The 144,179-nt window shown below is 44.6% G+C and overlaps 3 protein-coding genes, 1 long non-coding RNA gene, 2 other non-coding genes and 1 pseudogene across 6 annotated transcripts; 4 read left to right on the top strand and 3 right to left on the bottom strand.

Moving 5' to 3' along the window:
* Positions 1–899: 899 nt before the first annotated feature.
* On the top strand, positions 900–12,987 carry LOC135523403 (transmembrane protease serine 9-like). Its single transcript, XM_064950052.1, has 10 exons — positions 900–1,040; positions 7,679–7,699; positions 7,832–7,994; positions 8,113–8,381; positions 8,479–8,624; positions 8,876–9,485; positions 10,484–10,649; positions 10,808–11,064; positions 11,586–11,683; positions 11,930–12,987. Exons 1-10 carry the CDS (start codon positions 983–985, stop codon positions 12,302–12,304), a joined length of 2,163 nt encoding a protein of 720 aa, XP_064806124.1. The 5' UTR covers positions 900–982; the 3' UTR covers positions 12,305–12,987.
* A 2,077-nt stretch (positions 12,988–15,064) lies between these two features.
* LOC135525366 (U5 spliceosomal RNA) lies at positions 15,065–15,180 on the bottom strand. The gene has a single exon (XR_010453137.1). It is a non-coding gene; the product is annotated as a U5 spliceosomal RNA (small nuclear RNA).
* A 7,725-nt stretch (positions 15,181–22,905) lies between these two features.
* LOC135525106 (uncharacterized) lies at positions 22,906–27,435 on the top strand. Its single transcript, XR_010453066.1, has 2 exons — positions 22,906–23,114; positions 25,391–27,435. It is a non-coding gene; the product is annotated as an uncharacterized LOC135525106 (long non-coding RNA).
* Positions 26,583–26,698, bottom strand: LOC135525361 (U5 spliceosomal RNA). The gene has a single exon (XR_010453133.1). It is a non-coding gene; the product is annotated as a U5 spliceosomal RNA (small nuclear RNA).
* Positions 27,436–33,312: 5,877 nt separating the features above from the next.
* LOC135523404 (chromobox protein homolog 2-like) lies at positions 33,313–38,625 on the top strand. Its single transcript, XM_064950053.1, has 5 exons — positions 33,313–33,868; positions 33,954–33,997; positions 34,698–34,763; positions 35,552–35,621; positions 35,830–38,625. The coding sequence occupies exons 1-5, from the start codon at positions 33,803–33,805 to the stop codon at positions 37,486–37,488; spliced, it is 1,905 nt and encodes a 634-aa protein (XP_064806125.1). The 5' UTR covers positions 33,313–33,802; the 3' UTR covers positions 37,489–38,625.
* A 799-nt stretch (positions 38,626–39,424) lies between these two features.
* On the top strand, positions 39,425–116,405 carry LOC135524893 (uncharacterized; annotated as a pseudogene).
* A 1,838-nt stretch (positions 116,406–118,243) lies between these two features.
* LOC135523405 (noggin-3-like) lies at positions 118,244–120,012 on the bottom strand. The gene has a single exon (XM_064950054.1). It carries the CDS (start codon positions 119,412–119,414, stop codon positions 118,743–118,745), a length of 672 nt encoding a protein of 223 aa, XP_064806126.1. The 5' UTR covers positions 119,415–120,012; the 3' UTR covers positions 118,244–118,742.
* Positions 120,013–144,179: the final 24,167 nt, after the last annotated feature.

The following is a 144,179-nucleotide window of genomic DNA, read 5'->3' on the forward strand; positions in this document are numbered from 1 at the left end:
CCGCTCTAGCTCTGTCACCTTCCACAGCAGATGGGATGTCTCATGGTCTGACAACCACCGCTCTAGCTCTGTCACCTTCCACAGCAGATGGGATGTCTCATGGTCTGACAACCACCGCTCTAGCTCTGTCACCTTCCACAGCAGATGGGATGTCTCATGGTCTGACAACCACCGCTCTAGCTCTGTCACCTTCCACAGCAGATGGGATGTCTCATGGTCTGACAACCACCGCTCTAGCTCTGTCACCTTCCACAGCAGATGGGATGTCTCATGGTCTGACAACCACCGCTCTAGCTCTGTCACCTTCCACAGCAGATGAGGAAGTGAGGCATCTGCGGACTGAGACTCATCCAATAAAAAACATCCTGATATGTTTAGTTTAAACCAACAGGTGTTTATTCGATTATCATGGAGTCCCAGACGTCGACTTTAGGGGGTTCTAAGGTAAGGGTTAGGATTAGGGTTTAGTGTAGGTTCTTGTCTTGGGCCACGGTGGTAAAACTTAGTCAGTCCTAGACATGGAAAACTCACAGTAAGTATTTGGTGTGTTGATTTTAGTCTCATGATCATAAACAATTCCAGACACAGGAACTCGTTCTCTCCTTCACAATTTCATGCACCGCTTTGTTGTCGGGCAATGAACGATAGCACTGTTAACATCTACACATAACATTTACAAGATAAAGTTGTAAAATTACAACTAAATTATAGTCGGGTAAAATTACAACTAAATCACATAAGTAAAATTATTCTAACTCTGTAATGGAAACCAAAGAGCTAGGCTTAGGTTACAGCATTAGTTATGCATGCTTAGAAGGAAGTGGACAGGGGGAGGATTTGTTTTAAGGAAAGGTATGTAGAGACATATCACATGTGTATCTAGCAGGTAATGTGGTGTGTGGAAGGGAGGAGCTGAGAAAAGACAACAGAAGAGAGAGATGCTTCGGAAGGAATATTGACTCCAGGGTACCAACAAGAAAGCATGGCCTTCCTCGGAACACTTTGTGTGGTGACCATAATGGTGACATTCCTGTCAAACGGTAAGTAATACAATTCTCAATGTATCTTTCTCCTACAGCGTTCTTCATTTATACTCACCTGGTTTAAAGAAGTTTGCCACTAAGTTTATTTCAACTTGTACATAAAGAAATTTGGACTGAATGAATTAACTGAACTCAAAATCAATTTAAAACTGCAATGTGTAACTTCTTGGGCGACCGGAACAAATTCACATAGAAATCTTAGTTATATATATCTCATTCTCTTTGAAAGTAAGTCTAAGAAGCGTTTTGAGTCTTTTACTTTCGGGTTTATACACCAACATCAAACCGCTGAAAATATTATAGTTTGGGTTATGGAAAAGCTATTCACAGCAGTTTAGATGGTACAATGATTCTCTACACATTGTCTGCTTGTTTTGTCAAATACACTGAAATAAGGTGAACTACAAGAATATTTGCAACCAGGAAATGTTGAAGCGATTTCTGAGAAATGTAAGAGTTACTGGATAGGAAAGTATGTTTGTGGTGTCCTATGTCCTGTATGTAGTTGGTGCTGAGAAAGCATACCTAGCAGAGTCAACTTTCAAGTTCTTCAGGTTAATTAGTGTGCATGCGGACAGGTATGTGTTTTCAAAAGTATTGAGTGAAGCAGAAATACTAATTGATGACATTGAGGAAAGAAGAAAGGTAACGAGTCACACTGATATATTTAGATTCTAGTTTACAGGCCTATGTGTTTTCAAAAGTGTTGAGTAAATTGGAGCCGAGGAGGTCTTAGTCAAGCAATTCAACAGCTAGCTAAGATGTTTGGTGCAGTATTTCTCAAGTGGAAAAATGTGCATGAAAACTAGTCATTTATCATTAAATGACAGCAAACACTTCCCACTGGGCAAAAACTGGTAGAATCAACATTGTTTTCATGTCATTTCAGCTCAAACTGTCAAAGTGATGTTGATCAATGTAAAAAAGTAAGCAACATTAAGGGAATCCAATGACATGGTGACGTTTTTTTTTGATTTCACGTTGTATTCACGTTAGTTGACAATTCAACCAAAGTAAATCCAAACTAGACATTGATCTGACGTCTGTTCCCAGTGGGTTCAGGTTTCCACTCCTACTAGGAGGAGTACGTTTTACCAGTCACCGACAAAAGGGCGTAGACTTCAACTACCGAACTTCGACTTGCCTCAATCATTTTTTTGGTGTGCACGGTCAGCCGAAAAAAGACTGGCAAAGACCAAAACAAAAACGTCATAATATATGCGCAAACTGTTTTGGCTGGGAAGCATACGGTAAGCAAACCTCTATGGGATTGGTCCCCCCACTAGGGAGGGTTGAGCTAACGTGCACTAATGTGATTAGCATGACGTTGTAAGTAACAAGAACATTTCCCTGGACATAGACATATCTGATATTGGAAGAAAACCTACATTCTTGTTAATCTAACTGCACTGTCCAATTTACAGTAGCTACTACAGTGAAAGAATACCATGCTATTGCTTTGAGGAGAGTGCACAGTTATGTACTTGAAAATGTATCATTAAACTAATTAGGCACATTTGGGCAGACTTGATACAACATTTTGAACAGTAATACAATGGTTCATTGGATCAGTCTAAAATGTTGCACATACACTGTTGCCATCTGGTGGCCAAAATCGAAATTGAGCCTAAACTGGAATAATACAATGTGGCCTTTCTCCTGCATTTCAAAGATGTATGTTTTTTACTTTGTATTGTCTTTTACCAGAACTATTGTGTTATATTATCCTAGATTAATTTCACATTTCCACAAACTTCAAACTGTTTCCTTTCAAACGGAATATGCATATCCTTGCTTCAAATCAAAGTTTATTTGTCACGTGTGCCGAATACAACAGGTTGAGTACAACGTGAAATGCATACTGACCAACAGTGTAATTTCTAAGTAAAAAAAATGTTATTTGATAAATGATAGATAAGTAAAGAAATGAATTGACAGTGAAAATAACAGTAGCGAGGCCATATACAGGTGGTACAGCTACAGAGTCAATGTGCGGGGGCACCGGTTAGTCTGGCTAATTGAGGTAATATGTACAGTGCCTTGTGAAAGTATTCGGCCCCCTTGAACTTTGCGACCTTTTGCCACATTTCAGGCTTCAAACATAAAAATATAAAACTGTATTTTTTTGTGAAGAATCAACAAGTGGGACACAATCATGAAGTGGAACGACATCTATTGGATATTTCAAACTTTTTTAACAAATCAAAAACTGAAACATTGGGCGTGCAAAATTATTCAGCCCCCTTAAGTTAATACTTTGTAGTGCCACCTTTTGCTGCGATTACAGCTGTAAGTCGCTTGGGGTATGTCTCTATCAGTTTTGCACATCGAGAGACTGACATTTTTTCCCATTCCTCCTTGCAAAACAGCTCGAGCTCAGTGAGGTTGGATGGAGAGCATTTGTGAACAGCAGTTTTCAGTTCTTTCCACAGATTCTCGATTGGATTCAGGTCTGGACTTTGACTTGGCCATTCTAACACCTGGATATGTTTATTTTTGAACCATTCCATTGTAGATTTTGCTTTATGTTTTGGATCATTGTCTTGTTGGAAGACAAATCTCCGTCCCAGTCTCAGGTCTTTTGCAGACTCCATCAGGTTTTCTTCCAGAATGGTCCTGTATTTGGCTCCATCCATCTTCCCATCAATTTTAACCATCTTCCCTGTCCCTGCTGAAGAAAAGCAGGCCCAAACCATGATGCTGCCACCACCATGTTTGACAGTGGGGATGGTGTGGTCAGGGTGATGAGCTGTGTTGCTTTTATGCCAAACATAACGTTTTGCATTGTTGCCAAAAAGTTCAATTTTGGTTTCATCTGACCAGAGCACCTTCTTCCACATGTTTGGTGTGTCTCCCAGGTGGCTTGTGGCAAACTTTAAACAACACTTTTTATGGATATCTTTAAGAAATGGCTTTCTTCTTGCCACTGTTCCATAAAGGCCAGATTTGTGCAATATACGACTGATTGTTCTCCTATGGACAGAGTCTCCCACCTCAGCTGTAGATCTCTGCAGTTCATCCAGTGTGATCATGGGCCTCTTGGCTGCATCTCTGATCAGTCTTCTCCTTGTATGAGCTGAAAGTTTAGAGGGACGGCCAGGTCTTGGTAGATTTGCAGTGGTCTGATACTCCTCCATTTCAATATTATCGCTTGCACAGTGCTCCTTGGGATGTTTAAAGCTTGGGAAATCTTTTTGTATCCAAATCCGGCTTTAAACTTCTTCACAACAGTATCTCGGACCTGCCTGGTGTGTTCCTTGTTCTTCATGATGCTCTCTGCGCTTTTAACAGACCTCTGAGACTATCACAGTGCAGGTGCATTTATACGGATACTTGATTACACACAGGTGGATTGTATTTATCATCATTAGTCATTTAGGTCAACATTAGATCATTCAGAGATCCTCACTGAACTTCTGGAGAGAGTTTGCTGCACTGAAAGTAAAGGGGCTGAATAATTTTGCACGCCCAATTTTTCAGTTTTTGATTTGTTAAAAAAGTTTGAAATATCCAATAAATGTCGTTCCACTTCATGATTGTGTCCCACTTGTTGTTGATTCTTCATAAAAAAATACAGTTTTATATCTTTATGTTTGAAGCCTGAAATGTGGCAAAAGGTCGCAAAGTTCAAGGGGGCCGAATACTTTCGCAAGGCACTGTATATGTAGGCATAGTTAAAGTGACTATGCGTAGATAATAAACAGAGAGTAGCAGCAGCGTAAAAGAGGGGTTGGCGGGTGGGGCTGGCAGGACACAATGCAAATAGTTTGGGTTACCAATGTGCGGGGGCACCGGTTAGTTAGGCTATGACAGGGATTTTGGCCTTGTCGGGTGTCTGAAGTACATACTGTGTGTCCTAGTTGTTGAAGAAAAAACCCTTGTCTAATCTGAGGTGAGTGATCACTGTCCTGATATCCAGAAGCTCTTAGTCTAATCCGAAGTCAGTGATCACTGTACTGATATCCAGAAGCTCTTTCTCTAATACGAGGTGAGTGATCTCTGTCCTGATATCCAGAAGCTCTTTGTCTAATCCGAGGCGAGTGATCTCTGTCCTGATATCCAGAAGCTCTTTGTCTAATCTGAGGTGAGTGATCTCTGTCCTGATATCCAGAAGCTCTTTGTCTAATCTGAGGTGAGTGATCGCTGTCCTGATATCCAGAAGATCTTTGTCTAATCCGAGGTGAGTGATCGCTGTCCTGATATCCAGAAGCTCTTTGTCTAATCCGAGGTGAGTGATCGCTGTCCTGATATCCAGAAGCTCTTTGTCTAATCTGAGGTGAGTGATCTCTGTCCTGATATCCAGAAGCTCTTTGTCTAATCTGAGGTGAGTGATCGCTGTCCTGATATCCAGAAGCTCTTTGTCTAATCTGAGGTGAGTGATCGCTGTCCTGATATCCAGAAGCTCTTTGTCTAATCCGAGGCGAGTGATCACTGTACTGATATCCAGAAGCTCTTTGTCTAATCCGAGGTGAGTGATCGCTGTCCTGATGTCCAGAAGCTCTTTGTCTAATCCGAGGTGAGTGATCGCTGTCCTGATATCCAGAAGCTCTTTGTCTAATCCGAGGCGAGTGATCGCTGTCCTGACATCCAGAAGCTCTTTGTCTAATCCGAGGCGAGTGATCACTGTCCTGATATCCAGAAGCTCTTTGTCTAATCCGAGGCGAATGATCACTGTCCTGATATCCAGAAGCTCTTTGTCTAATCCGAGGTGAGTGATCGCTGTCCTGATATCCAGAAGCTCTTTGTCTAATCCGAGGCGAATGATCACTGTCCTGATATCCAGAAGCTCTTTGTCTAATCTGAGGCGAGTGATCACTGTCCTGATATCCAGAAGCTCTTTTTTTGCCGTAAGATACTGTGGCAGAAACATTAAGTACAAAATAAATTACATATAACGTGATAGAAAACATATAATAGCACAATTGGTTTGTCGTCCGTAAAATGGCTGCCATTTCTCCCGCCGCCTTCTTCAGGTCCTGAGCGACAGGCAGTTAGATTTGGGTATGTCATTTTAGGCAACAACAAAAAGGGTACAATCCTTAAGAGGTTTAACAATCCGTGTGTTATAACAATTGGTACTTATGCTGATGTCAGTCAGTATGCACACTCTGATCAGTATGGGACAGTATGTTCACTCTGATCAGTATGGGACAGTATGTACACTCTGATCAGTATGGGACAGTATGTACACTCTGATCAGTATGGGACAGTATGTACACTCTGATCAGTATGGGACAGTATGTACACTCTGATCAGTAGGGGACAGTATGTACACTCTGATCAGTATGGGACAGTATGTACACTCTGATCAGTATGGGACAGTATGTACACTCTGATCAGTATGGGACAGTATGTACACTCTGATCAGTATGGGACAGTATGTACACTCTGATCAGTATGAGACAGTATGTACACTCTGATCAGTATGGGACAGTATGTACACTCTGATCAGTAGGGGACAGTATGTACACTCTGATCAGTATGGGACAGTATGTACACTCTGATCAGTATGGGACAGTATGTACACTCTGATCAGTATGGGACAGTATGTACACTCTGATCAGTATGGGACAGTATGTACACTCTGATCAGTCTGGGACAGTATGTACACTCTGATCAGTATGGGACAGTATGTACACTCTGATCAGTATGGGACAGTATGTACACTCTGATCAGTATGGGACAGTATGTTCACTCTGATCAGTATGGGACAGTATGTACACTCTGATCAGTATGGGACAGTATGTACACTCTGATCAGTATGGGACAGTATGTACACTCTGATCAGTATGGGACAGTATGTACACTCTGATCAGTATGGGACAGTATGTACACTCTGATCAGTATGGGACAGTATGTACACTCTGATCAGTATGGGACAGTATGTACACTCTGATCAGTATGGGACAGTATGTACACTCTGATCAGTAGGGGACAGTATGTACACTCTGGTCAGTATGGGACAGTATGTACACTCTGATCAGTATGGGACAGTATGTACACTCTGATCAGTATGGGACAGTATGTACACTCTGATCATTATGGGACAGTATGTACACTCTGATCAGTATGGGACAGTATGTACACTCTGATCAGTATGGGACAGTATGTACACTCTGATCAGTATGGGACAGTATGTACACTCTGATCAGTATGGGACAGTATGTACACTCTGATCAGTATGGGACAGTATGTACACTCTGATCAGTATGGGACAGTATGTACACTCTGATCAGTATGGGACAGTATGTACACTCTGATCAGTATGGGACAGTATGTACACTCTGATCAGTATGGGACAGTATGTACACTCTGATCAGTATGAGACAGTATGTACACTCTTAGAAAACAATTGTTCCAAAAGGGTTCTTTGGCTGTCCCCATGGCAGACACTTTGAAGAACCCTTGTAGGTTCCAGAGAGAACCCTCTTGGGTACCATATAGAACTGTCTGTGGAAAGGGTTCTACCTGGAATCCAAAAGGGTTCTTCAAAGAGTTCTGGCGTGGGGACAGGCTAAGAAATCATTTAAGGTTCTAGATAGAACCAAGTGTCCCCAGTGAAAATGTCAGGGATTGGATACAGAGAGTAAGGGAAGGATTAAATGATTTCCTTTTCTTTCTGTCTTGTATTTCAGGCTCTCATTCACAGCTGAGTGGTAAGTCCTTTTCACCACTTACAGATATTCTCTAAATCTTAAGATTTAAACCTTTTATAATGCACTGTCACACCAATGTGACCTCTTCGACACAAACTTTCCAAATAACCCATCATTCTCTATCGCTGTTAGTGTGCGGAACCCCTCCTCTTAACACAAGGATCGTGGGGGGTCAGGATGCCCCTGCAGGGAGTTGGCCATGGCAGGCCAGTCTTCACAGATCAGGCAGCCATTTTTGTGGGGGATCCCTCATCAACAAAGAGTGGGTGCTGACTGCTGCTCACTGCTTTTCCAGGTGAGGATTTGCAGGATTGTGGGACACATTTAACCCTAACGTCAAACCTAATCGAGACTAAACTGTTCCACTCTTTAAAAAACAATACTGTTACCTTTTTATATATTTATTCTCTCAGTATCAGTACATCAAATTTGTTGGTCTACGTGGGTCGTCTGAGCCAGCAGGGCTCCAACCCCAACGAGGTGACCCAGACAGTCACTAAGATCATCATCCACCCCAACTACACCAGAAGTACCAGTGACAACGACATGTGCCTGCTGAAGCTCTCCTCCGCTGTGACTTTTACAAACTTCATTCGACCAGTCTGCCTAGCTGCACCAGGCAGCTCCTTCCATGCTGGGGCTACTAGCTGGGTCACCGGCTGGGGCAGCAACAGCAGTGGAGGTGAGTGTTGTAGCTTGCTTTAAGTACTGCTGATGATGGATCAGAATTCTGATAGGTATTATGCATGTTGAGGAATACCTGTTTTGTCGCTCCTCAGTGTCCCTGCCCTCACCACAGACCCTACAGGAGGTGGATGTGCCAGTAGTGGGGAACAGGCAGTGTAACTGTAACTATGGAGTTGGTTCCATCACCGACAACATGATCTGTGCTGGTCTATCAGCAGGAGGAAAGGATTCCTGTCAGGTAAAATATCTTGGTTATCTTCTTTGTTTATTACAATGTGTGCTAATGACACATTCGTAATCTGTGTCTGGTTTCTCAGACCCAGATTATACCTAGCCTGGTCCTAAATTGAAAAGCACTTCAAATAGAGATTATCCATTAAAAGTGCTTTTTAGTCCAAAATTTGTTTTTAAATTGGTGACTGAAAAACTGACCCATTATGTTTCAGAAGACAATCTAATCTCAGTGTCTGTAAATCTGTCGATGGATAGGGGGACTCGGGAGGCCCAATGGTGAGCAAACAGGGTATTCGCTGGATCCAGTCTGGGGTTGTGAGTTTCGGCAACGGGTGTGCCCAGGCAAATTTCCCAGGAGTGTACACAAGAGTGTCTCAGTACCAGACCTGGATCAACACGCAGATCACCAGTGACCAGCCAGGATACGTCACCTTCTCCTCCAGTGGCACTGATTCTGATCTCAGTGTCTCCTGTAATGGTCTTCCAGCCCCAGCCACCCCTACGACCACCGCTACCACCACAACTGCCCCTATGACCAACGCTACCACCACAACTGCCCCTACGACCACCGCTACCACCACAACTGCCCCTACGACCACAACTTCAACCAAAACTACCCTTGCAGCCACAGCTGCCCCTACAACCACTACCACCAAAGCTGCCCCTGGGGCCACAACTACAGCCGCAGCTGCCCTTGTGACCAAATCTGCCTCTACGACCACCACAACTGCTCCATCCATTACCAACACAGTTTCCCCTACCACCACAACTATGACCTCAACTGCCCATACGACCACCACTAGCAGCATAACCACAACTACCCCTAAATCCACCACTACAATTGCCCCTAAAACCACTCCTGAACGTAAGTGGATTTACTTCCCACTGTGAAAATTGCTGCCTGCTCCTGGAGCCACACCCATCTGTTACTCCTGTTGTAGCTTTAGCCAACGTATCTGTTACTCCTGTTGTAGCTTTAGCCAACCCATCTGTTACTCCTGTTGTAGCTTTAGCCAAAGTATCTGTTACTCCTGTTGTAGCTTTAGCCAACGTATCTGTTACTCCTGTTGTAGCTTTAGCCAACGTATCTGTTACACCTGTTGTAGCTTTAGCCAACGTATCTGTTACTCCTGCTGTAGCTTTAGCCAAACCATCTGTTACTCCTGTTGTAGCTTTAGCCAAAGTATCTGTTACTCCTGTTGTAGCTTTAGCCAAAGTATCTGTTACTCCTGTTGTAGCTTTAGCCAACGTATCTGTTACACCTGTTGTAGCTTTAGCCAACCCATCTGTTACTCCTGTTGTAGCTTTAGCCAACCCATCTGTTACTCCTGTTGTAGCTTTAGCCAACGTATCTGTTACTCCTGTTGTAGCTTTAGCCAACCCATCTGTTACTCCTGTTGTAGCTTTAGCCAACGTATCTGTTACTCCTGTTGTAGCTTTAGCCAACCCATCTGTTACTCCTGTTGTAGCTTTAGCCAAAGTATCTGTTACTCCTGTTGTAGCTTTAGCCAACGTATCTGTTACTCCTGTTGTAGCTTTAGCCAACGTATCTGTTACACCTGTTGTAGCTTTAGCCAACGTATCTGTTACTCCTGTTGTAGCTTTAGCCAACGTATCTGTTACTCCTGTTGTAGCTTTAGCCAACGTATCTGTTACTCCTGTTGTAGCTTTAGCCAACGTATCTGTTACTCCTTTTGTAGCTTTAGCCAACATATCTGTTACTCCTGTTGTAGCTTTAGCCAACGTATCTGTAAATCTCCATTTGACCACATCCAAACTTTAGTGTTTATCCCTCTCTTTCAATCTACACTCAGCCAAAAGTCATCCCTGACTTCTGTAGTGCTTCTCTCCCTGTTTCTGCAGCCGTGGTGTGCGGCAGTGCCTCTTTGAACTCCCTTACTGGTGGGGGCTTGGCTTCGGGGGGATCCTGGCCCTGGATAGCCAGTCTACAGACAAACGGAAGACACGTCTGCGGGGGAACAATGGTGGCAGAGGACTATGTCATGAGCGATGCTGGGTGCTTCTCCAGGTAACACACTCCACTTGTATGTAAACGGATGAGTTGGTCAGATGCATATGGTCAGATCTCCATCCCTTGGTGCTCAAGTTGAACCAAGGACCTCTTACATAGAAGGTATTTGTAATGCCAAGCTAAAGTTCCCCAACTTCACTATTCCCACGTCCCAGTCAGTCCGACGCCTCTCAGTGGACTGTGATCATGGGTCGTCTGAAGCAGAACGGCTCCAACCCCAACGAGGTAACCCTTAAAGTCATCAACATCACCATGAGCAACTTGACGGCGAACAACGTGGCAATCCTCAGACTGGCCAGCCAACCCACGTTGTCTGGCTACATCCAGCCTATCTGTGTGGACCAGGGAAGCAGCACCTTCAGCATAGGGACTCAGTGCTGGGTGGCTGGCTGGGGCAAGGACCAGGGTGGAGGTGAGTCAGTGTGTAATACTGGAACAGACTAACACTGCCTCCTAAACTAAGCAGGGTTGGTCCTGGTTGGTCCCTGGATGGGAGACCAGATGCTGCTGGAAGTGGTGTTGGAGGGCCAGTAGGAGGCACTCTTTCCTCTGGTCAAAAAACAGAATATCCCAATGCCCCAGGGCAGTGATTGGGGACATTTCCCTGTGTAGAGTGCTGTCTCTTGGATGGGACGTTAAACAAGTGTCCTGACTCTCTATAGTCATTAAAGATCCAATGGCACTTATCGTAAGAGTAGAGGTGTTAACCCTGGTGTCCTGACTAAGTTCCCAATCTGACCATCATGGCCACCTAATCATCCCCAGCTTCCAATTGGCTCATTCATCCCCTCTCCCCTGTAACTATTCCCCAGGGCATTGCTGTAGATGAGAATGTGTTTTCAGTCAACTTACCTGATCAAATAAATGTATTCTTTCTGTTTGGTCAACTTGTGATTTTCTTCCTCTATTTCTCTATTCTATCTCGTTCCTCAGCCGAACAGAACTTGCAGCAGTCCCAGACCTCTGTGGTGGATTGTGAGAGCTCTGGCTCCTCTGACAACATCTGCACTGCTGCCTTGGACCTTCGACAGGTACCGATTGGTCCGACAAACAAAGCAAACGCACAATAATGGGTTTCAAATGTCGACTCAGAAGTGTCAACTGGTGTACAGCAAGGATGGTTGCATTATGTCTGTTTAGTTATTGAGGATAGCTCTACAAATGTTGGGATGTGATCTATTTTACTTTGGCATCTCCGGAATTGGCATCAGCAGATCTGCCTGACATGACAATGCTGACCCCTCCCCCCGTGTGTGTGTTCTTCTCTCTCCCCACAGGGTGAAGGAGGTGGTCCTCTGATGTGTAAGCAGGGTGATGCATGGTACCAAGCTGCTGTGTTAACTGTCGACAGCAGCAACAAGACCAGCTCCAGCAAAACACGATGGAGCCGGAGTCCTCGCTCCTCCAGCATCCAGGTCTTCACCAAAACCGCTCGCTTCCAGAGCTTCCTTCAGACCACTGTGGGCACGTTCCCTTTACCTGTCACAGCCAGAACCCCCGTCAATGACACCAACACTGCCAACGGCACAACTATCAGCGCAACTACCGCTGTCGTTACTCCTGCCAGTGGGGCAACTCTGGCCCACTCATCCCTGGTCCTACTCTTCTTGTCTCTCCTTTCTCTCCTACTGTCTCTCGGTCAAGCCTGGTGACGCTGAGGAGTCACCTTTTTGTAAACCTCTGGCAATAGGGTCTAAATGTGCTCTGTTTGAAGTATGCACCCTTGCACTTAATATATTGCTGTTCTAGAATTTTTTGGTGTTTAATCTTGGTTAACCCAGAACTAAAATCTTGCATAATTTGGTCAGCTGTGTGATTTAGTTCGGGGTCAATGTGTTTCAAATTGAGAGTTTGGGTCTGCGAAGTCTCCACCCTTTGCAAAAGGAAACTCTTAGCCAAAGCCCTGAAATTTAAGCATCGCCTTCGTCCAATCCCGATACGTCCAAATGATCAGTGAGAAAAAGCTAAACATTGTAGCTACTGCTGCTCATTATCCTATGCATCCCATTCCATCTCAACAGACGGTTTGGTTCATGTGCAGGACTTGTCCACAAACAATACCTGGTCTAACGCTGTCAGCAACAGTCTACTAAAAACAGACGGTTTATCTCATCTAATTGTTTATTCATTCTGACTGGATTGAAATATGAAACTGTCATTGTAATCAGTTTGAGCTCACAAGTATTCTCTCTTTGTAGTCTATTATCAAATCTATGCAGGTCGGTATTTCATGTTATGAGACAGATCAGGAAATAATTTATTTAAATGTAATGACTTGATCTACTGTTGCATCTGGAAATTAAAATGATGAATGAATTGTCTGGTTCATTTTTTCTTCTTCCAATAAACAGCAGAATTTATATAGACTAGACACCACACAACGTTTGTGTAAATGTTGTAGTCTGGCCAAAAGATTGTGTAAAATGTGTTTTATATAGTGATTACTATAGGTAATAGATTATATTCAACTTGAAAATGTCATCTTTAATTCCATACTTAGAGTTACATTACAGTATATCCTTTATATAAACAAAAATCCAAAATCATTTTAACAATAGAAGTGAAAAATCTGTCTCGGTAATGTCCTTTATCTGTCTCGGTCATATCCTTTATCTGTCTCGGTCATATCCTTTATCTGTCTCGGTAATGTCCTTTATCTGTCTCGGTCATATCCTTTATCTGTCTCGGTCATATCCTTTATCTGTCTCGGTCATATCCTTTATCTGTCTCGGTAATGTCCTTTGATGAGCTCCATCCTGTGTCGGATCCATGGTCGTCCCAGTCAAAAGAAGACTGTAGGAGCTTACTATGGGACATGTCCACCTCTTCCAACACACACACACACACACACACAAAGAGAAACACACAGGACACACATAAGAAAGACAGACACACATAATATATTATAAAAGCATGCAGGCACACACACACACAAACTTTGACTCACATGTTCAGTGTTGCAGCCTATTGCTTTGATCCTATTGCTCTGAAAGTGATAAACTAAAATAAAAAAAACTATGTACTTCTTTCGATTTGTCGTGGAAATTTCCTCTATTTACCAAATCATGAGAGCAAACCACACACGTCAGAGTTTGTGATAACTAAGTCCATCTTCACAACCCTGTGACTCTCAGATCAATTCAGTGTCTATCAATGAATTCTCTGAGAGTCCCTTAGACATTGCAACTGAGATCCTTTATAGCAAAGACACACATAGTGAGACAGCATAGGCATCATTTATCGTTCAGCTTTGTCTCCTAAACTATGTTCTTTTCTCAAACCCAGAACCATAAACAAATCCTCCATATCAACAGTCTTATATCAAATCCATCCTATCTTGACAAAATCACAGAGACACACTGACTGGCACACAGACATTGTGGAGCCAAGAGATACACGCTTGACCTCTCCGCTCTCTGCGGCCCAAGCAACTTAGTCTTGACATAGAACAGATACTGCAATCCCGCCACAGTATTATACAAAAATAACATTCTGATGAGAAGTCATTTACAAACATATGATGAATATAAAACATCTTTACCTATGTTACCAACTAATTCTGAATATTCCCCAACAGATTTCAAAATGTATAATTATTCTACCGCTATTAGTTAGTATCATCTTCTAATATACAGATGTACGTCCTTTTCTTTCCAATATATTTATCCCTCTCATTGATTATTTAAGCATTAAGGCATGAGAACCTGGGGATTACCGTGTGATAACTCGATTTCGCCTTGGGCCTAAGAGCAGCCTTTAGTCGGGAGTTATCACACATTAATCCCCGGATTTGAGGGAATTATTGCTTTAAAAAGCAGTTGGCAACATACAGTGAGCTCCAACAGTATTGGAACTGTGACAAATATTTAGTTTTGGCTCTGTACTCCAGCACTTTGAATTTTAAATGATGTAAAGTACAGACTGTCAGCTTTAATTTAAGGGTATTTTCAGAGTTTTTTGTACATAGTTTCCCCCACCCATTTTAGGGGCCCAAAAGAATTGGGACAAATTCAGTTGTGTATTAAAGTAGGGAAAAGTTAGATATTTGGTCCCATATTCATGAAAAGCAATGACTACATCAAGCTCGTGACTCAAAAAAATGTTTTGGATGCATTTGCTGTTTGTTTTGGTTGCATCTCCAAATATTTTGTGCCCAATAGAAATTAATGGTAAATAATGTATTGTGTTACAGTAACTGAAAAAGTTTGGGAACCAGTGGCCCCACACCTACCACACATTTTCAAACAAAAATGATTTCACTGCTTTCAACTGAAAGTAACCCTTTTGACTATTTTTCTCCCAACATATAAATACTGGAAATGTCTACATACAGCGTATCCTTAATGGATGGGACACCCGATGTCACGCAAACCTCTAACTTGCCAATATGATTTTTTTATACAAGTGTAGGAAGCCCAGCCGTGAAGCCGGGCATCAAAAAATTAGTTGATACTCACAATGTTCCTCTCCACGGAAATCTTTAGTAAAAGGCGAAAGATTTATGCGATCTGAAGAGAAACCAGAGTGTACTACCGATTGAAAAAAACCATTCCGGCGGAGTTCTCTGCCTTACTCTTCACAGTCGTGGTTAAATTAAAAACAAAGCAAAGCTATATACAGCGGATATATCACACTCATACATTACAGTTCACCACTGCAAATAAATAGTGACGTTTGACAAGTGTCAATACCTTGTACCTTCATGAATTATTCACAGAAACGAAATGCACGCTGGGCATTAGAGAAATCACTTCCTGGTTTGCCCCATTAATTCTTTAAAAGTATTTAATCTGCAACGCCAATGGAATTTCAGCAACTAAGAGTAATGTTGACGTAACAGTTTAGCCACCATCAAAAGCCTACTATCAAAATTGGAAACGATGTTACATTTATTTATATTTGCCGACGGGACTAAATACAAGGCTTCTGCGTGGAGCATGCGCCGTAGAGGACAGCAATTTCTTCACAAACCAGGCGAGAAGCAAGGAGCAGGGGTGGCAAAAATGATATTCAAATCGGCATTTAACTTCACACAATTGTATGTAACCACTGTCTGCAACAATGTATCAACCTAGAAGTCTACAAGTAACTCCATGATGAAAACGTTTTGGTGTAAAATATTCTAGCAACATTTCTTAACATTTGTTTGACTTTTGGATTGCTCTGCTACTGGTGATCAGTGAAGATTTTAGCATGTAAATCTTAGTTGGGCAAAAATAACCCTTTTTTAAATGTATTTTTATAGATACAGAGCCACTACACACCATTTTATTGGGACTATGTGGTCGAAAAAGGGAAAATACAAATCACGAGGAATCCACTTTTATTGACAATATACCGACGCACGGACAGCGCATTGAGCAAACAAAACAACAATCCAATATCAACTGAAATTACTGAACTTTTTGTTGAAAACAAAAATATTTGAATGCGCAGAGACTGTCACTGGCAAACATGGTTACAGACCAAACAACATTATATAGTATCTCCTCCTCGTGGAGAAAAGCACATGATATGATTATAATACACAAAGTAAGCAATATGACAATTGAGATGTACAAACTATGGCACAAGGGAACGATGAGTGGATGAGAGTGAAGCCGTCATTTTGATTAAGACATGAGTTAGTAGTCGATATAACTATTTGTTCAGCACTTTTGAAATGTACAGCGACAGAATTCAGAACATGGGACTGTTTTTACAGTGTTCTCCCTGTTACACCAAGTCAGAAACATAGGATAAATAACGGGGGAATATAAGCAGACAATGAAAGATCTTACAATATTTGTTGATGACATCTCTCTAAAACAGGCAGTAAAAAAGTTCAGCATTTCTCATCTTTATGCAAATCACCACCGGCGAACGCTGTGTGACCAATCACATTGACATATGAACCTCCGCTATCATAGCTGGTTGTATTGACTTCAATACACGGAATGGCATCAATGAAGCCTATGGATTGATTAGAATATAACTTTATTGTTCCAAGGATGCAAGTGGTATATACATGTAGTTATTACCAAGCATGAGATCCCCACATTGTAGCCTGTACATTGAATATATTCACTGATCATGTACTCTTCCTTGGCAAATAAAGGTGCGGTTCAGGTATGAATGTCTGTGAGACATTATTTTTCAGTCATATCCAATACCAGGAGTGTCAAACTCCATTCTTTGAATGATGCCATGACTGCATACATGTATTACAGATATACACTTCAACAGTGTTTACCACTCCTGCTCCTGGGACATCAATGGTTACACATTGTAACTCTGCAGTAGACTAGAAACATGATTTAACTAGTTAAAGGCTGATTTGTAATTCATATATACGGGACCAGCTTTTTTTTAAACAGTACACCACACTTCCTTTGCGTCATTAAATACTCAAAAACAGGTTAATCTCACTTCCTTCATCTGAACTGATCTGAGGACACAGGAGTGTTTGTGTTCCATCAAATGAGAGACTTAATTTCAACCAGTAGAGAATGTGAAAAGTTTTATTGAAAGTTCATTATCCAAGTTTTATGAATACATAATACATGCATTATAAATATTATAATTTTAATATGTATATATACACAAGTTCAATCTGTACTTCAATGCACATCTGGTCTGCATTATAAAAATAGGGAGGAAGAAATATGAGGTGGGGAGAGATGTTTATTTATTTTACCTTTATTTAACTAGGCAAGTCCGTTAAGAACAAATTCTTATTTTCAATAACAGTGGGTTAACTGCCTTGTTCACGGGCAGAACGACAGATTTTTACCTTGTCATCTCAGGGATTCGATCTTGCAATCTTTCAGTCACTGGCCCAACACTAACCACTAGGCTACCTGCCGCCCCTACACTCTAACCACTAGGCGACCTGCCATGAGATAATGTCAAAGACAGAAAGTGAAAGAGGTCAGAACAGAGGAGCAGTGAAGACAGCACATGAATTACAGTGCTACTAAACTTCATATTCTCTCAGGTCATCACAATCTCCTAATCAACCATGGCTCCCCAGTTGGCCCAATGTTTTTTTTTATATATATATTTTTTACATTTTATTTAACTAGGCAAGTCAGTTAAGAACAAATTCTTATTTACAATGACGGCCTAAGAACAGTGGGTTAACTGCCTTGTTCTCAGGGGCAGAACGACGGATGTTTACCTTGTCAGCTCGGGGATCCGATCAAGCAACCTTTCGGTTTTGGCCCAATGCTCAAACTACTAGGCTACCTGCCATCCCGGTTATCTTCGAGCGGGTGAGGTGGCGATGACGGGACTAGGGGTTGGCATCCTCTCTCACATCAAAACATACCTGCAGACGAGAGAGATGGCATGAATAAGCTTTGTGTCTTTAATCCTAAAACAATCATCAGGTGGTGAAATACAAAACTGACCTTGCATCATTAACTCTGGGACTACTATCTGTATTTCAATGTAAAGCATCTCTTTAATAATACTTCCTGTTGACCCAAGTGACCTCTCACCTCTGATCATGCTGTGTCCTCCGTTTCAGGCATAGTAGCGTGATGGGTAACAATGCTTCGTGAGTGACTGTTGTTGATGTATCAACAACAGTCACTCACGAAGCATTGTTACCCATCGCTCCACATCAACAACAGTCACTCACGAAGCATTGTTACCCATCGCTCCACAAAAGCCGCGGCCCTTGGGGGGGGGACCACTACTGCAAGGTCTCAGAGCAAGTGACGTCACCGATTGAAACGCTATTTAGCTAGCTAGCTAAGCTAGCCGTTTCACATCCGTTACACTTGCAAACTGATATGTGACGCTAATTCATGCCAAAATAACATGCAAAACAGGTGGGGCTCTGCCTGAAAGAAAAGCACACAGTGAAACACACTGGATATCACCTTATTAGCTCACTAGCCTAATAGACCTACAGAAAAGTCTCCCCAATTCACCTAAACTAAAAGGCAGGGCCTTGTGATGATGTTCCTGTCTGAACCATTTTCCTCTGTTTCTACCCACAAACAAGTTATTTCCTAGATTCTGTTTAAGATATTTTGTTATAACAAATACCAGAAGCTGGTTACTATTAGGCTATAATTTATTTTAAAATAATTTTGTTGGTTTGGTATTGCCAACCTGCTCCCTACTCTCTCACCACCGCTGGCATGGCACCTAGGTGAACGCACCACTGACGTCACGCTTTTGGGCACAGGGTACGCCACTATCAGAGACTGTGTTAGCACTGTTCGTTAAGAATGTACCTGTTTAAAGGAGTGAGTATTACAAGTTAGGGTAGGTATTTTAAGATGCCCATTTTCCATGTAGTTAGTTGCTAAAGTAACATGTTGTTGGTTATTCACTCCCACCCAAATGTAAGTTTAGCCTATGAAATGTTTACGGCAAAATGTGTATATTCATTGGACAATATAAATTGGGAATTCATCTTACCAGGACAGTGGACGCCACCTTCTTCTTCTGAGTTTAATGGTGGTTGGCATCCATTATGTTGCATTACTGCCCCCGACTACACTATAATATAAATCCCTTTTACTTTGTGATACAAAAATGGGAAAAGGGGGGGGGTATAAATAAATAAATAACCCTACACTCATTAAAAATCCACTACATTGACCCTGTCTGCTCCTGCACCATGCCACCAGCCTTGGAGGACAGGACACCACCCCTCAATACAACCTGTAACTATTCTGAAGTCAAACGTCATATACCCAAATACCTCTCTGCAGCTGCCATCACATCTATTTTCTGTGATTTGCATTCCATCACTGCAGTACAGTTGTTAACCATTGCTATGAACGCTAAGAAGCCAACCTTACTGAAGCATATATCAGTCGCTGGCCTATCCCTCGGTGCTGACACAGATCTACTACCCTTGACAGATCCTCCTCTACGTTCTTCACTGCTTCAGAATACAACACTTTCTGCACAACTCTGACTCTAGTCACCTCAACCTGCCTCTCTTGGACCGGATGCTTCCGATCCCCAGGAAGATTGGTATTTATTATGGATCCTATCATGGAACATATTAATCAAGTGAGACTGTCATTTCTTCAAACAATAGTCTTTATTCAATATCGAATAATTATTGCAATAATGAGTCTCACCACACCCTTGAGTGTTAGTACTCTGCATCCGTATAAAGGTTATGTTACTATATATAGTACTCTGCATCCGTATAAAGGTTATGTTACTATATATAGTACTCTGCATCCGTATAAAGGTTATGTTACTATATATAGTACTCTGCATCCGTATAAAGGTTATGTTACTATATATAGTACTCTGCATCCGTCTAAAGGTTATGTTACTATATATAGTACTCTGCATCCGTATAAAGGTTATGTTACTATATATAGTACTCTGCATCCATATAAAGGTTATGTTACTATATATAGTACTCTGCATCCGTATAAAGGTTATGTTACTATATATAGTACTCTGCATCCGTATAAAGGTTATGTTACTATATATAGTACTCTGCATCCGTATAAAGGTTATGTTACTATATATAGTACTCTGCATCCGTATAAAGGTTATGTTACTATATATAGTACTCTGCATCCGTATAAAGGTTATGTTACTATATATAGTACTCTGCATCCGTATAAAGGTTATGTTACTATATATAGTACTCTGCATCCGTATAAAGGTTATGTTACTATATATAGTACTCTGCATCCGTATAAAGGTTATGTTACTATATATAGTACTCTGCATCCGTATAAAGGTTATGTTACTATATATAGTACTCTGCATCCGTATAAAGGTTATGTTACTATATATAGCTGACACTAAAAATACTTAGTCATGATTGGTTCCACCTACCCCACGCAGATTGGGGCATCATAAACCACTCTGGGTTCATCCGGTCGTTTTCTGCACAGGGTTTTGTTGTCTTAACCTCACCCTGGTTCAGTTTCCCAGATGCAAGAACGAGTTAGAGACAATAAGGGATTGTTCTACTCCTAAACTATCCCTAGTAAAACACATTTTTGTCTATGTAATGCAGTGTTTAACTAATTTGTCAGCTCAGGCCATCTGCAGTGACCATATGACCAGATGGGCTGCAGGGGAATACTGTAGAGTGGAGGCCATAAAACACAAATACTAGTAGGTCAGAAATTACTTACAATTAGTTCAATATGAATTGGTAGCCAGTAATATCAAATAAATACGTATTTTTCCCCCTCACAATCCCCAGGCAGTTAAACAATGGGCATCCCTATAGTTGACACACACAACGTTTCCAATTTGTAAGTCGCTCTGGATAAGAGCGTCTGCTAAATGACTTAAATGTAAATGTTGTTATCCACTGAAACTACACAATTCTCTATCCCATGCCCTCCTACACATTCCCCACATTTTGGAATCTCCCTCCAACAAACTGCTGCGACGTGACCATAAACGTTGCAGCTGAAACAGAACAGTGGATTCCACACAAAGGTTCTAACAGGATAACTGATATCCTAACATGACTTTGTCAGGTAGAGACTGACTCAAAAGGACAGTGACTCCTCTGCTAAACCACGCTCACCACCGGGTCTGCGTCGCACCAAACAGCGGGCATCACAGACACCAGGAATCTTTAACCTCAGTAACTCCACCTCCACACTTAACGCGACCCCAGAAAGGGCGTCACATTCTCGCCGAGCCCTGTTCAAGTAGCCTAAAGGCGTCCCATGTGCATACTGTGTGTTATGATGACATTCTGTGACGTTGTTTTTCTTTTCGTTTTGCACTTTGGTAAGAGTTTTTTGGTTGTTGGGGCACACACACATTTTTTTCTTGAGACAAGCCGAAATCGGTAGCCAAAGAGTACACTCATTCATCGGTGATTGGTCAACAGAAGGGATTCTTCAGTAAAGTCTTTGTTGTCAATCAATGAGAGAACTAATTTAGAGGCACATTTTCCATTTATAAATACTGCACCAAATATCTGAGTTAGATGTAAAATTGCTCTACTAAAATCTCACGTGCAAAAAAAACATCAAAATCAACGAAAGATTTGAGTTATCTTTGATTAATTCGGACTGTTTTGAGGGTGTATACTGTCTACGGCGTCTCAAAAGGGACATACAAGCAAATGTCGTTTAAGGGAGTATGCGAGCACACTTGTCTGTTTCTCCTAGCGGACTTCGGCTGCCGCTTGTACTGTAGTCTCTTCTCAGTGAGCCGCGCCTCAGAGACCACACTAGCCCTCGATCATAACTCTCAGTTCCATTACATTATACATGGGAGTAAATGGAAGGCGTCTTCTGTACCGGGGAGTTTTGTTAAGAGCCCCGATGCTCAGTCTGAACATTAACATGCATCGCTTGCCGTGCGGTTTCAGAAGCATAAGGACTTCATCTTTCAATATAAGTGAGAAATAATTTTCAGAAAACAAAAGGTTCAATTAATACACACAATTGATAGGGTTTATGGTTCACACATGGGCATATTTCCATGTTACAGCGCTTGTTTACAGAAGACAGATGGAAGACAGTTAATTATCACAGCTAGTCCACTCCATCTGCGTCTCTGAACACGTTTGTGTAAATGACTAAACAGGAGGACCACAAATATGTTGTTACTGAACAATACTGTCGGCTGCAACTGTGTTAAAACAGTGTGTACAGTAAGTGTTTATTCTGCATTTGTGACATATTTTAATATGATGAAAGTAGAGGGATTTATGTTCTACAACCATACTGCAATTGAGAATCGATTCACGTTTGTATTGAGTATTTGGCTGTTGTCTCTTTAAACAGAGCATGTACAGTCCTTGGACTATAGGAGTAAGGTTTAGGTTCCTTTAGTTAATTATTGGGCTAAGACCACACGTCTTCTCAATCGATGCATCCTTACTACTCTATATTAACTGTAATGTATAAAACAATGGCAACGATGAACTAAATACACCAAAATGAACAGCATTTCCAGGAGTTGTACACAGATGTTCGGGGTGGTGGAATCTATTGATCAAACTAAGTTAAGCAAGGTCTTCAAGGTAGGCTATCCATATCACCTTTACCTTAATGGCCAATGGAGTCCACAACGGGTCCTAATTGGTTGTTCTCCAGTTTAGAGTCCACTGATGTTCCTCTTGAATACCAATAGCCAACGAGCATCCCCCCCCCACCCTTATTTGATTGGCAAAATGTCCAGCAGACAATGACTGCGTTTCAAACACACAAAAGACCCCCCCCCCCCTCCACTTCCCCTCTCCTTATGCCCTTGGGGGAGTCCCCGCTGCTGAAGACACCTTCCTCCACTTACCCTCGTCTTATACCCTTTTGTGAATCCCGCTGCCATCTTTGTCGTTGGTCCAAATGATTAGCTATGCAAGGGAAGTTGGCAACTTAAGCATCTCAGTCCTCATTTTTTGTTTATGTTCACTTCGGGACCTGAAACGCCCCATAATTCAATTTGCGATGATTGTACATCCGAGGAAAAAAAGTCAGCCAAAACTTAAAACGGAGAAGTCAACATATGAGTGTAAGTAAAAACGAATGTAAATAGGTTAGAAATTGTGCTACTAATGCACATGACAGCTCAAACACGTATCATAAAAGTAATGATGTTTTTGTTTGGTAAAATTTTGGAAACATTAACTTGTGTACATAACTTTCCCTGACATCACACTTACGGTTGCAAAGGGTCAGAAACATTCTGGTACATTTCCGTAATTTTTCCATGGGAAGTTAAGCTGTGGAATTTGGGGAATTTTGCTTAAATTCCGCTAAAAATATTTTTTTGTGGGATACACATAAGGCAATTCTAGGTCTTGTGGCATATTTTGGTTAAACTATCCACAAGTCAATGGAATTGCAGCCCTCTGCAAGTACAGTGCATTCTTCCATCACATGTACAGCTGATTCTGAAGATCTTGTACACTAATGAGATGCTATTGAGCACTACTACACTGTCTGAGCCAAGGACTACATTCTTTCTGGTAAATTTAGATTACAATACTGGGTGGGGTGAATATATTTTATATGACATACATGATTTTTTGTTACCTAGTAAATAGTAGCCTACAGCAAAGTGTGTTTAAATAATTTCGAACTTGTTAACAATTTCTGCTAGTTAGTTTTTGCTACCATGTGGGTTTTAGCTTGCTTGAGCCTGCTAACTGAGGAGTGTTAATTCACCTGTTTCCATACATGTTTCATTTTAAAACATGTATATTACAAAGGAGGTGTTTAATCTAATGGCCTGTCTATTTATCTGTACTTGGAATTGTATGTTTGTTTTTTACTCATTTTTTTCTAATTTTTACAGGAAAATGCCATGGGCACTATCTGATGTGTGGAGACATCTCACTGCAGCTAATGTAGAAGGAAAAGCTGTGTACATTTGCAAATTCTGTGCTAAATCATATGTGAAGTATGCAACAAAGATGCAGAATCATCTGGCCAAGTGCATAAAGTTCCCTCCGCGCTCACAACAAGCAACCTCTGACAAAAGTCCCTCTACATCTATTTGAGGTGAAAATTATGAAGCAGACACCTTATCGACAGCAACAGCTCATGGTCCTCCTGGAATCAGAAGTTTTTTTTGACTCAATGGAGGAACGTAGTCAGAGAAATGCTGATGAATGTCTTGCTCGAGCGGTGTATGCAACTGGTTCACCTCTAATGCTCACAGGCAATCTGTGTTGGAAAATATTTATGAATGTTCTTCGCCCAGCATACACCACTCATACCTGACATGCTTTATCTACTCATTTGCTGGATGCAGAGTTCAAATGAAGGTCAAGAAAATCATAGAGAAAGCAGACTGTATTGCAATCATCTCTGATGGGTGGTTGAATGTTCGTGGGCAAGGAATAATTAACTAAATAATCTCCATCCCTCAACCAGTATTCTACAAGAGCACAGACACAAGGGACAACAGACACACCGGTCTCTACATTGCAGATGAGCTGAAGGCAGTCATCAATGACCTTGGACCACGGAAGGAATTTGCACTGGTGACAGACAATGCCGTGAACATGAAGGCTGCTTGGTCTAAAGTGGAGGAGTCCTACCCTCACATCACACCCATTGGCTGTGCTGCTCATGCATTGATTCTGCTGCTCAAGGACATCATGGCACTGAAAAAAATGGATACAATCTACAAGAGAGCCAAGGAAATGTGAAATCAAATGCTTCTAACCACAGGAGTCAACCATAGGCCTCATGTCATTAGTGTTGGATTGATTGAATACGCATTTGTGTCTAGCTGTAGGACAGTTGTCTAGTGATATTGGTGTCCTGTAGGACAGAGACTGGGTTTCTGGGGTCTACGACAGCTGACTTTTGAGGGCAAGGTTTTAATCATTAAAGCTGTTATTTTACCTGTGCTTTTATTAATCAGTTCTGTTTTTATTCCCCCTCAAAGGAGTATTTTAGACCTGGAGCGGATGCTTTTTTACTTCCTGTGGGGAGGCAAGTGGGAGAGGCTGAGGAGGGAGGTGGTCAAGAGGCTCAGGTCCAAAGGGGGGGAAAGGCTTGCCTGACCTCTACTTGTTCCTGGGCAGCCGCTACACAGTGTTACCTCTGACTCTTGCCACCTCCCCGGTCAACAACAAGACCCAGGCCCTCGCACGGTTCTGGCTGGGATCTTACCTCAGAACCCTGAGGCTGATCCCAGTCGACCTGCGAGCCCCAGTCTCTTTCCTGCTACCCCCGCCCTACGTCCAGCTCCAGAAGTTTTTAAGACATTTTAAACTGGAAAAAGAAACAGTCACAGTTTTAACTAAACACCGCTCTCTTCTCTCTCTTGTGCAGGATCGGGAACCAGTGTGTCCAGTGCGCGGGCTCACCCTAGGCGAGCCCACAACGGTCTGGCGCAACGTGGCCCATCCTGCTCTCCTGAATCGGCATCGGGACCTGTCCTGGATGGTCGCCCACGAGATCCTCCCGGTCAGGGCCGTTATGCACTCACAGGGCATGGCGAGGACATCCGCGTGCCCCTGACGAGGCTGCGTCCAAGAAGAGTCGGTGAGGCACATGCTCTGGGAGTGCAGAGCTGCCAGGGACCTGTGGAAGGAAGCAGGCCCCCTGATCACCCCGTGTCTGCCAGCAGGGGAGGACCTAACACCTCAGCTCGTGCTGTATGGGGTGGGCCGGAGGCCTATTCCATCGAAGGCCTTCACCAAGTTCTGGCCCTCCCTCACGTGCTTGAAGGAAGCACTGTGGTCCTCACGCAACCTGCTGGTAGGGAAAAGTGTAGAGACCACCCCCCAGGCAGTGGCCATGGTAGCCACGGAAGTCCTGAAGTACAGATACGGCCCAAAAAACTATAGAAGTAGTACTTTAAAGTATTTTTTACTGTAAATGAACGTCATTTAGAGCCGGGGGCATTACAAGTAGGCCGTCAATGTAAGTAAGAATGTGTACTTAACTGACTTGCCTAAACAAATGTTGGCCTTACTAGATAGCCTGCAGGGATGACAATATCTTCCTGGCATGGCGAATGCACCTTAAAGTCTGGGCATAACAGGCCAGCCATGGACCTTCAGCTGCCCTACGGAGGCAATAAATTGCCACCCCTCCTATTTGCCTAAACTAGAATAGTGGTCGGCAATAGGTTACTCAGCTAATAGTCGTCAGAACATAGTAGCAGCCCAGTTCATAGGCCAAAGCTACAAATTAAACACAATGTTTAACACATCTCGTTAGTATACTATATAATCAGTGCAATGTCAATAACCAACACAATTCTAATATTTAAAATGTAAATACACTGATAAAATCAACAATGTCTATTAAATTTTATTTGTTCTTATTTTTCTGCCACTGCCAGTGCCGCACGCAATCATTTTCAAAACACATTGGGCAAAGCAGCCCGTTTTCAACACCAACCAAAACAACTTGACTACTCTATTTTCCTCCCGGTCTAAGAGGGATCCAATAGATTAAGCCACCCAATTCTACACAATTCCTTGCAATATCAATTTGACTTTCAACAAGTGTAGGAAGCCCAGCCGTGAAGCCGGGCATCAAAAAATTAGTTGATACTCATAATGTTCCTCTCCACGGAAATCTTTAGTAAAAGGCGAAAGATTTATGCGATCTGAAGAGAAACCAGAGTGTACTACCGAATGCTGAACACAGTTCACTCCCAGTTCTCGGCCTTACTCTTCACATTCATGGTTAAATGAAAAACAAACCACACCTAAAATCTCCGATACAACACAAACACATAGTCCAGTCCACCGATGGAGAGAAATAAATAAGTTTTGTAATGCTTTGTAATTTCATTCAGTCTTTACACAAACGAAATGCACGCTGGGTATTATATAAATCACTTCCTGTTTGACCCATTCATTCGTAAACATTACTTCTTCTGCAACGACAGTGTAATTTCAGAAACTAAGAAGAGCAATGTTGGCGTAACACTTTAGCCAGCGCCAAAAGTTTACTATCAAAAATTGGAAACGATGTTCAATTTGTAATATTTGCAGAAGGGACTAACTACGACAACGCTTCTACATGGAGCAAGCGCATGCGCCGTTGAGACCCGGAAGAAACTTCACTAGGCAGTGGTGAGAAGCAGGGACGAGGGGCGGCAAAAGAATTATATTCATATCGGCAACATTTAATTGCTGGGTTTAAAACAATTACATGTAACCACTATCTGCAACAATGTATCAACTTTGAAATCTGAACGTAATAGTTTTGCAACATGTATTATGGTACTTGGGGTTAACTAGTCCCCCCTAAGAACAATGTCTAATTGGTGACACGAAAAAAGTAAAGTTAGGAAAGAAAATTGCTTTGTGAATGATGGTCATACTTAGACGAATAAACTATCAAGGGAAATAAATGGCTACAGTTCACACCTTTTTTTTTTTTGATGAAATGTTTTATTAGAAATGGGACTTTTTTTCTTTGTTGTTAATTTGCCTTACAATATGTACAATTGCAAATATTATTTGAATAATCCAAGTTTTGAAATCCCAGCAGTCTTTAAAATGACATTCAGGAGAAAAATGTTTTCAATAGTTGTTTTTTGTATTAAGTAAAACAAGTATTTATTGGAACATAATATTGGATTAGAATATAACATGTAATGACAATAACTTAACTAATAAAATCAGTGTAACATTGATGTGGAAACGTTTATGCTCTGCTATTGCACAATTCTAATTTGTTCATAGGTCACAAATTAAGTTGTCCCCAGTCAAATTGGAGCACAACTCATGAGCCCACCTCCTGCACTGCTCACACCTAATCCAGTCCCCACCTGGGACTGAAAACAGCTCCTTACAGAAAATGCACTCTGCATCCCATTCTTTTGTGGCTGCTTGTGTTGCAACAACCTTCTTTTGTGGCTGCTTGTGTTGCAACAACCTTCTTTGACAACAACCTTCTTCCAACACTTTTGATAAACTGGGCAAAATAGAAACAGGCCTATAACAGTTAGGATCAAGCTTGATCTCCCCCTTTAAATAAAGGATGAATCATGGCTGCATTTCAAGCAATAGGAACCTCCCCAGAAAGGAGAGACATGTTAAAAGAGTTGGAGATAGGTTTGGCGATGATAGGGGCCGTAACCTTAAAGAAGAAAGGGTTTAAACCATCTGACCCAGATGTTTTTTAGAGGGAGGTCAAGTTTAAGGAGCTCCTTTAGCACCTCGGACTCAGTGACTGTCAACAGGGAGAAACTTTGTCGCGGGGCAGTGGAAAAAGAGGGAGAAGCATCGGGGATATTCGCATTAGAAGGGGTGGGAGACGAGGAAATGTTGGACGGGCAGGAAGGCATGGCTGAGTCAAATAGGACTTCTGACTTAATGAAGTGGCGATTAAAGAGCTCAGCCATGTGCTCCTTGTCAGTAACAACCACATCATCAACATTAAGGGACTTGGGCAGCTGTGAGGAGGAGGGTTTATTCTCCAGGTATATAAGCGGTTTCCAGAACTTTCTTTGACCCACAGAGAGATAACTGCTCCTTATTAAAGTGACTAACTTTGGCCTTGCCTCTCGCCAAATGGAATTCTTGAGGTGAAGTAACTCTACAAGATCACGGTCGAACCAGGGCCTGAACCTGTTTTTAAATCTCATTATGGGGCGTGTTTGTTAACAATACCACTGAAAATATCAAAAAAGAAGGTCCAAGCGTCTTCGACAGAGGGGATGAAGCTGATTCTATACCATTTTACAGAGGCCAGATCATGAAGGAAGGCTTGCTCATTAAAGTTTTTTAGCAAGCATCTATGACAAATCAGGACATGTCGTTTCACTGAGCAGCCATTACGAACACAGGCTGTAAAACAGTGATCACTAAGGTCACTACAGAAAACACCAGATTGATACCTATCAGGATTATTTGTGAAGATAACGTCGAGGAGAGTAGCCTTTTCTGGGTGTTTGGAATCATACATTGTGGGATTGGTAATAATCTGAGAAGTCCTATTGCTTTAAGGTGGTTTAAGCATGTCCCAATTTAGGTCACCAAGCAGGACAAATTCAGACTTAGTGTAAGGGGCCAGGAGAGAGCTTAGGGCAGGTAGGGTACAGGCCGGTGCTGATGGAGGACGATAGCACCCAGAAACAGTCAACAAAGAGCTATTTTAAAGTGTAATGTATAAAACCAGCAAATCTAATCTTTGTGGGACAGACTTGGTGGAGACAACCGAGCACTGAAGGTGATCCCTGGTAAAGATTGCCACTCCCCCACCTTTGGAGGATCTGTATTGCTGAAAAAGGTTATAACCAGAAAGGTTAACATCAGTATTCAAAACACTCTTCCTTAACCACGTCTCAGTAATGACAAACACATCTGGATTGGAGCTGTGAAGCCACACTTTCAATTGATCCATTTTAGGTAATAAGCTTCTAGTGTTAACGTGCCGAAAATACAGGCTTTTACGAGAGCAGAAATCAGTGAAGCAGATATCAGAGCACAAGTCAGAATTGGGGCTAGCAACAGTAGATGGGCCAGGGTGTACATGCACATACATCCAGATATCATCAGCAGGTATACAATCAAGGCACGGCAGAGGACAGGGAGAGCTCATAGGACAGGGAGAGCTGTGCAGTGTTGATTTATGACATCTGAATGTGCATCAGATGGCAACAAGATCATATCATACAGCAATTTCATCAGGTAACATGAATACAAAGCCGACGAGATGTGGTTAGAATAGGATGGGAGGCCAAAAGTCTGTGTAACCAGCAGAGAGTCAGAGTCCCGAGTGTGGGTACAAACCGTCTGTCCCACGGTTGGGTAAAGAAAGTTTGTAGTCAACAAAGTATGCAGGAGTCATGAGGCCAAATAGCAAAATAGCAAAATGCAGATTTACTACTAGTGCGGTTGCTCGCTTGCTAATTTAGCATAAATTGTCTAAATGACCAGTAGAAACACATTCATAACCATAAAGGGGTAACTAGCCCCCTATCTACATTTTTGTCTCTAAATGAGTGGATTGTTTATCTGGAGAAGAAAATAAAACCGAATATAACTCAAATGGAAAGTATATTTATATTTTAAAATCTGAAGATCAAACTTCATTGGAATATATCTACATTTTCAAAAGATTTGATCAACCTACCACAACATTGTTTTGTTGTAATATCTCAAAAAGATGTGATGACACAGAGGAAATGTTTTCTTGAGCAAGAGCAGTGGCAGCCAGAGAGCAGTGGCAGCCCAAGAGCAGTGGCAGCCCAAGAGCAGTGGCAGCCCAAGAGCAGTGGCAGCCAGAGAGCAGTGGCAGCCAGAGAGCAGTGGCAGCCCAAGAGCAGTGGCAGCTAGAGAGCAGTGGCAGCCAGAGAGCAGTGGCAGCCAGAGAGCAGTGGCAGCCCAAGAGCAGTGGCAGCCAGAGAGCAGTGGCAGCCAGAGAGCAGTGGCAGCCAGAGAGCAGTGGCAGCCCAAGAGCAGTGGCAGCTAGAGAGCAGTGACAGCCAGAGAGCAGTGGCAGCCAGAGAGCAGTGGCAGCCCAAGAGCAGTGGCAGCCAGGGAAAGTGTTGGTAGAATAATTGTGACATCTTGTGGTCTTAATGTAAATTAAAGGTGTTGGGGCAGTTACCTCCTAGTACCCTAAACATTGTTTGACTTGATTGATCTGGATTGATCTACTACAGGTGATATAGTCTATCGCCCTGAAGAAAAAAAACACACAGCAAAGCATTGGATATCGTGCCCTAATCAGCGCACTAGCCTAATAGTCCTACAGAAAAGTAATTCCAATTCACATAAACAATTCAGACTACTCCCTGGCTCCTGAGGCCCCCTTCCCCAGAGCCCTGGAAGAGTGCTTCTACACCTAGTGTTGGGCACTCAAGAACTGCCATTTTTCGGGTCAGTGTCATTGCCACTGTTTCGGAGCTAAGAGACAACGAAAAAGGGGTTCTCAGCTAGACAGCGTACCTTCAGGTCAATAATATCGGCACATCTTCTATTGCAGTATTACAACAACCATCTGTCTCAGAGCAGATAGTACTGATTGCTCTGCCCCAGGCTCCATGACTGAGCGTGTTTGTCTGGCTGGGAACAGTGCTGGGAGGAACCTCTGAATACCGTGTCCATGAGGGTCATTGCCTGTGGTGTGCGCTTCCCGGATGGTATTATGGATGCATATCCTGCTAACCTGCACACTACTGGCAGCTCGCCCTCCCGCCTTCTCTGCTCCTGCTAACCTGCACACTACTGGCAGCTCGCCCTCCCGCCCTCTCTGCTCCTGCTAACCTGCACACTACTGGCAGCTCGCCCTCCCGCCTTCTCTGCTCCTGCTAACCTGCACACTACTGGCAGCTCGCCCTCCCGCCTTCTCTGCTCCTGCTAACCTGCACACTACTGGCAGCTCGCCCTCCCGCCTTCTCTGCTCCTGCTAACCTGCACACTACTGGCAGCTCGCCCTCCCGCCTTCTCTGCTCCTGCTAACCTGCACACCACTGGCAGCTCGCCCTCCCGCCTTCTCTGCTCCTGCTAACCTGCACACTACTGGCAGCTCGCCCTCCCGCCTTCTCTGCTCCTGCTAACCTGCACACTACTGGCAGCTCGCCCTCCCGCCTTCTCTGCTCCTGCTAACCTGCACACTACTGGCAGCTCGCCCTCCCGCCTTCTCTGCTCCTGCTAACCTGCACACTACTGGCAGCTCGCCCTCCCGCCTTCTCTGCTCCTGCTAACCTGCACACTACTGGCAGCTCGCCCTCCCGCCTTCTCTGCTCCTGCTAACCTGCACACTACTGGCAGCTCGCCCTCCCGCCTTCTCTGCTCCTGCTAACCTGCACACTACTGGCAGCTCGCCCTCCCGCCTTCTCTGCTCCTGCTAACCTGCACACTACTGGCAGCTCGCCCTCCCGCCTTCTCTGCTCCTGCTAACCTGCACACCACTGGCAGCTCGCCCTCCCGCCTTCTCTGCTCCTGCTAACCTGCACACCACTGGCAGCTCGCCCTCCCGCCTTCTCTGCTCCTGCTAACCTGCACACTACTGGCAGCTCGCCCTCCCGCCTTCTCTGCTCCTGCTAACCTGCACACCACTGGCAGCTCGCCCTCCCGCCTTCTCTGCTCCTGCTAACCTGCACACTACTGGCAGCTCGCCCTCCCGCCCTCTCTGCTCCTGCTAACCTGCACACTACTGGCAGCTCGCCCTCCCGCCTTCTCTGCTCCTGCTAACCTGCACACTACTGGCAGCTCGCCCTCCCGCCTTCTCTGCTCCTGCTAACCTGCACACTACTGGCAGCTCGCCCTCCCGCCTTCTCTGCTCCTGCTAACCTGCACACTACTGGCAGCTCGCCCTCCCGCCTTCTCTGCTCCTGCTAACCTGCACACTACTGGCAGCTCGCCCTCCCGCCTTCTCTGCTCCTGCTAACCTGCACACTACTGGCAGCTCGCCCTCCCGCCTTCTCTGCTCCTGCTAACCTGCACACTACTGGCAGCTCGCCCTCCCGCCTTCTCTGCTCCTGCTAACCTGCACACTACTGGCAGCTCGCCCTCCCGCCTTCTCTGCTCCTGCTAACCTGCACACCACTGGCAGCTCGCCCTCCCGCCTTCTCTGCTCCTGCTAACCTGCACACTACTGGCAGCTCGCCCTCCCGCCTTCTCTGCTCCTGCTAACCTGCACACTACTGGCAGCTCGCCCTCCCGCCTTCTCTGCTCCTGCTAACCTGCACACCACTGGCAGCTCGCCCTCCCGCCTTCTCTGCTCCTGCTAACCTGCACACCACTGGCAGCTCGCCCTCCCGCCTTCTCTGCTCCTGCTAACCTGCACACCACTGGCAGCTCGCCCTCCCGCCTTCTCTGCTCCTGCTAACCTGCACACCACTGGCAGCTATATGTTGAGAGGGATGGAAAAGATAAAGAAAGCAAAGGAATACACATTTTACTGCAATGGGTCTATTTGACCTTGTTCACTAGTCTTTCTAGCACTCCCCGCTATTGATGGTCTTTCCACTTAAATCTCTCAGACTTTTCTGTCATTCTTACTCCCCTGTCTGTCCCCACAGGCCTCTGCATGGGATGCGTTGTTGGATGACTCTGTGATGCCCGCCAAGAAACTGCAGGATATCGGCCAACCAGTGACACTGAGGGTGGTGGAGGACCTCTCACATGACTTAAACGGCCTATCGGGACTCACTAGGGAGATACAGGTAGCTTCAGACATCTCTGCGTAGAGCGAATCAGAGAGTACTGGCAAGTGACCAAAGTTTGAAAGGACCAATCGTGGGGCTGGCCCATCAAATGGAGGGGCTGAAGAGATGCCTATAACAGCCAGGGGGAAAAAAACGAGTTTTATTGAGAAAAACCTTTACTTACTATGACTGAGTTAACATATGTGGTTGTCTTACCCAGCTACCTGAATCAACTAACTGTAAGTCGTTCTAAAATGTACAACTTTGATCACTGTGAAATTCTGACAAGTGTGCTGAAATATTTTATATATTTTATTTATACAAATATCTTGCATGTGAAATGTAATACTCAAGTTTAATGGTCGAATAATAACTTATTGTCAAGTTATAAATGTTGGAAGTATTTGCCTTTTATGGAGCCTAGAAAATATCGGATAATAATTGTAACACTGTAATAACGAGGCTCTTAAAACAAAAAGCTATACAGGCGCTCTAGAATGAAGAAGTGAAAGTCACGTTTCAGATGCACTGGTGCCTGAACTACGGATGCCGCTGGAGGGCAATATTTTCTCCCTGTTCCGCTTTTCCTTTCGTAAAAAAAGGAGAGAGGGGCTGTAGCAATGGAGGGGGTAACTGTAGGGCACGTATTTGACGCCGAATGCATCCTCAACAAACGTCCACGAAAGGTATGAAATAACGAATCTTATCCTAATATGAAAACATGAGACCCTGTTCAATCGTTTAACTCTTTCCCAATCTTCTCCTTTGCAGGGGAAGTTTGAGTATTTGGTGAAGTGGAGAGGGTGGTCGTCCAAGTGAGTAGCTATTTAGCAAGCAGCTGGCTGAGCTAAACAATGACAACAATGTATCCCTTGAGCCCAGGCAACCCAGGATTTATTTCACATCCGTAATATTTACAATCGGAGAATATTCCCGTGTTTTTTGGATAGACTGCATAATGCATGGAAGAAATACGATGGTGTTCGCCGTTTCTGTGTCTTGCTTTATTTTCTTTAGCCCGAGCAGTTTATGTTACGATGCCAAATCGGTATCCAGTAACGTGAGCAGGCATCACCCTACTACGGTAGCGAACTGTAGCAGCGGGAATATGGAACGCCCACTATTTGCATGCAGCCGTGCTTTAGTCGTGCTAGTTTACCAATAATGTTTCCATACAAAACCATCTTTGATGTTGCTGAATGTAAATCTCCGAGCAAACACTCCAGTTTCAGCCATTTAAATATACGCTAGCCCTAAACAATGAATAGCTACTCTCAATATTTGCTATTATTCAGCAAATAGTCTTAATATTTTATTTAGACACAACGTGAATTATGTTTTGTTTTTGTTTTTTAAATATGATGCGACTATGTCTGACATTGTATCTGAAAAAGGCGATTTAAACTAGATCCACCTGAACAGAGAATTCATGGTTTGACATTATATGTGCAATGTCACTCTACTGTGCACTAATAAACCGTTCATTTTTTATATAATATCGGGTTTTCTTTACAGACATAACAGTTGGGAGCCGGAAGAGAATATTCTGGACCCCAGATTACTGGCTGCCTTTCACAAGAGGTGTGTTATTAATATCATACTACAGTGGTTCAGTTGTTTGACAAGAACCCCTTCATATTTAATGTAGCTACATGGTGTATTAGACTTGCCTTGGTCAAATGCATCCTTCCACCAATCCTTGAAGCAATCACTTATATCTGACTTAACCAAATTGGTTAAATTAAACTTTCACTTATCCAGTTATTAAGATCAGTAGTCTCTTCAAGTAAGGAAGGATGTATTTTTAAAGAGGCAGAACATTGTCAGTGACTGTATCTGACTGTGTGTGTGTGTGTGTGTGTGTGTGTGTGTGTGTGTGTGTGTGTGTGTGTGTGTGTGGGTGTGTGTGTGTGTGTGTGTGTGTGTGTGTGTGTGTGTGTGTGTGTGGGGTGTGTGTGTGTGTGTGTGTGGGTGTGTGTGTGTGTGTGTGTGTGTGTGTGTGTGTGTGTGTGTGTGTGTGTGTGTGTGTGTGTGTGTGTGTGTGGGTGTGTGTGTGTGTGTGTGTGTGTGTGTGTGTGTGTGTGTGTGTGTGTGGGTGTGTGTGTGTGTGTGTGTGTGTGTGTGTGTGTGTGTGGGTGTGTGTGTGTGTGTGTGTGTGTGTGTGTGTGTGTGGGTGTGGGTGTGTGTGTGTGTGTGTGTGTGTGTGTGTGTGTGTGTGTGTGTGTGTGTGTGTGTGTGTGTGTGTGTGTGTGTGTGTGTGTGTGGTGTGTGTGTGTGTGGGTGTGTGTGTGTGTGTGTGTGTGTGTGTGTGTGTGTGTGTGTGTGTGTGTGTGTGTGTGTGTGTGTGTGTGTGTGTGTGATTTCTACAGAGCTCAAGAGAGGGAGCTACTCTTCCGTAAGAGAGGGAAGAGGCCAAGGGGACGTCCACGGAAAATTCTGGTAATCATCACACTGTTGCTGCTATTCAAACATATTAGTCACGACTCACTACAACAAATGCAGCAAATTCACTTCCTTTAGTCATGTTAATTATACTTGTAATGTCTTCTCAATGATTGATCCAGTATATTTACAACTGTAGCAGCAATTCATTTCTTTGTTTGAACGATGAATATAAAAAAAACTCTCTCTCTCTCTCCGTCTTTAGGAACCAGAACCAACTGAAACCAAATCCGACCGCTCCTCCTCCTCCTCTTCATCCGGCCTGTCCTCCTCTCCCTCCTCCTCTTCCTCAGAAGAAGAAGAGGAAGACCACAGGAAGAAGGCCAAACCAGGTCCTCGCCTCCGCAACCTCTACCCCGTCCCCCAGAAGAGGCCTCAGATTGTTGTGGCCAAAAATGAACCCGTCCGGAAAAAGCGCGGAAGAAAACCGCTGCTCCCCGAGCTGAGGGCTTTGAGGCAGGCAAAGACCCGGCCGCCCCTTCCGCCCCCTTCTCCTTCTCGTCACCAGCAGGTCCTCAGGCCCCCCCGCGAGCCCTTCAAAGAGGAACCTCGAGGGGGGGTGAAGAAGCCTCTACAGCCAGCCAGTTTCACCTACACTGGCCTGAGCTCCAGCCGGGGCTCCAGAGATGAGGTGGCACACCAGATGGCTGCTGGAGGGGCCTTCTACCAGGCAGGGGCCTCCAAACCGGGGCCGCTGAACTCCATTTGGTCAGGTCGCTCCATGTCGACCAACACCCCCACCCCATCCTCTCCATCCTCCTCTTCCTCTCTCAGCAGACCTCCCCCGCCTTACAGTAAGGGCTGGTCAGATCTGAAGCGCTCCCTCTCTGTCTCCGACGCCGGCAGCAGCAATGGCAGAGCAGAAGGGTTCAAGGTAGCTTCCTCTCTAAAACCAGGGATGTCTACATCCACACTCTGTCTCCACAGCTCCAAGACCTCCAGTGGGTGTGGGGGCTCTTCAACGGCATGTAGCCCAGCTCAGCGCCTCCCAGCTGGGCAGAGGAGGCAGCAGGAGGGCCCAGGAGGTCAGGCAGGGATGGTGGTTCAGCAGCAGGGAGCCAAACCTCCCCCCTTTACCCCTCCCTCGGCCAGAGACCGTATCAGTCAGGCCCTCAGCCTCCGAGCTCTCAACCTGCAGAGTGTCAAAAGAATTGCGCCCAGCAATGGTCTCCAGGGAAACGGGACCTCCAACACCACTGGAGTTGCAGTTTCGAGGTTGAGCCTGAGAAGCAGTGCCAGCCCGGCAGGAAAAAGAGCAGGGGGGAGCATTAAAGAGACACACACCTCATCTGGGCTGAACCAGGGCCTGGTGTCGGGAGGGTTAGGGGGAGGGGCACTGCACTCTGGAAGCGTGCCACCAGCCAGAGTGGAGAGGGGGGAGAGAGGGAAGGACACTGGGGCAGAGACGGAGAGAGAGATGGACAACAAGGGACCAGAGGGTGTAGGGATGGGGAGTGGAAGGGTGGAGAAAGGGGGGAGTGTACAGGCACAGGGAGGCGTGTCCATGGCCCGCAGAGGCAGAGCTAACGGGGGGAGACAGGAGGACAGGAAGTCAGGACAGAGCCTTACCGTTAATGAGCGGAACTCCCGGACCGGTGACAACTCCCGGACCCTTAACGAGCTCAGCACGGGTGACTCAGATGACACGAGCAGCAGCGAATCAGAAGAGTGTGACTCCCCCTATCCCGACAACAACAACAGGGCCCGCCTTGTCTCTATGGAGATGGAAACGGAGACGGACTGGCGGCCGGCGCGCAGCCTTCTAGAGCACGTGTTCGTCACGGATGTCACCGCCAACTTCGTCACGGTAACAGTGAAGGAGTCGCCAACCAGCGTGGGGTTCTTCAACGTCCGCAATCACTAAAGCCTGTCCGTGTATGTACAGGACACCCATAGACACAGGCCATTTCCCCTCCCAATGGTTAAAGGGACATTACACTTTCAAATCAAAGTTTGACAGACATTTTCAGACCTCTAAACTAGTCTAATGTCAAGATAAAACCCACTATAGCTGGATCTACATAAGCTATATTATGTGACGTGGTTTCATTAGAATACTTTAGAGGTCTGAAAACATCTGACATTTTATTTATGAGTGAAATGTGTCTTCAAGGTAAGAATCTGGAGGGAGCTTCAACTCACTAAGCTGATCCTGTATCTGTGCCTAAGGGCAACCTATACCTGGAATAATAAGCTACAACATGACATTAGGCTTGATTCCAAACCTATCCCTGGTCCCTTTAGCCCATTGATTGCCCCTTTGAAGATTCGCAAGGATTGGATCTGAGACATAACAGTCAAGTAGGCTTGGGCCTAGTTCCATTTCTGCCTTCAACCCTTTCGCCTAGGTCCTTCACTTTTCAGCATATTTTTTCTTATACATATCCAGTCTTTTTAGATCTGCGAGGGGGAGTCAAGGGATAGGGGAAAGAGAATGTTTTGGTATTGGACCCTCGTCAATTGAAGACTTTTGTGAAGACATAGCTGTCTGCTATGCCAGCATATCCCATCTTACTTTGTATTCTCTTTGGACCAAAAGAGTCATGAATGTGAATTGTGTATTTTTTTTTTTTATCTGTAAAAAAATTGTATTCTGTCAGTCAGTATTTCTCTTGCACTACAGTATGTTATTGTAATATTTTAAGCCAATTATATTAGACTGAAACATACCTTCTCATCTCAAGCAGGCATGACATTTTGTTTTTTACAGTTATCTTCCAGTGTTATCCCTACCTGCCTACCTGTGGCGAAGAATATTTGAATTGAATACAATCACAGTCATTGATAGTTAGAGCATCATAGGAGGTGGAGAAGTGTTTTAATTTAATTTATATTTGTACATATGTTTCTCTCCTGTTGATATGAATATGTATCTGTAACTCTGGTGCTTATTATAGCTTCACAGCTTCAGAAACTCGTAGCCTGTGTGCCTCCTGCCATTTCTAAGGTATTGAAATAAACCGTGAGTACTCGTAAAAGTGGGTGCTTAACCATACCAAAACGCTCTTGTTGTTGTTGTTGTTATTGTTAAGTTAGTCCATAAAAAATATTTTATAAAACCTGTTTTTACAGCAGCAGTTGTTAGAAAGTGCTTTACAGTCACCCAGCCTAAACCCCAATGAGCAACTTAAGCAGAAGCACAGCGGCTAGGAAAAAAACAAGGAAGAAACCGAGAGAGGAACCAGGCACTGAGAGGTGGCCCACGTTCTGGCTGTGTTTTCGTGATTGGTAGGTGCATCTCTGTGATCTGTACCAAATATGTACTATTATATTGACAAGATATTCAAGTGACCGCTCTAAATGGAAATACATGTATTTTTTTTCTCAAAATGGCCAAAATGCCACGTGTGTCCACTTACATAAGTACATTTGTAACAACCTAACCATTACTAAACTTATAGCAATAGAATAATGTGCAGACTAATTAACACTCATTGACCGCTGATTTTGGTTGGAAAAAAACTCTTTGCCTCTACCTCTTCTTTTTTGACTCCACCAAAAACCCTGAAATTTCCATCCCTAACTATAACGTTTTCCGACAAGATAGAACTGCCAAAAGGGCCGGTGTTGTAATCTAATGCAGAGATAGCCTGCAGAGTTCTGTCTTACTATCCAGGTCTGTACCCAAACAATTCGAGCTTCTACTTTTAAAAATACAACTTTCCAGAAACAAGACTCTCCCTGTTGCCCCTTGAAATAGACCACCCTCTGCCCTCAGCTGTGCCCTGGACACCATATGTGAACTGATTGCCCCCCATCTATCTTCAGAGCTCGTGCTGCTAGGTGACCTAAACTGGGACATGCTTAACACCCCGTCCATCCTACAATCTAAGCTTGATGCCCTCAATCTCTCACAAATTATAATTGAACCCACCCGGTACAACCCCAAATCCATAAACACGGGCACCCTCATAGATAACATCATAACCAACTTGCCCCCCAAATACACCTCTGCTGTTTTCAACCAAGATCTCAGCAATCACTGCCTCACTGCCTACATCTGTAGCGGGTCTGCAATCAAACGACCACCCCTCATCACTATCAAACGGTCCATAAAACACTTCAACGAGCAGGCCTTCCTAATCGACCTGGCCCGGGTCTCCTGGAAGGATATTGACCTCATCCCGCCAGTAGAGGATGCCTGGTCATTCTTTAAAAGTGACTTCCTCACCATCTTAAATAAACATGCCCCTTTGAAAAAAATTTAGAGCCAGGAACAGATATAGCCCTTGGTTCACTCCAGACCTGACTGCCTTTGACCAGCACAAAATATTCTGTGGCATTCTGCATTAGCATTGAATAGCCCCCGTGATATGCAACTTTTCTGGGAAGTCAGGAACAAATATACACAGGCAGTTAGGAAAGCTAAGGCTGGCTTTTTCAAGCAGAAATGTGCATCCTGTAGCACAAACTCAAAAAAGTTTGGGGACACTAAAGTCTATGGAGAATAAGAGCACCTCCCAGCTGCCCACTGCACTGAGAATAGGAAACACTCACCACCAATAAGTGGGAATTTATCGGTGGTGACAGTGTTGAGAATTTGAGAATTTCAATAAGCATTTTATTACGGCTGGCCATGCTTTCCACCTGGCTACCCCTACCCCGGTCAACAGCCCTCCACTCCCCACAGCAACTCACCCAAGCCTCCCTCATTTCCCCTTCACCCAAATCCAGATAGCTGATGTTCTGAAAGATCTGCAAAATCTGGACCCCTACAAATCAGCCGGGCAAGACAATCTGTTCAACCTTCTTTCGTATCTTCTGAGATTCCCAAAGATGGGAAAGCTGCCGCGGTCATCCTCCTCTTCAAAGGGGGAGACACTCTAGACCCAAATTTCTACAGACCTATATCTATCCTACCCTGCCTCTCTAAGGTCTTCGAAAGCTAAGTCAACAAACAGATTACTGTCACGTTCGTAATAATGATGAGACCAAGGCGCAGCATGAGAAGAGTTCCACGTAATTTGAATAAACTGAAACTCACCTAACAAAACAACAACCAACCAACCAACCAACCAACCAAACGAAACGTGAAGCTACAGCTGTGCAAGCTACAGAAGGCAACTATACATAGACAAGATCCCACAACATAAATTAGGAAAATGGCTACCTAAATATGATCCCCAATCAGAGACAACGATAAACAGCTGTCTCTGATTGGGAACCATATCAGGCCAATATAAACATACAAAAACCCTAGACATACAAAAACTAAGTTACCCGCCATAGTCACACCCTGACATAAAGAAAATATATAGAAAAACAGAGATATCTCAGGTCAGGGTGTGACAATTACCGACCACTTCTCCGCTGTGCAATCTGGTTTCAGAGCTGGTCATGGGTGCACCTCAGCCACGCTCAAGGTCCTAAACGATATCATAACCGCCATCGATAAGAGACATTACTGTGCAGCTGTATTCATCGACCTGGCCAAGGCTTTTGACTATGTCAATCACCACATTCTTCTTGGCAGACTCAACAGCCTTGGTTTCTCAAATGATTGCCTCGCCTGGTTCATCAACTACTTCAGGACACTGTGTTAACTAACCTCCAGACGAGCTTCAGTGCCATACAACTCTCCTTCCGTGGCCTCCAACTGCTCTTAAATTTCCAGTTAAAACTAAGAGCATGCCCTTCAACCGATCGCTGCCCGCCCATCAAGCATCACTACTCTGGACGGTTCTGACTTGGAATATGTGGACAACTACAAATACCCTAGGTGTCTGGTTAGACTGTAAACTCTCAATTCAGACTCACATTAAGCATCTCTAATCCAAAATTAAATCTAGAATCGGCTTCCTATTTAGCAACAAAGCATCCTTCACTCATGCAGCTAAACATAGCCTCGTAAAACTGACCATCCTACCCATCCTACCGATCCTCGACTTCGGCGATGTCATCTGTAAAATAGCCTCCAACACTCTACTCAACAAATTGGATGCAGTCTGTCACAGTGCCATCCGTTTTATCACCAAAGCCCCATACACTACCCACCACTGCGACCTCTATGCTCTTGTTGAATGGTCATCGCTTCATACTCATCGCCAAACCCACTGGCTACAGGTTATCTACAAGTCTCTGCTAGGTAAAGCTCCGCCTTATCTCAGCTCACTGGTCACCATAGCAGCACCCACCCGTAGCACGCGCTCTAGCAGGTATATCTAAATGGTCACCCCCAAAGCCAATTCCTCCTTTGGCTGCCTCTTCTTCCAGTTCTCTGCTGCCAATGACTGGAACGAACTGCAAAAATCACTGAAGACTCAGACCTCCCTCACTAGCTTTAAGCACCAGCTGTCCGAGCACTGTACATGGGTCATCTGTAAAAACAGTGCCTTGCGCCCCCCTTGAACTTTGCGACCTTTTGCCACATTTCAGGCTTCAAACATAAAGATATAAAACTGTATTTTTTTGTGAAGAATCAACAACAAGTGGGACACAATCATGAAGTGGAATGACATTTATTGGATATTTCAAACTTTTTTAACAAATCAAAAACTGAAAAATTGGGCGTGCAAAATTATTCAGCCCCTTTACTTTCAGTGCAGCAAACTCTCTCCAGAAGTTCAGTGAGGATCTCTGAATGATCTAATGTTGACCTAAATGACTAATGATGATAAATACAATCCACCTGTGTGTAATCAAGTCTCTGTATAAATGCACCTGCACTGTGATAGTCTCAGAGGTCCGTTAAAAGCGCAAAGAGCATCATGAAGAACAAGTAAAAAGCTTATTCCATGTGTAACGCTGTGTTGTTGTTTGTGTTACACAGCTTTATCTTGGCCAGGTCGCAGTTGAAAATGAGAACTTGTTCTCAACTAGCCAACCTGGTTAAATAAAGATGAAATATAAAATACAATTCTCTGTCTGTACACATCTCCCAAGTAGGTTTTTCCCCAGATGTTTGGAAGCACTGTTAAAAGTTACCAGCAGATGTCACTGTTGCATGGCAATGTCACATATCATACCCAAGCAGTAGACCAGGGGATCCAATTTTGCAAGCATTTTTTTTCACACGACAACATCATGTAATCAACAGCCAATGTTTACTTTTTTTAACTGGGGCTCTGACAGTCTATTACTAATCAGTCTGACAGTATTTTGGACAGTAGTTTAAAGTAACTGTATGGCATCAGGAAGGTATTGGGAAGTTCACGAGATCAGGCAATAATAATATTCTGTGTAGAAAACAATGCCATCATTAATTCAGTAATCCCCCCCCCCCCCCAGTGATTTAGTGCTTAGTCTCGTCCACTCTGTTCTAATGGCTTGTGGACATAGTAGAGGGAAACAGTATGTATGTATGTGTTCCTGAGAGTCTTACATTTCAGTGATGGGGTCATAATATTTTGTAGCTTAAACTATTCAACAGATTCTCAGAACCTGCATCACATTTCCAGTGTGAAAAAGAAAGCTTTGAACAAGTTTGGAATTGCAAGGGGTGTGTATACCTTACCTAGACAAACCAGTATATAAACTAGACAAAAGTATATTACCTATACAACCCAGTATATTAACTAGACACTGTATATTACCTAGACAACACTGTATATTACCTAGACAACACAGTATATTACCTAGGCAACACAGTATATTACCTAGACAACCCAGTATATAAACTAGACAAAAGTATATTACCTATACAACCCAGTATATTAACTAGACACTGTATATTACCTAGACAACACTGTATATTACCTAGACAACCCAGTATATAAACTAGACAAAAGTATATTACCTATACAACCCAGTATATTAACTAGACACAGTATATTACCTAGGCAACACTGTATATTACCTAGACAACCCAGTATATTAACTAGACAACACTGTATATTACCGAAACAACACAGTATATTACCAAGACAACCCAGTATATTACCTAGACAACACTGTATATTACGTAGATAACCCAGTATATTAACTAGACAACCCAGTATATTACCTAGAGAACACTGTATATTACCTAGACAACACTGTATATTACCTAGACAACACTGTATATTACCTAGACAACACAGTATATTACCTAGACAACACAGTATATTAACTAGACAACACTGTATATTACCTAGACAACACAGTATATTACCTAGACAACACAGTATATTACCTAGTCAACAAGGTATATTAACTAGAAAACAAGGTATTTTACCTAGACAACACAGTATATTACCTAGACAACACAGTATATTACCTAGGCAACACAGTATATTACCTAGGCAACAAAGTATATTACCTAGAGAAAACGGTATATTACCAAGACAACCCAGTATATTAACTAGACAACACAGTATATTACCTAGACAACCCAGTATATTAACTAGACAACTCATTATATTACCTAGACAACAAGGTATATTACCTAGACAACCCAGTATATTAACTACACAACAAGGTATATTACCTAGACAACCCAGCATATTAAATAGACAACAAAATATATTACCTAGACAACCCAGTATATTAACTAGACAACAAGGTATATTACCTAGACAACCCAGTATATTAACGAGACAACACGGTATATTCACTAGACAGCAAGGTATATTACTTAGACAACCCAGTATATTAACTAGACAACACAGTATATTACCTAGACAACCCAGTATATTAACTAGACAACAAGGTATATTACCTAGACAACCCAGTATATTAACTAGACAACACTGTATATTCACTAGACAGCAAGGTATATTACTAAGACAACCCAGTATATTAACTAGACAACACTGTATTTTCCCTAGACAACCCAGTATATTAACTAGACAACACTGTATATTACCTAGACAACAAGGTATATTACCTAGACAACCCAGTATATTAACTAGACAACCCAGTATATTAACTATACAACCCAGTATATTAACTAGACAACACTGTATATTACCTAGACAACACTGTATATTACCTAGACAACAAGGTATATTACCTAGACAACCCGGTATATTAACTAGACAACACTGTATATTACCTAGACAACAAGGTATATTACCTAGACAACACTGTATATTACCTAGACAACACTGTATATTACCTAGACAACACAGTATATTACCTAGACAACACAGTATATTAACTAGACAACACTGTATATTACCTAGACAACATTGTATATTACCTAGACAACACAGTATATTACCTAGACAACACAGTATATTAACTAGACAACACTGTATATTACCTAGACAACACAGTATATTACCTAGACAACACAGTATATTACCTAGTCAACAAGGTATATTAACTAGAAAACAAGGTATTTTACCTAGACAACACAGTATATTACCTAGACAACACAGTATATTACCTAGGCAACACAGTATATTACCTAGGCAACAAAGTATATTACCTAGAGAAAACGGTATATTACCAAGACAACCCAGTATATTAACTAGACAACACAGTATATTACCTAGACAACCCAGTATATTAACTAGACAACTCATTATATTACCTAGACAACAAGGTATATTACCTAGACAACCCAGTATATTAACTACACAACAAGGTATATTACCTAGACAACCCAGCATATTAAATAGACAACAAAATATATTACCTAGACAACCCAGTATATTAACTAGACAACAAGGTATATTACCTAGACAACCCAGTATATTAACGAGACAACACGGTATATTCACTAGACAGCAAGGTATATTACTTAGACAACCCAGTATATTAACTAGACAACACAGTATATTACCTAGACAACCCAGTATATTAACTAGACAACAAGGTATATTACCTAGACAACCCAGTATATTAACTAGACAACACTGTATATTCACTAGACAGCAAGGTATATTACTAAGACAACCCAGTATATTAACTAGACAACACTGTATTTTCCCTAGACAACCCAGTATATTAACTAGACAACACTGTATATTACCTAGACAACAAGGTATATTACCTAGACAACCCAGTATATTAACTAGACAACCCAGTATATTAACTATACAACCCAGTATATTAACTAGACAACACTGTATATTACCTAGACAACACTGTATATTACCTAGACAACAAGGTATATTACCTAGACAACCCGGTATATTAACTAGACAACACTGTATATTACCTAGACAACAAGGTATATTACCGAGACAGCCAAGTATATTAACTAGACAACAAGGTGTATAACCTAGACAACCCAGTATATTAACTAGACAACAAGGTATATTACCTAGACAACCCAGTATATTAACGAGACAACACGGTATATTCACTAGACAGCAAGGTATATTACTTAGACAACCCAGTAAATTAACTAGACAACACAGTATATTACCTAGACAACCCAGTATATTAACTAGACAACACAGTATATTACCAAGACAACACAGTATATTACCTAGACAACCCAGTATATTAACTAGACAACACAGTATATTGCCTAGACAACATAGTATATTAACTAGACAACACAGTATATTACCTAGACAACACAGTATATTAACTAGACAACACAGTATATTACCTAGACAACCCAGTATATTAACTACACAACAAGGTATATTACCTAGACAAACCAGCATATTAAATAGACAACAAGGTATATTACCTAGACAACCCAGTATATTAACGATACAACACTGTATATTCACAAGACAGCAAGGTATATTACTTAGACAACCCAGTATATTAACTAGACAACATTGTATATTACCTAGACAACTCAGTATATTAACTAGACAACACTGTATATTACCTAGACAACAAGGTATATTACCTAGACAACCCAGTATATTAACTAGACAACACTGTATATTACCTAGACAACCCAGTATATTACCTAGACAACCCAGTATATTAACTAGACAACCCAGTATATTAACTAGACAACCCAGTATATTAACAAGACAACCCAGTATATTAACTAGACAACACAGTATATTACCTAGACAACACAGTGTATTACCTAGACAACCCAGTATATTAACTAGACAGCACAGTATATTACCTAGACAACCCAGTATATTAATTAGACAACACAGTATATTACCTAGACAACCCAGTATATTAACTAGACAACACAGTATATTACCTAGACAACACAGTATATTACCTAGACAACACAGTATGTTAACTAGACAACACAGTATATTACCTAGACAACACAGTGTATTACCTAGACAACCCAGTATATTAACTAGACAGCACAGTATATTACCTAGACAACCCAGTATATTAATTAGACAACACAGTATATTACCTAGACAACCCAGTATATTAATTAGACAACACAGTATATTACCTAGACAACCCAGTATATTAACTAGACAACACAGTATATTACCTAGACAACACAGTATATTACCTAGACAACACAGTATGTTAACTAGACAACACAGTATATTACCTAAGCAACCCAGTATATTAACTAGACAACACAGTATATTAACTAGACAACACAGTATATTACCTAGACAACCCAGTATATTAACTCGACAACGAGGTATATTACCTAGACAACACAGTATATTACCTAGACAGCCCAGTATATTAACTAGACAACCCAGTATATTACCTGGACAACCCAGTATATTAACTAGACAACCCAGTATATTAACTAGACAGCAAGGTATATTACTTAGACAACCCAGTATATTAACTAGACAACACAGTATATTAACTAGACAACACAGTATATTACCTAGACAACCCAGTATATTAACTAGACAACAAGGTATATTACCTAGACAACCCAGTATATTAACTAGACAACACTGTATATTCACTAGACAGCAAGGTATATTACTTAGACAACCCAGTATATTAACTAGAAAACACAGTATATTACCTAGACAACCCAGTATATTAACTAGACAACACAGTATATTACCTAGACAACCCAGTATATTAAATAGACAACACAGTATATTACCTAGACAACCCAGTATATTAACTAGACAACACAGTATATTACCTAGACAACCCAGTATATTAACTAGACAACACAGTATATTACCTAGACAACCCAGTATATTAACTAGACAACACAGTACATTACCTAGACAACCCAGTATATTAACTAGACAACACAGTATATTACCTAGACAACCCAGTATATCAACTAGACAACACAGTATATTACCTAAACAACCCAGTATATTAACTAGACAACAAGGTATATTACCTAGACAACCCAGTATATTAACTAGACAACACTGTATATTCACTAGACAGCAAGGTATATTACTTAGACAACCCAGTATATTAACTAGAAAACACAGTATATTACCTAGACAACCCAGTATATTAACTAGACAACCCAGTATATTAACTAGACAACACAGGACATTACTGTCACGCCTTGGTCTTAGTATTCTGTGTTTCAGTTTATTAGTTAGTCAGACCAGGGTGTGACATGGGGTTATTATGTATTGTATTTTCGTTTTGGGGTTTGTAGTGTTTGGGATTCTAGTTGATTAGGGGTGTGTGTGGTGTTAATTAGGTTGGCTGCCTGAGGCGGTTCTTAATCAGAGTCAGGTGCTTCTCGTTGTCACTGATTGGGAACCGTATTTAGGTAGCCTGTTTTTCGCTTTGCATTTCGTGGGTGATTGTCCCTGTCTCTGTGTAGTTTGCACCAGTCAGTTGCGGTCACTTTTGGATTTTCGTTTTTTCTTGTATCGGAAGAGAAAAGAACGAGCGCCATTCTCCTTGCGGAGATGGTGCTAAATACATCATCACGGTCGATCCCTGGGATTGGGCTGGCTAACTTGGGCTGGCTAACAGGATTCGTTTTGCTTGGAAGGAAAAGGAGTTGGAGCCGTTAGGACGAGAATCTTTTGGAAGAATTATATTGATGGGGATTCTAAAGCTGACGGTGAAGGACGTGTTTTGTTTCCAAGGCAACTCGTTGGAGGGAGCATACGACGTCGCGCTATATACTGAAGAAAAGCATGATGATATCCTTAGAAGGGCAAGAGCAGTGGGAGGTGAGAGGCCGATGTGCCACTATGAAATATCAAGTCTGGCGAAGAATAACTAGGGTTGTGACTGTTAACATGTACAACCCTTACGTTAAGGATGAAGAGGTGAGGGCTTTTCTGGGGAGATACATGGATAACGTTTCCTCAGCTAGGCACCTCAAAGACTCCCTTGGGTTTTGGAATGGGAGGAGAGGTTTCCAGGCCCTCCTCAGGGAGGACCCAAAGGGACATGGTGGATACCTTCATCCTCCTGCTATGTTCTCCCTTGGGGCTGACAGGGGGACTTTGTTTTATGCACGTCAGCCCCCATTTTGCAGGCGCTGTATGGCCTATGGACACATTTTTGCCTCGTGCAGCATGAGAAAATGCAGATTTTGTGGATCTGAGGATCACGAGGCGAGGGATTGTGACAAGCCTAAGACATGCCATGGGTGTGGCTCGTCAGCACACCTGTGGCGGGAGTGCCCGGCCCGTCAGAGGTCATATGCGTCTGCGGCTGGGGGGGGAGCAGGAGCGGGGGATGGGGGAAGAAGAGGAGGGGAAGGAAACATGCCTCATGATAAGACTACAAGTCCAGAGGGGAAGGCTACAAGGAAGGAAGAGGAGCAAGAAGCGGTGGATGGAAGAGAGAAGGAAACGGAAGGCACGGGAGTAGGAGAACCAGGAAAAGCGGTGGAAGAAGGCAACCGAGTGGAGGAGAATGAGAGAGAAGAAAGTGAGGGAGGAATGTTAGAGAAGAAGACGGTGGAAGAGCAAGTGGACTGGGGGAAAGTGACATGGTGGAAGAGATGAGGGGTATGGTGGAGGAGCTGGCGGGGGAGGGGGTGGTATCTCTCCACTGCCGCCATCACCAAAGAAGAGAATGAAGAGGAGGGTGCGATTGGCCGACAGTGAGGGGGAGGGGATGGCCAAGAGAGTAATGGGGGTGGGAGAAACCTCTGGGTTGCTGCTGGTTTCCCAAGACTCTCAACTTCATTTGGGTGGTGACACACCTAACAAGACTCAGGACTGGGTACAGGAGGAGGTGGGGAGTTTTTTGTTTGGGGACTCAGCCTCCCCAATTTTCTTCCAAACCAGCTGCAACACTGGGGAGGGGGAGGATTGTGGGGGTAGACCCAGGGTGCAGGGCACCCCGAAGCCAAACACTATTCCTGCATCCTGGGATGGTGTGATGGAGGAAGAGGGGGGGATGTCGGGATTACAGATGGTGTTCTCACCGGTAGATATGGAGCAGGGGAGCATCGGGTGAGTCTCCAGTTTTTGTTTTTTTCTGTCTGGGTTTAGTATTTGAGTATATTACATGTTTTATTTTATTTTCTTCATGGAGTCTAATTTTACTTTTGTTAGTTTAAATGTAAGGGGTTTAAGAGATATTGTTAAGAGGAGGGTGGTTTTTAGTTATTTGGAGGGTGTGGGTTTTGATTTTTGTTTTTTACAGGAGGTTCACCTGAGGGATGGAGGGGATGTTAGTAGATTTAAGAGGGAGTGGGACAAGGGAGAGTCGGTTTGGGGTGTAGGGGGGGTGCACTCATCTGGGGTAGGGATTTTGTGTGGGCACAGGGAGGTAAAAGTGGAAGATTCCTTTGTTGTAATGCAGGGGAGAGTTATAGGGGTGGATGTCACGATAAGGCAGTGTAAATTTAGATTAGTGGTGGTGTATGGGCCACAGGGGGTGGCAGACAGGAAGGAGATGGTGGACTGTCTGACGCCCCTGTGTGTTACAAATAGGAAATTAGTGATAGGGGGGGATTTTAATACAGATTTAGGAAGAGGGGGATAACAGTGCAGGCGCCATTGCTAGGCTAATGGCTTGCCATGGTCTGGTGGATGGTGGTATGCACACTACTCCGAAAATTGACGGTCCTACATGGCGTAACTCAAAGGGGGGTTGAGCGGAGGCTCGATTATATTTTTGTACCCAGGTCTTTGAGAAAGTTGTCTGGGCGGCTGTTGCCTGTTTTCTTTTCGGATCACGACGGGGTGCTCCTGCAGGTGGGGTCGTCGGTCTGCCTCTTTGGTAAGGGGTACTGGAAGCTAGATCGGGATGTGCTGGAGGAGCAGGCTTTTGTTGACGGGTTTTATGTTTTCTTTAGGAGGCTTGAGGGTCTCCGGTCCATGTGCGAGGGGGTGTTAGAGTGGTGGGAATTAGTTAAGGTGAGGATTAGGGCTTTTATAATAGGGTATTGCAAGAGGAAAAAAAGGGAGGAGAGGAGGGAGGTGGATCGTATCCAAAGGTTAATTGATCTCGAATACGAGGCAGGCAACCTCGGCGGGTCGTTTGACTGGGAGAGATCCTCAACCCTAAAGGCGCAGCTCAGGGAGTTGCAGGAGCGGAAGGCTCGAGTTTTCCTGGAGCGTGCGCATAGCGGCTTTCTAGAACATAATGAGACTTGTTCTGCTATGTTCTTTAAGTCGGTTAGGGCAAGACAGAGTAGGAAGGTAATGCATGGTGTTAGGGAAGAAAATGGTAGTATAGTTAGAGAACCAGAGGATATGGTCAGGGTGACAACTGATCATTTCCAAGGTTTATTTAAGGAAAGGGAAATAGATGTAGAGCAGGGAAATGTGTTTTCAGAACACTTGTCCAGGCGGTTGCCGGAGGACATTAGAGAAGTGATGGAGGCCCAGATTTCACTAGAAGAGGTTGAGAGCGCTCTTAGGAGGATGGGAAAAGGGAAGGTGCCTGGGATGGATGGGCTGCCGGCTGAGTTTTATCTCAAGTTTTGGGGTATACTTGGACCAGTGGTCCTCGAAGTCTTGAAGGCCATCCTTGAGACGGGGGTCCCGGGGGGATCAATGGCTGTTGGTGTGCTGTCACTTTTATATAAGAAGGGGGAAGTAACTGACCTTGGCAACTGGCGGCCGTTGACCATGCTGTGTGTAGATTACAAGCTACTTGCAAAGGTTTTAGCAGACCGGTTGCGCACAGCCCTTCCCTACGTTGTTCATGAGGATCAGACGTGCGGGGTAGAGGCCCGCTCTATTAGATGGAACCTACAGTTAATCAGGGACTCCATCGCTTGGGTTGAAGATAGAGGACTGCCTTTTATGGTAGCAGCGCTAGATCAGGCGAAAGCCTTCGATCGCGTGAATAGATCCTTTTTATTCAGAGTGTTAGGTCGATTAGGATTTGGGGAGAAGTTTATAGGATGGATTCGTACATTATATGTCGGAGCGGGGTGCTGAGTTAGTGTAAATAGTCACTTGGGTGACGTTTTTGACCTCTCGTCTGGGGTCAGGCAGGGGTGCCCACTCTCGGCTCTCCTCTTCGTTCTGTACATGGAGCCTCTGGGGGCTGCCATTAGGGCAGACACAGGGGTGGAAGGTCTGCTGATCCCTGGAAGTGGTGGACTGCGTGTTAAGATGACGCAGTACGACGACGACACTTCCTTGTTGTTGTGCAAGGACTCGTGCCTGACAAGGTCCCTTGCCATCTTTGGGGATTTCACACGAGCGTCGGGAGCAGTTCTGAACCATGCAAAGTCTTCTGTCAAGTTTTTCGGAAGATGGCGCGGTAGAACGGATGTGCCTGGGGGGTTATCTCTCTGTGAGGGGGCCCTGAGGATTCTCGGGGTCCATTTTGAGACCTCCGGCTCTGCGACGCTAAACTGGAACATGTGTATTGCAGTGGTACAGAGGAAGCTAGCAATGTGGAAAGCTAGGTATTTGTCTTTTATGGGCAAAGTCCTGGTCCTAAAGGTGGATGTGTTGCCGTCGCTTTTGTATTTGGCATACATCTACCAATTGCCGGATTGTCTGAGAAGGCCTCTAGTGAAGCTTGTGTTTCAGTTTATGTGGAGTGGTAGGTATGAGTGGGTCGCCAGGGCACGTATGATCTGTCACCTCGGGGAGGGAGGTAGGGGGGTACCACATTTCCCCCTCAAGCTGGACACAATTTTTGTTTCTTTCTTGTTAACGGAGCTTGCTCAGCCAGTGATACACCCGTCCGGTTACTTCCTGCGGGTGTTTTTCTCGTATCAGGCGAGAAGCATAATGGTGTGGTCTAACACGGGTCCTCGGGCGGAACAGCTGCCGTGGCACTTTGGTCATGCGGCCAAGTGGCTGCGTGCGCACCCTGAGGTTGAAGTTGCCCGAGTAGGTTTAGATCATAGGCACCTGTACGAGGAGGTCAGAAAGGCAGAGAGTCGGGCGCCTGTAGTAGGTATCTCGGAAGCGGTCTGGGAGGGAGTGCAGGTGAGGGGTCTGGACAACAGGCTCAAGGACCTGAATTGGTTGAGCCTTCATAAGTGTTTGCCGGTACGTTCCATCTTGTACCGGTTTAGTTTAGTGCAATCCCCCACCTGTCCAAGATCCTCTTGTGGCAGGGTGGAGACTGTGCGTCATGTCTTTTGGGACTGTGCCTTTGCCGGAGTAGTATGGGCTAGGGCACGGGTGTTGTTAGGTTTGGTAAAGGGGGATTTTGTATTGACGTGGGCCAGGTTAGAGAGGGGTGTAGGGAGAGTGAGAGGGACGGATAGGGACAGGTTTCTGCTCTGGCTTCTCATGAGTCTCTTTAAACGGGGGCTGTGGGAAGCCAGGCAGAACATGGTGAAGACAGGGATAGATTGGGGGGTGGAAGGGATAGTGAGGAGAGTGGAAGGAGATTTGAGGGGGAGGATGAAGAGGGAGGAGAGGAAGTGGGGGCAGCATGCTGCTCGGGAGAGGTGGAAGGGGGGTTTAGGGCTGGGTGTCATTTAGATTTGTAAGAGGATAGATTAGGGACGGGGAGATAGGGAAAGGTATTTTGTAGGGTGACGGGGAGGGAAGATGCTCCCCTGAGGTTTTGTTTGGGGTTTATGTTTAGTTTAATTTAATTAGTTTAATTAAAAAGATATTTTTTTGTGTATGTATGTAAATTATGATTTGTAAAGAATGAATGGTACTGATGATAATAAATTATTTTTATAAAAACCAGTCAGGCTGTATTAGGTTTCGTTCTGTTTGTTGTTTTTTTGTATTTATTTAGTTATTCGTGTTAGTTCGTTCGTTTTGTCTTCATTCAATAAACATGAGTAACTTACACGCTGCATTTCGGTCCGACTCTCCTTCAACAACAAAAGAACGCCGTTACAGAATCACCCACCAAACTCGGACCGAGCAGCGTGTCAACAGGCAGGTACAGCGCAAAGAGGAGCCGCGCAAAGAGGAGCCTCGTTTTAAGGATTTTTGGACATGGGAGGAAATCCTGGACGGAAGAGGACCCTGGGCTAAACCAGAAGAGTGTAGCCGCCCTAAAGGGCAGCAGGCGAAGAGTAAACCGGAGCAGCGTGTTAACAGGCAGCGACAGTTGGAGCAGCAAAGGGAGGAGGAATTATTCAGAGAATGGACATGGGATTTAACGACGTGGGAAGAAATAGATAGGTGGGCGGCCGACCCGGAGAGAGTGCCGGAGCCCGCCTGGGATTCACTGGAGCAGTGCGAAGAGGGCTATCGAAGAATGGAGTTAAAGAGAAAGTCACGGCGGCGCAGAGCGAAAACCGAAAAGCAGCCCCCAAATTTTTTTTGGGGGGGGCTATCAGGGAGTATGGCTGCGTCAGGTAGGAGACCTGCGCAATCTCCCTGTGCATACCGGAGGGCTAGAGAGACCGGACAGGCACCGTGTTATGCAGAGGTGCGCACGGTGTCCCCAGTGCGGGTGCATAGCCCGGTTCGGTATATTTCAGCTCCGCGTATCGGCCGGGCTAGATTGAGCGTCGAGCCAAATGCTATGAAGCCGGCTCTACGCATCCGTTCTCCAGTGCGTCTCCTTGGGCCGGTTTTCATGGCACCAGCCTTGCGCTCTGTTTCTCCGGTTAGCCTACATAGCCCAGTGCGGGCTATTTCTCCTCACAGCACTGGCAGGGCAACCGAGAGTATTCAACCAGTTAAGGTTGGGCAGGCTCGGTGCTCAAGAGCTCCAGTGCGCCTGCACGGTCCGGTCTATATAGAACCACCTCCACACCCCAGCCCTCCAGTAGCAGCTCCCCGCACTAGGCTTCCTGTGCGTGTCCTCGGCCAAATACCACCAGTGACAGCACCACACATCAGGCCTACAGTGCGCCTCGCCTGTTCAGCGCAGCCAGCGCTTTCTCCCTCTCCTGCGCTGTCGGAGTCTCCCGTCTGTTCAGCGGTTCTAGAGCCTTCCTCCTCTACAGCGCTGCCGGAGCCTCCTGTCTGTATACAGCAGCCTGAGCTGCTAGTCTGCATGGAGTTGCCAGTCTGCATGGAGCTGCCAATCTGCAAGAAGCCGCCAGAGCTGTCAATCTGCATGGAGCAGCCTGAGCCGTCAGTCAGCATGAAGCAGCCAGATCTGCCAGTCAGCCAGACTCTTCCAGATCTGTCAGTCAGCCAGACCATTCCAGTCAACCAGACTTCCAGATCTGCCAGTCAACCAGACTCTTCCAGATCTGCTAGTCTGCATGGAGTTGCCAGTCTGCATGGAGCTGCCAATCTGCAGGAAGCCGCCAGAGCTGTCAATCTGCATGGAGCAGCCTGAGCCGTCAGTCAGCATGAAGCAGCCAGATCTGCCAGTCAGCCAGACTCTTCCAGATCTGCCAGTCAGCCAGACCATTCCAGTCAGCCAGACTCTTCCAGATCTGCCAGTCAACCAGACTCTTCCAGATCTGCCAGTCAACCAGACTCTTCCAGATCTGCCAGTCAGCCAGACCATTCCAGTCAGCCAGACTCTTCCAGATCTGCCAGTCGACCAGACTCTTCCAGATCTGCCAGTCAACCAGACTCTTCCAGATCTGCCAGTCAACCAGACTCTTCCAGATCTGCCAGTCGACCAGACTCTTCCAGATCTGCCAGTCAGCCAGACTCTTCCAGATCTGCCAGTCAGCCAGACTCTTCCAGATCTGCCAGTCATCCAGACTCTTCCAGATCTGCCAGTCAACCAGACCCTTCCAGATCTGCCAGTCAGCCAGACTCTTCCAGATCTGCCAGTCATCCAGACTCTTCCAGATCTGCCAGTCATCCAGACTCTTCCAGATCTGCTAGTCAGCCAGGATCCGCCAGTCAGCCAGGATCCGCTAGTCAGCCAGGATCCGCCAGTCAGCCAGGATCCGCCAGTCAGCCAGGATCCGCCAGTCAGCCTGGATCTGCCGGATTCTACTTCCTGGCTGGGCTTTTTCATAGTACTGGGCTTTTTCTCAGTGCTGGGCTGCCTCTCAGTGCTGAGCTGCCCCTCAGTGCTGAGCTGCCTCTCAGTCCTGAGCTGCCCCTCTGTCCCGAGCTGCCCCTCTGTCCCGAGCTGTCCCTCAGTCCCGAGCTGTCCCTCAGTCCCGAGCTGCCTCAGTCCCGAGCTGCCCCTCAGTCACGAGCTGCTCTTCTATTATGTAGGGTTCTGGGTGAGGACTATTCGGCCATGGTCGGCGGTTAGGGTGGATTATCTATTGACGCGAAGGGGAGGAACATTGACATTTTTGAAGTGGGGTCCACGTCCGGAGCCGGAACCGCCACCATGGACAGATGCCCACCCGGACCCTCCCTATGGTTTTGAGGTGCGTTCGGGAGTCCGCACCTTAGGGGGGGGGGTTCTGTCACGCCTTGGTCTTAGTATTGTGTGTTTCAGTTTATTAGTTAGTCAGACCAGGGTGTGACATGGGGTTATTATGTATTGTATTTTCGTTTTGGGGTTTGTAGTGTTTGGGATTCTAGTTGATTAGGGGTTTGTGTGGTGTTAATTAGGTTGGCTGCCTGAGGCGGTTCTCAATCAGAGTCAGGTGCTTCTCGTTGTCGCTGATTGGGAACCGTATTTAGGTAGCCTGTTTTTCGCTTTGCATTTCGTGGGTGATTGTCCCTGTCTCTGTGTAGGTTGCACCAGTCAGGCTGTATTAGGTTTCGTTGTTGTTTTTTTGTATTTATTTAGTTATTCATGTTAGTTAGTTCGTTTTGTCTTCATTCAAAAAACATAAGTAACTTACACGCTGCATTTCGGTCCGACTCTCCTTCAACAACAAAAGAACGCCGTTACAATTACCTAGACAACACAGTATATTACCTAGACAACCCAGTATATTACCTAGACAACCCAGTATATTACCTAGACAACACAGTATATTACCTAGACAACCCAGTATATTAAACTAGACAACCCAGTATATTACCTAGACAACCCAGTATATTAACTAGACAACACAGTATATTACCTAGACAACACAGTATATTAACTAGACAACACAGTATATTAACTAGACAACCCAGTATATTAACTATACAACACAGTATATTACCTAGACAACCCAGTATATTAACTAGACAACACAGTATATTAACTAGACAACCCAGTATATTAACTAGACAACACAGTATATTACCTAGACAACCCAGTATATTAACTAGACAACACAGTATATTACCTACACAACCCAGTATATTACCTACACAACCCAGTATTGTCAGGACCCGGTTTTGAACCTGGGTCTCCGGAGTGAGAAACAGTCACTTAACCAACTGAGCCACGAATAGACAGCAGAACCCAGAAGATGAGGCAGACACAGCAGTACTTAAGACGGTGTATTTAATAAAGAAAAAATCCTAAAATACAAAAATGGCAAATCCAAAAGGTGGTAGGTAAAACACAAAAGAACTCAAAAGAAACTCACCAAAAAACAAAACAAAAAAAAAAACAGAATACCACAAGAACGTCACCCGGAATCGACAAGAGCACACAGAACACTAGGGCAGGGTGCTAACATACAAACACAGAGCACAGAACTGAGGGAAACAAAGGGTTTAAATACAATCAGGGGAAACGAGACACAGGTGCAAACAATAATGGGGATCAAGGGAAAAACACAGGGACAAAAAGCACAATGGGGACATCTACTGACAAAAACCCGGAACAACCCTGGCCAAATCCTGACAGAATCCCCCCCCTAGGAACGGCTCCTGACGTTCCTACCAGCTCTCTCAGGGTGGAGGACCCTGAACTGACGAATGAGGTCAGGGTCCAGGATGTCTTTGGCAGGAACCCAGGAGCGCTCCTCAGGACCGTAGCCTTCCCAGTCCACCAGATACTGCCAGGACCGCTGCACCCGGCGGGAATCCAGTATCCGGTGGACGGTATAAGCCGGCTGGCCTCCAATGACACGAGGCGGAGGGGGAGGTCTGTCTGCCGGGACAAGGGGAGAAAACAACAGGTTTTAACAATGACACATGAAATGTGGGATTAATCTTAAGGGATCTGGGTAAGTGTAGGCGATAAGAAACTGGGTTAACTCTCCTGGCAACCTTGAAGGGACCGATGTATTTTTGGGACAGCTTGCGAGACTCCACCCGTAGAGGTAAGTCTCTTGTGGAAAGCCAGACTCTCTGGCCGGGGCGCAGGGTAGGCCCGGGACGGCGACGTCTGTTGGCTTGTTGTTGATACCTCTGTGAGGAACGCATCAGATTAAGACGGGTCTTCCTCCACATAAGCCGACAGCGTCTGACGAACCTCAAGGCTGAAGGCACTCTGACTTCTGCCTCCTGGTCCGGGAACAATGGAGGAGCATAGCCAAACTGACACTCGTGCGGGGACATACCAGTGGAGGAGGAGCGCAAGGTGTTGTGCGCGTATTCGGCCCAAACAATAAAGGATGACCATGTGGACGGGTTGTCACGAGTCATACATCGGAGGGTGGTTTCCAGCTCTTGATTCATCCTCTCTGTTTGGCCGTTGGACTCCGGATGATACCCTGAAGATAGACTGGCAGAAGCCCCATGAGTTGGCAGAAGGCCTTCCAAAACCTTGAGGCGAACTGGGGACCTCTGTCAGAAACCACATCTTGAGGAATGCCGAAGACTCGGAACACATGATTAATTACCAACTCAGCCGTTTCCTTGGCAGAAGGTAACTTAGTCAGAGGGACGAACCTGGCCGCCTTTGAAAACCTGTCGATTATGACTAGGATAGTAGTATTGCCATGGGATGGAGGAAGTCCAGTAATAAAGTCCAATGAGATATGGGACCAGGGTCTGTGGGGAACAGGTAAAGGATGAAGGAGTCCTTGAGGGCGGAGGTGAGAAGATTTGCCCTGGCAGCACACGGGGCAGGCATTGACGAAAGTGGCAACGTCTTCTCTTATGGTAGGCCACCAGAACTTACGCTGGATGAACTCCAAGGTGCGACCTACGCCCGGATGACAGGTGAGGCGAGAGGAGTGCCCCCACAGAAGGACCTGAGTCCTCACTGCCTTGGGGACAAACAACCGATTGGCAGGGCCTCCTTTAGGGTCCGGTTCGCTAGCTTGAGCACGTCTCACGGTATCCTCAACTTGCCACGAGATCGGAGCCACAATCTTAGCAGCAGGAAGGACAGGCATGTCCGTGTCATCTCGAATGGCAGGAGCGTAGACTCGGGACAGGGCATCCGGTTTGAGATTCTTCGACCCGGGCCGATAGGTGAGGATAAACTGGAATCGATTGAAGAAAAGAGACCATCTAGCTTGTCTAGAGTTCAATCGCTTCGCCTGCTGGATATACTCCAGATTTTTGTGGTCCGTAAGCACTTGAAACGGGTGAGAAGCCCCTCGAGCCAGTGTCTCCATTCCTTCAATGCCATCTTAACCGCTAGGAGTTCACGATCCCCCACATCGTAGTTCCTCTCAGTCGGGGTAAGCCGGTGTGAGAAGAAAGCGCACGGATGAAGCTTCTTGTCTTCACCCCTCTGAGACAGGACAGCTCCAACACCAACCTCTGATGCGTCTACCTCCACCACAAATGGTTCATCCGTAGTCGGTAGTATCAGGATGGGAGCAGAGAGGATGCGCTGCTTGAGTCCTTGGAAGGCCGTCTCAGCTTCTCTTCCCCAAAAAAACCTTGCATTGCCACCTTTGGTTAAAGCTGAGAGAGGAGCTGCCACCAAACTGAAGTTCTTGATGAACTTGCGGTAAAAGTTTGTGAAGCCCAGGAAACGCTGAACATCCTTAACGGATTTGGGGGTGGGCCAATCCGCTACCGCCCCTACCTTCCTAGGGTCCATTTGGATTCGACCGGGTTCCACTACAAATCCCAGGAATTGTACTCGGGATGAATGGAATTCACATTTTTCCGGCTTAACGTACAGATGGCTGTCCAGGAGGCGTTTGAGTACTTGTCTGACATGCTTAGTGTGTTCTTGAAGGGAGCTCGAAAAGATGAGGATGTCATCCAAGTAAACGAACACAAATATGTTAAGCATATCCCTAAGCACATCGTTTATGAGCGCTTGGAACACCGCTGGGGCGTTGGTCAGGCCGAAGGGCATCACCAAGTATTCATAGTGACCAGTAGGCGTGTTGAAAGCGGTCTTCCACTCGTCACCAGGTCTGATCCGCACAAGATGGTATGCGTTCCGCAGGTCAAGCTTAGTGAAAACAACTGCTTCCTGGAGCAGCTCGAAGGCTGTGGCCATAAGGGGTAGCGGGTAACGGTTACGGACGGTTATGTCATTGAGTCCCCGGTAGTCGATGCAAGGACGTAACCCACCATCTTTCTTGGCCACAAAGAAAAACCCTGCTCCCGCCGGGGAGGTTGATGGACGCATGAGGCCTGCTTCCAGAGAGTCCTTGATGTAGGTATCCATAGCAGCTCGTTCGGGTGGAGATAGGGAAAAGATCCGACCCCTGGGGGCAAGTGCCCGGAAACAGGTCGATGGGGCAATCGTAAGATCTATGGGGTGGTAGCATGGTGGCCTTCTGTTTGCTAAACACCAGTTTGAGGTCATGGTAACACTCGGGAACTCGGGTCAGGTCGATGGATTCTAAAGACTCGGGAGTAGAACTCGGGAATTCTGGAAAATACAAGTAGCTTGGCACGTAGGACCCCACTGCTTGATAGTGCCCACAGACCAGTCGATGTGAGGGTTATGGCTGTGAAGCCAGGGGTATCCAAGGACGAGAGGGAACTCGGAACAGGAGATCAAATGAAAGTTCATCAATTCCTGGTGTTGTGAAACTGAAAGTCTCAAGGAGGTAGTGACATGAGTGACAAGTCCAGATCCCAAAGGGCTTCCATCCAATGTAGTAACCCTCATGGGGTCACTTAGAAGTTCAGAGGGAACGCCATTCTCCTTCGCCCAGACACCATCCATGAAGTTACCTGCGGCTCCAGAGTCTACCAAGGCTTGAAGGTGAAGCTTGTGGTTGTCCCAGGAGAGGGTGACTGGAATGAGCAGACGGGAGTTGGACGGATGGGAGGAGGTTTTGTTTCCCGTTACAGTTCCCCCCGGTCTGTACGGGACAGAGCGTTTCCCTGGAGCCCGGGACACGTGGAACGGAAATGGCCCGGTTTGCCGCAATATAGACAGCGTCGCTCCCTCATCCGGCGGTCTCTCTCAGCCTGGGAGATGCGTCCAATCTGCATGGGTTCCGGTGGAGCCAGTGATGATAAAGGTGGGGACTCGGAGCTGGGACTGATAGGAGCTAGAGGTCTACGGTTGAGTTCTCTCTCTCTCAGACGCTGGTCAATGCGTGAGGCCAACTTGATCAGGGACTCGAGATTGTCCGGTGGTTCCCGAGTGGCCAGTTCATCTTGGATAGTGTCGGAAAGGCCTTTCAGAAAGCACACCGTGAGCGCCTCGTTGTTCCAGCCACTCGCTGCTGCCACCGTGCGGAACTGGATGGCATAGTCTGTCACGCTGCGCCAACCTTGATGGAGAGTCAGGAGCTGTTTGGCTGAGTCAGAACCACTGCTTGGGCCTTGAAACACTCGTTTGAATTCCTCAGCAAAGGCAGAGTAGCTGGCACAGCAGGAACTATGGGCATCCCACACAGCAGTAGCCCAGGCCAGGGCTTTTTCCGACAGCAGGGTGATGATATATGCGATCTTAGACCGGTCGGTGGGAAACGACGAGGGTTGCAGCTCAAAGGAGAGAGAACATTGAGTGAGAAACCCTTTACAAGCACTTGGATCACCTGAGAACCGTTGGGGAGGTGGAAGACGAGGTTCAGCCAGGGGGTTAACTGCCATGGGTACGTGAACTTGAGGTACTGGGACGGGAACTGTTGCCGGGGTAAGTCGATCAGATATTTGCTTAATGGAAGTCAGCATCTCCGACAGAAGATGAGAATGTCTAGCCATTAAGGCCTCTTGCTGAACCAGGGCGGCTTCGTGGCGTTGGACAGTCTCCTGGTGGTGGGACAGCGTGGCAAAAAGGTCCTGGGAACTGGCTGCCTCTGGGTTCATTTTTGGCTCTGTGTTTCTGTCAGGACCCGGTTTTGAACCTGGGTCTCCGGAGTGAGAAACAGTCACTTAACCAACTGAGCCACGAATAGACAGCAGAACCCAGAAGATGAGGCAGACACAGCAGTACTTAAGACGGTGTATTTAATAAAGGAAAAAATCCTAAAATACAAAAATGGCAAATCCAAAAGGTGGTAGGTAAAACACAAAAGAACTCAAAAGAAACTCACCAAAAAAAAAAAAAAAAAAAAACAGAATACCACAAGAACGTCACCCGGAATCGACAAGAGCACACAGAACACTAGGGCAGGGTGCTAACATACAAACACAGAGCACAGAACTGAGGGAAACAAAGGGTTTAAATACAATCAGGGGAAACGAGACACATGTGCAAACAATAATGGGGATCAAGGGAAAAACACAGGGACAAAAAGCACAATGGGGACATCTACTGACAAAAACCCGGAACAACCCTGGCCAAATCCTGACAAGTATATTAACTAGACAACACAGTATATTAACTAGACAACCCAGTATATTACCTGGACAACCCAGTATATTAACTAGACAACCCAGTATATTACCTGGACAACCCAGTATATTAACTAGACAACCCAGTATATTAACTAGACAGCAAGGTATATTACTTTGACAACCCAGTATATTAACTAGACAACACAGTATATTACCTAGACAACCCAGTATATTAACTAGACAACAAGGTATATTACCTAGACAACCCAGTATATTAACTAGACAACACTGTATATTCACTAGACAGCAAGGTATATTACTTAGACAACCCAGTATATTAACTAGAAAACACAGTATATTACCTAGACAACCCAGTATATTACCTAGACAACACAGTATATTACCTAGACAACACAGTATATTACCTAGACAACCCAGTATATTAACTAGACAACACAGTATATTACCTAGACAACACAGTAGATTACCTAGACAACCCAGTATATTAACTAGACAACACAGTATATTACCTAGACAACACAGTATATTACCTAGACAACACAGTATATTACCTAGACAACCCAGTATATTAACTAGACAACCCAGTATATTAACTATACAACCCAGTATATTAACTAGACAACACAGTATATTACCTAGACAACACAGTATATTACCTAGACAACCCAGTATATTAACTAGACAACACAGTATATTACCTAGACAACACAGTATATTACCTACACAACCCAGTATATTAACTAGACAACACAGTATATTACCTAGACAACACAGTATATTACCTAGACAACACAGTATATTACCTAGACAACCCAGTATATTAACTAGACAACACAGTATATTACCTAGACAACACAGTATATTACCTACACAACCCAGTATATTAACTAGACAACCCAGTATATTAACTAGACAACACAGTATATTACCTAGACAACCCAGTATATTAACTAGACAACACAGTATATTACCTAGACAACACAGTATATTACCTAGACAACCCAGTATATCAACTAGACAACACAGTATATTACCAAGACAATCCAGTATATTAACTAGACAACAAGGTATATTACCTAGACAACCCAGTATATTATCTAGACAACACTGTATATTACCTAGACAACACAGTAAATAACCTAGACAACCCAGTATATTAACTAGACAGCAAGGTATATTGCTTAGACAACCCAGTATATTAACTAGAAAACAAGGTATTTTACCTAGACAACCCAGTATATTAACTAGACAACACAGTATATTACCTAGACAACACAGTATATTAACTAGACAACACTGTATATTACCTAGACAACACAGTATATAACCTAGACAACCCAGTATATTAACTAGACAACACAGTATATTACCTAGACAACACAATATATTAACTAGACAACACAGTATATTACCTAGACAACACAATATATTACCTAGACAACCCAGTATATTAACTAGACAACACAGTATATTAACTAGACAACCCAGTATATTAACTATACAACACTGTATATTAACTAGACAACACAGTATATTACCTAGACAACACAATATATTACCTAGACAACCCAGTATATTAACTAGACAACACTGTATATCACCTAGACAACCCAGTATATTAACTAGACAGCAAGGTATATTACTTAGACAACCCAGTATATTAACTAGACAACAAGGTTTATTACCTAGACAACCCAGTATATTAACGAGACAACAAGGTATATTACCGAGACAACCCAGTATATTAACTAGACAACAAGGTATATTACCTAGACAACTCAGTATATTAACTAGACAACACTGTATATTAACTAGACAACAAGGTATATTACCTAGACGACCCAGTATATTAACAAGAAAACAAGGTGTATTAACTAGACAACCCAGTATATTAACTAGACAACACTGTATATTACCTAGACAACACAGTATATTAACGAGACAACACTGTATATTACCTAGACAACACAATATATTACCTAGACAACCCAGTATATTAACTAGACAACACAGTATATTAACTAGACAACCCAGTATATTAACTATACAACACTGTATATTAACTAGACAACACAGTATATTAACTAGACAACACTGTATATTACCTAGACATCAAGGTACATAACCTAGACAACCCGGTATATTACCTAGACAACCCAGTATATTAACTAGACAACAAGGTATATTACCTAGACAACCCAGTATATTAACGAGACAACAAGGTATATTACCGAGACAACCCAGTATATTAACTAGACAACAAGGTATATTACCTAGACAACCCAGTATATTAACTAGACAACACTGTATATAAACTAGACAACACTGTATATTACCTAGACAACACAGTATATTAACGAGACAACACTGTATATTACCTAGACAACCCAGTGTATTAACTCGACAACACTGTATATTACCTAGACAACACTGTATATTACCTAGACAACCCTGTATATTACCTAGACAACCCAGTATATTAACTAGACAACACAGTGTATTACCTAGACAACACAGTATATTACCTAGACAACCCAGTATATTAACTAGACAACCCAGTATATTACCTGGACAACCCAGTATATTAACTAGACAACAAGGTATATTACCTAGACAACTCAGTATATTAACTAGACAACACTGTATATTAACTAGACAACAAGGTATATTACCTAGACGACCCAGTATATTAACAAGAAAACAAGGTGTATTAACTAGACAACCCAGTATATTAACTAGACAACACTGTATATTACCTAGACAACACAGTATATTAACGAGACAACACTGTATATTACCTAGACAACACAATATATTACCTAGACAACCCAGTATATTAACTAGACAACACAGTATATTAACTAGACAACCCAGTATATTAACTATACAACACTGTATATTAACTAGACAACACAGTATATTAACTAGACAACACTGTATATTACCTAGACATCAAGGTACATAACCTAGACAACCCGGTATATTACCTAGACAACCCAGTATATTAACTAGACAACACTGTATATTAACTAGACAACACAGTATATTACCTAGACAACCCAGTATATTAACTAGACAACACAGTATATTACCAAGACAACCCAGTGTATTAACTAGACAACACTGTATATTACCTAGACATCAAGGTACATAACCTAGACAACCCGGTATATTACCTAGACAACCCAGTATATTAACTAGACAACAAGGTATATTACCTAGACAACCCAGTATATTAACGAGACAACAAGGTATATTACCGAGACAACCCAGTATATTAACTAGACAACAAGGTATATTACCTAGACAACTCAGTATATTAACTAGACAAAACTGTATATTAACTAGACAACAAGGTATATTACCTAGACGACCCAGTATATTAACAAGAAAACAAGGTGTATTAACTAGACAACCCAGTATATTAACTAGACATCAAGGTACATAACCTAGACAACCCGGTATATTACCTAGACGACCCAGTATATTAACAAGAAAACAAGGTGTATTAACTAGACAACCCAGTATATTACCTAGACAACCCAGTGTATTAACTCGACAACACTGTATATTACCTAGACAACACTGTATATTACCTAGACAACCCTGTATATTACCTAGACAACCCAGTATATTAACTAGACAACACAGTATATTACCTAGACAACACAGTATATTACCTAGACAACCCAGTATATTAACTAGACAACCCAGTATATTACCTGGACAACCCAGTATATTACCTAGACAACCCAGTATATCAACTAGACAACAAGGTATATTACCTAGACAACACAGTATATTATCTAGACAACACTGTATATTACCTAGACAACACAGTAAATAACCTAGACAACCCAGTATATTAACTAGACAGCAAGGTATATTACTTAGACAACCCAGTATATTAACTAGACAGCACAATATATTACCTAGACAACCCAGTATATTAACTAGACAACACAGTATATTACCTAGACAACCCAGTATATTAACTAGACAACACTGTATATTAACTAGACAACACAGTATATTACCTAGACAACACAATATATTACCTAGACAACCCAGTATATTAACTAGACAACACTGTATATCACCTAGACAACCCAGTATATTAACTAGACAACTCAGTATATTAACTAGACAACACTGTATATTAACTAGACAACAAGGTATATTACCTAGACGACCCAGTATATTAACAAGAAAACAAGGTGTATTAACTAGACAACCCAGTATATTAACTAGACAACCCAGTATATTAACTAGACAACACAGTATATTACCAAGACAACCCAGTATATTAACAAGAAAACAAGGTGTATTAACTAGACAACCCAGTATATTAACTAGACAACCCAGTATATTAACTAGACAACACTGTATATTACCTAGACAACACAGTATATTAACTCGACAACACTGTATATTACCTAGACAACACTGTATATTACCTAGACAACCCTGTATATTAACTAGACAACCCAGTATATTAACTAGACAACACAATATATTACCTAGACAACACAATATATTACCCCCCCACCCCCCCACCCCCCCCCCCCCACACACATATGCAATTCACTCACACTTTTTCTCACAAACACATTGCCCTCTCCCACTTACACACACTCTGTTATGGTTTCGAGGAGAGAAATAGTGTGTGTTGATGAGTGTGTGAGTGACAGAAGTTATCATTCCACAAAGCTGCAGATTCCATGATTTATGGTCAGGGCCTGTCCAGCTCTGTGGAATTTACCCAAAATAAGTTTGTGTAAACAGAGTGCGACAGAGAGCCCCTTAGAGCAGACTGGTATGCATAAACAGTTTGAACAGTGTGGGGCAGTGTAACCCTCCCTCCATCGCTCACCTCCCCCTCTCTCCAGTCTACACACACACACACACACACACACACACACACACACACACACACACACACACACACACACACACACACACACACACACACACACACACACACACACACACACACACACACACACACACACACACACACACACACACACACACACACACACACACACACACACTCCTGAGTGTTACCATGCTGCACACACACACACACCTAGACAGACACGGAGACACACACACAGTAATACACTTAGCCAGGCACGCAGAGTCGCAGACACACAGATGTATACAGACAGACATAATACACTGCTGTTAAAAACAGACCTGGTGACATCATAGGCAGACAAATACAGACACAATACATACTGTTTACCCTCACACAATACATACTGTTTACCCTCACACAATACATACTGTTTACCCTCACACAATACATACTGTTTACATTCACACAATACATACTGTTTACATTCACACAATGCATACTGTTTACCCTCACACAATACATACTGTTTACCCTCACACAATACATACTGTTTACATTCACACAATACATACTGTTTACCCTCACACAATACATACTGTTTACCCTCACACAATACATACTGTTTACATTCACACAATACATACTGTTTACATTCACACAATACATACTGTTTACCCTCACACAATACATACTGTTTACACTCACACAATACATACTGTTTACCCTCACACAATACATACTGTTTACCCTCACACAATACATACTGTTTACATTCACACAATACATGCTGTTTACCCTCACACAGTAAATACTGTTTACCCTCACACAGTAAATACTGTTTACCCTCACACAGTAAGTACTGTTTACCCTCACACAGTAAATACTGTTTACCCTCACACAGTAAATACTGTTTACCCTCACACAGTAAATACTGTTTACCCTCACACAGTAAGTACTGTTTACCCTCACACAGTAAGTACTGTTTACCCTCACACAGTAAATACTGTTTACCCTCACACAGTAAATACTGTTTACCCTCACACAGTAAGTACTGTTTACCCTCACACAGTAAATACTGTTTACCCTCACACAGTAAAGGCTGTTTACCCTCACACAGTAAAGGCTGTTTACCCTCACACAGTAAATACTGTTTACCCTCACACAGTAAAGGCTGTTTACCCTCACACAGTAAAGGCTGTTTACCCTCACACAGTAAATACTGTTTACCCTCACACAGTAAATACTGTTTACCCTCACACAGTAAAGGCTGTTTACCCTCACACAGTAAATACTGTTTACCCTCACACAGTAAATACTGTTTACCCTCACACAGTAAATACTGTTTACCCTCACACAGTAAATACTGTTTACCCTCACACAGTAAATACTGTTTACCCTCACACTGTAAATGGTAACGGTAAACCGGAAGGTTGCTAGTTCAAACCCCCCAGCTGACAAGGTACAAATCTGTCGTTCTTCCCCTGAACAGGCAGTTAACCCACTGTTCCCAGGCCGTCATTGAAAATAAGAATTTGTTCTTAACTGACTGGCCTGGTTAAATAAAGGTAAAATAAAAAATAAAAATACTGTTTACCCTCACACAATACATACTGTTTACCCTCACACAATACATACTGTTTACCCTCACACAATACATACTGTTTACATTCACACAATACATACTGTTTACCCTCACACAATACATACTGTTTACCCTCACACAATACATACTGTTTACCCTCACACAATACATACTGTTTAACCTCACACAATACATGCTGTTTACCCTCACACAATACATACTGTTTACATTCACACAATACATAATGTTTACCCTCACACAGTAAATACTGTTTACCCTCACACAGTAAGTACTGTTTACCCTCACACAATACATACTGTTTACCCTCACACAATACGTACTGTTTACCCTCACACAATACATGCTGTTTACCCTCACACAACACATACTGTTTACACTCACACAATACATACTGTTTACCCTCACACAATACATACTGTTTACCCTCACACAATACGTACTGTTTACCCTCACACAATACATACTGTTTACCCTGACACAATACGTACTGTTTACCCTCACACAATACGTACTGTTTACCCTCACACAATACGTACTGTTTACCCTCACACAATACATACTGTTTACCCTCACACAATACATACTGTTTACCCTGACACAATACGTACTGTTTACCCTCACACAATACGTACCGTTTACCCTCACACAATACATACTGTTTACCCTCACACAATACGTACTGTTTACCCTCACACAATACATGCTGTTTACCCTCACACAATACATACTGTTTACCCTCACACAATACATGCTGTTTACCCTCACACAATACGTACTGTTTACCCTCACACAATACATGCTGTTTACCCTCACACAATACATACTGTTTACACTCACACAATACATACTGTTTACCCTCACACAATACATACTGTTTACCCTCACACAATACGTACTGTTTACCCTCACACAATACATACTGTTTACACTCACACAATACATGCTGTTCACCCTCACACAATACGTACTGTTTACCCTCACACAATATGTACTGTTTACCCTCACACAATACGTACTGTTTACCCTCACACAATACGTACTGTGTACTCACACAATACATACTGTATACACACACAAAAAATACTGTATACCTCACACACAGTAATACATTTTGACCCTCACATGTACACACATGTACACACACACACACACACACACTCGCGGTCTCTCTCCTTTCTTCCCTCTCTCGCAGTCTCTCTCTCCTTCCATCTCTTGCGGTCTCTCTCTCTCTCCTTCCTTCCCTCTCTCTCCTTCCCTCTCTCGCGGTCTCTCTCTCCTTCCCTCTCTCCTCGTCCCTCTCTCGCTGTCACTATCTCCTTCCCTCTCTCGTTGTCTCTCCCTCCTTCGCTCTCTCGCGGTCTCTCTCTCCTTCCTACCCTCTCTCGCGGTCTCTCTCTCCTTCACTCTCTCACGGTCTCTATCTCATTCCCTCTCTCGCGGTCTCTCTCTCCTTCCCTCTCTCGCCGTCCCTCTCTCGCTGTCACTATCTTCTTCCCTCTCTCGCGGTCTATCTGTATACCTCTCCTTCCCTCTCTCGCTGTCTCTATCTCCTTCCCTCTCTCGCTGTCTCTATCTCCTTCCCCTTCTCGCGGTCTCTATCTCCTTCCCTTTCTCGCTGTCTCTCTCTCCTTCCCTCTCTCGTGGTCTCTCTCCCCTTCCCTCTCTTGCGGTCTCTCTCTCCTTCCCTCTCTTGAGGTCTCTCTCTCCTTCCCTCTCTTGCGGTCTCTCTCTCCTTCCTTCCCTCTCTCGCGGTCTCTCTCTCCTTCCATCTCTCGCGGTCTCTCTCTCCTTCCTTCCCTCTCTCGCGGTCTCTCTCTCCTTCCCTCTCTCGTGGTCACTTTCTCCTTCCCTCTCTCGCGGTCTCTCTCTCTCTGTCCCTCTCTCGCAGTCTCTATCTCCTTCCCTCTCTCACTGTCTCTCTCTCCTTCCCTCTCTCGCAGTCTCTATCTCCTTCCCACTCTCACGGTCTCTCTCTCCTACCCTCTCTCGCTGTCTATCTCCTTCCCTCTCTCGCGGTCTCTCTCTCCGTCCCTCTCTCGCAGTCTCTATCTCCTTCCCTCTCTCACTGTCTCTATCTCCTTCACTCTCTCGCGGTCTCTCTCTCCTTCCCTCTCTCGTGGTCTCTCTCTCCTTCCCTCTCTTGCGGTCTCTCTCTCCTTCCCTCCCTTGCGGTCTCTCTCTCCTTCCCTCTCTTGCGGTCTCTCTCTCCTTCCTTCCCTCTCTCGCGGTCTCTCTCTCCTTCCCTCTCTCACGGTCTCTCTCTCCTTCCATCTCTCGCGGTCTTTCTCTCCTTCCTTCCCTATCTCTCCTTCCCTCTCTCGCGGTGTCTCTCTCCTTCCCTCTCTCACCTTCCATGTCTCACTGTCACTATCTTGTTCCCTTTCTCGTGGTCTCTTTCTCCTTCCCTCTCTCTGGGTCTCTCTCTCTGTCCCTCTCTCGCAGTCTCCATCTCCTTCCCTCTCTCACTGTCTCTCTCTCCTTCCCTCTCTCGCAGTCTCTATCTCCTTCCCACTCTCACGGTCTCTCTCTACTACCCTCTCTCGCTGTCTATCTCCTTCCCTCTCTCGCGGTCTCTCTCTCCATCCCTCTCTCGCAGTTACTATCTCCTTCCCTCTCTCACTCTCTCTATCTCCTTCCCTTTCTCGCGGTCTCTATCTCCTTCCCTTTCTCGCTGTCTCTCTCTCCTTCCCTCTCTCGTGGTCTCTCTCTCCTTCCCTCTCTTGCGGTCTCTATCTCCTTCCCTCTCTTGCGGTCTCTCTCTCCTTCCTTCCCTCTCTCGCGGTCTCTCTCTCCTTCCATCTCTCGCTGTCTCTCTCTCCTTCCTTCCCTCTCTCTCCTTCCCTCTCTCGCGGTCTCTCTCTCCTTCCCTCTCTCGTGGTCTCTTTCTCCTTCCCTCTCTCGCGGTCTCTCTCTCTGTCCCTCTCTCGCAGTCTCTATCTCCTTCCCTCTCTCACTGTCTCTCTCTCCTTCCCTCTCTCGCAGTCTCTATCTCCTTCCCACTCTCACGGTCTCTCTCTCCTACCCTCTCTCGCTGTCTATCTCCTTCCCTCTCTCGCGGTCTCTATCTCCGTCCCTCTCTCGCAGTCTCTATCTCCTTCCCTCTCTCACGGTCTCTATTTCCTTCACTCTCTCGCTGTCTCTCTCTCCATCCCTCTCTCGTGGTCTCTCTCTCCTTCACTCTCTTGAGGTCTCTCTCTCCTTCCCTCCCTTGCGGTCTCTCTCTCCTTCCCTCTCTTGCGGTCTCTCTCTCCTTCCCTCTCTTGCGGTCTCTCTCTTCTTCCTTCCCTCTATCGCGGTCTCTCTCTCCTTCCATCTCTCGCGGTCTCTCTCTCCTTCCCTCTCTCACCGTCCCTCTCTCGCTGTCACTATCTCCTTCCCTTTCTCGTGGTCTCTCTCCTTCCCTCTCTCGTGGTCTCTCTCTCCTTCCCTCTCTTGCGGTCTCTCTCTCCTTCCCTCCCTTGCGGTCCCTCTCTCCTTCCCTCTCTTGTGGTCTCTCTCTCCTTCCTTCCCTCTCTCGCAGTCTCTCTCTCCTTCCATCTCTCGCATTCTCTCTCTCCTTCCTTCCCTCTCTCTCCTTCCCTCTCTCGCGGTCTCTCTCTCCTTCCCTCTCTCACCGTCCCTCTCTGGCTGTCACTATCTCCTTCCCTTTCTCGTGGTCTCTTTCTCCTTCCCTCTCCCGCGGTCTCTCTCTCTGTCCCTCTCTCGCAGTCTCTATCTCCTTCCCTCTCTCACTGTCTCTCTCTCCTTCCCTCTCTCGCAGTCTCTATCTCCTTCCCACTCTCACAGTCTCTCTCTCCTACCCTCTCTCGCTGTCACTATCTCCTTCACTCTCTCGCAGTCTCTCTCTCCTTCCCTCTCTCGTGGTCTCTCTCTCCTTCCCTCTCTTGCGGTCTCTCTCTCCTTCCCTCTCTCGCGGTCTCTCTCTCCTTCCATCTCTCGCGGTCTCTCTCTCCTTCCTTCCCTCTCTCTCCTTCCCTTTCTCGTGGTCTCTTTCTCCTTCCCTCTCTCGCGGTCTCTCTCTGTCCCTCTCTCGCAATCTCTATCTCCTTCCCTCTCTCACTGTCTCTCTCTCCTTCCCTCTCTCGCAGTCTCTATCTCCTTCCCACTCTCACGGTCTCTCTCTCCTACCCTCTCTCGCGGTCTCTCTCTCCTTCCCTCTCTCGCAGTCTCTATCTCCTTCCCTCTCTCACTGTCTCTATCTCCTTCACTCTCTCGTGGTCTCTCTCTCCTTCCCTCTCTCATGGTCTCTCTCTCTCCTTCCCTCTCTTGCGGTCTCTCTCTCCTTCCCTCCCTTGCGGTCTCTCTCTCCTTCCCTCTCTTGTGGTCTCTCTCTCCTTCCCTCTCTTGCAGTCTCTCTCTCCTTCCTTCCCTCTCTCGCGGTCTCTCTCTCCTTCCATCTCTCGCGGTCTCTCTCTCCTTCCTTCCCTCTCTCTCCTTCCCTCTCTCGCGGTCTCTCTCTCCTTCCCTCTCTCGTGGTCTCTTTCTCCTTCCCTCTCTCGCGGTCTCTCTCTCTCTGTCCCTCTCTCGCAGTCTCTATCTCCTTCCCTCTCTCACTGTCTCTCTCTCCTTCCCTCTCTCGCAGTCTCTATCTCCTTCCCACTCTCACGGTCTCTCTCTCCTACCCTTTCTCGCTGTCTATCTCCTTCCCTCTCTCGCGGTCTCTCTCTCCGTCCCTTTCTCGCAGTCTCTATCTCCTTCCCTCTATCACTATCTCTATCTCCTTCACTCTCTCGCGGTCTCTCTCTCCATCCCTCTCTCATGGTCTCTCTCTCCTTCACTCTCTTGCGGTCTCTCTCTCCTTCCCTCCCTTGCGGTCTCTCTCTCCTTCCCTCTCTTGCGGTCTCTCTCTCCTTCCCTCTCTTGCGGTCTCTCTCTCCTTCCTTCCCTCTCTCGTGGTCTCTCTCTCCTTCCATCTCTCGCGGTCTCTCTCTCCTCCCTTCCCTCTCTCTCCTTCCCTCTCTCGCGGTCTCTCTCTCCTTCCCTCTCTCACCGTCCCTCTCTCGCTGTCACTATCTCCTTCCCTTTCTCGTGGTCTCTCTCTCCTTCCCTCTCTTGTGGTCTCTCTCTCCTTCCCTCTCTTGCATTCTCTCTCCTTCCCTCCCTTGCGGTCCCTCTCTCCTTCCCTCTCTTGTGGTCTCTCTCTCCTTCCTTCCCTCTCTCGCGGTCTCTCTCTCCTTCCATCTCTCGCGGTCTCTCTCTCCTTCCTTCCCTCTCTCTCCTTCCCTCTCTCACTGTCTCTCTCTCCTTCCCTCTCTCGCAGTCTCTATCTCCTTCCCACTCTCACAGTCCCTCTCTCCTACCCTCTCTCGCGGTCTCTCTCTCCGTCCCTCTCTCGCAGTCTCTATCTCCTTCCCTCTCTCACTGTCTCTATCTCCTTCACTCTCTCGCGGTCTCTCTCTCCTTCCCTCTCTCGCTGTCTCTATCTCCTTCACACTCTCGTGGTCTCTCTCTCCTACCCTCTCTCGCTGTCTCTCTCCTTCCCTCTCTCGCAATCTCTATCTCATTCCCTCTCTTGGGTCTCTCTCTCCTTCACCCTCTCTCGCCGTCCCTCTCTCGCTGTCACTATCTCCTTCACTTTACCGTGGTCTCTCTATCCTTCCATCTCTCGCGGTCTCTCTCTCATTCCCTCTCTCGCGGTCTCTCTCTCCTTCCCTCTCTTGCGGTCTCTCTCTCCTTCCCTCTCTCGCTGTCCCTCTCTCCTTACCTCTCTCATGGTCTCTTTCTCCTTCCCTCTCTCGCTGTCTCCCTCTCCTTCCCTCTCTCGCGGTCTCTCTCTCATACCCTCTCTCTCTGTCTCTATCTCCTTCCCTCTCTCGCTGTGTCTATCTCCTTCCCTCTCTCGCGGTCTCTCTCTCCGTCCCTCTCTTGCGGTCTCTCTCTCCTTCCCTCTCTCGCGGTCTCTCTCTCCTTCCCTCTCTCGCGGTCTCTCTCTCCTTCCCTCTCTCGCGGTCTCTCTCTCCTACCCTCTCTCGCTGTCTCTATCTCTGTCCCTCTCTCGCTGTCTCTATCTCTGTCCCTCTCTCGCAGTCTCTATCTCCTTCCCTCTCTCACTGTCTCTATCTCCTTCCCTCTCTCGCTGTCTCTCTCTCCTACCCTCTCTCGCTGTCTCTATCTCTGTCCCTCTCTCGCAGTCTCTATCTCCTTCCCACTCTCACGGTCTCTCTCTCCTACCCTCTCTCGCGGTCTCTCTCTCCTTCCCTCTCTCGCAGTCTCTATCTCCTTCCCTCTCTCACTGTCTCTATCTCCTTCACTCTCTCGTGGTCTCTCTCTCCTTCCCTCTCTCATGGTCTCTCTCTCTCCTTCCCTCTCTTGCGGTCTCTCTCTCCTTCCCTCCCTTGCGGTCTCTCTCTCCTTCCCTCTCTTGTGGTCTCTCTCTCCTTCCCTCTCTTGCAGTCTCTCTCTCCTTCCTTCCCTCTCTCGCGGTCTCTCTCTCCTTCCATCTCTCGTGGTCTCTCTCTCCTTCCTTCCCTCTCTCTCCTTCCCTCTCTCGCGGTCTCTCTCTCCTTCCCTCTCTCGTGGTCTCTTTCTCCTTCCCTCTCTCGCGGTCTCTCTCTCTCTGTCCCTCTCTCGCAGTCTCTATCTCCTTCCCTCTCTCACTGTCTCTCTCTCCTTCCCTCTCTCGCAGTCTCTATCTCCTTCCCACTCTCACGGTCTCTCTCTCCTACCCTTTCTCGTTGTCTATCTCCTTCCCTCTCTCGCGGTCTCTCTCTCCGTCCCTTTCTCGCAGTCTCTATCTCCTTCCCTCTATCACTATCTCTATCTCCTTCACTCTCTCGCGGTCTCTCTCTCCATCCCTCTCTCATGGTCTCTCTCTCCTTCACTCTCTTGCGGTCTCTCTCTCCTTCCCTCCCTTGCGGTCTCTCTCTCCTTCCCTCTCTTGCGGTCTCTCTCTCCTTCCCTCTCTTGCGGTCTCTCTCTCCTTCCTTCCCTCTCTCGTGGTCTCTCTCTCCTTCCATCTCTCGCGGTCTCTCTCTCCTCCCTTCCCTCTCTCTCCTTCCCTCTCTCGCGGTCTCTCTCCTCCTTCCCTCTCTCACCGTCCCTCTCTCGCTGTCACTATCTCCTTCCCTTTCTCGTGGTCTCTCTCTCCTTCCCTCTCTCGTGGTCTCTCTCTCCTTCCCTCTCTTGCATTCTCTCTCCTTCCCTCCCTTGCGGTCCCTCTCTCCTTCCCTCTCTTGTGGTCTCTCTCTCCTTCCTTCCCTCTCTCGCGGTCTCTCTCTCCTTCCATCTCTCGCGGTCTCTCTCTCCTTCCTTCCCTCTCTCTCCTTCCCTCTCTCACTGTCTCTCACTCCGTCCCTCTCTCGCAGTCTCTATCTCCTTCCATCTCTCATTGTCTCTATCTGCTTCCATCTCTCGCGGTCTCTCTCTCCTTCCTTCCCTCTCTCTCCTTCCCTCTCTCGTTGTCTCTCTCTCCTTCCCTCTCTCACCGTCCCTCTCTCGCTGTCACTATCTCCTTCCCTTTCTCGTGGTCTCTTTCTCCTTCCCTCTCTCGCGGTCTCTCTCTCTGTCCCTCTCTCGCAGTCTCTCTCTCCTTCCCTCTCTCACTGTCTATCTCCTTCCCTCTCTCGCAGTCTCTCTCTCCGTCCCTCTCTCGCATTCTCTATCTCCTTCACTCTCTCGTGGTCTCTCTCTCCTACCCTCTCTCGCTGTCTCTCTCTCCTTCCCTCTCTAGCGGTCTCTATCTCATTCCCTCTCTTGGGTCTCTCTCTCCTTCACCCTCTCTCGCCGTCCCTCTCTCGCTGTCAGTATCTCCTTCACTTTCCCCTGGTCTCTCTCTCCTTCCCTCTCTTGCGGTCTCTCTCTCCTTCCCTCTCTCGCTGTCTCTCTCTCCTTCATTCCCTCTCTCGCGGTCTCTCTCTCCTTCCCTCTCTCACCGTCAATCTCATTCCCTCTCTCCCAGTCTGTCTCTTCTTCTCCCTCTCGCCGTCCCTCTCTCGCTGTCACTATCTCCTTCCCACTCTCGCGGTCTCTCTCCCCTTCCCTCCGTCGCTTCTCTCTCTCCTTCCCTCTCTCCCGGTCTCTCTCTCCTTCCCTCTCTCGCGGTCTCTCTCTCCTTCCTTCTCTCTCTCGCAGTCTCTCTCTCCTTCCATCTCTCACGGTCTCTCTCTCCTTCCTTCCCTCTCTCTCCTTCCCTCTCTCGCTGTCACTATCTCCTTCCCTCTCTCGTGGTCTCTCTCTCCTTCCCTCTCTCGTGGTCTCTCTCTCCTTCCCTCTTTCGTGGTCTCTCTCTCCTTCCCTCTCTCGCGGTCTCTCTCTCCTTCCCTCTCTCGTGGTCTCTCTCTCCTTCCCTCTCTCGCGGTCTCTCTCTCCTTCCCTCTCTCGCTGTCACTCTCTACTTCCTTCCCTCTCTCGCGGTCTCTCTCTCCTTCCTTCCCTCTCTCGCTGTCTCTCTCTCGTTCCTTCCCTCTCTCGCAGTCTCTATCTCCTTCACACTCTCGTGGTCTCTCTCTCCTACCCTCTCTCGCTGTCTCTCTCCTTCCCTCTCTCGCAATCTCTATCTCATTCCCTCTCTTGGGTCTCTTTCTCCTTCACCCTCTCTCGCCGTCCCTCTCTCGCTGTCACTATCTCCTTCACTTTACCGTGGTCTCTTTCTCCTTCCCTCTCTCGCGGTCTCTCTCTCTGTCCCTCTCTCGCAGTCTCTCTCTCCTTCCCTCTCTCACTGTCTATCTCCTTCCCTCTCTCGCAGTCTCTCTCTCCGTCCCTCTCTCGCATTCTCTATCTCCTTCACTCTCTCGTGGTCTCTCTCTCCTACCCTCTCTCGCTGTCTCTCTCTCCTTCCCTCTCTAGCGGTCTCTATCTCATTCCCTCTCTTGGGTCTCTCTCTCCTTCACCCTCTCTCGCCGTCCCTCTCTCGCTGTCAGTATCTCCTTCACTTTCCCCTGTCTCTATCTCCTTCCCTCTCTCTCTGTCTCTCTCTCCTTCCCTCTCTTGCGGTCTCTCTCTCCTTCCCTCTCTCGCTGTCTCTCTCTCCTTCAGTCCCTCTCTCGCGGTCTCTCTCTCCTTCCCTCTCTCACCGTCAATCTCATTCCCTCTCTCCCAGTCTGTCTCTTCTTCTCCCTCTCGCCGTCCCTCTCTCGCTGTCACTATCTCCTTCCCACTCTCGCGGTCTCTCTCCCCTTCCCTCCGTCGCTTCTCTCTCTCCTTCCCTCTCTCCCGGTCTCTCTCTCCTTCCCTCTCTCGCGGTCTCTCTCTCCTTCCTTCTCTCTCTCGCAGTCTCTCTCTCCTTCCATCTCTCACGGTCTCTCTCTCCTTCCTTCCCTCTCTCTCCTTCCCTCTCTCGCTGTCACTATCTCCTTCCCTCTCTCGTGGTCTCTCTCTCCTTCCCTCTCTCGTGGTCTCTCTCTCCTTCCCTCTTTCGTGGTCTCTCTCTCCTTCCCTCTCTCGCGGTCTCTCTCTCCTTCCCTCTCTCGTGGTCTCTCTCTCCTTCCCTCTCTCGCGGTCTCTCTCTCCTTCCCTCTCTCGCTGTCACTCTCTACTTCCTTCCCTCTCTCGCGGTCTCTCTCTCCTTCCTTCCCTCTCTCGCTGTCTCTCTCTCGTTCCTTCCCTCTCTCGCAGTCTCTATCTCCTTCACACTCTCGTGGTCTCTCTCTCCTACCCTCTCTCGCTGTCTCTCTCCTTCCCTCTCTCGCAATCTCTATCTCATTCCCTCTCTTGGGTCTCTTTCTCCTTCACCCTCTCTCGCCGTCCCTCTCTCGCTGTCACTATCTCCTTCACTTTACCGTGGTCTCTCTATCCTTCCATCTCTCGCGGTCTCTCTCTCATTCCCTCTCTCGCGGTCTCTCTCTCCTTCCCTCTCTTGCGGTCTCTCTCTCCTTCCCTCTCTCGCTGTCCCTCTCTCCTTACCTCTCTCATGGTCTCTTTCTCCTTCCCTCTCTCGCTGTCTCCCTCTCCTTCCCTCTCTCGCGGTCTCTCTCTCATACCCTCTCTCTCTGTCTCTATCTCCTTCCCTCTCTCGCTGTGTCTATCTCCTTCCCTCTCTCGCGGTCTCTCTCTCCATCCCTCTCTTGCGGTCTCTCTCTCCTTCCCTCTCTCGTGGTCTCTCTCTCCTTCCCTCTCTCGCGGTCTCTCTCTCCTTCCCTCTCTCGCGGTCTCTCTCTCCTTCCCTCTCTCGCGGTCTCTCTCTCCTACCCTCTCTCGCTGTCTCTATCTCTGTCCCTCTCTCGCTGTCTCTATCTCTGTCCCTCTCTCGCAGTCTCTATCTCCTTCCCTCTCTCACTGTCTCTATCTCCTTCCCTCTCTCGCTGTCTCTCTCTCCTGCCCTCTCTCGCTGTCTCTATCTCTGTCCCTCTCTCGCAGTCTCTATCTCCTTCCCTCTCTCGCGGTCTCTCACTCCGTCCCTCTCTCGCAGTCTCTATCTCCTTCCATCTCTCACTGTCTCTATCTCCTTCCATCTCTCGCGGTCTCTCTCTCCTTCCTTCCCTCTCTCTCCTTCCCTCTCTCGTAGTCTCTCTCTCCTTCCCTCTCTCACCGTCCCTCTCTCGCTGTCACTATCTCCTTCCCTTTCTCGTGGTCTCTTTCTCCTTCCCTCTCTCGCGGTCTCTCTCTCTGTCCCTCTCTCGCAGTCTCTCTCTCCTTCCCTCTCTCACTGTCTATCTCCTTCCCTCTCTCGCAGTCTCTCTCTCCGTCCCTCTCTCGCATTCTCTATCTCCTTCACTCTCTCGTGGTCTCTCTCTCCTACCCTCTCTCGCTGTCTCTCTCTCCTTCCCTCTCTAGCGGTCTCTATCTCATTCCCTCTCTTGGGTCTCTCTCTCCTTCACCCTCTCTCGCCGTCCCTCTCTCGCTGTCAGTATCTCCTTCACTTTCCCCTGGTCTCTCTCTCCTTCCCTCTCTTGCGGTCTCTCTCTCCTTCCCTCTCTCGCTGTCTCTCTCTCCTTCATTCCCTCTCTCGCGGTCTCTCTCTCCTTCCCTCTCTCACCGTCAATCTCATTCCCTCTCTCCAAGTCTGTCTCTCCTTCTCCCTCTCACCATCCCTCTCTCGCTGTCACTATCTCCTTCCCACTCTCGCGGTCTCTCTCCCCTTCCCTCCGTCGCTTCTCTCTCTCCTCCCCTCTCTCCCGGTCTCTCTCTCCTTCACTCTCTCGCTGTCTCTCTCTCCTTCCCTCTCTCGCTGTCTCTCTCTCCTTCCCTCCCTCGCTGTCTCTCTCTCCTTCCTTCCCTCTCTCGCGGTCTCGCTCTCCTTCCTTCCCTCTCTCGCGGACTCTCTCTCCTTCCTTCTCTCTCTCGCAGTCTCTCTCTCCTTCCATCTCTCACGGTCTCTCTCTCCTTCCTTCCCTCTCTCTCCTTCCCTCTCTCGCTGTCACTATCTCCTTCCCTCTCTCGTGGTCTCTCTCTCCTTCCCTCTCTCGTGGTCTCTCTCTCCTTCCCTCTTTCGTGGTCTCTCTCTCCTTCCCTCTCTCGCGGTCTCTCTCTCCTTCCCTCTCTCGTGGTCTCTCTCTCCTTCCCTCTCTCGCGGTCTCTCTCTCCTTCCCTCTCTCGCTGTCACTCTCTACTTCCTTCCCTCTCTCGCGGTCTCTCTCTCCTTCCTTCCCTCTCTCGTAGTCTCTCTCTCCTTCCTTCCCTCTCTCGCAGTCTCTCTCTCCTTCTTCCCTCTCTCGCGGTCTCTCTCTTCCTTCCTTCCCTCTCTCGTGGTCTCTCTCTCCTTCCTTCCATCTCTCACGGTCTCTCTCTCCTTCCTTCCCTCTCTCGCAGTCTCTCTCTCATTCCATCTCTCGCGGTCTCTCTCTACTTTCTTCCCTCTCTCGCAGTCTCTATCTCCTTCCCTCTCTCACTGTCTCTATCTCCTTCCCTCTCTCGCGGTCTCTCTCTCCTACCCTCTCTCGCTGTCTCTATCTCTGTCCCTCTCTCGCAGTCTCTATCTCCTTCCCTCTCTCGCGGTCTCTCTCTCCGTCCCTCTCTCGCAGTCTCTATCTCCTTCCATCTCTCACTGTCGCTATCTCCTTCCCTCTCCTTCCCTCTCTCGCGGTCTCTCTCTCCTTCCCTCTCTCGATCTCCTCACAATCTACCTCCCTCTGTCTCTGTATCTCTCTCCCTCTGTTTCTGTCTCTGTATCTCTCTCCCTCTGTTTCTGTCTCTGTATCTCTCCCCATCTGTTTCTGTCTCTGTATCTCTCTCCCTCTGTTTTTTGTATCTCTCTCCATCTGTTTCTGTCTCTGTATCTCTCTCCCCCTGTTTCGGTCTCTGTATCTCTCTCCTTCTGTTTCTCTCTGTATCTCTCTACCTCTGTTTCTGTGTCTCTCTCCCTCTGTTTCTGTATCTCTCTCCCTCTGTTTCTGTCTCTGTATCTCTCTCCTTCTGTTTATATCTGTTTCTCTCTTCCTCTGTTTCTGTCTTGGTATCTCTCCCTCTGTTTCTGTATCTCTCTCCCTCTGTCTCTGTATCGCTCTCCCTCTGTTTCTGTCTCTGTCTCTCTCTCCCTCTGTTTCTGTCTCTGTATCTCTCTCCCTCTGTTTCTGTCTCTGTATCTCTCTCCCTCTGTTTCTGTCTCTGTATCTCTCTCCATCTGTTTCTGTCTCTGTATCTCTCTCCCTCTGTCTCTGTATCTCTCTCCATCTATTTCTGTCTATGTATCTCTCTCCCTCTGTCTCTGTATCTCTCTCCCTTCTGTCTCTGTATCTCTCTACCTCTGATTCTGTCTCTGTATCTCTCTCCGTCTGTTTCTGTCTCTGTATCTCTCTCCCTCTGTTTCTGTCTCTGTATCTCTCTCACTCTGTTTCTGTCTCTGTATCTCTCTCCCTCTGTTTCTGTCTCTGTATCTCTCTCCTCTGTTTCTGTCTCTGTATCTCTCTCCCTCTGTTTCTGTCTCTGTATCTCTCTCCTCTGTTTCTGTCTGTATCTCTCTCCCTCTGTTTCTGTCTCTGTATCTCTCTCCCTCTGTTTCTGTCTCTGTATCTCTCTCCCTCTGTTTCTGTCTCTGTATCTCTCTCCCTCTGTTTCTGTCTCTGTATCTCTCTCCCTCTGTCTCTGTATCTCTCTCCCTCTGTCTATGTATCTCTCTCCCTCTGTTTCTGTCTCTGTATCTCTCTCCCTCTGTTTCTGTCTCTGTATCTCTCTCCTCTGTTTCTGTCTCTGTATCTCTCTCCTCTGTTTCTGTCTCTGTATCTCTCTCCCTCTGTTTCTGTCTCTGTATCTCTCTCCCTCTGTTTCTGTCTCTGTATCTCTCTCCCTCTGTTTCTGTCTCTGTATCTGTCTCCATCTGTTTCTGTCTCTGTATCTCTCTCCCTCTGTTTCTGTCTCTGTATCTCTCTCCCTCTGTTTCTGTCTCTGTATCTCTCTCCCTCTGTCTCTGTTTCCCTCTGTCTCTGTCTCTCTCCCTCTGTTTCTGTCTCTGTATCTCTCTCCCTCTGTTTCTGTCTCTGTATCTCTCTCCTCTGTTTCTGTCTCTGTATCTCTCTCTGTATCTCTCTCCCTCTGTTTCTGTCTCTGTATCTCTCTCCCTCTGTTTCTGTCTCTGTATCTCTCTCCTCTGTTTCTGTCTCTGTATCTCTCTCCCTCTGTTTCTGTCTCTGTATCTCTCTCCATCTGTTTCTGTCTCTGTATCTCTCTCCCTCTGTTTCTGTCTCTGTATCTCTCTCCCTCTGTTTCTGTCTCTGTATCTCTCTCCCTCTGTTTCTGTCTCTGTATCTCTCCCTCTGTTTCTGTTTCTGTCTCTGTATCTCTCTCCCTCTCTGTCTCTGTCTCTCTCTCCTTCTGTCTCTGTATCTCTCTCCCTCTGTTTCTGTCTCTGTATCTCTCTCCCTCTGTTTCTGTCTCTGTATCTCTCTCCCTCTGTTTCTGTCTCTGTATCTCTCTCCCTCTGTTTCTGTCTCTGTATCTGTATCTCTCCTCTGTTTCTGTCTCTGTATCTCTCTCCCTCTGTTTCTGTCTCTGTATCTGTATCTCTCCCTCTGTTTCTGTCTCTGTATCTCTCTCTGTTTCTCCCTCTGTTTCTGTCTCTGTATCTCTCTCCATCTGTTTCTGTCTCTGTATCTCTCTCCCTCTGTTTCTGTCTCTCTTTCTGTCTCTGTATCTCTCTCACTCTGTTTCTGTCTCTGTATCTCTCTCCCTCTGTCTCTGTATCTCTCTCCCTCTGTTTCTGTCTCTGTATCTCTCTCCCTCTGTTTCTGTCTCTGTATCTCTCTGTATCTCTGTTTCTGTCTCTGTATCTCTCTCCCTCTGTTTCTGTTTCTGTCTCTCTCTCCTCTGTTTCTGTCTCTGTATCTCTCTCCCTCTGTTCCTGTCTCTGTATCTCTCTCCCTCTGTATCTGTCTCTGTATCTGTCTCCCTCTGTTTCTGTCTCTGTATCTCTCTCCCTCTGTCTCTGTATCTCTCTCCCTCTGTTTCTGTCTCTGTATCTCTCTCCATCTGTTTCTGTCTCTGTATCTCTCTCCCTCTGTTTCTGTCTCTGTATCTCTCTCCCTCTGTTTCTGTCTCTGTATCTCTCTCTCTGTTTCTGTCTCTGTATCTCCCTCTGCTTCTGTCTCTGTATCTCTCTCCCTCTGTTTCTGTCTCTGTATCTCTCCCCTCTGTTTCTGTCTCTGTATCTCTCTCCCTCTGTTTCTGTCTCTGTATCTCTCTCCCTCTGTTTCTGTCTCTGTATCTCTCTCCATCTGTTTCTGTCTCTGTATCTCTGTTCCCTCTTTCTGTCTCTGTATCTCTCTCCCTCTGTTTCTGTCTCTGTATCTCTCCTCCCTCTGTTTCTGTCTCTGTTATCTGTCTCCATCTGTTTCTGTCTCTGTATCTCTCTCCCTCTGTTTCTGTCTCTGTTTCTGTCTCTGTATCTCTCTCCCTCTGTTTCTGTCTCTGTATCTCTCTCCCTCTGTTTCTGTCTCTTTCCCTCTGTTTCTGTCTCTGTATCTCTCTCCCTCTGTTTCTGTCTCTGTATCTCTCTCCCTCTGTTTCTGTCTCTGTATCTCTCTCCCTCTGTTTCTGTCTCTGTATCTCTCTCCCTCTGTTTCTGTCTCTGTATCTCTCTCCCTCTGTTTCTGTCTCTGTATCTCTCTCCATCTGTTTCTGTCTCTGTATCTCTCTCTCTGTTTCTGTCTCTGTATCTCTCTCCCTCTGTTTCTGTCTCTGTATCTCTCTCCCTCTGTTTCTGTCTCTGTATCTGTCTCCCTCTGTTTCTGTCTCTGTATCTCTCTCCCTCTGTTTCTGTCTCTGTATCTCTCTCCCTCTGTTTCTGTCTCTGTATCTCTCTCCCTCTGTTTCTGTCTCTGTATCTCTCTCCCTCTGTATCTCTCTCCCTCTGTTTCTGTCTCTGTATCTCTCTCCCTCTGTTTCTGTCTCTGTATCTCTCTCCCTCTGTTTCTGTCTCTGTATCTCTCTCCCTCTGTTTCTGTCTCTGTATCTCTTCTGTTTCTGTCTCTGTATCTCTCTCCCTCTGTTTCTGTCTCTGTATCTCTCTCCCTCTGTTTCTGTCTCTGTATCTCTCTCCCTCTGTTTCTGTCTCTGTCTCTTTCCCTCTGTTTCTGTCTCTGTATCTCTCTCCCTCTGTTTCTGTCTCTGTATCTCTCTCCCTCTGTTTCTGTCTCTGTATCTCTCTCCCTCTGTTTCTGTCTCTGTATCTCTCCTTCCTCTGTTTCTGTCTCTGTATCTCTCTCCCTCTCCCTTTGTCTCTGTATCTCTCTCCCTCTGTTTCTGTCTCTGTATCTCTCTCACTCTGTTTCTGTCTCTGTATCTCTCTCCCTCTGTTTCTGTCTCTGTATCTCTCTCCCTCTGTTTCTGTCTCTGTATCTCCTTCCCTCTGTTTCTGTCTCTGTATCTCTCACCCTCTGTTTCTGTCTCTGTATCTCTCTCCCTCTGTTTCTGTCTCTGTATCTCTCCCTCTCTTTCAAAATCTCTCTCCATCTATTTCTGTCTCTGTATCTCTCTCCCTCTGTCTCTGTATCTCTCTCCTCTGTTTCTGTCTCTGTATCTCTCTCCCTCTGTTTCTGTCTCTGTATCTCTCTCCATCTGTTTCTGTCTCTGTATCTCTCTCCCTCTGTTTCTCTCTGTATCTCTCTCCATCTGTTTCTGTCTCTGTATCTCTCTCCCTCTGTTTCTGTCTCTGTATCTCTCTCCCTCTGTTTCTGTCTCTGTCTCTCTCCCTCTGTTTCTGTCTCTGTATCTCTTTGCCTCTGTTTCTGTCTCTGTATCTCCCTCTGTTTCTGTCTCTGTATCTCTCCCTCTGTTTCTGTCTCTGTATCTCTCTCCCTCTGTTTCTGTCTCTGTATCTCTCTCCTCTGTTTCTGTCTCTGTATCTCTCTCCCTCTGTTTCTGTCTCTGTATCTCTCTCCCTCTGTTTCTGTCTCTGTATCTCTCCCTCTGTTTCTGTATCTCTCTCCATCTATTTCTGTCTATGTATCTCTCTCCCTCTGTTTCTGTATCTCTCCCTCTGTTTCTGTCTCTGTATCTCTCTCCTCTGTTTCTGTCTCTGTATCTCTCTCCCTCTGTCTCTGTCTGTTTCTGTATCTCTCTCCCTCTGTTTCTGTCTCTGTATCTCTCTCCATCTGTTTCTGTCTCTGTATCTCTCTCCCTCTGTTTCTGTCTCTGTATCTCTCTCCTCTGTTTCTGTCTCTGTATCTCTCTCCATCTGTTTCTGTCTCTGTATCTCTCTCCCTCTGTCTCTGTCTCTGTATCTCTCTCCTCTGTTTCTGTCTCTGTATCTCTCTCCCTCTGTTTCTGTCTCTGTATCTTTCCCTCTGTTTCTGTCTCTGTATCTCTCTCCTCTGTTTCTGTCTCTGTATCTCTCTCCCTCTGTTTCTGTCTCTGTATCTCTCCCTCTCTTTCTGTATCTCTCTCCATCTATTTCTGTCTATGTATCTCTCTCCCTCTGTTTCTGTCTCTGTATCTCTCTCCATCTGTTTCTGTCTCTGTATCTCTCTCCCTCTGTTTCTGTCTCTGTCTCTTTCCCTCTGTTTCTGTCTCTGTATCTCTCTCCCTCTGTCTCTGTATCTCTCTCCATCTGTTTCTGTCTCTGTATCTCTCTCCCTCTGTTTCTGTCTCTGTATCTCTCTCCCTCTGTTTCTGTCTCTGTATCTCCTTCCCTCTGTTTCTGTCTCTGTATCTCTCTCCCTCTGTTTCTGTCTCTGTATCTCTCTCCCTCTGTTTCTGTCTCTGTATCTCTCTCACTCTGTTTCTGTCTCTGTATTTCTGTCTGTCTCTGTATCTCTCCCTCTGTTTCTGTCTCTCTCCCTCTGTTTCTGTCTCTGTATCTCTCTCCCTCTGTTTCTGTCTCTGTATCTCTCTCCCTCTGTTTCTGTCTCTGTCTCTCCCTCTGTTTCCTCTGTATCTCTCTTCTGTCTCTGTATCTCTCTCCCTCTGTCTCTGTATCTCTCTCCCTCTGTCTCTGTATCTCTCTCCCTCTGTTTCTGTCTCTGTATCTCTCTCCCTCTGTTTCTGTCTCTGTATCTCTCTCCCTCTGTTTCTGTCTCTGTATCTCTCCCTCTGTTTCTGTCTCTGTATCTCTCTCCCTCTGTTTCTGTCTCTGTCTCTTTCCCTCTGTTTCTGTCTCTGTATCTCTCTCCCTCTGTTTCTGTCTCTGTATCTCTCTCCCTCTGTTTCTGTCTCTGTATCTCTCTCCCTCTGTTTCTGTCTCTGTATCTCTCTCCCTCTGTCTCTGTATCTCTCCCTCTGTTTCTGTCTCTGTCTCTCTCTCCCTCTGTTTCTGTCTCTGTATCTCTCTCCCTCTGTTTCTGTCTCTGTATCTCTCTCCCTCTTTTTCTCTCTGTATCTCTCTCCCTCTGTTTCTGTCTCTGTATCTCTCTCCCTCTGTTTCTGTCTCTGTATCTCTCTCCCTCTGTTTCTGTCTCTGTATCTCTCTCCCTCTGTTTCTGTCTCTTTCCCTCTGTTTCTGTCTCTGTATCTCTCTCCCTCTGTCTCTGTATCTCTCTCTCTGTTTCTGTCTCTGTATCTCTCTCCCTCTGTTTCTGTCTCTGTATCTCTCTCCCTCTGTTTCTGTCTCTGTATCTCTCTCCCTCTGTTTCTGTCTCTGTATCTCTCTCCCTCTGTTTCTGTCTCTGTATCTCTCTCCATCTGTTTCTGTCTCTGTATCTCTCTCCTCTGTTTCTGTCTCTGTATCTCTCTCCCTCTGTTTCTGTCTCTGTATCTCTCTCCCTCTGTTTCTGTCTCTGTCTCTTTCCCTCTGTTTCTGTCTCTGTATCTCTCTCCCTCTGTCTCTGTATCTCTCTCCATCTGTTTCTGTCTCTGTATCTCTCTCCCTCTGTTTCTGTCTCTGTATCTCTCTCCCTCTGTTTCTGTCTCTGTATCTCTCTCCTCTGTTTCTGTCTCTGTATCTCTCTCCCTCTCTGTTTCTGTCTCTGTATCTCTCTCCCTCTGTTTCTGTCTCTGTATCTCTCTCCCTCTGTTTCTGTCTCTGTATCTCTCTCCATCTGTTTCTGTCTCTGTATCTCTCTCCCTCTGTTTCTGTCTCTGTATCTCCTTCCCTCTGTTTCTGTCTCTGTATCTCTCTCCCTCTGTTTCTGTCTCTGTATCTCTCTCCCTCTGTTTCTGTCTCTCCCTCTCTTTCTGTATCTCTCTCCATCTGTTTCTGTCTCTGTATCTCTCTCCCTCTGTCTCTGTATCTCTCTCCATCTGTTTCTGTCTCTGTATCTCTCTCCCTCTGTTTCTGTCTCTGTATCTCCTTCCCTCTGTTTCTGTCTCTGTATCTCTCTCCCTCTGTTTCTGTCTCTGTATCTCTCCTCTCCATCTGTTTCTGTCTCTCTCTCTCCATCTGTTTCTGTCTCTGTATCTCTCCCTCTGTTTCTGTCTCTGTTTCTGTCTCTGTCTATCTCTCTCCCATCTGTTTCTGTCTCTGTATCTCTCCCTCCCTCTGTTTCTGTCTCTGTATCTCTCTCCTCTCTCCCTTTCTGTCTCTGTATCTCTCTCCCTGTTTCTGTCTCTGTATCTCTCTCCCTCTCTTTCTGTCTCTGTATATCTCTCCTCTGTTTCTGTCTCTTTCCCTCTGTTTCTGTCTCTGTATCTCTCTCCCTCTGTTTCTGTCTCTGTATCTCTCTCCCTCTGTTTCTGTCTCTGTATCTCTCTCCCTCTGTTTCTGTATCTCTCTCCATCTGTTTCTGTCTCTGTATCTCTCTCCCTCTGTTTCTGTATCTCTCTCCCTCTGTTTCTGTCTCTGTATCTCTCTCCCTCTGTTTCTGTCTCTGTATCTCTCTCCCTCTGTTTCTGTCTCTGTATCTCTCTCCCTCTGTTTCTGTCTCTGTATCTGTTTCTGTCTCTCCCTCTGTTTCTGTCTCTGTATCTCTCCCTCTGTTTCTGTCTCTGTATCTCTCTCCATCTGTTTCTGTCTCTGTATCTCTCTCCCTCTGTTTCTGTCTCTGTATCTCTCCCTCTGTTTCTGTCTCTGTATCTCTCCCTCTGTTTCTGTCTCTGTATCTCTCTCCCTCTGTTTCTGTCTCTGTATCTCTCTCCCTCTGTTTCTGTCTCTCTCCCTCTGTTTCTGTCTCTGTATATCTCCCTCTGTTTCTGTATCTCTCTCCATCTATTTCTGTCTATGTATCTCTCTCCCTCTGTTTCTGTATCTCTCTCCCTCTGTTTCTGTCTCTGTATCTGTCTCCATCTGTTTCTGTCTCTGTCTCTCTCTCCCTCTGTTTCTGTCTACGTATCTCTCTACCTCTGTTTCTGTCTCTGTATCTCTCTCCATTAGTTTCTGTCTCTGCATCTGTCTCCATCTGTTTCTGTCTCTGTATCTCTCTCCATCTGTTTCTGTTTCTGTCTCTGTATCTCTCTCCCTCTGTTTCTGTCTCTGTATCTCTCTCCCTCTGTTTCTGTCTCTGTATCTCTCCCTCTGTTTCTGTCTCTGTTTCTGTCTCTCTCTCCCTCTGTTTCTGTCTCTGTATCTCTCTCTCCTCTGTTTCTGTCTCTGTATCTCTCTCCCTCTGTTTCTGTCTCTGTCTCTCTCTGTCTCTGTTCTCTCTCTGTATCTGTCTCTCTGTTTCTGTCTCTGTATCTCTCTCCTCTGTTTCTGTCTCTGTTTCTGTTTCTGTCTCTGTATCTCTCTCTCCCTCTGTTTCTGTCTCTGTATCTCTCTCCTCTGTTTCTGTCTCTGTATCTCTCTCCTCTCTTTCTCTGTATCTCTCTCCATCTGTTCTCTCTCTCCTCTGTTTCTGTCTCTGTATCTCTCCCTCTGTTTCTGTCTCTGTATCTCTCTCCTCTCTGTTCTCCATCTGTTTCTGTCTCTGTATCTCTCTCCTCTGTTTCTGTCTCTGTATCTCTCTCCTCTGTTTCTGTTTCTGTCTCTGTATCTCTCTCCTCTGTTTCTCCTCTGTTTCTCTGTATCTCTCTCCATCTGTTTCTGTCTCTGTATCTCTCCATCTGTTTCTGTCTCTGTATCTCTCTCCCTCTGTTTCTGTCTCTGTATCTCTCTCCCTCTGTTTCTGTCTCTGTATCTCTCTCCCTCTGTTTCTGTCTCTGTATCTCTCCTCTCCATCTGTTTCTGTCTCTGTATCTCTCTCACTCTGTTTCTGTCTCTGTATCTCTCTCCCTCTGTTTCTGTCTCTGTATCTCTCTCCCTCTGTCTCTGTATCTCTCTCCCTCTGTCTCTGTATCTCTCTCCCTCTGTTTCTGTCTCTGTATCTCTCTCCCTCTGTTTCTGTCTCTGTATCTCTCTCCCTCTGTTTCTGTCTCTGTATCTCTCTCCCTCTGTTTCTGTCTCTGTATCTCCCTCTGTTTCTGTCTCTGTATCTCTCTCCCTCTGTTTCTGTCTCTGTATCTCTCTCTCCCTCTGTTTCTGTCTCTGTCTCTTTCCCTCTGTATCTGTCTCTGTATCTCTCTCCATCTGTTTCTGTCTCTGTATCTCTCTCCCTCTGTTTCTGTCTCTGTATCTCTCCCTCTGTTTCTGTCTCTGTATCTCTCTCCATCTGTTTCTGTCTCTGTATCTCTCTCCCTCTGTTTCTGTCTCTGTATCTCTCTCCCTCTGTTTCTGTCTCTGTATCTCTCCCTCTGTTTCTGTCTCTGTATCTCTCTCCCTCTGTCTCTGTATCTCTCTCCATCTGTTTCTGTCTCTGTATCTCTCTCCCTCTGTTTCTGTCTCTGTATCTCTCTCCCTCTGTTTCTGTCTCTGTATCTCTCTCCTCTGTTTCTGTCTCTGTATCTCTCTCCCTCTGTTTCTGTCTCTGTATCTCTCCCTCTCTTTCTGTATCTCTCTCTCCCTCTGTTTTTCTGTCTCTCCCTCTGTTTCTGTATCTCTCTCCCTCTGTTTCTGTCTCTGTATCTCTCTCCATCTGTTTCTGTCTCTGTATCTCTCTGTTTCTCCATCTCTTCCCTCTGTTTCTGTCTCTGTATCTCTCTCCCTCTGTTTCTGTCTCTGTATCTCTCTCCTCTGTTTCTGTCTCTGTCTGTCTCTGTATCTCCCTCTGTTTCTGTCTCTGTATCTCTCTCCCTCTGTTTCTGTCTCTGTATCTCTCTCTCTCCCTCTGTTTCTGTCCTCTCTGTCTCTGTATCTCTCTCCTCTGTTTCTGTCTCTGTATCTCTCTCCCTCTGTTTCTGTCTCTGTCTCTCTCCCTCTCTCTCTCTCCTCTGTTCTCTCTCTGTCTCTGTATCTCTCTCCCTCTGTTTCTGTCTCTGTATCTCTCTCCCTCTGTTTCTGTCTCTGTATCTCTCTCCCTCTGTTTCTGTCTCTGTCTCTGTATCTCTCCTCTGTTTCTGTCTCTGTATCTCTCCTCTGTTTCTGTCTCTGTATCTCTTCCCTCTGTTCTGTCTCTGTATCTCTCTCCCTCTGTTTCTGTCTCTGTATCTCTCTCCTCTGTTTCTGTCTCTGTATCTCTCTCCCTCTGTCTCTGTCTCTGTATCTCTCTCCATCTGTTTCTGTCTCTGTATCTCTCTCTCCTCTGTTCCCTCTGTCTCTGTATCTCTCTCCTCTGTTTCTGTCTGTCTGTATCTCTCTCCCTCTGTTTCTGTCTCTGTATCTCTCTCCCTCTGTTTCTGTCTCTGTATCTCTCTCCTCTGTTTCTGTCTCTGTATCTCTCTCCTCTGTTTCTGTCTCTGTATCTCTCTCCATCTGTTTCTGTCTCTGTATCTCTCTCCTTGATGGCTCTGGCAGATCCTGGCTGACTGGCGGCTCTGGCAGATCCTGGCTGACTGGCGGATCCTGGCTGAAAATATATCACTAGAGATATATATATATATATATATATATATATATATATATATATATATATATATATATATATATATATATATATATATATATATATCACTAAAATTTGATTTGATTTGATTTGAATGGCGGATCCTGGCTGAATGGCGGATTACCTAGACAATTCTAACACTAATTCTAACATTAACCCTAAACCCCTAGAAATAGCATTTGACCTCATGGGGACGAACAAAATGTCCCCAGTTGGTCAAATTTTTGTTGCTATTCTTTACTATTCTTCTGGGCCCCACAAGTATAGTTAAACACGTCACACACACACATACAAAGATCAGAATTGCGGATAAATGCTTGTATCACTGTTCGGGAATGCTGACCAGAACTGAGGCATGTCTGATTTTGAGGTGGAGTTTTTTGAACACTTGATATGGAGATGCTGAGTCGGCCCTTCCGTTGAGACACACACATACTGGCTCCTCCACTCCTATGACACCCCTATGACAGGTTATGACACCCCTATGACAGGTTATGACACCCCTATGACAGGTTATGACACCCCTATGACAGGTTATGACACCCCTATGACAGGTTATGACACCCCTATGACAGGTATGGAGCAGCAGAAAAGTCGGATGTCACAGCGAGACCTTCTAAAGTGGGAAGTTTACATACACCTTAGCCAAATACATTTATTTTTCACAATTCCTGATATTTAATCCTAGTAAAAATTCCCTGACTTAGGTCAGTTAGGATCACCACTTTATTTTACAGCCACTCCAATACCTTGACTTTGTTGTCCTTAAGCCATTAAGCTCAAGTATACTTGGGGTCATTGTCCATTTGGAAGACCCATTTGCGACCAAGCTTCAACTTCCTGACGGATGTCTTGAGATGTTGCTTCAATATATCCACATAATTTTCATTCCTCATGATGCCATCTATTTTTTGAAGTGCACCAGTCCCTCCTGCAGCATAGCACCCCCACAACATGATGCTGCCACCCCCGTGCTTCACGGTTGGGATGGCGTTCTTCGGCTTGCATCACAAACAGTTCTATTTTTGTTTCATCGGACAGGAGGACATTTCTCCAAAAAGTACGATCTTTGTCCCCATGTGCAGTTGCAAACCGTGGCTTTTCTATGGCGGTTTAGGAGCAGTGGCTTCTTCTTTGCTAAGTGGCCTTTCAGGTTATATCGATATAGAACTCGTTTTACTATGGATTTACTATGGATTTAGATACTTTTGTACCTGTTACCTGTTTGTACCTGTTTCCTCCAGCACCTTCACACGGTCCTTTGCTGTTGTTCTGGGATTGTTTTGCACTTTTCGCACCAAAGTACGTTCATCTCTAGGAGACAGCACACGTCTCCTTCCTGAATGGTATGACAGATGCGTGGCCCCATGGTGTTTAAACTTGCGCACTATTGTTTGTACAGATGAACATGGTACCTTCAGGCGTTTGGAAATTGCTCCCAAGGATGAACCAGACTTGTCTGAGGTCTACAATGTTTTTTCTGAGGTCTTGTCTTGTCTTTGCTGATTTCTTTTGATTTTTCCATGATGTCAAGCAAAGAGGCACTGAGTTCGAAGGTCAGCCTTGAAATACATCCACAGGTACACCTCTAATTGACTCAAATTATGCCAATTAGCCTATCAGAAGCTTTGAAAGCCATGACATCATTGTCTGGAATTTTCCAAGCTGTTTAAAGGCACAGTCAACTTAGTGTATGTAAACTTCTGACGCACAGGAATTATTATACAGTGAATTATAAGTGAAATAATCTGTCTGTAAACAATTGTTGGAAAAATGACTTGTGTCATGCACAAAGTAGATCTCCTAACCGACTTGCCAATACTATAGTTTGTTAACAAGACATTTGTGGAGTGGTTGAAAAACGAGTTTTAATGACTCCAACCTAAGTGTATGTAAACTTCCAACTTCAACTGTACATAGTGCACTATTTTTGATCAGGGCCTGTTCCCTCTTTAGGGAATCTATCGGGTTACAGGAAAGGTTCATGCCTTTTTATTGTTATTTTTTAATGTGATTTACTCCCCTCTGTTTCTCACTTAGAGCAGATCAGCCTTTAACAATCACGTTTTCTCAACAACAGGTTACGGTCAATAATATCGAAGGCTGCATTGAAATCTAACAGTGCAAATCAATATCAAATCTTGTTTTATTGGTCACATACACATACATGTGATTAGCAGATGTTATTGCGGGTGTAGAGAAAAGCTTGTGCTTCTGTGCAGTAATATCTAACAAATGACGCATCGTATACCCAATACACACTAATTAGGAATGAGTTAAGACAATATACATATATGGACGGGCGATGTCAGAACGGAACGGACTAAGATACATTAGAATAGTATAGTACATACATATGAGATGAGTAATGCAAGATATGTAAACATTATTAAGTGACTAAGATACTGTAGAATAGTGTAGAATAGTATAGAATAGGGTACATACATATGAGATGAGTACATACAGCTCCCACAAGCTTCTTATTAACAATTTATTTCAACCAATCATCAGTCATTTGTGTCAGTGCGGTACATGCTGGGTGCCCTTCTGTAGAAGCATGCTGAAAGGCTGTTGTTGATTTGTTTACAGAGAAATAACATTATATTTTGTCAAACAGCATTTTTTTTGCAACAGTTTAACAAAGAGCTGGCAGCGAGCTGAGAGGTCTACTGTTAGAACCGGTAAAGGCTGCATTACATCTCAAATCAAATCAAATTTTATTTGTCACATTCACATGGTTAGCAGATGTGAATGCGAGTGTAGCGAAATGCTTGTGCTTCCAGTTCCGACAATGCAGTAATAACCAACAAGTAATCTGACTAACAATTCCAAAACTAATTTCTTATACACAGTGTAAGGGGATAAAGAATATGTACATAAAGATATGAATGAGTGATGGTGCAGAGCAGAATAGGCAAGATACAGTAGATCACATATGTCAGAGTCAAGGCCCGCGGGCCACATCCGGCCCGCGAGAAGGTTTTTTACGGCCCCTGGGATGATCTTGATTTATTATTAGAACCGGCCCGCAGACCGCAGCAAGCCGGCAGCCCGCAGATCTTTTACACGCACCAATACTACATTTCCCACAATGCAACGGTGACGCACCGAGCAGTAGGCTGCTTCATTTCAATATTTATTGGCACAGCAGTCGTCAGCATCACAGTAAAATTAACTTTCAGATACCCATCAAAAATGGCAAAACGGAAGGTGGACACTGAGAACCGGGGTTTCAAACAAGGTGGGAGTCGGAGTATATGTTCACGGAGGTAGCTGGAAAACCTGTGTGTCTTCTGTGTGGAGAAAGTGTGGCGGTACTGAAAGAGTATAATCTGAGACGACATTATGAAACGAAACACGCGGACAAAAACAAGAATATGGACATGGAACAAAGGCTACAAAAGGCAGAGGAATTAAAACGAGGCCTCAAATCTCGACAGGCTCTGTTCAAAAAAGCCAAATCACAAGGCCAGGCTGCTGTCAAGGCCAGTTTTATTTTGGCAGAAGAGATCGCTAAATCAGCCCGGCCATTTACGGAGGGGATTTCATCAAAAACTGCATGATTAAAGTTTGTGACGAAAGTTTGCCCAGAAAAAAGGCAACTCTTTTTAAATGTGAGTCTGAGCAGAAACACCATTGCCGAGAGAGTAGACCAGTTGTCCATCAATCTAAAAGAGCAGCTTGTGAAAAAGGGAAAAGATTTCATTGCATATTCCTTGGCTGTGGATGAGAGCACCGACATTTCTGACATTGCCCAGTTGTCAATTTTCATCCGCGGAGTGGACTCCAGCCTAAGCGTGACAGAGGAGTTTTTGGCTTTACGTCCTATGCATGGCACAACTACGGGGCATGATTTGTATGAAGAGGTGTCAAGATGTGTAAATGAGATGGAGCTGCCTTGGGAAAAACTCGTGGGTTTGACAACCGACGGAGCACCTGCGATGTGTGGACACAGGAGCGGACTGGTGGCGAAGATACGGGAAAAGATGCAAGAGGAAAACGCGACAGGTGAGCTGACAGCTTATCATTGTATCATACACCAGGAAGCGTTGTGCGGTAAAGCCTTGAAAATGGAGCATGTAATGAGCATCATCACGCGCACAGTTAACTTTATCAGAGCCAAAGGTTTGAATCACCGCCAGTTCAAGGCATTTCTGACGGAGTTAGAAACGGAGCATGGTGATTTGCCTTATCACACAGAGGTGCGATGGCTAAGCCAGGGAAAGGTGCTTCAAAGATGTTTCGAGCTTCGTGAGGAGATTTGTCTGTTCTTGGACAGCAAAGGGAAAGACACAACACAACTCCGAGACGAAATGTTTCTGTGTGAAATGGCTTTTCTGTGTGACATTACGAGTCATCTGAATGCAATGAACTTGCAGCTGCAGGGTCGGGATCATGTCATCTCTGATATGTACAGTACAGTGAAGGCATTTAAAACCAAACTGACTCTGTGGGAGACGCAGATGCGGAAAGAAAATTTGAGCCACTTTCCCAGCTGCCAGACCATGAAAGAGAAGCTCTCTACCAGTGCGTCCGAGCGCACAGTTGGCTGATAAAATAGGTATGCTTGCCGCTGACTTTCGACGCCGATTTGCTGACTTTGAAGCACAAAAAAGCAGGTTGGAACTGCTCGGTAACCCATTTGCTGTTGACGTGGAAAGCTCACCACCAAACCTCCAAATGGAGTTGATTGACCTCCAATGCAATGATGCACTGAGGGCAAAATATGCGGCAGTGGGTGCTGCGGAGTTCGCCCGTTTCCTCCCCGACACAATGCCCCAGCTGCGCATCCAGGCTGCTCAAACGTTGTCTATGTTTGGCAGCACATACCTGTGTTATCAACTTTTTTCTTTGATGAACCTGAACAAAACATCACACAGAAGTCGACTTACTGCTGAACACCTCCACTCAATTCTGAGGATTTCCTCAGCTCAGAGCCTTACCCCGAACATTGATGAACTTGTGGAAAAGATGGGACACCACCAAGTATCACCCTCAACCTCAAACAAGTGAACATTACTGTGCAATCACATATTTAGAGTTTTTACTCAGTTCAAGTTTAAAAGTTAAAGTTTAATATTTGTTTTCACTGCATGTTACTTCTCCTTAAACAAAGTGTTGTTTTTGATTAATAGATTTTTGCACTTTATTTTATTGTATTTCAATCCAATTATATTTTAAAAATATTTCAGTTGAGTGGATGATAGAAAATTGCTATTATTGTTTTTTCTTTGAAGTAAATTTAGCCCACTTTTGCTAAAATAGAAAATATAGGCTACTGATGGTGCCTTGAATACCGGTTTCTTTCATTTAATGTTCATGTTATGGGGATTTTTATATAAAGGAAATTTGTCTTTTGTGTCTGTTGAAAATTAAAGATTACTGACAGAGCCATAAGAAAATATTGCTTTATTTATCTGATCATATTGGAATATATTTGTTAGGTTTTCAGTAGGTTCAATTAGGTTCACTAGACTATATGCGTCATTTAAAAATTTTTCAATGAACATTCGAACAGTCCGGCCCTCGGCTTGTAGCTAAATTTTTTATTTGGCCCTCCGTCCATTTGACTTTGACACCCCTGCAGTAGATGGTATCGAGTACAGTATATACATATGAGATGAGTATGTAAACAAAGTGGCATAGTTAAAGTGGCTAGTGATACATGTATTACATAAGGATACAGTAGATGATAGAGTACAGTATATACATATACATATGAGATGAATAATGTAGGGTATGTAAACATTATATTAGGTAGCATTGTTTAAAGTGGCTAGCGATATATTTTACATCCTTTCCCATCAATTCCCATTATTGAAGTGGCTGGAGTTGAGTCAGTGTGTTGGCAGCAGCCACTCAATGTTAGTGGTGGCTGTTTAACAGCCTGATGGCCTTGAGATAGAAGCTGTTTTTCAGTCTCTCGGTCCCAGCTTTGATGCACCTGTACTGACCTCGCCTTCTGGATGATAGCGGGGTGAACAGGCAGTGGCTCGGGTGGGTGTTGTCCTTGATGATCTTTATGGCGTTCCTGTAACATCGGGTGGTGTAGGTGTCCTGGAGGGCAGGTAGTTTGCCCCCGGTGATACGTTGTGCAGACCTCACTACCCTCTGGAGAGCCATACGGTTGTGGGCGGAGCAGTTGCCGTACCAGGCGGTGATACAGCCCGCCAGGATGCTCTTGATTGTGCATCTGTAGAAGTTTGTGAGTGGTTTTGGTGACAAGCCGAATTTCTTCAGCCTCCTGAGGTTGAAGAGGCGCTGCTGCGCCTTCTTCACGATGCTGTCTGTGTGAGTGGACCAATTCAGTTTGTCTGTGATGTGTATGCCGAGGAACTTAAAACTTACTACCCTCTCCACTACTGTTCCATCGATGTGGATAGGGGGGTGTTCCCTCTGCTGTTTCCTGAAGTCCACAATCATCTCCTTAGTTTTGTTGACGTTGAGTGTGAGGTTATTGTCCTGACACCACACTCCGAGGGCCCTCACCGCCTCCCTGTCGTCCGCAAACTTGATGATTGAGTTGGACGTGTGCGTTGCCGCGCAGTCGTGGGTGAACAGGGAGTACAGGAGAGGGCTCAGAACGCACCCTTGTGGGGCCCCAGTGTTGAGGATCAGCGGGGAGGAGATGTTGTTGCCTACCCTCACCACCTGGGGGCGGCCCGTCAGGAAGTCCAGTACCCAGTTGCACAGGGCGGGGTCGAGACCCAGGGTCTCGAGCTTGATGACGAGTTTGGAGGGTACTATGGTGTTAAATGCCGAGCTGTAGTCGATGAACAGCATTCTCACATAGGTATTCCTCTTGTCCAGATGGGTTAGGGCAGTGTGCAGTGTGGTTGAGATTGCGTCGTCTGTGGACCTATTTGGGCGGTAAGCAAATTGGAGTGGGTCTAGGGTGTCAGGTAGGGTGGAGGTGATATGGTCCTTGACTAGTCTCTCAAAGCATTTCATGATGACGGAAGTGAGTGCTACGGGGCGCGGTAGTCGTTTAGCTCAGTTAACTTAGCTTTCTTGGGAACAGGAACAATGGTGGCCCTCTTGAAGCATGTGGGAACAGCAGACTGGTATAGGGATTGATTGAATATGTCCGTAAACACACCAGCCAGCTGGTCTGCGCATGCTCTGAGGGCATGGCTGGGGATGCCGTCTGGGCCTGCAGCCTTGCGAGGGTTAACACGTTTAAATGTTTTACTCACCTCGGCTGCAGTGAAGGAGTGTCCGCATGTTTTTGTTGCAGGCTGTGTCAGTGGCACTGTATTGTCCTCAAAGCGGGCAAAAAAGTTATTTATTCTGCCTGGGAGCAAGACATCCTGGTCCGTGACGGGGCTGGTTTTCTTTTTGTAATCCATGATTGACTGTAGACCCTGCCACATACCTCTTGTGTCTGAGCCGTTGAATTGAGATTCTACTTTGTCTCTATACTGACGCTTAGCTTGTTTGATTGCCTTGCGGAGGGAATAGCTACACTGTTTGTATTCGGTCATGTTTCCGGTCACCTTGCCCTGATTAAAAGCAGTGGTTCGTGCTTTCAGTTTCACGCGAATGCTGCCATCAATCCACGGTTTCTGGTTTGGGAATGTTTTAATCATTGCTATGGGAATGACATCTTCAACGCACGTTCTAATGAACTCGCACACCGAATCAGCGTATTCGTCAATGTTGTTGTCTGACGCAATACGAAACATATCCCAGTCACCGTGGTGGAAGCAGTCTTGGAGTGTGGAATCAGATTGGTCGGATCAGCGTTGGACAGACCTCAGCGTGGGAGCTTCTTGTTTTAGTTTCTGTCTGTAGGCAGGCATCAACAAAATGGAGTCGTGGTCAGCTTTTCCGAAAGGAGGGCGGGGCAGGGCCTTATATGCATCGAGGAAGTTAGAATAGCAATGATCCAAGGTTTTGCCAGCCCTGGTTGCGCAATCGATATGCTGATACAATTTAGGGAGTCCTGTTTTCAGATTAGCCTTGTTAAAATCCCCAGCTACAATGAATGCAGCCTCAGGATGTATGGATTCCAGTTCGCAAAGAGTCAAATAAAGTTTGTTCAGAGCCATCGATGTGTCTGCTTGGGGGGGAATATATACGGCTGTGATTATAATCGAAGAGAATTCCCTTGGTAGATAATGCGGTCGACATTTGATTGTGAGTAATTCTAAATCAGGTTAACAGAAGGATTTGAGTTCCTGTATGTTTTTATGATCAAACCACGTCTCATTAGCCATAAGGCATACGCCCCCGCCCCTCTTCTTACCAGAAAGATGTTTGTTTCTGTCGGGCGCGATGCATGGAGAAACCAGCTGGCTGCACCGACTCCGATAGCGTCTCTCCAGTGAGCCATGTTTCCGTGAAGCAAAGAACGTTACAGTCTCTGATGTCCCTCTGGAATGCTACCCTTGCTCTGATTTCATCAACCTTGTTGTCAAGAGACTGGACATTGGCGAGAAGTATACTAGGGAGTAGTGCACGATGTGCCCATCTTTTTAGTATGACCAGAAGACTGCTTCGTTTCCCTCTTTTACGAAGTCGTTTTTTTGGATCGCCGGCTGGGATCCATTCCGTTGTCCTGGGTGAAAGGCAGAACACAGGATCCGCTTCGCGAAAGTCATATTCTTGGTCGTACTGATGGTGATTTCCGGTTCCGGGTTGGAGCGAGCGGTCGCATCTACACTTCGGTCCGCAGGTAGTATAACTTTTCATTACATTTCATTATAGTACAACGGTTTGATTTGTCTAATCTTAGCAATTTCTTCTTAGCTAGCTACATAGCCGTCTTTGTATCAAAGATAATTGCATAATTATCGTATTTCGTCGTCCTAACGTATCTGCCCAGCAGCTAGCTAAGCAGCTAGCTAACATCCACTGTCCACCAGCACTGTAGAAACTATTACACTCAACTGAACGACTCGATTAGCGTAGTGTCAGCTAGCTACATAGTTGTCTTCGCTGTCTTCGTATCCAAGATAATTGTGTAGTTTAGAGTGTGTAGACTTAGAGTGATTATCTTAATTTACCGAGGTTAGCTAGCCAGCTATTTGTCGTCCTTAACGTAGGAGATGCTGCTAGCTAGCTAGCCAACAGCTAGCCTACCTCTACCGAATTGAACTTCAACTACCCGGTCAACATTCCGCGTCGCTCCACAGGTAGTATCACATTTTCATTTCACTTCATTACAGTACAACGGTTTGATTTGTTTGATCGTAGCTAGCCAGCTACATAGCCGTCTTTGTATCTAAGACAATTGTGTAGTCTAGAGCGATTTTCTAGGTTAGCTGGCCAGCTATTGTCGTTCTGTTAACGTAGCTAGCCAGCTAGCCCCCGAATAGCAGCACTGTAGAAACTATTACAGTACAACGGTTTGATTTGTTTGATCGTAGCTAGCTAGCTACATAGCCGTCTTTGTATCTAAGACAATTGTGTAGCCTAGAGCGATTTTCTAGGTTAGCTAGCCAGCTATTGTCGTTCTTTTAAGGTAACGTAACGCAATCAACCTGCTAGCTAGCCAGCTAGCCCCGAATAGTAGCACTGTAGAAACTATTACACTCGACGGACGACTTGATTAGTGTAGTGTCAACATCGTAGCCACTACCAGCTAGCCTACTCCAGCAGTACTGTATCATTTTAGTCAATAAGATTCTTGCTACGTAAGCTTAACTTTCTGAACATTCGTGACGAGTAGTCCACTTGTCATTCCAATCTCCTTTGCATTAGCGTAGCCTCTTCTGTAGCCTGTCAACTATGTGTCTATCTATCCCTGTTCTCTCCTCTCTGCACAGACCATACAAACGCTCCACACCGCGTGGCCGCGGCCACCTAATCTGGTGGTCCCAGCGCGCACGACCACGTGGAGTTCCAGGTCTCCGGTAGCCTCTGGAACTGCCGATCTGCGGCCAACAAGGCAGAGTTCATCTCAGCCTATGCCTCCCTCCAGTCCCTCGACTTCTTGGCACTGACGGAAACATGGATCACCACAGATAACACTGCTACTCCTACTGCTCTCTCTTCGTCCGCCCACGTGTTCTCGCACACCCCGAGAGCTTCTGGTCAGCGGGGTGGTGGCACCGGGATCCTCATCTCTCCCAAGTGGTCATTCTCTCTCTCTCCCCTTAACCATCTGTCTATCGCCTCCTTTGAATTCCATGCTGTCACAGTTACCAGCCCTTTCAAGCTTAACATCCTTATCATTTATCGCCCTCCAGGTTCCCTCGGAGAGTTCATCAATGAGCTTGATGCCTTGATAAGCTCCTTTCCTGAGGACGGCTCACCTCTCACAGTCCTGGGCGACTTTAACCTCCCCACGTCTACCTTTGACTCATTCCTCTCTGCCTCCTTCTTTCCACTCCTCTCCTCTTTTGACCTCACCCTCTCACCTTCCTACTCACAAGGCAGGCAATACGCTCGACCTCATCTTTACTAGATGCTGTTCTTCCACTAACCTCATTGCAACTCCCCTCCAAGTCTCCGACCACTACCTTGTATCCTTTTCCCTCTCGCTCTCATCCAACACTTCCCACACTGCCCCTACTCGGATGGTATCGCGCCGTCCCAACCTTCGCTCTCTCTCCCCCGCTACTCTCTCCTCTTCCATCCTATCATCTCTTCCCTCTGCTCATACCTTCTCCAACCTATCTCCTGATTCTGCCTCCTCAACCCTCCTCTCTTCCCTTTCTGCATCCTTTGACTCTCTATGTCCCCTATCCTCCAGGCCGGCTCGGTCCTCCCCTCCCGCTCCGTGGCTCGATGACTCATTGCGAGCTCACAGAACAGAGCTCCAGGCAGCCGAGCGGAAATGGAGGAAAACTCGCCTCCCTGCGGACCTGGCATCCTTTCACTCCCTCCTCTCTACATTTTCCTCCTCTGTCTCTGCTGCTAAAGCCACTTTCTACCACTCTAAATTCCAAGCATCTGCCTCTAACCCTAGGAAGCTCTTTGCCACCTTCTATTCCCTCCTGAATCCTCCTCCCCCTCCCCCCCCTCCTCCCTCTCTGCAGATGACTTCGTCAACCATTTTGAAAAGAAGGTCGACGACATCCGATCCTCGTTTGCTAAGTCAAACGACACCGCTGGTTCTGCTCACACTGCCCTACCCTGTGCTCTGACCTCTTTCTCCCCTCTCTCTCCAGATGAAATCTCGCTTCTTGTGACGGCCGGCCGCCCAACAACCTGCCCGCTTGACCCTATCCCCTCCTCTCTTCTCCAGACCATCTCCGGAGACCTTCTCCGTTACCTCACCTCGCTCATCAACTCATCCCTGACCGCTGGCTACGTCCCTTCCGTCTTCAAGAGAGCGAGAGTTGCACCCCTTCTGAAAAAACCTACACTCGATCCCTCCGATGTCAACAACTACAGACCAGTATCCCTTCTTTCTTTTCTCTCCAAAACTCTTGAACGTGCCGTCCTTGGCCAGCTCTCCCACTATCTCTCTCAGAATGACCTTCTTGATCCAAATCAGTCAGGTTTCAAGACTAGTCATTCAACTGAGACTGCTCTTCTCTGTATCATGGAGGCGCTCCGCACTGCTAAAGCTAACTCTCTCTCCTCTGCTCTCATCCTTCTAGACCTATCGGCTGCCTTCGATACTGTGAACCATCAGATCCTCCTCTCCACCCTCTCCGAGTTGGGCATCTCCGGCGCGGCCCACGCTTGGATTGCGTCCTACCTGACAGGTCGCTCCTACCAGGTGGCGTGGCGAGAATCGCCACGCCACGCGCTCTCACCACTGGTGTCCCCCAGGGCTCTGTTCTAGGCCCTCTCCTATTCTCGCTATACACCAAGTCACTTGGCTCTGTCATAACCTCACATGGTCTCTCCTATCATTGCTATGCAGACGACACACAACTAATCTTCTCCTTTCCCCCTTCTGATGACCAGGTGGCGAATCGCATCTCTGCATGTCTGGCAGACATATCAGTGTGGATGACGGATCACCACCTCAAGCTGAACCTCGGCAAGACGGAGCTGCTCTTCCTCCCGGGGAAGGACTGCCCGTTCCATGATCTCGCCATCACGGTTGACAACTCCATTGTGTCCTCCTCCAAGAGCGCTAAGAACCTTGGCGTGATCCTGGACAACACCCTGTCGTTCTCAACCAACATCATGGCGGTGGCCCGTTCCTGTAGGTTCATGCTCTACAACATCCGCAGAGTACGACCCTGCCTCACACAGGAAGCGGCGCAGGTCCTAATCCAGGCACTTGTCATCTCCCGTCTGGATTACTGCAACTCGCTGTTGGCTGGGCTCCCTGCCTGTGCCATTAAACCCCTACAACTCATCCAGAACGCCGCAGCCCGTCTGGTGTTCAACCTTCCCAAGTTCTCTCACGTCACCCCGCTCCTCCGCTCTCTCCACTGGCTTCCAGTTGAAGCTCGCATCCGCTACAAGACCATGGTGCTTGCCTACGGAGCTGTGAGGGGAACGGCACCGCAGTACCTCCAGGCTCTGATCAGGCCCTACACCCAAGCAAGGGCACTGCGTTCATCCACCTCTGGCCTGCTCGCCTCCCTACCACTGAGGAAGTACAGTTCCCGCTCAGCCCAGTCAAAACTGTTCGCTGCTCTGGCCCCCCAATGGTGGAACAAACTCCCTCACGACGCCAGGACAGCAGAGTCAATCACCACCTTCCGGAGACACCTGAAACCCCACCTCTTCAAGGAATACCTAGGATAGGATAAGTAATCCTTCTCACCCCCCCCCTTAATGATTTAGATGCACTATTGTAAAGTGGCTGTTCCACTGGATGTCAGAAGGTGAATTCACCAATTTGTAAGTCGCTCTGGATAGGAGCGTCTGCTAAATGACTTAAATGTAAATGTAAATGTTGACACTGCTCTTATATTCAGTAGTTCTTCTCGACTGTATGTAATGAAACCTAAGATGACCTGGGGTACTAATGTAAGAAATAACATGTAAAAAAAAACTGCATAGTTTCCTAGGAACGCGAAGCGAGGCGGCCATCTCTGTCGGCGCCAGAAGTAGACTCCCGGGTAGTGGAATGACTCTGGTTTCCAGGCCTGAAGACCAACTCCTTTCTCTATAGTCAGATTAAAGATATGAACGTGGCCATAGTCAGCTACTATCCTCAGTAGCTTTCCAGCTAAGTTGTCAATGCCAGGAGGTTTGTCATTATCGATCGATAACAATTTATCCATGTCTCCCACACTAACGTTACAATGCTTTTCATCCATTATTTATTTTTCTTATGCATGAATACAATGGCTCACTGGTAGTTGTTGCCATTTCCTGCTTAAATTTGCCCACATTGCCCGTTAACTTCTTGCGTCGAGCAATCCTATAGGATCCTATGTATAGCCTCAAGCTCATTAACATAACGCAATGTTAACTATACATGAAAATTGCAAATAAAATGAAATAAATATATTTGCTCTCAAGCTTAGACTTTTGTTAACAACACTGTCATCTCAGATTTTCAAAATATGCTTTTCAACCATAGCTAAACAAGCATTTGTGTAAGAGTACTGATAGCTAACATAGCTATAAGCCTAGAATTCAGCCAGCAACATTTTCACAAAAACAAGAAAACCATTCAAATAAAATCATTTACCTTTGAAGAACTTCAGATGTTTTCAATGAGGAGACTCTCAGTAAGATAGCAAATGTTCAGTTTTTCAAAAAATATTATGTGTAGAACAAATCGCTCCGTTTTTTTCACGTTTGGCTATGAAAAAAACCTGTATCCAGTTATAGCCTCAAGCTCATTAGCATAACGTAACGTTAACTATTTATGAAAACCGCAAATGAAATTAAAAAATGTGCTAGCTCTCAAGCTTAGCCTTTTCTTAACAACACTGTCATCTCAGATTTTCAAAATATGCTTTTGAACCATAGCAGTATTGATAGCTAGCGTAGCATTTAGCGTAGCATTTAGCGGGCAACATTTGCACAAAAAACAGAAAAGGATTCAAATAAAATCATTTACCTTTGAAGAACTTTGGATGTTTTCAATGAGGAGACTCTCAGTTACATAGCAAATGTTCAGTTATTCCTGAAAGATTCTTTGTGTAGGAGAAATCGCTCCGTTTTGTACATCACGTTTGGGTACCAAAAAAAAATAAAAAATTCAGTCATCAAAACGGCAAACTGTTTTCCAAATTAACTCCATAATATCGACTGAAACACGACAAACGCTGTTTAGAATCAATCCTCAAGGTGTTATTCACACATCTCTTCATTGATATATCGTTCGTGGATGTCTACTTTCTCCTCTGAATCGCTTGGAAAAAGACTTGCAGCTGAAGATGACGCACCAATTTCGACGGAGGACACCGGGTGGACACCTTGCAAATGTAGTCTCTTATGGTCAATCTTCCAATGATATGCCTACAAATACGTCACAATGCTGCAGACACCTTGGGGAAACGATAGATCGGGCAGGCTCATTCCTTGCGCATTCACAGCCATATAAGGAGACAATGAAAAACAGAGCCTCAAAAATCCTGCTCATTTCCTGTTTGAAGTTTCATCTTGGTTTCGCCTGTAGCATCAGTTCTGGAGCACTCACAGACAATATCTTTGCAGTTTTGGAAACGTCAGTGTTCTCTTTCCGAAGTTGTCAATTATATGCATTGTCGAGCATCTTTTTGTGACAAAATATTGCGCTTAAAACGGGCACGTTTTTTTATCCAATAATGAAATAGTGCCCCCATAGATGTAAGAGGTTAAGTAATCATTAAAATGATTGGCAACGTCAAATTATTTTGGGATGATTATGCCATCTGATTCGATGAAATATAGAAATGAATTTGGTTTTAAGATCACAATTTCATTTAAAATACTCAAAAACATTTTTTCCATCATTCTTTTATATAATTAATCTAGGCTTTATAATAGAAATGGAGTCAGCATGTTAAATAATTAGTTAGTTGGAGTCAGTATGTAAAATAATAAGTTAGTTGGAGCCAGCATGTTAAATAATTAGTTAGTTGGAGCCAGCATGTTAAATAATTAGTTAGTTGGAGTCAGCATGTTAAATAATGAGTTAGTTGGAGTCAGCAAGTTAAATAATTAGCTAGTTGGAGTCAGCATGTTAAATAATTAGTTAGTTGGAACAAGCATGTTAAATAATTAGTTAGTTGGAGTCAGGATGTTAAATAATTAGTTAGTTGGAGCCAGCATGTTAAATAATTAGTTAGTTGGAGTCAGGATGTTAAATAATTAGTTAGTTGGAGCCAGCATGTTAAATAATTAGTTAGTTGGAGTCAGCATGTTAAATAATTAGTTAGTTGGAGTCAGCATGTTAAATAATTAGTTAGTTGGAGCCAGCATGTTAAATAATTAGTTAGTTTGAGCCAGCATGTTAAATAATTAGTTAGTTGGAGTCAGGATGTTAAATAATTAGTTAGTTGGAGTCAGGATGTTAAATAATTAGTTAGTTGGAGCCAGCATGTTAAATAATTAGTTAGTTGGAGTCAGCATGTTAAATAATTAGCTAGTTGGAGCCAGCATGTTAAATAATTAGTTAGTTGGAGTCAGCATGTTAAATAATGAGTTAGTTGGAGTCAGCATGTTAAATAATGAGTTAGTTGGAGTCAGCAAGTTAAATAATTAGCTAGTTGGAGTCAGCATGTTAAATAATTAGTTAGTTGGAACAAGCATGTTAAATATTTGTTAGTTTCAGCCAGCATGTTAAATAATTCGTTAGTTGGAGTCAGGATGTTAAATAATTAGTTAGTTGGAGTCAGGATGTTAAATAATTAGTTAGTTGGAGCCAGCATGTTAAATAATTAGTTAGTTGGAGTCAGGATGTTAAATAATTAGTTAGTTGGAGCCAGCATGTTAAATAATTAGTTAGTTGGAGTCAGCATGTTAAATAATTAGTTAGTTGGAGTCAGCATGTTAAATAATTAGTTAGTTGGAGCCAGCATGTTAAATAATTAGTTAGTTTGAGCCAGCATGTTAAATAATTAGTTAGTTGGAGTCAGGATGTTAAATAATTAGTTAGTTGGAGTCAGGATGTTAAATAATTAGTTAGTTGGAGCCAGCATGTTAAATAATTAGTTAGTCGGAGTCAGCATATTAAATAATTAGTTAGTTGGAGTCAGCATGTTAAATAATTAGTTAGTTGGAGTTAGCATGAGCATTAGTTAGTTGGAGTCAGCATGTTAAATAATTAGTTAGTTGGAGCCAGCATGTTAAATAATTTGTTAGTTGGAGTCAGCATGTTAAATAATGAGTTAGTTGGAGCCAGCATGTTAAATAATTAGTTAGTTGGAGTCAGCATGTTAAATAATTAGTTAGTTGGAGTCAGCGTGTTAAATAATTAGTTAGTTGGAGTCAGCGTGTTAAATAATTAGTTAGTTGGAGTCAGCGTGTTAAAGCATTAGTTAGTTGGAGTCAGCGTGTTAAAGCATTAGTTAGTTGGAGCCAGGATGTTAAAGCATTAGTTAGTTGGAGCCAGCATGTTAAATAATTAGTTAGTTGGAGCCAGCATGTTAAATAATTAGTTAGTTGGAGTCAGCATATTAAATAATTAGTTTGTTGGAGTCAGCATGTTAAATAATTAGTTAGTTGGAGTCAGCATGTTAAAGCATTAGTTAGTTGGAGTCAGCATATTAAATAATTAGTTAGTTGGAGTCAGCATGTTAAATAATTAGTTAGTTGGAGTTAGCATGAGCATTAGTTAGTTGGAGTCAGCATGTTAAATAATTAGTTAGTTGGAGCCAGCATGTTAAATAATTACTTAGTTGGAGCCAGCATGTTAAATAATTTGTTAGTTGGAGTCAGCATGTTAAATAATTAGTTAGTTGGAGTCAGCGTGTTAAATAATTAGTTAGTTGGAGTCAGCATGTTAAAGCATTAGTTAGTTGGAGCCAGGATGTTAAATAATTTGTTAGTTGGAGTTAGCATGAGCATTAGTTAGTTGGAGTCAGCATGTTAAATAATTAGTTAGTTGGAGTTAGCATGAGCATTAGTTAGTTGGAGTCAGCATGTTAAATAATTAGTTAGTTGGAGCCAGCATGTTAAATAATTACTTAGTTGGAGCCAGCATGTTAAATAATTTGTTAGTTGGAGTCAGCATGTTAAATAATTAGTTAGTTGGAGTCAGCGTGTTAAATAATTAGTTAGTTGGAGTCAGCATGTTAAAGCATTAGTTAGTTGGAGCCAGGATGTTAAATAATTTGTTAGTTGGAGTTAGCATGAGCATTAGTTAGTTGGAGTCAGCATGTTAAATAATTAGTTAGTTGGAGCCAGCATGTTAAATAATTAGTTAGTTGGAGCCAGCATGTTAAAGCATTAGTTAGTTGGAGCCAGGATGTTAAAACATTAGTTAGTTGGAGTCAGCATGTTAAATAATTAGTTAGTTGGAGCCAGCATGTTAAAGCATTAGTTAGTTGGAGCCAGGATTTCAAAGCATTAGTTAGTTGGAGCCAGCATGTTAAAGCATTAGTTAGTTGGAGTCAGCATGTTAAATAATGAGTTAGTTGGAGTCAGCATGTTAAATAATTAGTTAGTTGGAGCCAGCATGTTAAATAATTAGTTAGTTGGAGTTAGCATGTTAAATAATTAGTTAGTTGGAGCCAGCATGTTAAATAATTAGTTAGTTGGAGTTAGCATGTTAAATAATTAGTTAGTTGGAACAAGCATGTTAAATAATTTGTTAGTTTGAACCAGCATGTTAAATAATTCGTTATTTGGAGTCAGCAGGTTACAGCATTAGTTAGTTGGAGTCAGGATGTTACAGCATTAGTTAGAGCCAGCAGGTTACAGCATTAGTTAGTTGGAGTCAGCAGGTTACAGCATTAGTTAGTTGGAGCCAGCAGGTTACAGCATTAGTTAGTTGGAGTCAGCAGGTTACAGCATTAGTTAGTTGGAGTCAGCAGGTTACAGCATTAGTTAGTTAAAGTCAGCAGGTTACAGCATTAGTGTCACGGTTTTCTTCTATCTCCTCCTCTGATGACGAGGTGTAAGCAAGGATCGGACCAAAATGCGGCGTGGTTGAGATTCATGTTTAATGAAAAAACACACTAAACACAAACACTACAAAACAATAAATGTAACGAAAACCGAAACAGACTAATACTGGTGCAAATTAGTACACGACAGACAAAAGGACAATCACCCACGAAACACTCAAAGAATATGGCTGCGTAAATATGGTTCCCAATCAGAGACAACGATAAACACCTGCCTCTGATTGAGAACCACTTCAGACAGCCATAGATTCACCTAGAACACCCCACTAAGCTACCATCCCAATACATGTGAAAAAACCCCAAGACAAAACACACCACATACAAAAACCCATGTCACACCCTGGCCTGACCAAATAGATAAAGAAAGACACAAAATACTAAGACCAGGGCGTGACAATTAGTTAGTTGGAGCCAGGATGTGAAATAATTAGTTAGTTGGAGTCAGGATGTGAAATAATTAGTTAGTTGGAGTCAGCCTTTTAAAGCATTAGAAGCATTCGCCTCCCTCTGAGTTCAGTAATAGAGTTCAGTAGGCGTCCCAGGAACTGATGTTATAATTGTCTCAGTGGCTCAGAGGGATGGGAAGGTTTACCGCCAGATCCTGAGGTGAGGTTGTCTAGCATGTCGTCTTGTCGGCCACAGGGAGAGACAGACACAGTTATTAAGCCCACACAAAGCCCCTCACTTAAAGCCACAGGCTTCCAGGACACTCAATTTCCTCTAACTATCTGACCCTTTCTGTTTCTATCTCACTGAACCTCTTTGTTTGTCTCACTGACCCTCTCTCTCTCTCTCTCTCTCTCTCTCTCTCTCTCTCTCTCTCTCTCTCTCTCTCTCTCTCTCTCAAACCCTCTTTTTTTGTCTCTTACCCTCTGTTTCTCTCTCTCTGACCCTCGCTGTCTCTCTCTTTTTCTCTGGGTAGCAGTCCCTGTTACTCTATCCTCCCTCTAGTGGTGATGTGCAGCTCGGCTAGCATTATCCTCCCTCTAGTGGTGATGTGCAGCTATGTCCGCGTTATCCTCCCTCTAGTGGTGATGTGCAGCTCTTCCAGCATTATCCTCCCTCTAGTGGTGATGTGTAGCTCTGTCCGCATTATCCTCCCTCTAGTGGTGATGTGTAGCTCTGTCCGCATTATCCTCCCTCTAGTGGTGATGTGCAGCTCTGACAGCATTATCCTCCCTCTAATGGTGATGTGCAGCTCTGGCAGCATTATCCTCCCTCTAGTGGTGATGTGCAGCTCTTCCAGCATTATTCTCCCTCTAGTGGTGATGTGCAGCGCTTGCTGCATTATCCTCCATCTAGTGGTGATGTGCAGCTCTGTCCGCATTATCCTCCCTCTAGTGGCGATGTGCAGCTCTGACAGCATTATCCTCCCTCTAATGGTGATGTGCAGCTCTGGCAGCATTATCCTCCCTCTAGTGGTGATGTGCAGCTCTTCCAGCATTATTCTCCCTCTAGTGGTGATGTGCAGCGCTTGCTGCATTATCCTCCATCTAGTGGTGATGTGCAGCTATGTCCGCATTATCCTCCCTCTAGTGGTGATGTGCAGCTCTGACAGCATTATCCTCCCTCTAATGGTGATGTGCAGCTCTGGCAGCATTATCCTCCCTCTAGTGGTGATGTGCAGCTCTTCCAGCATTATTCTCCCTCTAGTGGTGATGTGCAGCGCTTGCTGCATTATCCTCCATCTAGTGGTGATGTGCATCTCTGTTAGCATTATCCTCCCTCTAGTGGTGATGTGTAGCTCTGTCCGCATTATCCTCCCTCTAGTGGTGATGTGTAGCTCTGTCCGCATTATCCTCCCTCTAGTGGTGATGTGTAGCTCTGTCCGCATTATCCTCCCTCTAGTGGTGATTTGCAGCTCTGGCAGCATTATCCTCCCTCTAGTGGTGATGTGCAGCTCTGTCCGCATTATTCTCCCTCTAGTGGTGATGTGTAGCTATGTCCGCATTATCCTCCCTCTCGTGGTGATGTGTAGCTCTGTCCGCATTATCCTCCCTATAGTGGTAATGTGCAACTCTGTCCGCATTATCCTCCCTCTAGTGGTGATGTGCAACTCTGGCTGCATGCTGTTTCTAATCACTTCCAATCACTTGAAATGACTAACAGTATATCAAATACATTGAAGAACTAACTTAAACCCAATTAGTACAAAAGCTGTGTCTCTTTCTATCTCCCCACCACTTCTCTAAGGTTCATTTCAGGTCGATCCAGTCGTGTATCTGTCTATTCTCTGGCAGAGAACGAAGTAATGGAAATGAAGTCCTAGAGAACACAAGCTCATTGTGACCGTGTGGTATGGCGAGATTAACACAACGGAATATTGGAGAGAGACGATCGGGATAGGCAGGTGTGTGTGTGTGTGTGTGTGTGTGTGTGTGTGTGTGTGTGTGTGTGTGTGTGTGTGTGTGTGTGTGTGTGTGTGTGTGTGTGTGTGTGTGTGTGTGTGTGTGTGTGTGTGTGTGTGTGTTCATGTCTGCATGCCTGTGTGTGTGTGTGTGTGTGTGTGTGTGTGTGTGTGTGTGTGTGTGTGTGTGTGTGTGTGTGTGTGTGTGTGTGTGTGTGTGTGTGTGTGTGTGTGTGTGTGTGTGTGTGTGTGTGTGTGTGTGTGTGTGTGTGTGTATATATATTTCGGTATCAGGGATAACAATAAGGCTAGCATGCCAGTCATTGTGAGTAAATGACAACGGACTGTAGCAGCTTAACGTCACCACCTAGGTCAGAGAAGTATAATCACTGGGGTTTTGCTCGGGCAGGAGTCAAACCCACAACTCTGGTGTTGAAAGCACCATCCCTCAAACAACCGAGCCATCCACTTCATAGGGGCTTCGTAAAGGGCTCATAGCTTACTTGTGAGAACTTCTCCCTAGCTGTGTGTCTGTCAGTCTGTTTGGGTCTGAAAGATGACAGTCTGCCCAGAGAGACTCAAACACTCATTAATATTCTGAAGAGATAATTGCTTAGCGTTCCTCAGCTCTGTGCAAAGAGAAGGAACGCCAGATGTTCTCCAATATAAATTATTCATACAACTGGGAATGTTTGAAAATAGGTGGGTAGTAAGCAAATATTTTGGACCGTCCGATGAGTTGAGGACGTACTACTGACGTAGAGCTAGGAGAATATATGGTGGAGTGAGGCTACATGGTCAGTATTTGGGAAAATGTCAAATATGCACCTTACGGTATGCATGCATAAACACACACATGGGAACGCAGTCAAACAGACAGACACACACACATACACATGGTGAGCAATCTAATTTGTGTGTGCGTGCGTGTTCGCACGTGCCTGCATGTGTCTGTATGCGTGCTTGTGTGTGTGTCTGTATGCGTGCTTGTGTGTGTGTGTGTGTGTGTGTGTGTGTGCTTGTGTGTGTGTGTGTGTGTGTGTGTGTGTGTGTGTGTGTGTGTGTGTGTGTGCACAGCCAGCACAGAGACATACTGACATGTCTGTCACAGAGGTAATGCCCTCAGCATTAGTTTGTGTGCATGTGTGTGTGTGTGTGTGTGTGTGTGTGTGTGTGTGTGTGTGTGTGTGTGTGTGTGTGTGTGTGTGTGTGTGTGTGTGTGTGTGTGTGTGTGTGTGTGTGTGTGTGTGTGTGTGTGTGTGTGTGTGCGCGCGCGCGAGCGTGTGAGTTTCCCTCTGTGTGAATTCTTCCTTTGCCACTAGATGTGACCGCCAGCTATAGAACTGTTAAATGGAAACTCGGCTATAATTGCATTTTCCTACTGAACCGAAACAGAGTAGAGGTGCGTCCTTGAGGTAATATGAAGACACTGTCTGATGTCCGGAGAATATATAAATACTTTTCATCATCTGTGACCTCTTTTTACGTGTTATAATTATGTGAAAGGAACAATAATACTTTATCTAATGAGAATTTAGGGTTTAATTGTTTTCATTGAATGATCAGTGTGAGGAATGTCGCATGTAATGTTGCACCTTCCATGTTCAATTGAAGTGTGTTTCAAAACTATACCATCATTTCCCTTTGCTTTGCATGAACACATGAACGTTTTTAACACTTCTGTTCGTGATAAGGGTTACTTCTAAAATGCTGAGCGCTAAAAAAGTTTGTTGATAACATTCTATGTTATTTGCCCCTCTTCACTGAGCTAAAGATGGCTCACTCTTGAAACCTCAGAAGACTGTTTTGCCATCTCTGGTGTATGAATGGAGCGCTGAGAATCCTGACACAGAAGCTGCCATGACGGATGGCATTCCCTATCAGACCTGGCAGTGCCAACCACCACACATCACAAGCGCACAGACATCAAAGCCTGGTCTGACCTCGGCCTGCATACCTGCCTGCCCTCCACCGATAACGGTCTGTTTGAAACCCAAGAATACCCACCTTCTCCTCTATCCCTCCTTTGCTTCCACCTCACTCCCTTCCTCTATCCCTCCTTTGCTTCCACCTCTCTCCATCCTTGATGATTGAAAGCAAAACAAGATGGGCATTTGAAAGAGAACTCCAATGACCTGGGCTATGAGAGGATTTGGGAAATAGGACAAAGAGACATCAGAGCACGATTTCAGGTGCTTATTGTGGAAACTAATTGAAGTGAAAAACTATTTGATGAGGATGGAATGTAAAGTTTTAGATGTTATTGATAGCTAGATAAAAGAGTAAATTGCAACAGCATACAAAGGTAGGGAACATTCCGTTGACTTGTTAACCTCATTCAAATGGTTGTGGGCATAACAAGCTAGTTGACATCATCAATGAAATCACTGCAATTCTGTAAAAGTGAAGTTGGGGATGAAACAGGCTTTGAACTTTGAAGAGGCAATTAAAGGTGGAAGTAGTATTTTTCTTATTAGATAAGTATTTTAGTTTACTTAGTATGCTGAGTGTGTGTGGGTGCAGTGGGGGAGGGGGGGGGTCATTGACTCCGATCCAGGAATTGTAAGAGATATGATCCAATTAAAGAAAGAAAAAGGAAAACATCATGACACAGACCCTTTGGGGGGCATGTGCTCAAAACAAACACAAAAAGGGCATCTCCCCAGAAAAGAAATCACACACCAGCGTCATTGACCAATGATTACAAGAAGATGGGAAAGCAGCACCAACTGAGAAGTAAAATATTTGTGAACTGGGGTAAATTCAGCACTTATTAACAATAACCAACACACTTTCAGTCAAAATAGAAGATTGTAGGAAGATGTTTTGGTTGTGGGGGTGCTGCAATGTTTTCGCTGACATGGGGAAGCTATGAAATGTTTTATAAATGAATTTGATTATTTATTAGTAGACACAGCACCCCTACTTCCCAGGGTTGTGGAAGGAAATACTGTAGTCTATCATTACTATACCCAACCCAACTCCATTTGTTGACACTCGTGTATCCCAGTGGTTTGCAATATGTTTGACTCCAAACCTGTGAAAATGAGTGGTTCAAAACTTGCGACCCCCGCGCACGCACATGCACGTGTGCACACGCGCACACGCGCTTATAATCGTTGCGCTCATGTAGCCTGTCATTACAGACATGAACGGTGACGTATTTTCAAAACCCAAGAAAGACGACAGAAATGAATTGTTTTAAATTAAATAGTTGTGCTGCTGCATTTGGAGCTGAAAGTCATTCATGTTAGCAGCCAATATCAACAGTGGTTATACTGTATCATGTCTCTTCTCTGGAGTCCACAAGAGTAAAAAAAAAGCATACAATCTACTTGTAGTAGTGGTTGCCGGTTCAGATGGATAGCAGGTTCTGTCTACACCGTGCCCTCACGTTGGAGGGCTGCCTATCTGCAGAGTGCTCGTTGCCAGCCGGGTAGCCCTGTTTTTCCTCACAAATATCATAATAAATTCGCCAGAATATGTTCATCCCGTAATATCGATGGTAGGGCGATTTTACAGCTGCTTATCTTTAGCAGTGCGATTTTACAGCTGCTTATCTAGAGACATAGACATATAGCCAGTAGCCACCCAAACGAGGCATATCTGAAATAAGACAATTATAAATCAAATAACCAGGTAACCTGTTGTTCTGGCAAAGATGAGTCGGTAGTAGATTGCTAAACTGTATTTTATATGGATGATAAACGTAGGCCTACTCTGTTTTTGCAAAACTGGAGGAAATTAAACTAGTTATTTCTGGTCACTAGTGTGGATATGAGCGCCCGCCTTTGCACGCCAATGCTGATGACTGGCCATTGGTCAACAATCAAGATGCGCAACTTGTTGGTTCTGAAGCATAGATGGGAATTTAACGACGACTTGTAGGCAATGGTCTCAGAACAATGACAAAATCTATATAAAAACAACAAAACATGTTTGTTTGTTGTTGTTTTTTTGGGGGGGGGGGGAATTACACCACCACCAAAAGGGCACTTTGGAGACTGGAAGGGCATAGGGACATGTGCCCTATCTGTGCACGTGCCTGACGATCATCATGACACGGTGTTTAAGGATGAGGAATCAGCACTATTAAAACACAAGGACATGACTCTGAGCTCCACATTCCATTCCCATTAAAAATTTGTGTCAGAAAAGTACTCAACACTTTTAACACTGGCAAAAAAAACTCACTGTCCTCTCTCTGTCTGTCTGGTTGGTGAGGAGAGTGAAGTCATTTTATTTTTTTCCTTAATCTCTCTCTCTCTCTCTCTCTCTCTCTCTCTCTCTCTCTCTCTCTCTCTCTCTCTCTCTCTCTCTCTCTCTCTCTCTCTCTCTCTCTCTCTCTCTCTCTCTCTCTCTCTCTCTCTCTCTCTCTCTCTCTCTCTCTCTCTCTCTCTCTCTCTCTCTCTCTCTCTCTCTCTCTCTCTCTCTCTCTCTCTCTCTCTCTCTCTCTCTCTCTCTCTCTCTCTCTCTCTCTCTCTCTCTCTCTCTCTCTCTCTCTCTCTCTCTCTCTCTCTCTCTCTCTCTCTCTCTCTCTCTCAGACCTGACATAACCCAAGCAGCAAGACTGTTTTTTAAAAACATTTCTAATTTTTTACATGTGATCATCCCTCCAGCCCCAGTATGTATTTGAGGCGCCATGCAGCTTAAATGAAGGAATCTGAAAATGAAGGTATTTAATTTATAATCCCTTTACAATGAGCCTTTCCGACTGTCAGGGCATAGCGGCATGGGCTGCGTCCCAAATGATACCATGTTCCCTATTTAGTGCACAATATAAGGAATAAGGTACCATTTGAGACGCTAATATGGAGCTGGCGTGGAGCAGGGGAAGGAAGACCACACCACTGCTTCACTGCACTAGGCAATCCAGGTTACACCCCTACATCATAATAAACAAGCCGGTTCAAGTTATAAATTATAAATTGATCCCATCACTACTATCAATATAAGGCACCTTGCGTTGTTGCTGTTGTTGTAAATGTGGACGTTATTGGTGCTGTAGTTATATAGCCAATAAAAATGTCATGAACTTCTTGACCACATAAATAATGAAACACATTTATTGGCTGCCCTGTCTGTGTTACTCCAGTAAAGTTCTTAGGGCACTCATATTGATATAGTATAATATAGTATTGGTATAGTATAACCACATACGTATGCGTATGTTCTTCTACTTTAGTTTCCCAGTCCTTGTTTGATTACTTTGGTTCGTGACTCCAAAAGGTTCACACATAAGCTTTGCTGCTGCTTCAGAAAACTGTTGAAATGAAGAAGAAGAAGAAGAAGAAGAAGAAGAAGAAGAAGAAGAAGAAGAAGAAGAAGAAGAAGAAGAAGAAGAAGAACAACAACATCTGGAGAAAGCAGGAAAACTTCAGTTACACTTGTTAGAAATAATCAAAAGGTGTGTCTGGGCTTTGCACCCCTCTCAAAGCAGGCGTACGCTAAGCACACGGGCATATAGAAAAACAAGTCCCTGGCAGGCAACTGGTGTCTCTACAGACAGAAAATGTCATTCATCTCGCCCCCCTTTCCTGAAACGACGTGTACAGTCTAATAAACGGTATATTGAATTAGTAAACGGCTCCAGTAGTAGCTTTCATCAAGAGGGAGTGTAATGAAATGAAGCAGTGTTGCCCAGCCCAGGTCCTGCTCATGTTGTTATGAGCAGTGCTCCTGGCTTGCCTGTGGATTCACATTGGCTTGCTTCCATTCCACACTTTCTATTTCACACGCAGTAAAACAGTACCTGTATTTGAACTGTGAATAAAAGCCGTTCTGATTGAATGAAAAATTGGTGGTGCTGAACTTAATGGTATTTGTGCAAAAAAAATATCCATAGCGTTATAAAGGCAGATTATAAAAGAGAAAAGTCCACATTCACTGAAGCTATAGTCCCTTCAATTGGTAGCAGCAGCCAAGGTCACGGGTTTGAAAAAGACATGTCAGTGAGTGTGGATTTTCCCCAATGGGCATTCTCATCACACAAGGGAAGTTTTCTGATAGAATTCACACTTCTTGAAAGTAGTCTCGAGATAGTTCATTCATTTTGTAGCAGCAGCAGCAGGTCACAAGCAGCAGGTTTGAAAAAGGACTACTGTCATTCAGTGTGTGTAACTGTCTCATCTTTCTCAAAACGGTGTCCAGGTGCGATGAGAATACTCAATGGGACTGAGTGGTACAATACACAGACAACAACAAAGCATCCTACTCATGTCTAGGCTATTATAGTGTAGAATACCTCTGTCTGCCAAAGTGTCTGGACCTTTCTGGCACATGAGGTGGTGACTTTGCCATATAACTGCAGGATTGTTGGTTCAAGGCCTTTGGAGATGAAGTTAGACTTGTCATCTGGGGTTTGAGGAGAGCAACCAGGAAAAGGGCTGAGGAGAATAGGGAAAGTGAATCACCAGTGTACCCACAGAGCACCTACTAAGCGGAATAAAGGAAGAAGGGAAGAGGCCCAAGAGGGAAGGGGCCCAAGAGGGAAGAGGCCCAAGAGAGAAGAGAGAAGAGGCCCAAGAGAGAAGAGGCCCAAGAGGGAAGGGGACCAAGAGGGAAGAGGCCCAAGAGGGAAGGGGACCCAAGAGGGAAGAGGGCCAAGAGGGAAGAGGCCCAAGAGGGAAGAGGGCCAAGAGGGAAGGGGCCCAAGAGGGAAGAGGCCCAAGAGGGAAGAGGCCCAAGAGAGAAGAGAGAAGAGGCCCAAGAGAGAAGAGGCCCAAGAGGGAAGGGGACCAAGAGGGAAGAGGCCCAAGAGGGAAGGGGACCCAAGAGGGAAGAGGGCCAAGAGGGAAGAGGCCCAAGAGGGAAGAGGGCCAAGAGGGAAGGGGCCCAAGAGGGAAGAGGCCCAAGAGGGAAGAGGCCCAAGAGGGAAGAGGACCAAAAGGGAAGAGGATCAAGAGGGAATAGGCCCAAGAGGGAAGAGGACCAAGAGGGAAGAGGATCAAGATGTGCCAATATCTGTAGCTACAGGACAGATGTTGAGAGCAGAAAAGTTCCATGTTAGACATGTATATGTGTGGTCAGCAGCTGAATAATCAAAGACAGTACACTAAAACTTTCCCTAAACTTTTCCCACAACCACAGTCTGCATAGTCTGTAAGGCCCATTTCTTTTTTTTCTTTTTTTATATAGTCTAAAAAAATCTGGCCAAATGTACTGCAATTTGAGGACAAAGGAGATGTAAACCAACAAAAGTTGTAACAAAACAAAAAGTCCTTCCCAAGTGTCATCTGTGTGGGTTTATTTGAACTGTGGCTACATGAAACATAAAGCATAAATAGGTTGGCAGGTACTGTCATTTTACATTACTTACCCACCAACTTTCCCTTTATCCAGTTTCACAAGCTCAATTTACATTTGGGCTAATTTTGCCATATCAGAGGTCAATAAAACCACGTATTTATTTGTTCTTCCCAAACAATGGAAAATAGCTGTTAAGTCCTTCAATAACAGTATTTTAATGGTTCGCAATGCGAAGTGCTCTTCTTCAATATAAATATAAAGATACATCGCATTCAAGATATGTTCAACAAATACAGTAGATGCTGGTTATATTGTAATAATAATACTGACCTTTCTACAAAGTGTGTCATCATAAAATTAAATGGCGCCACATACACATAAAATATACATTCTTACACTTGGCAGTGCATATAAAAAACAATCATGGAACTATGATTTTTTTTAAAGAAATAATAATAACAAAAAAAATCATTTCAGTTTATTTCAGTTCGAGCAGGAGCATTTGCACTCAGATATAATGGGGTACTGAACTGGTATCCAAGCGCATTTCAGACCTCCTTTTCTCTGCAGGCACCTCCATCTTAAGATCGTAAAATGGGCCGATTTGGCAGGTTTGCAAAGCATCCCTTCAGGGACCGAACAAGAACGCTTAGTGTAGCAGCTCCCCACCTTCACGTAGCGCGGCCAGAATCTGTTCCCGAGGTCGTTCCATGTATAAACAACTGGACAGAAGGTGTAAGACCACAGCCACAGTTGCAGCCTTCTTCTGAGTTTTTTACTGGGCTTGTGCTTCTTGCCTTGCTGGATCTCAAACTCAATGGCTTTGATCTCTTTGGGCATCGCGACGGATGGCTTCTGACGTATCTCCGAGTCGCCCAGGTCCTCGTTGCCCGAGTACTTGTCCTCTGGCGGGGTGATGGACATGAAGTGGGGGTCGAAGTGACTACCCAAGTTGGATCTTAGTTCGGTCTCGTTCAGGTCCCGTTCTTTCGGATCCAGGACAGGGTCTGGGTCCTCTTTGAGCTCCACTATAGGGAGAGTGTCGCTGGGGATGGGACGGAGGAGGTAGTAGTGTTGGCACATGCCCTCCTCTATCCTAAACCCGAGGGACAGAACCAGCATGGACATGGCCAGGAAACAGTACGAGTTATCCATATCTCTATCTGGTAACAATAGTTCCAAGTGATATAGAGTACAATATAAAAAGTAGAATCCTTGTACGGTAGAAACGATCTCCGTTTTCCCCCGGGGGTCGGTGTATATGTGAGAGAGTGCGTGAGGAGTCCCGTGGCACCCCGTAGTCCAGCGCCCGTCGTCACGCACGCGCTCCAACCGGTGATCTGTTTCTCAAACTCCGCAAAAAAACATGCCTCAAAAAGTTTCAGCTGGCTGGAATTTAGTCACCATAGCAACCGGTGATTGCAGTCTGAGAGAGGAAAGTTGATGCCCTGAGCCAGTGGAGAGTTTCGATGCGTAACTTTAGAGTCCATGACACGCGTCTGAATGGATAGAACGTAGCCCTTCACTGTTTTAACGAGGCAACAACAACAAAAACGCACATTCAAAGCACTTTCAACGAAAACGTGAAACCAGACCCAGCGGTGTCAGTAGCATGATTCGCCCTGGCTGCATTTCCACTGGGCTTTCCCGTGCGTAAAGTGTGTCAGGTCCTGGTTTCTCACTAGTCTTAGAGTTGGGTCCTGTTGGTTTCTGGGTGTCCGCATGTTGTCTAGGGCTAGATGATGCACTGGCCGTTGCCGGACACCAAACTGAGCCCCGCCTGGCTCAGACGATATATCCATGTGCGCGGTGATGTCATCCTCCCTCCCCACCACCAGCAAAACGCAGACATGAGTAAGCCTATAGCCCATATCTCTCCAAATGTATCGTTACAAACTTAATTGATGCGTTTTCCTAATAAAAATAAATATGACTGATGCACCCAAACCGGGCATATTATATTCTAGTGCAATAACACGTAATTGTCTTAGCTGTCTGATTCATCTCATACATTGAATACCAGCGGTGTCGTAAATCAAGGAACAGTTCAAGTTCAACAGCTGAGGTGCCGAAAGCCGTCTCTTCTAGACAGACAAACTGCAAGAGATTTTTTTAAATGATGGCTGGTGCCACAGCAATGTTTATTTTATATCTCTCTCTCCAGTTAGATGCTCTCAACGTGTGCTTAGACTCATCCAGGACGGGTGAGAGTGAGCAAAGTCCTCCTTTTCATTACCAATATTATTTATTATTTTCATTACCAATATTATATAACCTTTTCATTTGACATGGACGCCTTTATTGATTTTTTTTTCTCATTATTTTTGTCCCGGACACAAAGTGGACAAAGAGTTTAATTGACAAAAACATCCCTTTAAGGAAAACGCACATTATTTCACAAGTGCTGATGTGGATTTTCACATATGAAGTCCTGTGAAACGATGTTTTTTTTTAACAATTCGCATGTTTCACATAATAATTAATTAATAATGAGATTTCACAGGTGATGCCCTGCAAACAAAAATTTGTTGTATGCTTTTAACATAGTTTTCAACTTAAATGTTTGACATACATTACTACATCGTGTATGTTTATATATAAATGTAATGTCCTTACCTGAGATTTGAACACAAAGCCTCTTGATTCAAAGGATTCCAATCTTTCTGTTACACCACCATACCCATGTTGGTGACTGATTTCACCAGAGTATTTATACACTTCAGACTGAGTGCATTCCAGCTTTGTTTAAAGACAAATACACTAAATAAAAACTATTATATGTATCATAGAGATTCAGGAGGAACATTAAAACAGAATAATATGGGGGGGCTTCAAATAGGCCTAGGGAATGGCAAGGGAACTGTAGCCTACTGTTTAGATGGGTTAAATGGAAACTGACATCTGGATGCTGACTGTAGGTCTATAACCTCTATACATAGTCTTGATATTATCTGTAGGTCTATAACCTCTATACATAGTATTCATTCTAACTGTAGGTCTATAACCTCTATACATAGTCTTGATATTATCTGTAGGTCTATAACCTCTATACATAGCCTTGATATTAACTGTAGGTCTATAACCTCTATACATAGCCTTGATATTAACTGTAGGTCTATAACCTCTATACATAGCCTTGATATTAACTGTAGGTCTATAACCTCTATACATAGCCTTGATATTAACTGTAGGTCTATAACCTCTATACATAGCCTTGATATTAACTGTAGGTCTATAACCTCTATACATAGTCTTGATATTAACTGTAGGTCTATAACCTCTATACATAGCCTTGATATTAACTGTAGGTCTATAACCTCAATACATAGTCTTCATACTAACTGTAGGTCTATAACCTCTATACATAGCCTTGATATTATCTGTAGGTCTATAACCTCTATACAAAGCCTTGATATTAACTGTAGGTCTATAACCTCAATACATAGCCTTGATATTAACTGTAGGTCTATAACCTCTATACATAGTCTTGATATTAACTGTAGGTCTATAACCTCTATACATAGCCTTGATATTAACTGTAGGTCTATAACCTCTGTACATAGCCTTGATATTAACTGTAGGTCTATAACCTCTATACATAGCCTTGATATTAACTGTAGGTCTATAGCCTCTATACATAGCCTTGATATTAACTGTAGGTCTATAACCTCAATACATAGTATTCATACTAACTGTAGGTCTATAACCTCAATACATAGTATTCATACTATCTGTAGGTCTATAACCTCTATACATAGCCTTGATATTATCTGTAGGTCTATAACCTCTATACATAGTCTTGATATTAACTGTAGGTCTATAACCTCTATACATAGTCTTGATATTATCTGTAGGTCTATAACCTCTATACATAGTCTTGATATTAACTGTAGGTCTATAACCTCTATACATAGCCTTGACATTAACTGTAGGTCTATAACCTCTATACATAGCCTTGATATTATCTGTAGGTATATAACCTCTATACATAGTCTTGATATTAACTGTAGGTATAGAACCTCTTACATAGCCTTGACATTAACTCCTGCCGAATAAAGCCTTTCTTGCAGTAAAATGATAGATGTACCCCGAATGTAGACTAAAGGAGTGGAGAAATATGATTTCTTTCATTCAGCATCTTGAGAGAATGTGAATGTGCAGTTAAATACCGTCTGTAGAGTTGCTGGCTTTATCAGAATCATAAAAGCTTATATTACTTCAACCACATAAAATATGCATCCAATGCCGAACTGAAATCTTATCAGAACCATGTTGGGTCGTTTTTACAGATTTCTATTTCCTGACAACCGGCCAAACTGATGTATTTTGGAAATTTGTACAGAACGTCTTTCAAGTTCTTTTTCAGTTATTTCATTTTATCCCCGGTACCCAGTGGTGATTGTAGCTTGTACATCTTTGTGGAGTAAACAGTTAATTCAGCCTCATATCCTGCCTTAAAAAAACATGGCTGACTTGCTTAAACAAATGTGGTTTCTACTGACAATTGAGATGTACAAACTATGGCATAAGGGAACGATGAGCGCAGATAAGAGGCAATCCGTAATTTTAAGACATTAATGAGAGAGCTAGGACTGACATAGCTTTAAATATTTGTCCAGCACTTTTGAAATGTTCAGCGACAGAATTCAGAATATGGGCCGTTCTTACAGTTTTCTTCCTGTACACCAAGTCAGAACCGTAAGATAAATAAAGGGGGCATATAAGCAGACAATGAAAGCTCCGACAATATTTGATGATGACATTTTTCTAGAACAGGCTATAGGCTACATGTGCACCACCAAGTAAGAATAGAAGGCTACGTTGTGAGGGGGAACGGGACCAGGGTGAGGGTGAGGCACATGGGCTACTAACAGCTTACCACACAACATACACTTAGTTTGACTTTCTTAGTTACAGTATACACATCTCCCTATCATCAAAGTCTGCCATTCTCTGGATGTATGGTGCTTTCAAGACAACTGGGAAATATGGAAAAAAACAAGGTTGAATCATTACGTTAGTGATCTTCAGGTCGGAGCTCTAGAAAGAGGTTTGAGTTCCCGACCTGGAATTCTGAGTTGGATGACCGTGTAAAATGTATTTTCCCATTTGGAGCTCTTTTGTCTCAGAGTTTGCAATTGTCTTAAAATCACTTAAGTCTGTTGCATGTGAATGTGGATCCTTTCAAGCTTGGAAAAGAGACCCTTAAACCCAGACTTGGACCACACACCCACTCCACTGAATAGCAGGCAAGTGATTGCTTTTGCAATGCTTGCAGTTAGCCACTGATTCCTTCCAAACCACTCATTGTTGAATTTACAATTTGCAACTTTTTGTGTCATGTTTTTGTCCAATGGCCGATGAGCACCAATACGTTTTATCTATAATTTCTCTTCATCATGACAAGGATTGAAAAGGATTTGCCAGAAGATTATCAACTTGATTCATGAGGATGACTGCTTGTTTAGCTAAGATTTTGAAAGTATGAGTCCAATCAAAGCTACAGTACATATAACGTGATATGACATCATTTTACCTGTAGCCAATGACTTTGAGCCTTCTTGGATGAGAACTTCTAATGTAACTCTATGACAGTACCCAAGGGTCCTTAGATTTTTTTTAGCTCTCCCCGTAGATTTTGCGGTGATGTAGTGTCCCAATGAGTGACAGAACACTGAGCCAATCATGGCGCAACGAGAGAACATTACCAACCCCTATTCTCCATATTTCCCACTGGCTGCTCCACCATTACAGAAAGCAAAGAGCTAGGCTGAAACACCTGAATTTTGGCCTGAATGACAGGTCGCCACTGCCAAAACCTAAACGTTTTTGCTCCACGAAGAACCAAAGATGACAGAGAACTTTACCGATGTCAGCTAGATTGAAGAATTAATTCTATCAATTTATTACAATATTCTGGGCAACATATAATGACAGAAGAGACGCTGCATGTATCTAATTAAATAAAAGTTAAACAAATAGCTTACCTAAATGTCGGATATTAAAAGCAGAAATATATCTATATCAGACAACAAGAAAATCCTGCATCCCCTGTGAAAAAAAATATTCCGCAATCTCTGACTGTAGACTACAAGACATTCTCTATATTTGCAGGTTAGCGTCAGTGCAGGCCTCAGATATTCACTTTATCACATATAGGCCTAGTTTGGAGGTTATGGATGGGTTATTAACAATTGCAGCTGAACAAACAGCTGCCTGCGCAACACCACAGCATACCTCAGATCCAGAGGTTGTGAGTTCAAATCCCAGGAGGGGTCTTGTTTTTACTGAACCGTGATAGTACATGGAATTGCACATTTGAAAATGTGAATCACATGTGAAGTGTTTCAAAAACACATACTCACATGTGAAATGTCACATGTGAGTGTTCCAAAAACAGTTTTCACATGATTTCACAAGTTTGTATAAGGTAGTTGTTGTGAAATTGGTAGATTAAAAGCTCTTAAAGCTAGGAGGCAGAATTTTCACTTTTGGATAAATAGCGTGCCCAATTTCAATTTCCTGCTACTCATGCCAACAATATAAGATATACATATCATTCATAGATTTGGATAGAAAACACTCTGACGTTTCTATAACTGTTTGAATCATGTCTGTTAGTATAACAGAACTTATGTAGCAGGCAAAACCCCGAGGACTAACTGTTCAGAATGTTTTTCCCCCCTTTCTGTTCCCTATATTGTCTTTGCCGTTGGATATTTAATAAGAACCTATTTCAGTTCCTACCGCTTCCACTGGATGTCGCCAGTCTTTGGAATATGGTTGAGGTTATTCCTTTGTGATATGAAGAAGTAGGCCAACTCGGAACTGGGGCCACTTTTGTGAGTTGAGCAAGACGTGAAAAGCAGTGCTGGTTTCTTTCCTTTCCTGTATTGAATACAGATTGCCCCGTCTACAATTTGATCGATTATTAATGTTTAAAAATACCTAATATTGTATTGCAAAAGTAGTTTGAAATATTTTGGCAAAGTTTATAGGGAACTTTTGAAATATTTTGTAGTGATGTTGCGTTTTTGTAAGCTGTTTTTTTTTCTGGATCCAACGCGCTTTATAAATGGACATTTTCGATATATATGGACGGAATTAATCAAACAAAATGACCAATTGTGATGTTTATGGGACATATTGGAGTGCCAACAAAAGAAGCTCATCAAAGGTAAGGCATGATTTATATTTTATTTCAGCGTTTTGTGTAGCGCCTGCAGGGTTGAAATAAGCATTTCTAAAATCTGACATGTTGGCTGGATTCACAACGAGTGTAGCTTTAATTGAGTATCTTACATGTGTGATTTAATGAAAGTTTGAATTTTATAGCATTTTATTTGAATCTGGCGCTCTGCATTTCCCCCAGCAATTGGCCAGTTGAGACGCTAGCGTCTCCCCTATCCATAAGAGGGCGTGAAAATAGTGCCCTCTAGCATTATTGACCAACTGAATTGACCTCAACATCATTTAGCACACTTGGGACACAACCACACCTGAACTCACAACCTCTTAGGTGACAGTCACCTGAATGTCCTGCTACACCACCAGGTCTGTGGTTATGACAGAGATCGTCCACAGATTTAATGGCAACAATACATTTCTGCACTTTGCTAAAAGTTGCCCTGAATCAAAACAATAATTGTGAGATTATCTGACAAAACCAACTTTAACAGTAGCAGTGCTTGACATGGTCACAAAGTCACACCGTTCCTATTGGCGTTAGAAGTTCAGAACAAGAAAGTGTAGGCTATATGGAAATAATGACACTCGAATTGAAATTCGTTAAAGAAAAGAATGTGGATTTCTATCATTCTTATTGAGGTGTAGATTACATATCACATTCCAGTGTTCCAATTTATAAATGAGGCTGCATGGGATTTCTCTTAACTCCGTGCAGCCAAAGGCAATTTCAGCTTCAGGTATAATGCCAGAGACACTTGTGGATTTGACAGCTCTAACGCAGTTCCACCTCTGACACTGCCAAAACAACAGCTATGCGGGTGTCCGCTAGAATGAATCTGATCAAATCTTGCTTTAAGCATAAAGTGCCTTCAGAAATGCCCCTTGACTTAATCCACATTAGGTACAATCATTACTGCACTTTAAAATGTACCACCAGATCTGTGAGCGTGAAAAAGATATGGCCACAGAGTTATTGGCAAGAATATAGTTCTGTACATGGCTAAAAGCAACCAAAAATCAAATCAAAAGTTGTCCAATGCATTCCCAAACAAGAGGCTGCACGTTCAAATCTTCAAAGAATGAATGTATACTTTAAATCATGTGTTCTTGAGCACTGCTAGTCTGTGGCCATTTCTTTTTCACGGTCACTGATCTGGTGCTCTAACTCCCATTTAAGTCCTATTTGTGGTCACAGTACAAGATTGTACAGTAGTTGAAATCAGAATAGAGCAGCACACTGTCATTAAATGGGAATAACACCAAGTTGTTGAAAATATTTACTTTATTTTTACTGCAAATTTAGGCAAAGTGCAGAAATGGATTCTTGCCAATCTCCATTCCGTCTAAAGAGACAACCCCCAGGTGGTAAGGGTGGGTAACAACACATCCGCCATGCTGACACTCAACACGGGGGCCCTTCAGGGGTGCATGCTCAGTCCACTCCTGTACTCCCTGTTCACTCATGACTGTATGGTCAGGCACGACTCCAACACCATCATCGAGTTTGCCGATGAGACAACAGTAGGCCTGATCACCAACAACGATGAGATGCCTATAGGGAGGAGGTCAGAGACCTGGCCGTGTGGTGGCAGAATAACAATCTCTACCTCATCGTGATCAAGACAAAGGAGATGATTGTGGATTACAGGAAAAGGAGGCCCGAGCAAACGCACATTCTCATCAATGGGGCTGCAGTGGAGCGGGTTGAGAACTTCAAGTTTCTTGGTGTCACCAACAAACTATCTCGGTCCAAACACACCAAGACAGAGGGCACGACAAAGCCTATTCCCCCTCAGGAGACTGAAAATATTTGGCATAATCCTCAAAAGGTTCTACAACTGCACCAGTGAGAGCATCCTGGCTGGTTGCATCACTGCCTGATGTGGCAACTGCTCGACCTCAGACCGCAAAGCACTACTGTTCACCCCGCTATCATCCAGAAGGCGAGGTCAGTACAGGTGCATCGAAGTTGGGACCGAGAGACTGAAAAACAGCTTCTATCTCAAGGCCATCAGGCTGTTATACAGCCACCACTAACATTGAGTGGCTGCTGCCAACACACTGACTCAACTCCAGCCACTTTAATAATGGGAATTGATGGGAAATGATGTCAAATATATCACTAGACACTTCAAACAATGCTACCTAATATAATGTTTACATACCCTACATTATTCATCTCATATGTATACGTATATACTGTACACTATATCATCTACTGCATCTTTATGTAATACATGTATCACTAGCCATTTTAACTATGCCACTTTGTTTACATACTCATCTCATATGTATATACTGTACTCGATACCATCTACTGTATCTTGCCTATGCTGCTCTTTACCATCACTCATTCATATATCTTTATGTACATATTCTTTATCCCATTATACACACAAGTGTAAGACAGTAGTTTTGGAATTGTTAGTTAGATTACTTGTTGGTTATTACTGCATTGTCGGAACTAGAAGCACAAGCATTTCGCTACACTCGCATTAACATCTGCTAACCATGTGTATGTGACAAATAAAATTTGATTTGATTTGATTTTATCACTGGGGCCAAGCTTGCTGCCATCTAGGACCTATATACCAGGCGGTGTCAGAGGAAGGCCCTAAAAATTGTCAAAGACGTCAGCCATCCTAGTCATAGACTTTTGTCTCTGCTACAGCACGGCAAGCGGTACCAGAGTGCTAGAGTCTAGGTCCAGAAGACTTCTTAACAGCTTCTCTCCCCAAGCCATAACACTCCTGAACAGCTAATCAAAGGGCTACCCAGACCCCTCTTTTCTGCTGTTGCTACTCTCTGTTTATTATCTATGCATAGTCACTTTAATTCTACCTACATGTACATATTACCTCAACTAACCGGTGCCCCCGCACATTGACTCTGTACTGGTATTCCCTGTATATAGCCTCCACATTGACTCTGTACTGGTACCCCCTGTATATAGCCTCCACATTGACTCTATACTGGTACCCCCTGTATATAGCCTCCACATTGACTCTGTACTGGTACCCCCTGTATATAGCCTCCACATTGACTCTATACTGGTACCCCCTGTATATAGCCTCCACATTGACTCTGTACTGGTATTCCCTGTATATAGCCTCCACATTGACTCTGTACCGTAATACCCTGTATATAGCCTCCACATTGCCTCTGTACCGGTACCCCCTGTATATAGCCTCCACATTGACTCTGTACTGGTACCCCCTGTATATAGCCTCCACATTGACTCTGTACTGGCACCCCTTGTATATAGCCTCCACATTGACTCTGTACTGGCACCCCCTGTATATAGCCTCCACATTGACTCTGTACTGGCACCCCCTGTATATAGCCTCCACATTGACTCTGTACTGGTACCCCCTGTATATAGCCTCCACATTGACTCTGTACTGGCACCCCCTGTATATAGCCTCCACATTGACTCTGTACTGCTATTCCCTGTATATAGCCTCCACATTGACTCTGTACTGGTACCCCCTGTACATAGCCTCCACATTGACTCTGTACTGGTATTCCCTGTATATAGCCTCCACATTGACTCTGTACTGGTACCCCCTGTATATAGCCTCCACATTGACTCTGTACTGGTACCCCCTGTATATAGCCTCCACATTGACTCTGTACTGGCACCCCCTGTATATAGCCTCCACATTGACTCTGTACTGGTATTCCCTGTATATAGCCTCCACATTGACTCTGTACTGGTATTCCCTGTATATAGCCTCCACATTGACTCTGTACTGGTATTCCCTGTATATAGCCTCCACATTGACTCTGTACTGGTATTCCCTGTATATAGCCTCCACATTGACTCTGTACTGGGACCCCCTGTATATAGCCTCCACATTGACTCTGTACTGGTATTCCCTGTATATAGCCTCCACATTGACTCTGTACTGATATTCCCTGTAGCCTCATAATTGTTATTTTACTGCTGCTCTTTAATTATTTGTTACATTATTTTCTATTTTTCTACTTCTACGTCTATTTCTTTACATGACACATTTTCTTCTTAACTTCTTAAAGCATTGTTGGTTAAGAGCTTGTAAGTAAGCATTTAACTGTTGTATTTGACACGTGACGAATAAAATTGGATTTAATTTGATATCTGGTAGTGCAACAGGAACTTTAGGTAGCTACTGACCAACAAGTTGTGAGTTCAAATCCCAAGTGAGGTTGAGTCTAAATTCACGGAAACCATGTGTTTGATGCCCTTACCCGTTCCAGCCATTAGCACGAGCTGTCATCCCCAATTAAGTTGCCACCGACCTCCAGTTGTGTAGTTTTGTGTTATGTTGGCATTTTTCATCTCCGTTTTGTCACATTTATTTCACATTAATTTCACATGGGATAATGTTTTATGTTTTATGTTATGTTATCACTTGTGTAGTTTTATGTTATCACATGTTGCTTGACATCACATTCAATAAATGCGTTTTTTCGGAAGAGATGTGTCAAAAAGATGAAACAATATAACAGGCTGACATTGTTAAAAACCTATATTTTATAGGCGCAGTTAAATTCCGAGTGTAATAATTTAACGGCGGAAGTAAAGAAAAAGTAGGCTCCATCCCTTTATTCAACGGTGACAATTCAATGAGTCAGACTGACTTCCATGGAGCCGCGCACACGGCCTGACGCACGCTGCCTTCTCCCGCCAGAAGGCAAACCATTGGAATGTTTGCGCATGTAGTAAAGGTTGAATTATGGCCCAGATAAAAAAACAACTCATGTCTACGACGCTAATGCTGAAAACTCCAGCGCCCAGATAAAGGGGCGACTGTGCTCTCTGCTCGACCGCACGAGACAGGGACAAATATGCTCTAGAATTTCAGGAACTTGTTAAAGTTCCAGCTGCGAGGTCTGTGGCGACCTGACCACGGGAATGAATTTCTCCCTGTAGCGTTATTTCATGGTGACAACTCACTGACACGATGTAGTAGGCTACTAGACAGGCTCTGCCACACTCACATAGTGTGGTGGCAATGGATTTGTTTTTATAGTCCTATAAATTCTAGATATCTAATTAGCCTAACATAGTCAAATCATTGAGGTGTCAAAACTGTTGAATGGAAATGATGAAAATTCCCATCATTGCATAGGGCCTACATCTTTCTCATAATGCCTACTTTAAATAAATGGTTGCACAATTCTAATCCGAAATGTGAATAGACATAGGTGCCTACATATTGACTGACTGACTTTCTACACGAGGAGGAGGGGAAAGAGAACCACTTCTCCCAATGTTTAAAGTTCTGTTTTGCTCCTTTTTTTATTTATTTATTTTATTTCACCTTTATTTAACCAGGTAGCCTGGTTGAGAACAAGTTCTCATTTACAATTGCGACCTGGCCAAGATAAAGCAAAGCAGTTTGACACATACAACGACACAGAGTTACACATGGAGTAAAACAAACATACAGTCAATAATACAGTATAAACAAGTCAATATAAGATGTGAGCAAATGAGGGAGGTAAAGGCAAAAAAAGGCCATGGTGGCAAAGTAAATACAATATAGCAAGTAAATCACTGGAATGGTAGATTTGCAATGGAAGAATGTGCAAAGTAGAAATAAAAATAAAAAAACAGATTGTGTAACTTCCTCTCTTGCTCTTTTTAAATTGACCTTGGCCTCATTGTCTGGCCTAGTAGTATGACAGTATGTGAATAGTGAATGGCCTATGCTTCTTAAAGCCCACTAAGGTCAATGTCTGCCCCTGTGGAAATCAAATTAGCATAATACAAACATCCCTATAAAAATATGTCAGTTTATTAAGATAGAGATATGTTTTTTTTTGCACTTCTGTGACAGAGCTAGTGCTGTGTTTGTCAGATGATGAGACAGCCGGAAAATCGGTTTGGCCTACAAACTATTATGACCCCTCTATGGAAAGATGAAACTCGACCACGATGGTGTTCTCCATTTCTCTCTGTGACCCCCACAAGCGTCTTTGGACTCTTCTGAAGTCAGTCCAGCTGACCTGCCTACTTCCGTCCGAACAGTTTGGGCTACACATCAATATGAGGTGAGACTCTCACAAGCATGTACATCTGTTGTTTTGATCGAGGGCTCCAACAAGTGGAAGGAAGTACAGTGCATTTGGAGAGTATTCAGACCCCTTTACGTTTTCAACATTTTGTTACGTTACAGCCTTATTCTAAAATTATTCACATTGTTTTCCCCCTCATCAATCTACACACAATACCCCATATAGACAAAGGAAAAACAGGTTTTTATTTTGTTTGGCAAAAAAAATAAAAAGATCACATTTACATAAGTATTAAGACCCTTTAGTTAGTACTTTGTTTAAGCACCTTTGGCAGCGATTACAGGTTTGAGTCTTCTTGGCTATGACGGTACAAGGTTGGTACACCTGTATTTGGGGAGTTTCTCCCATTCTTCTCTGCAGATCGTCTCAAGCTCTGTCAGGTTGGATGGGGAGCGTCACTGCACAGCTATTTTCAGGTCTCTCCAGAGATGTTCGACCGGGTTCAAGTCAGCTCTCTGGCTGTGCCACTCAGGACATTGAGACTTATCCCGAAGCCACTCCTGCGTTATCTTGGCTGTGTGCTTAGGGTCGTTGGCCTGTTGGGAGATGAACCTTTGCCCCAGTCTGAGGTCCTGAGCGCTCTGCAGCAGGTTTTCATCAATGACCTCTCTGTGCTTTGCTCCGTTCATCTTTCCCTTGATCCTGACTAGTCTTCCCATCCCTGCCGTTGAAAAACATCCCCACAGCATGATGCTGCCACCACCATGCTTCACTGTAGGGATGGTGTCAGGTTTCCTTCAGACGTGACGCTTGGCATTCAGGCCAGAGTTTAATCTTATTTTCATCGGACCAGAGAATCTTGTTTCTCATGGTCTGAGAGTCCTTTAGATTACTTTTGGCAAACTGCTGCAAATATGGTTGTCCTTCTGGAAGGTTCTCCCATCTCCTCAGAGGAACCCTGGAACTCTGTCAGAGTGACCATCAGGTTCATGGTCTCCTCCCTGACCCAGGCCCTTCTCCCCCGATTGTTCACCTTGGCTGGGTGGCCAGCTCTAGGAAGAGTCTTGGTGGTTCCAAACTTCTTCCATCTAAGAATGATGGAGGCCACAGTGTTCTTGGGGACCTTCATTGCTGCAGACATTTTTTGGTAGCCTTCCCCAGATCTGTGCCTTGACACAATCCTGTCTCGGAGCACTACGGACAATTCCTTCGAACTCATGGCTAGGTTTTTGCTCTGACATGCAATGACAACTGTGGGACCTTATATAGACATATGTGTGCCTTTCCAAATCATATCCAATCAATTGAATTTACCACAGGTGGACTTTTTAATTTTTTTAAATTTCACCTTTTTTAACCAGGTAGGCTAGTTGAGAACAAGTTCTCATTTGCAACTGCTACCTGGCCAAGATAAATGATAGCAATTCGACACATACAACAACACAGACTTACACATGGAATAAACAAAACATACAGTGAATAATACAGTAGAAAACTTGAAAACAAAACGTCTTTATACAGTCAGTGCAAATGAGGTAACATAAGGGAGTTAAGTCAATAAGTAGGCCATGGTGGCGAAGTAATTACAATATAGCAATTAAACATTGGGATGGTAGATGTGCAGAAGATGAATGTGTAAGTATAGATACTGGGGTGCAAAGGAGCAAAATGAATAAATAAATACAGTATGGATGAGGTAGATAGATGGGCTGTTTACAGATGGGCTATGTACAGGTGCAGTGATCTGTGAGCTGCTCTGACAGCTGGTGCTTAAAGCAAGTGAGGGAGATATGAGTCTCCAGCTTCAGTGATTTTTGCAGTTCGTTCCAGTCATAGGCAGCAGAGAACTGGAAGGAGAGGCGACCAAAGTAGGAATTGGCTTTGGGAGTGACCATTTAGATATACCTGCTAGAGCGCGTGCTACGTGTGGGTGCTGCTATGGTGACCAGTGAGCTGAGATAAGGCGGGGCTTTACCTAGCAGAGACTTGTAGATAACCTGTAGCCAGTGGGTTTTGCGACGTGTATGAAGCCAGGGCCAACCAACAAGAGCGTACAGGTCGCAGTGGTATGTAGTGTCTGGGGATTTGGTGACAAAACAGATGTCACTGTGATAGACGGCATTCAATTTGTTGAGTAGAGTGTTGGAGGCTATTTTATAGATGACATCGCAGAAGTCGAGGATCGGTAGGATGGTCTGTTTTACGAGGGTATGTTTGGCGATATAGGAAACCGATTCTAGATTTAATTTTGGAATGGAGCTGCCTCTTGATACTCCCCATCCCGGATCCGGGATCGTGAATAAATCCTCAGGCTCATTAGCATAACGCAATGTTAACGATTTCTGAAAATCGCAAATAAAATGAAAATAAAGCGCCTGCTCTCAAGCTTAGCCTTTTCTTAACAACACTGTCATCTCAGATTTTCAAAATATGCTTTTGAACCATAGCAATTCACTAATTTGTGTAAGAGTATGCAAAGCTAGCTTAGCATTTTGAGTAGCATTTAGCACGCAACATTTTCACAAAAACCAGATAACCAAATAAATAAAATCATTTACCTTTGAAGAGCTTCGGATGTTTTCAATGAGGAGACTCGGTTACATAGCAAATGTTCAGTTTTTCCTGAAAGAATCTTTGTGTAGGAGAAATCGCTCCGTTTTGTACATCACATTTGGCTACCGAAACGAACCGAAAATTCAGTCACCAACAACGTCAAACTTTTTCCGAATTAACTCCATAATATCGACCGAAACATGGCAAACGTTGTTTGGAATCAATCCTCAAGGTGTTTTTTCACATATCTCTTCATTGATATGCAGTTCGTGGAAGCCTGCTTCCCCCTCAGAATCGCATGGAAAAATACCAGCAGCTGAAAAAGACGCACCAATTTCGACGGAGGACACTGGGCGGACACCTGGAAAATGTAGTCTCTTATGGTCAATCTTCCAATGATATGCCTACAAATACGTCACAATGCTGCAAACACCTTGGGGAAACGGCAGAAAGGGCAGGCTCATTCCTCTCGCATTCACAGCCATATAAGGAGACAATGGAAAACGGAGCCTCAAAAATCCTGCTGGTTTCCTGGATGGCGTTTCATCTTGGTTTTGCCTGTAGCTCCCGTTCTAGGGCACGCACAGAGAATATCTTTGCAGTTCTGGAAACGTCAGAGTGTTTTCTTTCCAAAGCTATCAATTATATGCATAGTCGAGCATCTTTTTGTGACAAAATATTGTGCTTAAAACGGGCACGTCTTTTTATCCAAAAATGAAATAGCGCCCCCATAGCATCAAGAGGTTAATGTTAGTCTGGAAGGAGAGTTTACGGTCTAACCAGACACCTAGGTATTTGTAGTTGTCCACATATTCTAAGTCAGTACCATCCAGAGTAGTGGTGTTGGACGGGCGGGCAGGTGCGGGCAGTGATCGATTGAATAGCATGCATTTAGTTTTACTTGCATTTAAGAGCAGTTGGAGGCCACGGAAGGAGAGTTGTATGGCATTGAAGCTCATCTGGAGGTTAGTTAACTCAGTGTCCAAAGAGTGTCAAAGGCACATTTTTCGAAGTAGAAGCTTGAATTGTTTTAGTCCAGACCTGGATAGTAAGACATAACTCTGCAGGCTATCTTTGCAGTAGATTGCAACACTGCCCCCTTTGACAGTTCTTTCTTGGCGGAAAATGTTATAGTTAGCGATGGAGATTTCAGGGTTTTTGGTGGTTTTCCTAAGCCAGGATTCAGACACGGCTAAAACATCCGGGTTGGCAGAGTGTGCTAAAGCAGTGAGTAAAACAAACTTAGGGAGGAGGCTTCTAATGTTAACATGCATGAAACCAGGGCTTTTACGGTTATAGGAGTCAATAAATGTGAGCACCTGGTTAGTGGGAGTGGAGCTAGGCACTGGTGGGACCTGGATTAACCTCTACATCAGCAGAGGAACAGAGGAGAAGTAGGATAAGGGTATGGCTAAAGGCTATACGACCTGGCCGCCTAGAACGTTCGGAACAGAGAGTGAATGGAGCAGATTTCTGGGCACGATAGCATAGATTCAAGGCACAGTGTACAGACAAAGAAAGGTAAGGTAGGATGTGAGTACATTGGAGCTAAACCTAGGCATTGAGTAATGATGAGAGATGTATCGTCTCTAGAGACATTTAAACCAGGTGATGTCATCACATATGTAGGAGGTGGGAGCAACATGGTTGGTTAAGGCATATTGAGCAGGGCTAGAGGCTCTACATTGAAATAAGACAGTAATCACTAACCAGGACAATAATGGACGAGGCATATTGATATTAGAGAGAGGCATGCCTCGCCAAGTGATCATATGGGTCCAGTGATTGTTTGGGCTGGCATGGGACACTGCGATTCAGACAGTTAGCAGGCTGGGGCTAACAAGCTAGCAGTTAGCAGACTGGGGCTAGCAAGGTAGCAGTTAGCAGACCGTGGTTAGCAAGCAAGCAGTTAGGAGACCGGCGCTAGCAAGCTAGCAGTTAGCAGAAGGGCCTTTGGGGGACGTCTCGATGGAGGTAAGTCTGTTTTTCCTCCTCGTGCGGTGACGTCGATAGACCAGTCATGGGTTAGAAGGGTTCCAAGTAGCTCTAGATAGCTAGCAGGCCACGTTTAGCAGAATGGGCCTTCAGCGGACGTCGCGCCTGAGGGGCCTGTTGACATCCAGTCGTAGAGGATTGGCGGGGTTCCATGCCCCGTACCGGCAGTATAAGGGGTCCAGATATTGTAGCCCAGGAGTGGGCTTCGGTGGTAGCCCAAAATGTGGAGAAAAAAATCAAGGAGTCTGAATACTTTCCGAATGCAGTGTATATATATGGACACTGTTTAGTGCCAAAAACATGTAAAACAAACAACAACAAATGTTTCCTTATATGTCTCAGATATAGGACAGACACTTCAGAACAAACTTTCTATTGAGTTTTTGGGGGAACTATCTGTTGTTCCAAGTTGTGAATCTGTTATTAAATGTGTTTGTGTTTGCTAATTTGATTTACACAACATGCCTACCACTTTGAAGATGCAAAGACTTAGACTTTGAAACAAACAAGAAATAAGTGAAACTTGAGCGTGCATAGCCATTCACCCCCCCCAAAGCCTACTCTACTTTGTAGAGCCACCTTTTGCAGAAATTACAGCTGCACATCTCTTCGGGTATGTCTTTATAAGCTTGGCACATCTAGCCACTGGGATTTTTGCCCATATTTCAGGGCAAAGCTGCTCCAGCTCCTTCAAGTTGGATGGGTTCTGCTGGTGTACAGCAATCTCTCAGTCATAACACAGATTCTCAATTGGATTGAGGTCTGGGCTTTGACTAGGCCATTCCAAGACATTTACATGTTTCCCCTTAAACTCCTCGAGTGTTGCTTTAGCAGTATGCTTAGGGTCATTGTGACGTTTTCGTGACTGCAATTTCCGGTCGATTTCTCAGCCAAACGTGAAGAACAAACGGAGCTATTTCGCCTACAAATATAATAATTTGGGAAAAAATGAGTCTCATGAGTGAAGTCTCATGACTGAGTCTCATGAGTGAAAACATCCGAAGTTCATCAAAGGTAAACAATTTGATTTGTGACAAGGTTGTCTGCTGCTAGCAAGGCATAATGCTATGCTAGGCTAGCGATAAACTTACACAAATGCTTGTCTAGCTTTGGCTGTAAAGCATATTTTGAAAATCTGAGATGACAGGGTGATTAACAAAAGGCTAAGCTGTGTCTCAATATATTTAATTTGTGATTTTCATGAATAGGAATATTTTCTAGGGATATTTATGTCCGTTGCGTTATACTAATTATTGTCAGGCGATGATTTCGCTCCCGGAACCGGGATGGGGAATATCAAGAGGTTTTAAGCAATTTCTTTTTTCTGGCCACTCTTCCGTAAAGCCCAGCTCTGTGGATGGTATGGCTTAAAGTGGGCCTATGGACAGATTCTCCAATCTCTGCTGTGGAGCTTTGCAGCTCCTTCAGGGTTATCTTTGGTCTCTTTGTTGCCTCTCTGATTAATGTACTCCTTGCCTGGTCTGTGAGTTTTGGTGGGTGGCCCTCTCTTAGCAGGTTTGTTGTAGTTAATAATGGATTTAATGGTGCTGCTCCGTGGGATGTTCAAAGATTGGGATATTTTTTTATAACCCAACCCTGATCTGTACTTCTCCACAACTTTGTCCCTGACCTGTTTTGGAGAGCTCCTTGGTCTTCATGGTGCCGCTTGCTTGTTGGTGCCGCTTGCTTGTTGGTGCCCCTTGCTTAGTGGTGTTGCAGACTCTGGTGCCTTTCAGAACAGGTGTATATATACTGAGATCATGTGACACTTAGATTGCACACAGGTGGACTTTATTTAACTAATTATGTGACTTCTGAAGGTAATTGGTTGCACCAGATCTTATTTAGGGGATTGATTGTAAAGGGGGTGAATACATATGTATGTACCACTTTTCCGTTGTTTTTGTTGTTGTTGTTTTTCACTTCATCCAATTTGGACTGTTTTGTGTCATGTCCATTACATGAAATCCAAATAAAAATCTATTTAAATTACAGGTTGTAATGCAACACAATAGAAGCCAAAGGGGATGAATACTTTTGCAAGGCACTGCAGCTTAGTAGAACCATACTGAGCCATTGCAGAACAAGCTGGCTCCTATTTCAGTACAGGCCTACAGTGCAATAGACAGTCTAACTTCTAAGCGAATGTGTCAGTGCTACATCAAGGTTGTTTTCCTGGTTTAGTTGGCCTATGTGAAGGCTAAATGCTGTCATGAGGCAACACATTTGTGGGTTTTCAACATTGGGTTTGAGGTATAAACACTACGTCATTTATAGACCTCGGAGTATCAGCTTCTGTTATCATCAAACAAAGCCCCATAGTCATTGTGACTTTCTGTATATTCCAATTTGCTCCTTGAGTGTGTGTTTTTCCCCTCGTCTTTCCACTACGAAGAGATCCACATGTTTTCAATCAGATTTGTCCTTTGATTTTCCAGAAAACGACTGCGATACAGCCCGGCGCAGTAGATCACTGGCTGTTCCACTGCTGTGGAGACATTGTCTGATGCAGTGGCCTGCAATAATGCCACACACACATTACACACACACAAACACACCACACTATGGACACATGAATGCCAGCGCACACACACACACACACACACACACACACACACACACACACACACACACACACACCAAAATACAGTACGTGTGCTCTGATGTTCTTGTTAATCTTACTGGTGAATCAACAGGCCTCCCAGGTCGAGAGAGAAAAGTGACTTGCTACTTTCGTGACCCAGCTAGATAAAGATAGAAATGGCATTTGTTTGTTTTTTTGTAATTCCCCTCGCAGAGCTTTGATGAGCCGACAACAGGGCAATTTGGACGGTCCATTTGGGTGCGAAGGCTTCAAGGTGGCAGCCAAGGGTCATTTCATAAACACACACACATTCGCACACAAATAAACACAAATAAAGAGGAGTGTCTGTCTTCCACCCCTTTGCCTCTTTCTCTCACTCGCTCTCGTTCAAACCTGACCAAACATATTATAATTTCAAAGAATCACTAGAATTACTGAATTACAGAACACTACTTTGCATTATTTCAAATTCCTTCCTTCTCCCTTGGGAAACACGCGCCACTGATAATCAGGAATTCATGGACTTTTTTTTCAATGCATTGTCTTGCATTGAGATGGATAGAGTGATGAATAGGGAGAGAGAGAGAGAGCAAGGGAGAGAGAGAGAGAGAGAGCAAGGGAGAGAGAGAGAGAGAGAGCAAGGGAGAGAGAGAGAGAGAGCAAGGGAGAGAGAGAGAGCAAGGGAGAGAGAGAGAGAGAGAGCAAGGGAGAGAGAGAGAGAGAGAGAGAGAGCAAGGGAGAGAGAGAGAGAGAGAGCGAGCGAGAGCAAGGGAGAGAGAGAGAGAGAGCGAGGGGAGAGAGAGAGAGAGAGCAAGGGGGAGAGAGAGAGAGAGAGAGAGAGCAGGGAGGGAGAGAGAGAGAGAGAGAGAGAGCAAGGGAGAGAGAGAGAGAGAGAGCAAGGGAGAGAGAGAGAGAGAGAGCAAGGGAGAGAGAGAGAGAGAGAGCAGAGAGAGAGAGAGAGAGAGAGAGCAAGGGAGAGAGAGAGAGAGAGAGAGCAAGAGAGAGAGAGAGCAAGGGAGAGAGCAAGAGAGAGAGAGAGCAAGGGAGAGAGAGAGAGCAAGGGAGAGAGAGAGAGAGCAAGGGAGAGAGAGAGAGAGAGCAAGGGAGAGAGAGAGAGAGAACAAGGGAGAGAGGGAGACCGGAAAAGAAAAATAACATTTTGTGCGTAGATCTCTTCCTGCCAAGCATAATCTGCTGATCTGCCCATGACCTTGCAAAGGTAGAGAGAGAGACGGATAGAGAGACCGATTGATGAAGGGATGAATAGATGGGTGGATGGATAGATAGATGGATGGATAGAGAGACTGCAGTTACCTTTGTGACAGGCCACTGTGAGAGTGCCGACCCCCTTTGGCTCTGCAACTAGCAAGGGCAGCTCTCAGACCGTGATCCTGTGGCTTGGAACGGCGCTGCCGAGAGCTCAGAGTGCTCCAACAGGGAATATTCCCTGCCAACAGTGGTGTGAGATTCCAGTCGGTTCACACCTCACCATCACACATTCCCACATGGCGTCCCCCTGAACTACAGAACACTGTGCCACCCGCCAGCAAGGAGAGGGGTGTGGAGAGGGAAGAGGGGTGTGGAGGGGGAAGAGGGGTGTGGAGCGGGAAGAGGGGTGTGGAGCGGGAAGAGGGGTGTGGCGCGGGAAGAGGGGTGTGGCGCGGGGAAGAGGGGTGTGTGGCAGGGAAGAGAGGTGTGGAGAGGGAAGAGGGGTGTGGAGAGGGAAGAGGGGTGTGGAGAGGGAAGAGGGGTGTGGCAGGGAAGAGAGGTGTGGAGAGGGAAGAGGGGTGTGGAGCGGGAAGAGGGGTGTGGAGAGGGAAGAGGGGTGTGGAGCGGGAAGAGGGGTGTGGAGAGGGAAGAGGGGTGTGGAGCGGGAAGAGGGGTGTGGCGCGGGGAAGAGGGGTGTGTGGCAGGGAAGAGGGGTGTGTGGCAGGGAAGAGGGGTGTGGAGAGGGAAGAGGGGTGTGGAGAGGGAAGAGGGGTGGGGAAGTGGGGTGTGGAGAGGGAAGAGGGGTGTGGATAGGGAAGAGGGGTGTGGAGAGGGAAGTGGGGTGTGGAGAGGGAAGTGGGGTGTGGGCAGGGAGAGGAGTGTGGGGAAGGGAGAGGGGTGTGGAGAGGGAAGAGGGGTGTGGAGCAGGAAGAGGGGTGTGGGCAGGGAAGTGGGGTGTGGGCACGGAGAGGTGTGTGGGGAAGGGAGAGGTGTGTGGGGAAGGGAGAGGTGTGGGGAAGGGGAAGGAAGAGGGGTGTGGGGAAGGGAGAGGGGGTATGGGGAAGGGAGAGGGGGGTGGGGGGGAAGGGGGAAGGGGGGTGTGGGGAAGGGAGAGGGGTGTGGGGAAGGGAGAGGTGTGTGGGGAAGGGAGAGGTGTGTGGGGAAGGGAGAGGGGTGTGGGGAAGGGAGAGGTGTGTGGGGAAGGGAGAGGTGTGTGGGGAAGGGAGAGGGGTGTGCGGAAGGGAGAGGTGTTTGGGGAAGGGAGAGGGGTGTGGGGAATGGAACTGTTAGCAGGCATAGGTGTGTCTGTGACGGCCGATACAGCGAGAAGGGGGCAATTGCGCCCCGCAATTCGGGGGATTCCTGCATCTGCAGGAACCGGTCTTCCATACTTCTATCTGTCCATTTTGAAGTTAGGACAGGCGGGAGGCGGGGGCGCTCTTGTGCAGTAGGTGGCGTTAACGCACAATAACGTTGGAAACCATCCGCTGATAAAGAAGAAGTGGCGACACCAGTAGACAGTGTCACTAACTATCAAGTTAGCCTTTCCGTTTCCGTAGTTCTGTTAACAACGGCGAGGGCAGGCGGGAGCGAAGGACACTGTGTGCTAGCTTAGCCAGCTAGTCCTAAGGAGGACTCTGGTAAACAGCAGGCGGGAGCGAAGGACACTGTGTGCTAGCTTAGCCAGCTAGTCCTAAGGAGGACTCTGGTACACAGCAGGCGGGAGGCGAGGGCGACACCGCCATGTGCTTGTAGCAAGCTAGCTAGCACACAGTGTCGCTAACTATCAAGTTAGCCATCATGCAGCAAACAATGGGGTGCTGGGTGGGGGTGGGTGGGGGGGATCATGAGAGAACCAATGGGATGCTCAAGGTGCAGGAATGCCTGCATAATAATCTGCATAATTGTGGGATGCAGTTGCACGCTATTGAATACAGCACGGCTTGGAAAGCTGCTCGTCCAATCAGCATCCAGGATCCAAACAACCAGTTTTCTAAAATAAAATAGAATGTGTTCTATATACAGTAGTTCATATACTGTATAATGTATTGATGGGTTCTGACTTCTAACCTTGAAAATATGAAATATCCTTATTCCTGTCACTGAGGGAGAGAAGGGAATGTAGAACGTTTACATTCTGTCAGCACATGTTATTGTTAGACATCAGGGATCCTATGGGAAGGAGAAGGGCCACAGTCTGGTACAAGTCAACAGGGCAGCCGTCGAGTTGGGAAGGTGTGAGGAATTTGGGCAGAGGTCAGGTCAGATGAAGTGAGAAGGAACAGATATCACTAAAGTTCTGTCTAGCAACAGAGGTGTATTGGCTGTTCAGATGTGTAAGGAGAAGACTCAACATAGGATAAAGGGTTACATACAGGTACTTGTGTGAATATGTCTTGGTCTGTTCAGCTGTCTGACCCATTGGGTGAATAAACTTGGTTTGAGCTTTAATAATCATCCATGAGTTTTTACTCTTAATTAGTACCTAACTGTATATAGGAAGTGTCCACACACAGCCTTCTGTCCCATGTCATAGAGACATTAAACCTATGGACACAACCGGTTTCACACTATGTATTTAAATACTGTATCCTCAACATAGCTCATAATATATCTACTACTGTACACTGCCTAATAGTTCTACTGTTTATACTCACTGCATATGTATTTATATACTGGATTCTTGACATAACTCACTCTAATATATTTAACTAGGCAAGTCGGTTAAGAACAAATTCTTATTTACAATAACAGCCTACCCCGGCCAAACCCTAACAACACTGGGCCAATTGTGCGCCGCCTTATGGGACTCCCAATCACAGCCTGGAATCGAACCAGGGTCTGTAGTGACACCTCTCGCACTGACTTGCAGTGCCTTAGACCGCTGTGCCACTCAGGAGCCCATATCATTCATATCATCTGCTGTACATATCATTCTTAATATATCTTGTGGAAATTGATCCGGTCCATTTACCAGTATAGATCGGAGCTGAATACCAGTATAGATCGGAGCTGAATACCAGTATAGATCGGAGCTGAATACCAGTATAGATCGGAGCTGAATACCAGTATAGATCGGAGCTGAATACCAGTATAGATCGGAGCTGAATACCAGTATAGATCGGAGCTGAATACCAGTATAGATCGGAGCTGAATACCAGTATAGATCGGAGCTGAATACCAGTATAGATTGGAGCTGAATACCAGTATAGATTGCATCGCTGTTACAGTGACATGTTTCTAGTTTTTGGTGTACATGTTTGACTGCATTGTTAGGAGCTAGTAACAAAGTAATTTTGCTGCACCAGCTATAACATCTGCTAAACTGTGTATGGACCAATAAACTTTGAAAGAGAACAGCGAACCATGAACCTTTAATCCTCAAATAAACTAATCTCTGTACAGTCAATTAATCAATAATATCACACTTTTTAGAAGAAAATATATATTTTTTTCAATTTACAATCTGTGGAAACAATGAGAATAGAAAGGTTCAGAACTTTTGTGAAACATCACAGCACAGTTGAAAAATATATGGCAAATAGAAATCCAATATGGATGGTGTTAAGAGATATAGTTGAAGTTGGAGGATTACATACACTTAGGTTGGAGTCATTAAAACTCGTTTTTCAACCACTCAACACATTTCTTGTTAACAAACTATAGTTTTGTCAAGTCTGCTTGGACATTTACTTTATGCATGACACAAGTAATTTCTCCAACAATTGTTTACAGACAGATTATTTAACTTATAATTCACTGAATCCCAATTCCAGTGGGTCAGAAGTTTACATACACTAAGGTGACTGTGCCTTTAATTAAACAGCTTGGAAAATTCCAGAAAATTATGTTATGATTTTAGGATCTTCTGATAGGCTAATTGACATAATTTGTGTCAACTGGAGGTGTACCTGTGGAAGTATTTCAAGGCCGACCTTCAAACTCAGTGCCTCTGCTTGACATCATGGGAAAATCAAAATAAATCAGCCAAGCCCTCAGAAAAACAATTGTAGACCTCCACAAGTCTGGTTCATCATTAGGAGCAATTTCCAAACGCCTGAAGGTACCACGTTCATCTCTACAAACAATAATACGCAAGTATTAACACCATGGGACCACGCAGCCATTATACCGCTCAGGAAGGAGACGCGTTCTGTCTCCTAGAGATGAATGTACTTTGGTGCGAAAAGTGCAGATCAATCCCAGAACAACAGCAAAGGACCTTGTGAAGATGCTGGAGGAAACAGGTACAAAAGTATCTATATCCACAGCAAAACAAGTCCTATATCGACATAACCTGAAAAGCCGCTCAGCAAGGAAGAAGCCACTGCTCCAAAACTGCCAGAAAAAAGCCAGACTACGGTTTGCAACTTCACATGGGGACAAAG

This window comes from Oncorhynchus masou, chromosome 31 (assembly GCF_036934945.1).
Source record: "Oncorhynchus masou masou isolate Uvic2021 chromosome 31, UVic_Omas_1.1, whole genome shotgun sequence".
NCBI lineage: Eukaryota > Metazoa > Chordata > Actinopteri > Salmoniformes > Salmonidae > Oncorhynchus > Oncorhynchus masou.

What these genes read in the sequence shown, in the direction of transcription:
- LOC135523403 (XM_064950052.1), top strand. Translation starts at nt 983, where the DNA reads ATGGCCTTCCTCGGAACACTTTGTGTGGTGACCATAATGGTGACATTC. An exon ending in GGGCAGCAACAGCAGTGGAG is followed by an intron (nt 8,382 to 8,478) that starts GTGAGTGTTGTA and finishes GTCGCTCCTCAG; the next exon opens with TGTCCCTGCCCTCACCACAG. An exon ending in GATGCTGGGTGCTTCTCCAG is followed by an intron (nt 10,650 to 10,807) that starts GTAACACACTCC and finishes CCCACGTCCCAG; the next exon opens with TCAGTCCGACGCCTCTCAGT.
- LOC135523404 (XM_064950053.1), top strand. Translation starts at nt 33,803, where the DNA reads ATGGAGGGGGTAACTGTAGGGCACGTATTTGACGCCGAATGCATCCTC. An exon ending in TCAACAAACGTCCACGAAAG is followed by an intron (nt 33,869 to 33,953) that starts GTATGAAATAAC and finishes TCTCCTTTGCAG; the next exon opens with GGGAAGTTTGAGTATTTGGT. An exon ending in TGGAGAGGGTGGTCGTCCAA is followed by an intron (nt 33,998 to 34,697) that starts GTGAGTAGCTAT and finishes TTTTCTTTACAG; the next exon opens with ACATAACAGTTGGGAGCCGG.
- LOC135523405 (XM_064950054.1), bottom strand. Translation starts at nt 119,414, where the DNA reads ATGGATAACTCGTACTGTTTCCTGGCCATGTCCATGCTGGTTCTGTCC.